At 39.1% G+C, this 144,179-nt stretch overlaps 1 protein-coding gene across 1 annotated transcript; it reads left to right on the top strand.

The window, feature by feature from the left end:
- Window positions 1–61,452: 61,452 nt before the first annotated feature.
- On the top strand, window positions 61,453–113,983 carry BCHE (butyrylcholinesterase). Its single transcript, XM_034781936.1, has 4 exons — window positions 61,453–61,581; window positions 65,200–66,724; window positions 92,933–93,099; window positions 111,027–113,983. The coding sequence occupies exons 2-4, from the start codon at window positions 65,202–65,204 to the stop codon at window positions 111,149–111,151; spliced, it is 1,815 nt and encodes a 604-aa protein (XP_034637827.1). The 5' UTR covers window positions 61,453–61,581; window positions 65,200–65,201; the 3' UTR covers window positions 111,152–113,983.
- Window positions 113,984–144,179: the final 30,196 nt, after the last annotated feature.

The following is a 144,179-nucleotide window of genomic DNA, read 5'->3' as shown; positions in this document are numbered from 1 at the left end:
GCCTGATTATAACCTTCCCATTGATTTCAGTGTGCTTTGGATCAAGTCCAGATACAGTTCAGCTTGTCTGTATCCAACAAACTATATCATGTCAGGAGAACTGAATGTAAAATCAAGCAAAACCATAACCATTTTTAGGCCATTTAATACAAAAGTCTGGATATTTAAGCATATCCATTTGTTATTTCTAATGCATTCCAAAGGGCTTTAGAGTTTTCACTCAAGAAGACAAAATGGCTGCCAGAGCTACCAGTTGTGTAGGTGACAGGATGCCTTCGTACATTTTCCTAATGCCAGGTTCCCTATCCATTGTGCAACTTGGGACCACCCCCAACATAAGGGCATGCCTTGATGGCATGACTGATTCCTTTACAATTATCTCAATATATTCATCTGCATGGCTGTTTTAAGAAGAAGAGAATGATCAAAGAGAAGGAAAAAAAAAGAGAATATAAAATATAAGTACCACCACATATATAGATGAAAGATAGATTTGAGATGTTATGGCTTTGTAGATAGCACCTGGAAAATAGATCAACCTAGTAGTGATTGCCCAGTAATATCTGTATCCTACTTTCTCAGTATGAGCACAGTTTTGTTTGCCAGCTGACAATCTGTCTGTTCCTCCTTTTTTTTTTTTTTTTAATGGAACAAAGTGTTTAAAAAAGCTAAAAGAAGTTGTGATACACATGACAGGTGCTAAGAGTCATAGCAAGTGTAACATGAAGCAACAGCTGCCTTGCTTAGTCTGAATCTATAGCAAATATCTTCAGCTAGAACAATCTGCATAACACAAAGAGATAGTAGGAGAGAAGCTAAAATACATGCTGCCCTCCAAAGGAGGAAACATTCTGAATTCCAAGAGTACGGGGGATGTGTGATTCACCTCCCGGTCCACCTAATACTCTGCTAATGGCAAAGGTCCCAAAAGTTGTCAGCATCTGATGTGTGGAATGGTTCTTTTTTAAGACTGCACAAATACCACGGGCTGCTTACAATACCATAATAATGAACATTATCAAGCTGATTTCCACAATCCAAATCCTATTTGGGAACCATCTACCAGCAGTTGATCCACTTCATTTTTAGGCACAAGCAACATAAGGACCCAATCCAAAGTGCAATGAAGTCAACAAAAATATTCTAATTAACTTCAATGGACTTTGGATCAAGCCAGTGTTGTACAGTGTCAAGGGCCAACTGACCATTCCTCCCCCTCCAGTGAATGAACTGTTAGGAGATGAAATCTGTGCAAGGTAGAGTCAATAAAAATTAGAACACTTGTAGCAAAGGGTATCACTTGTGACTGCAATGGTGGTAGAAAAAGTTAGAGTGGGTGCAAGTGACTCAGTAGCGTGGGGTAAGGGAGATGGGGGAGATTAGTGGCTACCTAGGAATTCATAGTCATTTGGAATTTCATACAGAGAGAAAGCTATTCCAAATAGAGATGGATGAACAGGTTTTTCTAAAATAAAGACAACCTTCCAACTGGGAATCTTCAATAATTTTACGAAGCCAGATAGAAATAAACAATGTTGGAGGGCCTACATGGATAACTATTTTCCTCCTTTGTATTTCTAGGTTCTTAAGGTATCCTGCCAGGATCAAAATGAGTCATGATATAATTCCTATGAGGCAGCCTGTTATTGCTAAATGTCCAGCCTCATTTACAAAGAGGCCAGAATTATTTGGTTTGCTGCTTAGATTGAATAAACCTTAACCCATGCTAAAATGGTTTTCTGGGAAGAATTTCTCAGGGTTAGGGATACATCAGGGAACTAAACAGGGTTTTGACTCTACCTGGTTTACATGATAGCACAGAAAGTATGGGGAATTGATTTGGTTTTGGAAACCAGTTTTTGTATGTTTATCCAGTTGACCAAAAATTACACTTTTGGTTTAATGGTAGGACCCTGTAAGGTGCTGTGTGCCTCATGCAAAGTATTGAATGCTGCTTATTCCTACTGAAGTCATTATGCTGAATGTGCACAAGAAATTAAAGCATCAGGCCCTAGAATCTATTGATGTATTTTATTTTTTCTTTAAAAACAGACAATTGTTTTTAATTAGAAGAATAATTTCTGACCGTGGGGCCAAGTCTGCCATCCCAACTCAGGTAAAACTCCCAATAAATACAGTGGAAATACTCATTTGAGGAAGAATTATTCACATGAGTAAAGGCTGCAGGACCAGGACCATAACCCTGGATAATAGCTTAATTATTTAACAAATTACTGCATAGCTGTTGTGTGAGGTTTGCTTCTTCAAATTAATTTTCAGAGAAATAGTAACTTTTATGTGCATTTTTTCAGGAACTAATTTTAGTTTTATTGGAAGTTTTATTTATTTAATAAATGAGGTTTGCATTTTTGGAAGACGGCACATCCATCTGACACATTTGTCAGCTCCTTGCTGGTTGGACATGGATAATAGATCTGAGATTGTTTTTGATATCTTGCCCAAAGGGCCAGATCCTCAATGGGTGCAATTCAGAGTAGTTCCACTGACTTCAGTGCAGATATGCTGACTTTCACCAGCTGAGGATCTGACGCAAAAGTTTTTATGAGCTTTTGGAGACATCCCTTGTCCAACTGTCTTCTTTTTAAGTTTTCTCCACTTGAACAACAGAATAATAACTATAACACCTGAGAGTATACCGGGGGAAAGTTTGTAATTACAACATTGTGCTTGGGGAAAAAAAAGTCCAGATGATGTTTGTTTGAGTAAAGCACATGAAATGAAATGAGTGTATAAATGGACCATAACACAAGTACTTTTAGAGCTGAGCCTTAGGGTTGTTAAAGTATTTTTCTGCAGTGAAGTTCACTTTTAAGCACCACTTTTGGATAATGGGCTGTTTTTGCTTGCTTGCTTTGAATTGCTCAAATTTATGTAATCCAGGTGTTCCAATCATAATTTAAATCTTATTGCATAAGTGATTAAAATATATTGTGGTTTTATACCTAACAAAATAATATTAGCACATAAATAAAATGTTCCAGATAGCTGAGGGAAATAAGACATTGCCATTCAAATTGATGGATACATTCAATGAGATAGATGCTGCAAATTATCATTAAATAGTTTGACTTTATTAAATATATTCTCTACTCCTTGCAGATGGCACCGAATGTTCTAATTCCTTGCTAGGGAATGAGTCAAACTGGCATCCAGCATGTGTATGAAAGAAGGGCAAATATTTTTTGTTACCTGTATAGTTCAATACAGGTACCACAGCAATTAGAGTGACATTGGCAGTAGTGAAATGCTGTAGTATCAGCATGAGTGCAGGATGATATAAAATTATTGATGCACACTTATTACCATAATATGCCACCATCTAGGCCAATCAGAGTGCAAGATGATATATAATTATTGATACACAGCTGTAAAGTTCCCCCCCCCAGTTATATATTTTCCTATGCCCATGAAGTCAATGGAACTATTCCTATGAGCATTTTCATATTTGTTTACAGGACCAGGGAATTACATGTTGTTTTGTAAAAAAAAAAAAAAAAAAAAAAAAAAAAAAATGAATTAGCTGTTATTGTAATATGATTCTGTAAAGTGTTACTTTCTGCAGATTGTGTTGAATTTGGTAGAAGGCTGAGGGTTTTTTGCAAATGTTAGGGGGCTCACTCTGATGAGTCAGAAAATATTTTTCACAGAAATGCTTGTGGAAAAAAAAGTCCAATTTTTCACTGACATTTTCAAAAATTTCCAGCCAGCTCTGGTTCATGCCCATTGGTGCAGCTGCACCCCCTGGCTTGAAGTGGTTTCCATTACATACAGGGTTTGAAGTTTGGTTCAATGGCTCTCCCATTGCAGCTGCACCCCCACTATAAAAACTGTTGCAGCGGCCCTGTTTGTACATTTTTATTTCTAACTGCTTGAAAAGACTGTCACAGTGGAGGTCAACTGCACCTGTATTCCCATCCATGGTCCAGCAAGGACACCCACTCAAGACTCCTCAGCTGTCACCTTTCTTGGGTGGTGACCCACATCTCTCTCCCTTCTCATTGGATGTTTCCAGGCGGCACATTTCCCTGCCTACACTGTGGTATCCACAGGCCAGCACCTGCCCTTTGCTTTTTCTTCTAATGCTATGGACAGCTGCAATTGTCTGCAGTTATACATTTATATTTAAGGTTAAAGCATTACTGATAAAATGTATTAAAGACTAAAAGAACCCACGTGCATACTAATAAGCTTTCCAGAGATCACCACAACCCCAACCAGGGCTCTGGAGTCAGTCCTTCAAATCCTACTAAGGCCATGTCTACACTACAAAATTATGTCAACCTAAGTTGTGTCGGCATACAGCCATCTCAGTTATCAAATCACTTTTGTGTTTGCACACTTGGCTCCTTCTGTTGGAAGGGTTTCTGTGGTTATAAGTTCATAACAGTCTTAGAACTAGCATCCCCCATGAATAGCTCAGTCTTTCCTTTACAAAGCTTGGGCCTTTGATCTTGAGACTCCTGGAACAGGTAATCAGAAGACAATCGTCCCCTTCTCAAGGTGTTGCATGAAAAGGCTGGGCTTTTACAAAACCAGAAGTGGGAAATTCATAACACTTCACAGGGTTCACATCAGACATCCCCTCCAGAAAGACTAAGTACAATTACAGCCCGTAGTAATACATAACCTTTGCATTAATGCAATAGTCTCCAAAGTTACTTAAACTTAATTCAGTAAGGTTTTCTAAGGATATTGCAGGAAATTGCCACATCTGTCACAATGACATATTTGAATATGAATATCAATATTTGAATTTGAAATTCCAGTCTTTGGGGCTGGAATCTAATTAAATTTACTACAATCACTGATCACTGCTTTTTCCAATAAATAAAAAGGTAAAATATAGGGTATAATAAGTATACCCTTTTGAGTTGTGTAGAATGTCCATGGATGAAATGAGATATGTTTAAACTGGAAAATCAAATCATGGCTTTATATTTTCTCTGTCTCGTATTTATGAGTTAATTTTCAGTATAGTGCAGTAGAATTTAGCTGCATAAGTTCCATTAACATGAAAGAGAGCTAAATGGCAAATCCCCTTTCACTATGCTTTCACTATGCTTAAAATATATACCTTTTTATTGAGCTCTGCATTTTCGTTCTCTTAAGTAGGCTCTAGGGTACAGTGAGTCCTTACAGTTAATTATAAGTATATATTTGCCAAAAGTGTCTCTACTGAGATGAGGTTCTTTCTATCTCTAATTCTATCAACATATTTCTTTATTGTGGTTTATGGTTTCCAAATACAATGTTTATGTGAGGGGCATTTTTGAATTCCATCAATTGTATTCATTTATGGCCCATTTTTAAAGTGAATAAATACATCTGCATTGAAGCATAGTAGATAAGAGCCCTTAGCAACTAAGTTATTTGTGTCCTGTTGTTGCTTGGTTTGCCCCTTTGTCATGGAATATTTTTGCCTTTTCTGCCTCCTGATTTTTCTTTTTCTAAATAGGATTTTACTGATATATAAATAGTGGATGACAACAAATGCTACTGAAAGTGATTCCGAATACAGAAAACAATCATCATCACAGTTGGCATGTCTCTAGCACTTTTTTCAATGGAAAGTATATTAATTTGCAATGTGATCAGTGAGACAGCAGAATGATGTGAGATAGCCCCATATGCCATAGAAACTGAAAGATGAGGCTGAATGCATGACTCTTATTATCTCACTTAACAAACTTCCACACATGTGAGATCCATATGTGTATAACATATTCATCCCATTGCAGAAGAAAAAAGAAACGCATGTTATATGCAAGGAACAAAAAACAATTGGGAAGATGCTGTCTAAGGTCAAAGTTAGGTTAACTTCCAAACCTGGTGGTGATTTATTTATTTATTTTGGTCACTGTTTGGTTTTGTATTCATGTTTGTAGGTAGCATATAAGGAACTGAGTGATCTAGCTTTGACTTTAGACCAAGTGATGTTTAACAAGGAAATCAAGTGTTGGGAGAGCACAAGTGAGGAACTTTTAGTCACTCACAGTCAAGTTATTTTTAAGCCCTTTGATTTCTTTAATACTTCTATAAACCCATGCATTTAAAACAATGATTAAGCTTTTCTTCTTGTTCAAGTCCTGCAGGAAAAAGTATAACATGACAGTGACTAGATTATGCTGCCTCACTTTCATTAAATGATTGTTGTTGGGGCAACCAGAAGACATCTATACATGCAGAGTATTGCTTACTATTCTTTGTCTCTTCAGGTTCATTCCTAATAAATCACTGTGTTGCCACAAATGTCTCTCAGGTCCCCTTGTATCTGCCTGCATCACAACATTACTATCGTTAGGATACACTGACATGTTTGTGATGGGACAGTCATGTTAATTTATGATCATCCGGGTTAAGATAATGAATACTGTGGGCCAAATTTGACTCTTGGTTATACCTATACTATCCCAAGGACTGTAGTAGGGAGGCTCAAAGATAGATGAAGGTAGAATGTGGTCCTTCTGCAATTAAATATTTTATAAACCTGCAGGTGCACAGAAGAATATGATGGCCTGAATATGAATTTTACAGTAAGGGAGATGAGATGTCACTTGAACGTTGAAATGTGTACCTGTGCATACTAAATAAATGTGAATGCTAAACTATTTGGGTACACAATCTGAATGCATAAATAAGTATTAATATTTGATATGCAAGAAGAGTGTTTGTCAACAGAGGAAGGTTTATTTAGAGATGCAATATAAATATGCAGGAGGTGAACTTTAGACCTATACTAAAATCTATAGTTCAGCATTTTTTTTTTTTTGGCAGTTGTTGAAAAAAGGGATTACTTGCAATGTGAGCAGTGAGACACCAGAACCCAGTGAGATAGCCCCAGACTTTGAAAGATGAGGCTAAATATGTGGTTCTTTTTAGCCCATTTAACATACTCTGGCAAAAGATCATCTCCCCCTGAAGTAACTCACTTAGGAGGGACTCTGGTGAAGGAAATTGCTGCTTCCATGCTTCCATATCATCCTGTTTGGTGGAGAGAAGAAAGGGTGAAGTTTTTCCAATCCCAGAAAAGTCCATGGAGCCTGCTTTGAAAGCCAGTAGATTCCACAGGATCTATACAGATTCACAATAGACCAGATCATCCACACATATGCCCATTACACCACTAACTTTGGTCCCCCAGAGCATTTCTCCTTGCCCCCAAGCAGTACATGAACCCCAGGAGTCATACTACCAAGAACTCCCCCTGACATTTGCTTCCTACAGAATCACCAAGAGAAAGCTCAGGGAAAAAAAGAGCCCAAGAGCCCCTGGCAAGTCTAATTTCCATACCTTTCCCCAACGTGGGGTCTAGATGAAGGAAGATTATCCCCCCTGAGAACCATGCCTGGAGAGGCCCTCCATGTGCACCACTCCCTTCTGCCATGAAGATGAGGCTTAGCTGCCCCTGTGGCACCCTCTGGGCCTAAGTTAGAGCCAAACACAATTCCCAGTCTCTTGTGGTAGTGATCAGTGGGAGATGTGCAGGCAGCTGGAAGGTGAGAGCATTGAAATTATTTACTAAACTGACACAGAAAGGTTTTACATATCCTGCCCTTTTTGTACTTCCTTCAGCTTGTTGCTTGGTAAGGATGCTGTGTAATTTATTTAGAGATGGGCCCTAGATCCAAAATTGGGAACATATCTAATGTTCTCATTAGCATACATAATGACTGCATTTACACATTGTGGCCCACTTACACTCATGTGTCCCCCTACATTGATCACTGGATAAAGCTGAAATTGTCAATGAGAGAGAAATCCCACTGTCACAACCCAGGAGAAATGGATCATGGTGGCTTGATAGCCAGCGCTATGAATTTCCCATGGAGGGCATGGAGATTAGGATCAAGAAGGAAATGGTTTTTAGTTCAGTTTAATTTGATAAAAAGTGGATGTGCTCTTTTTATTGGCATTAGAATCTGGAGTAATAAAATCCGTTGTTAATCTGAACGTTCAAATGTCAGCATTAACGTAGTTTTAGCCTACTGGAATCAATGGGATTTTTGCCATTGATCATAATGGGAGCAGGATCAACACTTTTATTTTGTAAATAAATCTGGAGTAACGTTATTGACTTCCGTGTCGTCATCACCCTAAAATAACAGAATCCATTCTTTCTTTCTTTCTTTCTTTCTTTCACTGTCGTGAATAAGCATGGGAAAAGGATATCACAGACAGAGCAGATGTAGGGAAAAAAGTCATGAATTATAGGACCCAGTTCTTCAAACCATTACTCCTCTGCCCCAGTGGAATGTCACTATGGGTGTGAGTATGAGTTAGATAGCCTTTGGCTCACATCCTTTTTCCAGGGGTTGGGGGAAGGGAGAACTACAGCTCAAGTCACAAATTGTGTGATATCACAACTCACTTCCCTCCTAGATCTTCACAATGTCTTCCAGGAAAGAGAGGAAAGTGAAGATCTGATCTTTCTAATTTAAAAAAAAAAAAAAACAACCAACCAACCAACAACCAGGAATAATAAAGCCTGTTTAAAATAAAATAAAATAAAATACATTTCCACCTGAAGATACCGTTTATTCGTTTATTAGTAAGAAGCATTAAAAGGCATAAACAAAATTTTGTTTGCTCTATATATCACTTTTAACTAGCAAACTGTACTCCAGGACTTGTGCTGCCATCATTAGTAACATTGGTGAACAAACAAGGATCAAAAGAAAATTGGTAATTTCATATTCTGCTATAAATAGAAATACATAACTATTTCATAACTGGCAAAGAGAAAAATTTTATTAGTTAAGACAGTGGTCTCCAAACATTTTTGATCGCGCACCCCTATCTGTAAAAAAATTTTGAGCATGCACGTCCTGCTGCGCCGAAGCAAAAAAAACAAAAAAACCACTCAGACTCCAACCTGAACTGCCGAAGCAAAAAAAAAAGCACTCCTCCTGATGCAAACCCCCAAGGATCCTCTTGCGCCCCCCCTGGGGTGCGCACATCCCACTATGGAGACCACTGAGTTAAGACACTGCACTAATAGACTTCTTCATGTTTCAGGCAATGTAAAATACAAAGTTAAAAGCATAAAATATTCTTGCTTTGAACTGTGCATCATCATTTACTTTTAGTTCATGCTTATTTATATTTATAAGGCTGACATTGCTAAAGATGTTGCAGAATATTTTTTCCCTATTCAAATACGTGTCCGTTTGGTCCTAGGGCTTTATTATACTCTTGGAAAAGAAAGATCACATTTCGTAAAACCTCCATAGCAAGCTGTGCATATCTTTATAGCAATTGTGCTAGTTCTGTCAGTCATTCTTGACACCTACTTCTTTCCTTTGGTCATCATAAAAAGTTTACATCCAACAAGAGGAAATTCTCTGTTACACCTTGTCATGACAAATAAAGAGGAACCGATCGTAGAACTAACAATTAATAGTAGTTTATGTACAAATGATCATCCCCTGATCACATCTTCAATGTGCAAACAGAATAAAGTCCAGAATACACACACACACACACACACACTTGGTGCTTTAAACGGTCCAATTTCACAAAGATGAAAACAATTGTGAACCAAAGCTGCTGAAAGAAAGAATTATAGTTAGAAAAATGTGAATGATAAGTGGAAATTGTTAAAGAACACTTTACAAGTTGCCCAAAAATCCATGATCCCACAGTCAAGGAAGAAGGTCATATTGGCTAAAAAAAACAATCTGGTTTAGAGGGGAAGTGAAGGCATCTATTGTGTAGGTGGGTGGGTGTGTAATAAAGCAACAGCAAGAAAGGAGAAGCTGACTGGTAATGAATATAAATAAGAAACTAAGAATTTTAGAAAATTGATAAGGGAAGCTGAGGGACACAAGGAGAAATCTATAGAAAGCACTTCTAAGGACAATAAGGAGTTTTTTAAAGTATGTTAGAAACAAAATAAAACCCAATGATGATTTTGGTCCATTACTAGATGGAAATCATAGAATTATCAATAATAATACAAAAAAGGCAGAAGTGTTCAATACAAGTGTTCTGTATTTGTGTGGGGGGGGAACAGATGATGTAGTCATTCTTATATGACAATGATGACATTCTTTCCATTCCACTAGTACCTCAGCAGGATGTAAAAGAACAGCTGCTAAAGTTAGACATTTTTTAATTCAGCAGATTCCGATAACTTGCATGGAAGAAAGCAACAGAAGGTCCTGTGGCTCCTTTAAGACTAACAGAAGTATTGGGAGCATAAGCTTGCATCTGAAGAAGTGAGGAGCTTATGCTCCCAATACTTCTGTTAGTCTTAAAGGTGCCACAGGACCCTTTGTTGCTTTTTACAGATTCAGACTAACATGGCTACCCCTCTGATACTTGCATAGAAGAGTTTCAAAAGAGCTGGCTAGGAACATACTGGAGCACTAATTTTCAATAAGTCTTGAAACACAGGGGAAGTTCCAAAAGATTGGGGGGGAAAGCTAATATTGTGATATCTTTTTTTGATGAGACTAGAAGTTTGGCTGCTAAAAGTAGTGGTATTGAGGCAATATACTTAGACTTCTGTAAGTTGTTTGACTTGGTATTACATGATCTTTTGATTAAAAAACTAGAATTATATAAAAATAATATAGCACTCGATGAGTGGATTAAAAACTGATAAGTCTGAAAATATAATTTTAAATGGGGACTCTTCATTGAGTGGATGTATTTCTAGTGGGGTCCGTCAGGGATAGGTTCTCAACTACTGAAATGTTTTTCAATGACATAGAGGAAAAGATAAAATCATCACTGTTAAATTTTGCAGATGACACAAAAATTGGGGGAGTGATAAATAATGAAAAGCCCAGGTCACTGATTCAGAGTGTTCTGGAGTATTCCAGCTGGATACAAGCAAACAATATGCATTTTAATGTGGCTAAATGTACATGTGAACACTGGTATGCCCACTGCTGGAATACTATGTCCAGTTCTGGTATCAACAATTCAATGAGAATGTTGATAAATTGGAGAGGGTTCTGAGAAGATCCCTGAGAATTATTAAAGGATAGAAAACCTGCCTTATAATGATAGACTCAAGGAGCTCAATCTATTTAGTTTAACAAAGAGAAGTTTAAGGAGTGACTTGATTACAATCTGTAAGCACCTACATGGTGAAAAAAATATTTGATAATGAATTCTTCAGTCTAGCAGAGAAAGGTGTAACGTGATCCACTGGTTGAAAGTTGAAGCTAGACACATTCAAACAGGAAATAAAGAAAAAAATTAACAGTGAGAGTAATTAGCCATTGGAACAATTTATTAAGGATCATGGTGGATTCACCATCACTGGCAATTTTTAAATCAAGATTGGATTTTTTTTTCTGAATGCTATAATCTTGGAATTATTTTGTGGCTATTATATGGCCTGGGTTAGACTAGATGATCACAATCATCCTTTCTGGCCTTGGAATCCATGAGTCTATGAATAACAGGAAGATGATTGTCAAAGGGCAAATCCACTTGTGTCTTCTATGACTCTATAATGTTATTAATTATGGACCTTTGTAGGGGCATTAATCCGAAGGGGAAGTTTTGCAGAGAAGGAGAGTAATCCCATGAAGGGGGGTAGTGTGCTCAAACATATCTGGAAAGAATATAAGACTAAAACAGAAAAGAAAAAGCTACCAGCAGAGGGTAAATGTCAACCAAGAAATTGGTCAACTGTCAGAAAACTCCATGGGAGACAGTGGGATATGTGTTTTTAAGATTCAAACCTTATTGCCTTAAGAGGAATTCCTCTTATCCCCCTTCATTGTCCTACACTGACTTTAAAGCCTACAATACGGTTCCTCTTAATTTCCCAGCAAAATAATTGATTGATATATATTTGTATTCATTCATCATGTTGGTTGTTTGATCAAAATAGTGACAGTGCATTTGACGCATCAGTTCGATCATAGGCTTTGACTAGAAGATTTTAAAAATATTAATCTTCTATTTTCCTTGATCATTCAGCACAAATTAATTTCAGTTCTTAAATGTCTTAGTACTGTATTTTGAATTAACAGCCAGTATATTCTAGTAACACTAACAATCCATTTTAAAAAATCAGTCAAATGAAGAACTAATTTAATATCTCTGGAAAGACTTGGAGGACAAAATCATGCAATATTTATTAACTGACCTTTAGGGGCAAACTGAACAAACAAAGATTTTTGTCACATTTGAAAAGAAATATAACATATAAACAGCCATAGCAAAGTTCAAAATATCATGTAATTTATGCTTCATAGACCATCAGATGTCAGCAATTTATAATTTTGAAATGCATGAAGAAAATGTTAATCGGGAGTAGGATACAGCTGGCCATGGTCTGTATCTGGACTGCAACTTGAAATGGATTGATGTTAGTAGTCTCCTAGGTGCCCAAAACATGCACCATTTTGGCAATTGACCATAATGTGATAGATGTGAACATTTAAAGAGCTATATATTTTGGAAAATGAAAAAAAAAAATTGAAGTTGCTGTTAGCCATTCAATATCATGTCCTGGGCCAAATTTCAAAAATTCATATGCAAACTTAAGAGGAAAAGTTGGTTACACCTTAATAGTGTTTCACACCTAAAAAGACATGATCAAAAGACTTTCATTTTGTCGGAAAGAAAACACATCGAAGGAGCACACATAGAGGGGATGTTGATAGATATCCTTCCTAATGGAGAAGAAATGTGTTTACAGTTACCTATATATCATGCTGATTTCTCTACATAATTTAGTAAGCAAATGTGTTCCTGCTGCTGCTATTTAGTTAGCTTTCTTAATGCACCAATTTGCATGACATTCATCACAAGGACTAAAGTTCACTAAAGTTTTCTTCCTAACTTGTCTACAAGATTTTTGAAGATCTCTTTTGTTTTATTCTCCTCTGTTTTTAATGTTGTTTCTTTACTTTAATATCTGTTTTAGTCTGTACTACTTTTCACTCTAGAGTCTAGAAATTTAACTTGTTGAAACTTTTAAAAATGAATCATTTTCTGCACTAGAAATCTCTTCTGGCATGTCAAAAAAGAAAAACTTAGGGTCTTGATTCTCGCTTACCTCATTCCTGCACTTGGGGCAAGGAAGAGGTGGGTAAAAGGCAAAAGTTGCCTTTGTGCTTTCTCCTGGTTTAACTGTGTCACAGCTTCATTGACTTCAACTGAGCTAGGACAACTTACATGAGTTGAGATTCTATATTCTAGGGTTCTGAAGGAGCCGGCTTAGCCTGTGGTATAACTTGGAGCAGCCTCAAAGCTGCTGTAAATTATGCTTTGCTTTCCATGGCTCCTTAAGAAGTCTGGGAAGCAGAGAATAATGAAGTGCACTCTGGCCAAGTCCTCTACCTGTTTTACACCAGTTCTGCACCAGCCAGGGAGGCCCAAAATACAGAGGAGGGCATTGTTACTGGCCTAAAGATTCCTTTATTCATCTAGAGTAGTGTACAACAGCCTTTGAATATCTGCAAGTCAAGTCCAATATCTCCTGTAGAAATCCAGCTATGATAGTTGTATGCTGGTAAAACACATAGGCCAACCGGTGGTGAAGCAGTACAACAGTTTTCTCTGTTTTTCAGTGGTGTCCAAACAATCTTACATTCTGCTCCAGAATAAATTATCCATCAACTCCTAGGGTGAACAAGCCAGGGAAGGCTGCAGATGCTGGCTGAGTGATAGACGATATGTGAAGAGTGAAGGTCACCCACTGTAGGTAGCCTGGCTATGGCTGACACTGCAGGTTTTGACATGGTTCTTTGGGCACAGTTTAAAATGTCCATTCTGATTTTTGAGATCTAGCTAGTTACTGGGAAATCCTTATAAATACAATGGAGAATACCATTAATACTAATAATAACTAGCTCTTAGACAGCATTTTTCATCAATGGATCTCAAAGTGCTTTACAAAGGGGGACAGTATCATTATCTCCATTATACAGATGGGAAAACTGAGGAATGAGGAAGTAAAGTGACTTTCCCAAACTCACCCAGCATGCCAGTAGTGGAGCCAGGAGTAGAATTCAGTTCTTCTGAATTCCAGTCTCTGTCCACTAGGTCACTAGCATTGGAATGGGCTTTTTAAGTGTGCCCACTATAGCTGCATAAATAGATTTGTTTGTCAGTATAAAATACATAATATATTCAAATTATTGATTAAAAGTTTCACAACTTTTTCTTCTATTCTAGAGCACTTTACCAGTTTTCCTCACTGCAGTGTATCTAGCATGTAAGTATGCACTAGAACTGCCACCTAAAATAGAGGATAATATGTTCAAATTAATGTTTCTTTGCCAAGAAAGGTCATACATTCCATATAATATTGCATCAATTTGCTCACTATGTGTAGTATATAGGTATATTAGAACTGCCACTTAAAATGAAGTGTAACATAAGTTCTTTGCCTCTGTTCCCACAAATCAATCATGTGTTGCATTGACTCAAAAGGAAAGGAACGTGAAAAAGACCTATTCTACAGTAACTTATGAGCTGATTTTGTAGAAAATGTTGCAATGTTATATACATGATAGTGGTACTATACATAATAGCTATATAAAATACATCACTTCTAATTATGAATGATACAGGTCATAAAATAAAAGTGTTTTAGATACATGCCAGTATCTGTAAAATCAACATGAAATATTTTGAAATGATCAAAGCAGAATGTTTTGATTGAACCAAACCAAAATTATGTTTGGTTTATCAATTCAAACATTTTTGAGACTTTGACTTTTTAATCTTCATTTGGAATGGGAATTTTTTTCTGAAATCTCAAAAAAATGTGTGGGTCTGGAAAACCATTTCCCATCCAGCCCTACTACTAGGGACATTTGGCACATCAGAACATCGAGAAATATGTTCAACCCATTCAAGGCAGAGGGAATGTTAATATACCTTTAGGGTTTGGGTTTTTTTTGTAGGAATATGGACTTATTTTGATAAGAAGGTTGATATATGGACAAGTCTGTTAAGAATCAACTGTAGATCAGATAAAAAACTAAAAGTGAATAGTAAACTTGACCTCTTAGAAGAATAGACCTGATAAAGAATAACATTTTAGAACAAAATAATTTTCTATATAGCACATTTCTGTTGAACTATGTAATATTTAATTGTTGTGATTTATGAGGTGTTTAATGATTAATTTTTATTATTGAAATTACAAAATATTATTCCTCTAAATATATCTATTTTAATTACACTTTTGTCGTCTATGTAAAGAATTTCTATAAGTCAGTGACAATATAATGCTCATAATACACAATTTGAAATTTCAACTTTCCTTTTCTAGCACTTGATATTATAACTCTTCAATGAGCAATTGTAACGCCAACAGATCCCAGTGGTCGGCGGGTGGGATTGAACCTGAGACATCTGGAGCTAAATGCATGAGCATCTACTGCAGGAGTTAAAAGCCACATGACTCTTAACCATGGCTTTAACAGACACATCAATCTCTAGCTGGGCGAGGTGTCACTAGAGGGGGACAGAGTGCCACATCAAGCAGGCCTGGGTTACACAATCGTTCCTTATTCATAGAATCTCTTTGTCATCTGTGTGATTTCTTCAGTAAGTAAGGATTTTCAGGACTGAACTCAGAATTAGTTTTCACAGGTAATTATACCAGCAATAATACTGATTAAACCACACAAGTTATTTCTAAATGAGTCATTGGTATGATTTTTGTAAATTATATTGATAATTTCCCAAATACATTATGCATCAGCTTTCCCTGATATGTGTACTGAAAAGCGCTATTCATAGTTCTTACACATTCTGGGGTTTAGGGAAGAGTAATCATGTAGTGGCTGCTGCAGAAAGGCAGACACTAAAGTCTGAAAAGCTTGCAATATAATTAAGTGATAATAGTACTATCACACTGTTTTAGGAGGCATTAATACAGTTCCCAAGTGGATAAACTATGAAACTGAAAGAAGCATAGTTTATCCCAACAAGGGAACTGGATCATTGGCAAGACAAATACCACAACGTTACTATTATTACTGTTATGCTACAAGAATTTGCAATTCTTTTTTTAAAGTCTCTAGATATGGATTCCCGTTCTTTGTAATGTATAAGTTAAAAAGTTTAGAGAAAGGGTGTTGTGACATCACCACATTACAAGCAGGTTCTGCCACCTTTACTCACACTGAATAGTCTCTTATTCCATGAGTTGTTCCACTGAATTCAATGGTAATACTTGCTTCAAGGTGCTAGTCAATATGAATCAGGGTGGCAGAAGTTCACTGTTAGCACCACAAGTGTTATTATATCACATCGATATTATTAGCCCCATTTTACTGATGGGAATCTGACACATAGAAAGGCTAAGTGACTTGCCCAAAGTCATTCCAGGAAGTCTGTGGTAGAGCAGGGACTTAAATCTAGGACACCAAAGTCCTAGGCTAGTACCCTAAACACTGTACCATCCTTCCTCTCTCTACTAAGAAGATTAAAAGATTTTGGAAGAGTGTGCAACTCTGTGTGGCATAGATACTGACTCTGTGAAGAATCCTTGCAGGCCAGCAAATAGGCAAGAGGGCACTGGTGGAATATCTGAAGTTCATCTCCATGCTTTTCATTCTTTACATCTCTGCAAAGATTTATGGTGATAATTATGATCTGAGGTTTTGTGGACATTTATTTGCACTAGAAACTGGACTGAGACCATCAGCTAACAATATAAGATATTAAACAGTTGTCAAACTACAATGATTTTTGATCATTAGCTAGCTTCAGAACAGTGATCTAAAGATGAAATTCTGTGTGTATACAATTACCAATTCCCCATCACTTCCAGTCATACCTCACCTCCAATTTCAATGAATTAAGGAAATAAGGACAGTGTAATGACAGCAAAAAAGAGTGCCCCTGAATATTTGGCACCCTGAGTAAACTGATAAAAAATGCTTTTCATAATACAGATATAGCAGGACTTTCCTTTTCAATACAAGCTGCACTGAATACTTACATGTTAGGAATATGAACAAAATAAAATAAATACCTTGCAAAATACTTTTAATATAACAGACAGAAACCCTGTAGAAATGAAAGATGATGCTTTAGAAGAGAATAAATGAAAATGTAAAAACAATGTGTATAAAATACAGTAGAAAATCAGAGATTTAAATAAAAATGTTAAAACATATATGAAAGTTTACCCCTTTTTTCATTAAAAATATCTGCATTATTTTTACATTAGATTTAAGAAATCTGCAATAAATAGACTATTTTAGGTGTTTTAAGGCCACCAGTTCTTACAAGTAACACCAAAATATAGCTGCTCAAAATATTCATTTGAAATGTTTTTTGATGAAAAATAGCATATTCCTTCAAATGGAAACTTCTCCAGGAAATGTCTGTTTTCAATGTAATTTCATTGAAAATTGAAATTGAAAGAATATTGGATTTCTAGGGTTTTGAAAAAAAAAAAAGACTGAAAACTTTTGAAGAACAAATTCTGCAAAAAATAATTCCCTCCTCCCCTTTTTAGTCGATTCTCCCCCAGGAACAAAATGCATTTCCTAACTAGAACTATGTAGCACTCTGGTGAAGATGCTCTATGCTGATGAGAGATAGCTCTCCTGTCAGCATAATATAACCACCTCTATGAGAGGAGATAGCTATGTTGACGAGAGAAGTTATCCCACCGACATAGCACTGCCCACACCGGCGCTTGTTTCGGTGTTATTTTGATGATCAAGGGGATGGTTTATTCACACCTCTGAGTGACATAAATTATGCCAACATAAGCTGTAATGTGGATATAGCTTCAGTCAACATCAGATACAAAATCTGTCTTGGTTTTTCAAGGGTCACACTGTGCTTACAGGCTTCTGCTTGGCTTTTTCTTGTCTCTTTAACTCTGCCTCTTTCTCTGTTTTTGTCTGTGACCTCAAAATATCTGTGTGTTCTTTCACACTCCAACACAAGCCTACCCAAAATAATACTCAACACAAAAGTAGGTTGAGTAGGTTCACACACTCTTTTGTCTTGGGTGGGACTTATGCTTACAATTAGGTATGAACCTCAAATAATTTATCAACCTCAATAGGGTTTTAACCCAACCCATAACAACCCAGCTCATAACAACATCCTAGTACTTCAGATTTAGTCAACAGTTCTTATTTTACAAGGATATGAAGAAAGATATCTAGTGAAATCACTTTTGAAGATAGGGAAAGGGTCAAATGAGTAATATCCTCATATCCTTGCAATAATCAGGGGAAATTATGCTATTAATGTGGGGAAAATGCTTGGTGTAATGTACAATCTATATACTATTTTCATTTGAGTTTTCTTATACAAATAGAAAATGAAGCACCTATGCATGTAATTCTACACTGCATAAATCTCTTGTGGGGAAAGATTAAAAATTCAGAGACATTATTTTATAAAACAATTTCATAGTGAATTAGAGTCGCCACAGCAATTAAAATATAGGAAAATCTGTCCTGGTGAGATCTGATGTCTCATCTAGTACGAAGAATAGGACATTTTAATAAAAAAAAGTTGGGATAGTATGACCCTGATTTTTAGAGGTGTCCAGAACCAAGAGTTTCCACTGATTTAACTTTAGACTGTAAGCTCTTGGAACAGAGACTGTGATTTATGTGTTGGAATAATGCTAAAAAATGTGAGGGGCTCAACTGCAACATTTTTAGGCACAGCCATGAACATGGGGAGGTGCATAAGCTGTGTAACACCAAGAGTAGCCCAGAGAGGCCTTTTGACTTGGAGACATGTCCCAGAGTCACAATTCCTCTTTGCTGTGAGGAGATGATCTATACCAACAGCACATTGAATTTTACTCAACTTGCCCTTTTAGGAGTACTAGTTAGCGAGTTAGAGAGGGGGTGGAAGCAAGGTGTGAAAGATGTGGCAGTTTTCAGCAATATCCTTGAAAAAAAAGCCTTATTGAAGTAAATTAAGTATCTTGGGAGTCCATTGCATTAAATGAAAAGGTTTTGTGTTCTTTTGGGACTGGATGATCAAAGTACTATATTGAACAAGAATGTTTTTTTGGGACAATACATGTGAAGTGGAATTCCTGGAAATATCTATGAGGGAGGTGCAAAAACCCAGCCTATCAGTTATCTCATTGTCTACTGATCACCTCTCCTGGAAACTGTCATAGGTCCAAACTATATAAAGAAACAGGCTGCTCTGCCCAGTTGGTGTGCTTGTTCTGAGCTAAAGCTGTTACCACAAAAAAACTCCTTGGTAGGGTTTGAAAGACTGACTCCTACCAGAGCACCTGCTGTAGTTGGGCTGGGGAATGATCTCTGGTAAGCTGATTAGTATTTGGGTACGTTCTTTTATTGTTTTTAATGTTTTCTCTGTAAGGCTCTCACCTTACAAATAAATGTGTTTTCTTAGAAAGAACTATGTGGTAACTTAGAATTGCAGACAATTATGCTGTTCCTAGGCTCTGAAGAAAGAGCAAAGCACAGAGGCTGACCTGTTTAGGCAATCTGTCTTGCTGGTAATAACACAGTATAGGCAAGGAACTGTGGAGCCTGGAAAACCCCCATCAGGAGAGAAAGAGAGAGAGAGGGGTCTCCCCAGTCAAGGGAAAAAGAGGTGACAGCTATGGAGCCAGAAGCTTAGAGTGGGTGCCTCTGCTGGACCACAGAGTCTAGAGTCCTCGCATTCCCTGCCCCTCTCTTCCCACTCCTCTCTCACCTGTTGCTTGGGAGAGTAAGTGGCCATGCAATGTCAGTTTGCTCCTACAAACCCAAACTCAATAGCCAATGCAAGAGTAAAAGAGGAGTTCTTATTCCTGCCTGTGCTCCCTTTTATGACAGTCAATATTAATAAAAAAAATTGAAATTGAGAGTTCTCTGTGCCTCTGTAAATCAGTCTTTAGGTCTATATCATCATCAGATCTTTCACTGAGATGCTTCTGGCTAAAGTACCATTGGCTATGAAACTATAGCATATGGCAAAAAGGCCAGGAAAAATGTCAGAGCTTCTGCATACTTCATCCTCAAATGAAAAAGGAATTTCAGTGAATGGATGGGTTTCTAATTTGGCAGGATCAAGGGTCTTGCCTGGATTATACTCTTTTCAGAATCAGAATGGAAATCCAGAATATCAGGGATATGAGGAACAATGCATGCTAATAAAATTTGAAATTAGAATATGTTAAAATATGACTTTGTGTCATGGGTAGCATAGATGATCACATCATTTTAGGATTTTTCAAATGCCGATTAAATTATTACTATTATTATTATTTATTATATATAGTATATATTCTTGATCTGGAGAACCAGATTGGAGTTCTCATTGGTTAGTAGGAGAACAGTTGTTTCATCTGGAAAGACAAATCTTAATTATATATTCAAGAGACACAATAAATTAATGGTCCTTTAATTTTCAGACAGCAGAAAAAATATTGCTTCTGCTGTACCTATATCTTTGCATTAATGCTAACCTACATCCTACACTCATAGTCCGTCTTTCCTTTTGGCCTAAAACACAATTACTACTACTGCATATGTAAATACTACAATAACTTCTTTTGGGGTTTAAAAATCTATTTCTATTTCCTATTCCAGGAGGATTGAAAGCTCAGGATGACAGCAATAGAATTCAATGTTTGTTTATTAGCAATACTTGCTTAATAAGTACCCAAATGATTGAAAGGTGATGCTCTAATATAATGCTGCAATTATATTAAAAAGAGAAGGTCAGCAATGGTCCTGCTTTGAGCAGGCGGTTGGACTAGATGTCCTCCTGAGGTCCCTTCCAACCCTGATATTCTATGATTCTATGAATGATTTGTGACACTTTATTTACCTCTGGAACTAGGGTGACTCAGGGATCTAATGGTATAGCTAGAATGGGTGGAATATTGGACCCAGGTTCAGGATGAATATCTGTACCAGGAGATCAAGTAAAATTCTGCAAAGTAGACTCTGGATTTAAATTGATTGTGGATTGTCCATGCCAGAATAACTATGCATACCTGAAATTTTGAGAATAAGTCGTTTACTGTTTGTGAGGTGTCCAGACACTGCTAGATCAATAGCACAATAGTGATACCGCCATCACATTGAACCACAATGACAGTTTGTGGAACTGTGCGAGGCATGAATTGCATTCCTGGGCAGACTCCAAGGTACATGTCACAAGTAGCAAACTTAATGAGTACATAAAATCTAGTGCAAAGAAATATGAAGTTTAATTTATTCATTCTTAGGTGGGAATGGGAACATCCTTAAGGAAAGTTAAACAGGGACTGATTTTTTTAGCATACAGAAGATTATCCATAATACTGAATTATCAAGTCTCTTCCAGTTGCACAATAACTCTTTCTACCCATACTTACTCCTTGGTGTTTTTATCTAAATTCAACCAATGAGTTGAAGGACTATTAGTTAGGGCTGAACCAAATTCTGGATGACAAATTCAGATGAAAGATGGCAGTTTCTCTAATTCATTCCATGCAATGCACAAAAGAATTGCCATCTGGGAACACCTCTCAGTCACTGATGATTTGAATGGAATTTAAACCAATCACTTCTCAGTGACCTACTGAACAATTTTATAACTAACCCCCACATCAACATCCTTTCAACTGGAAATAAACTAGTAGTTAAGGGGAGCAAAGCTACAGAATTTTGTTTTTTTCAGATGTAATTTTCAAATGGTAATTTCCCTGATTTTCTTTTATATGAATGTTGGGTCTGTCCAAGTTTTGACAGCATTTGAATTTCTTTAGTGGACGTAACCATACATGTAGGTGAACAAACTTTTATTTTAAAACTTCAGCTTAAATTAAAATCAAGTTTTGCTTAGGAGATAGTTGACAGCACTGTGCATCAGGTGTGGCTTCCTTGTGATCTTCATATGCTGGCCAAATAGGTGAGTTGCAATAGTCCAGTGTGAGCTGATGAACACATACGTCAACATACTGGAGAAGTCTTGCTAGCCAGGAATGGACAATGGCACTTTTGGTGCTGGCTAAAGTTTGTTTTTCCAAAATCTTGTTTTAAAGGGAAAATTCTGTTCTCAGTTACAAGGTTGAAATTCCCATTGATTTCAGTGGATTCAACAGCTCCAATTATGCATGGACTGCAAAATAATCTGAACATTTTTGTGTAGAGGTTAACATTTATTTTTTAACCAGCTTAGCCATGTTTTAATCTGGACCTATGGCAACTGCATTTGCTACCCCAGGAAATATGATGAGTTTTCTTTGCATTCAAATTTTAGTATTTCTTCTGAATTGAAATGGATGACAGACGTGTTTGTCAGTTCTTTTTAAGGCAAGAAAATAGTAACAAAGAAGACTGCTATTTTTCCCATTACAATAAATTCAGGGTTTCATATCATTAATTTAGGAATAAAAAAATGAGAAATAGCTACCCAAGTGTTAATACCAAGTAAAAACATGATGTAGAGCTCTCAAAATTGCTGTTACTGTAAAAGTGGAAATGACTGCCCTTGATTAAACTTCACTCTCTTTGCTAATTTGAAAAACAGGGGGAAATTTACTTTGTTTGTAAACATGTGTGTTTTTTACAAAACTTAATTTAATTTAACAGTAATTACTCCAACTTTTACAGTATTTTTAGGTAACATTAAGGGATAGCTGATAACTTTTTTTTAACTGCAGCATCTGTTGATATGTTTTTTTAAATGTACTTACTTGCAGATAATTTTATCTCTAATATTAAATAAAATGTCAAGATATGATAATCTCTCTGTTAGCAACTTTTACTTGCAACTTTATTCATGTAAGCACAGTAGCTCTAATTTTACTCCTGCAAGTAGTCTCACAGATGTCAGTGGGACTCCTTGCAGGAGTGAGGATTGTGGGACTGGGTCCTGTCATCATTATTTTTATTCACTGGCTATTCTTCTGTTTAGTTTGGGAAAACATGAATAGTGCAATCAGGCCCTAGAATCCAAGCAATAACAGTTACTGGATTTAAAATGTATTTCTTTTTCCACACTGAATGAAAAATTCTATTCTACAATAAATGAAAATAAAATGTTGTTGAAAAGCCAAAGCCATGTAAGAGATCAGAATGTTGTAGCAACATTTAGGGGTGGGGAATGTCTTGGGCTTATCTTCTGGCCCATCCTTAGGCATCAATTGCCCTTCAACCATGCTGATTCTGTCCATCGGTGGTGGAACCATTGCTGTGCTCTGTACACTGATTTCTTCAATGACACCGCCCCAAAATGAACATCATAAGCACATAAGGCTGGCCACAGTGGATCAGACCAATGGTCCATCTCACCCAGGATTCTCCCTTCCAACAGTGTCCAGATGCTTCAGAGGGAATTAACAGAACAGGGCAATTATTGAGTGTTCCGTCCCAAGTCATCCAGTCCCAGCTTCGAGGCAACTTGAGGTTTAAGGACATTCAGAGTATATGGTTGTGTCCCTGACCATCTTAGCTAATAGCCATTGATACACCTGTCCACCAAATACTTATCTTATTCTTTTTTGAACCTAGTTATATTTTTGGCCTTCACAACATCCCTTGGCAACAAGTTCCACAGGTTGACTGTGAAGAAGTTCTGCTGTTTATTCATTTCATAGAGTGACCACTGGTTCTCATGTTATGTGAAGGGGTAAGTAACACTTTCCCCACACCATTCATGATTTTATAGACCTCTATCACAACCCCACTGGCTATTTCTTTCCTGATATGAACAATCTCAATCTCTTTGATCTCTCCTCATATGGAAACTGTTCCATACCCCTAATCATTGTGGTTGCCTTTCTCTGTAACCTTTTCCAATTCTAATATATCTTTGAGATGGGGCAACCAGAACTACACACTGTATTCAAGATGTGGGTGTACCATGGACTAATATGGTGGCATTGTGATATTTTCTGTCTTATTATCTATCCCTTTCCTACTGGTTCCTAATATTCTGGTGTGTTTATGCTGCCATTACTTATAAATGAGAACCCTACTGTTAGCCAGCATCAATGAACAAAAATGATTATGTGCAAAGCAATTTAGAATCCAGAATGGAAGTAAAGTAAGATGTTTTATAAAAAATAATTAATCCATCCATTAATTAGTTCACCCCTACCACTGTAATGCATCTTAGTAGGCTACTGTGTATGGTTGGTCTTACCGATGAGCCATAATCAGAACTCCCCATCTAACTCTCATTCACAGGTATGACTGACTTTCTCTCTCTCTCTCTCTTTCTCTTTGGGGTGTGAGTTTGTGTGTCTAGGTTGAATCCCAAAAATCAAAGAAGCCTATGTTTTGGAGTAGACTGAAACCAAAGTCTCATGCAGCATTTTTGAAAGATTAAACTCACGGCTATGGAATCTTAGGAAAATAGCTGATCTTGACATTCTTACCATTTTGAGATCCTTCTCTCAGGGGGTCCTGATTTGGATTAGAACCCAAACCTTGAATCCTAATCATGAACCTAATCCAGATTTGTATACCATCTATTTGATTTTCCTCTGGTCTCTAATGAAAAATTAACATGGCCTTGTTTTTTCCATTATCTGAAATTTCCAGTAAAAGATATGGCTTAGATACATTCACAATTTATTTTTAAAATGAAAACTTGTCTAACAGTGTAGTGCACACTATAGGAGTGTGATTTCTAAAGTGCACTAAAATGTTGCACAATAATTGCTCTGTGTAGCCCTTGCTGGTGTGCATTAAAAGTTCCCTAGTGGATTTTAACATAGATCTGTTTCAAATAGCACTATGTTAAAGCGTGCTTAGGGAACTTTTAATGTGCAACAGCAGAGGCTTCATGGACGAATCAATGCACATTAATGTACTTTAGAAATCATATCCCCAGAGTGTGCAGTCGTGCTCCATGTACACAAACCCTGCGGTATCCTAAAACACTTTAAAATCATGTTTCCACAGTTTCAAATAACATGAGTTCTGGATCAGTGTAGATGAAGCCTGGTAGAGTTTATTATACCAGCAGAAAACATAGTAAGGGCCTGCAAAGGACCTTCCAAACATTTGAAAGTATTTAACAGAAGCACTAACTATAACTACTTAAGGTAAAGCAAGCCAAAATAATGTTTGCAATTTGCTGAGCAGCAATATGTTTAGACATATCTGATAGTCTCTGTGTAGCAATTTATGCTACAGCAGCTACAGCATATAAAATGCTTTTGTATCCAATTTAAAAACATGAATGTTCTCGTCTTTACCCTAGAGCTTAAAGACAATTTACAGAAGTAGGCCAGTATGAAGTATTGCCACAATAAACTGTTGTTTTACTTCCCTTTTATAGCAAAAATTAGGGGAACACTGCAACTGCTGTCGAGCCTTAAAATATGTTTGCAATAAAAAAAGAAGCCGTTGCGTTTATTTAATTTCAATGGTTTTCTTCATTATTCAAAGGCCTTTTTAAATCTTTCATAGATTCAAATGTGATTATTTGTGAAAAATACCATAAACCTTGACCAATTAAGGTAAATTTCCAGTTCATGCAACTATAGAAAAGCATGGTCCTATTGTACTTTAAGTCATGAGAGAATGAGAAAGGATTTTAATTCCATAATTTCCTTCAGATACATAGTTTTGGATGCCCTGACAGCACTTTGAATAGAATGTAAAACCATGGACAATGTATTTCCGTCCATGAGGAGAAATATACCTTATAGCCATAGCAATGGGAGTGAATGTCTTCCAAAATCATTGGGAAATCATTTTAATGGCTGGAGACCTTCATTTTTATTGTTGGCTTGGTTACAAATGACACACATTCTGGTTTATGCTCATCTGCTTTCTCTTCGATCACATGGACAGTTGGAAACATCAAGTGCTTTTGTCTGAGATTCTGGGATGGATAAAGTAGAAATACTGCCTGGATCAATCCCCTTCCTAACTGCTTTCAGGGAAAGAAAGGTGATTAACTGAACAGGGGGAAATATTTGAGGACCTCTTTTGGAGAGTTTGATTATATCCCAATAACTCATTGGTGAGATTACTATGCAGTCCATCTCAACTGCTAACTAGAGAGAAGTTACCAAGTGCAGAGTAGGAAGTTTGTATAACATTTATGATCTTAAACCCAGAACATTGTATTTTTCTTTTTACTGCAGAGAGACTGTCCTCTGACAAGGAGGATTCAGAAGCACCATGTTTAGCATAGCAGTCTGAAATATATTTCTAGTCCTCAGAGATGGACTAAACTTTGATGAAACAAGAGTAAAAGGGAAACTGTACCATGAGGCTTGATTTAAATCTCACGCTGGTTTTCTAGTGGAGCACACCATTTACCTCAAGGGGGTTAATTTTAGTTTACACCAGTGTAACTGAGATCAGAATCAGACCCATACTAAAAAAACTAAAGACTGGAAAGATGTTACAATGGGTTTGATTAAATCTAAATCTTCACAGCCCAAAATACTGAGTAACCAATAGTTACTATATAGTTTCTATATTTAAAACAGAAGATACCACAGTCAGTAGAAAATGACAAATGTTGAGTTTTTAATAGTGCCCACTATCAGACTATTAGCATCAATCACGGATTGGTGAAAAAGGGGCTGATATATGAGAGGGAAATGAAAACACATGAGAGGAAATAAAATGTAACTGATCTAGAAAGACCATTCTTGTACTTGCACTTGTGAATATAGAACTCAGCCAATCAATGCAAAGATTTACTCAAGCAAAAGGAAAGATTGGCCCTGGTTCAGGTGCAGCCATGGAGGGTGCAAAGTGACCCTGCCTTCTCCCTTCCTGTCTCTTTGTGGCAAGTTGCTCCCATTATGGGCAAAAAACGCAGAAGTAGCCCCTGTGCTATTCTGTACTTCCCTTATGTGGGGTTGTGCAAGGAAGTGGGTGGGAGCTTCTTGGCAGTGTAGCCCTGAATATAATGGGTCTGATTTAGCCCCCTTTAAATCAACAGGACTGCCTGAGAGTAAGGTACTACTCAGTGTAAATAAGGATGACTGAATCAAATCCGTAGATAGTAATGGAACCATGACCAATGAAGCAGCATGGGTTTAGAAAGCCTGTGGGCCAGATTTTCAGTTCTAGGCTCAAGCACTACAAAGTACTGTAGCTGTTTGATGGTTTCAAGTGGAGGGGAGCTCACCATTGACATAAAACCAGTGGAGCAGACTACTATGCCAACTGCACCTCTCACCCTCAGCAGAGAGTGCATATTGGTGTGTGTGTGTGTGGGGGGGTGATTAAGAGATCTGGCAGCCCTCACTGGCATAGGGCCACTTAAGGACCTGATAAAATGGAAGTGAGGTAAGCCTCTCTAACTCTAAGAGGGTTGTTCAGTACAGCATCAGGCAGGGGCGCTGGAACAATTTTTATCGTGGGGGTGCTGAAAGACATTGAACCAAACTGTAAATCCTGGAAACCACTTCAATCCAGGGGGTGCTGCAGTACCTTCAGCACCCCTAGTTCCAGCACCTATGGCATCAGGGAGCCATAACTGCCTCCTGAAAGGCCCCACACCCCCTATACCAAATCACATTCAGACACAAAGAACAATCAGTTCTACCTGTTGACAAATACAGTTGATTGTGGTGTTGATTTACTCTGTTTGTTTGGGCTTTATTGCAAAACAAAGTCCTGATCCATAAAGTGCTGTACCTAGGGAACAGCTCTGATATCCCTGGGAGATCTAACTGTGGAGCGCTTGCGGGATGGGGAGGGGAGGGAAATGCAGTAGCGGGAAAATATTTGGACTTTAGGAAAGCATTTGATACTGTGTCTCATGAAATCTTAATTGAAAAATTAATTTAAATTGGCTTGGTCAGGATCACTTTCATATGGACTAAAAATTGGCTGAATGACAGGAAAAAAAATTATGATAAACAATGATGCAGTAAGTTGGTGGGAACATGTCCAGTGGGGATACTACCGAGGTCAGTGTTAGGTCTGGGATCATTTTACATCTTCATTAATTATCTGAAAGGGGGGGGTAAACAGGATGTTAATGAAATACACACATTATACCAATCCAGGAGGCCTTGGAAACACCACTGAGGGTAGCAAAATAAATAAATAGATTAGAAAAATGGGCAGAATATGGCCAAACAAGATTCAGCTAGGGAAGAAAGCATGCTAATGCAAATGGAGGGAGAACAGCCTACTACTCCCACATTCTGTGGGAAGAAGAAACCTATGAATTAGGAATTAGGTAGTGGACAGAAGATTAGACATGTGCATGCAGTGCATTATGGTAAAAAGTCCAATGAAACTTTGGGATCCAGTGCCCTTTGAAGTCAATGGGTTGACATCCACTGACTTTAATAGGCTTGGGATCAGGTGCTAAATGCAGAGGGTATAATGAAGCAGGGAAGCAATAGTCTCCCTATATAGGACTCCACTGTGATCTCACTGGGCATATTGCACTTAGTGCTGGACAATACCTTACCCCAAAAAATGTTAAACTGAGAGGAACTCAGAGAACAGCTGGAAAAATGATGGGGTTTGTGTAGGGGTGGGCTTGAGAGGAAAAATGAAAAGAGTTAATGGCTGTAACTTGGCTGAATGATGATTGAAGCAGAAATACAATATAAGTGCACAAGTATGTAAGGATTGTAAGCATAAAGGATGGTAACAAATTATTTAGTTAATCACCCAGAGGTATAACTAAGAGTTCTATAATAGATGAAGGACACTAGGGTATGTCTTCACTACCCGCTGGATCGGCGGGTAGTGATAGATCCAGCGGGGACTGATTTATCGCGTCTAGTCTAGACGTGATAAATCGACCCCCGAGCACTCTCCCGTTGACTCCTGTACTCCAGTGCCGTGAGAGGCGCAAGCAGAGTTGACGGGGGAGCAGCAGCAGTTGACTTACCGCGGTGAAGACACCATGGTAAGTCGATCTAAGTACGTCGACTTCAGCTACGTTATTCATGTTAACTTAGATCGACTCCCTCCCTCCTCCCCTCCCCCCCTCCCCCAGTGTAGACCAGGGCTTAGTCTAAGTAACAGGAAAACTGCACATTAGATTGTAGAATAACATCCCAAGGGAAGAGGTGGCAATCCCATCAGCTGGGGACTTTAAAATCAGATGTAGAAATGTAGAAAGTTCTGCATTAACAGAGAGATGGACTGGCTGAACTAAAAGTCTTTCCCCCTCTAGCTTCTTTGTGTTGAAGGCTGTCTATCCCCAGATGTCTGATCTCCTTTTCCAAACCGTTTCCAGGTTCCACATAATTTACAAGCCTTCACTGGGAGACACAGAAGTGGTATAGCTATTTTTATTGAAATAATCTTCCCCCCCAAAAGAATGAATACAGCAAATACTCACTATACATCTTTTGATCATGTAGTCTTCTGTCTACATTCACCCATAATGATTAATATTATGGTAGTTTATCATCCTCCTGACCAAATCCTTCATTCGAATCACAATTTTCAGACTTTGTTTCTGTACTCAGGCTTAAATCAGACCATATTATGGTGTTTGGGGACTCAAATATTCATACTTATAACCCAATAGACTCATTAGCAGGGGACATTTTGTCACCATAAGCCTTGAATGAACTGACTCAGTCAGTTTCCATGCCAATGCATCCTGATATTTCACATGACATGGGGCTTCTTGTCTTTTTATCTCAGATCATCTTCTCTGACCATTCCTTAATATATGTTGCTTCTCTAGCCTTTTAGCTAATAAAAAATATTTATTGCTCTACAAACTTGTAGATATTTCTACCTAGGCAGATCACAGCCATACTTCCTTAACATCAAATGAACCACTTTAGAAAATAATATTAGGTACATAAGCCACATAGAACACAGATAACCTGTTAAGTATTCTGTATAAGTATCACTTCTCTGACTCCTCTGAAACTCCAAAATAGTGTACTTTTGCACTTTATGTAGCCTCCCACAGGACTACATAAAACAACATTCCAGTGCAATTTATGCTAAAAAGTTAAAGCATCTCTAAAATAATTATCAGAGGACATATGTTCACAATTCATTTTTCTTCCACAACCAAATTATTATTCATGACTGGGAGAGTAATCGATCACAATGAATAAACTGTGCCATTTTCCCCATTTTGTTTTTGCTTCCATTTCTTTGAGTTCAAATGCAAATGTGGGGGTAGAGGGGTGTGGAGGAAGGCAATTTAATATTCAGAAACACATTTGTATATTTGAAAAGAAATAAATTTGACAATTTGGTTTCAATGAAGCCATGAGAATACACACCGCCTGAAGATCTCCTCCACAACGTTGGTCTTCTAGGCTTATAATATGTATTGGCATGTTCAAAAGATATAGAGGGCTTTAGTTTTATTCACAATGGATAAAATCTGGCCCTGTGCCAAGGACCATTGATAGGCATATGCAACACTTAAGCCCTATCTTTAGGGCTTACATGCCAAATGGCTTAAAAACTGATTTCCTTTGGGGTCCTACAGGGATCTGTGTCAGCTCATTCTCTTCCTTATGTTAATCAATGATTACAAAGAAAATAAAAAATCACTGGTGGTGATACTTGAAGATGATACAAAAATTGGTGGAGTAATGATGGGTAAGGATACGTTTTAGTCACGGGTATTTTTAGTAAAAGTCATGGACAGGTCACAGGCAATAAACAAAAATTCATAGCCCGTGACCTGTCCATGACTTTTTTACTATATACCCCTGACTTGAGGTGGGGTGCAGCTCGGGAGGACGGCCTGAGGGACGCCGCTGGTGCTGGGGGGGAATGGCCTGGGGGGCGCTGCAGGTGCTGGGGAGGGGGTCATGGCCTGAGGGGGGCACTGCAGGTGCTCTGGGGGGGAGTTGCGGGTGCTGAGGAAGGGGGGCCTAGTGGGCCTGGGGCAGGCACCCTGCCAGGCTCCTGGGAAGCAGGGACCCCAGCTCCTAGCTCCACATGCTGCCTCCGTTCCACCTCAAACCCTGGTTCTGCAGCTCCCATTGGCTGGGAACCGCAGCCAATGGGAGCTGCGGGGGCGGTGCCTGCGGGCAGAGGCAGCACATGGAGTTAGGAGCTGAGGGAGGGGAGTTGCTGTCACCCTTCCAGGGAGTCTCCCCAGGTAAGCACCACCCCTCACCCCAACCCCCAGTCCTGAAGCCACCCCCCATCCAAACTCCTGCTGCTGGGAGCTGGGGGTCCTGAGACTGCCCCAGCAGCGGCTGGTGCGCCTGGCCCAAGGGCTGCCCAAGCTGCTCAGGTCTCCCCTAGGCCAGACGCACTGGCCGCTGCAGAAGTCACAAAGGTCACGGCAAGTCATAGAATCCATGACCTTTGTGACAAGCACAGAGCCTTAATGATGGGTACTGGTCAATAAGATGGGGTCATTTGAACACCATGCATTTTAATACAATCAAATGCAAGGTCATACTTCTCAGAACAAAGAATGAGAGACAGTATCCTGGAATGCTGTGACGCTGAAAAGGACTTGGCTTGGTGGTAGATAATCATTTGAACATCTGCTGACAGTACAATGCCATATCTCAGAGGACAAATGTGATCCTCATTGGCATAAGCAAAGCAATAGAAAGAAAGTTAGGAGGTGAAATCACCTCTGTAAACAGCATTAGTGAGATCATTTCTGGACTACACTTCAAAATGGATATTGAAAAATTTGAAAGGGTTCAGAAAGAAGAGGAGATTTGAAAAACCTGCCTTTACATGAAAGACTTAAGAAGCTCAATATATTGAGATGGTTAAAAGATAACCATGAGGAAGAGCTATGATAGCAGATGGCTCTTTAACCTATCAGAAAAAAGGCATAATGAGATCCAGTGCTGGAAGCTGACTCTAGACTAATTTAGACTAGAAAAAGGAACACATTTTTAACAGAGAGGGTAAGTAATTTTTGGGACAACTTACCTAGGAATGTGGCGAAGTCTCCATCATTTGACGTCTATAGCTCAAACATAATTTGATACAGAAATCACTGGGTGAGGTTCCATGGCCTGTGTTATACAGGAAGTCAGACTAGATTATATTATTGTCCATTCTGGCATTAATATCAATGAACCTACTAAGTCCTCGGCTGATGTAAATGATTATAGTTCCAGTGGAATCAGTGGAGCTATGCCAATTTACATCAGCAGAGGATCAGGCCCTAAGTCAGACTTAACTGGTGATAAATGCAAAAACCTGGAATTTACGTTCAGCTCAGGGGTCAGGTTCACCTACTGGTTTTACAATGTTTTAAATTCATTGACTTTACTGAAGTTACTTCTGATCTGCAGAGACCAGAATGAGGTTTAGATATATTTTTTAAGTGGTATATACCTGAAATTCAGGCATGTGAGAAGTAGATGAGAGAGAGACAAAAATGAAAACTGCAAAATGTAGTGACATTCCATCCAGAATAAAATTCTGTGCTTCTGCATATCTCTAGTAATACATACTTAAGAGCGTGGCATATATTGTATTTTTTTGTTGTTCTTTTATTTTAGGAGAACATTGATTCTGTTCCCTCTTTCACTGGAGCTAAAATTAACCTGGCTGTTTTTCTTCCAAAAAAAAAAAAAAAAAAAAAAAACAACTTGACTCACAATATGCATCATTTTATCATGCCAAAATATCTTTGTGCAGAAGCATGATGCTAGCAAACAGCTAGAAATAGTTAGTTGATAGTTGTTGCAGAGCCAGCACAAAGATCAAAACTGTTATTGTAAATTCTATGAAATATACCTTTTCTATTTCTGCATATTTGATCTAGCTAAATATGTTCATCCAAAACTTTAATATTCAGTAGCTCAGATGTTGTGCCTTTTTAGTGCCCCTCAATAATGTCACTTATTTTTGGCCTGAACAGTTAGCCAATATTTAGGGCCTTCGCAGTTGTTTCCTTTAGAAATGGTAATTGTTGATATGAGTTATATATGTCTTTGGTGCAATCCTCTGTATTTACAATGACTGCACACAAAGTCCTGTTTCTCTGAACACAGTACAAGCAAACAACAGCAAGCAGAATATCTTTATAACTTACAAATCCAAGTCTGCCTTTCCAGGGAGAACTGCGCCCAAAAAACCCTCTGTTTTTCAGCTCCCTCCCAGGGCCACACTCACCATTGCTTCTTGCACTTTCTGCAGCTTTCTGTCTCTCACTCACAGACACACACAGTTGCAGCCAGTCAATCCCATAGTGCCCTGCATTTTACAATTACTCTCAGGAATCCATAAACCCACAAACCCCAGGTGACAGTCAATTCTACCACAGCATCCATTGCCTTGGGCAGTGGCTTCTTACTCTTTCTAGCTATCACTAAACAAAGGGGCATCCAATTGTTCCTTCCATTTAGCTGGAAAGAAAGGTACTGAGCACACCCATTGGCTTCAGTGAAGTCTGTGATTGTCATTAGATAAAAGACCCACTGGAAGGCATCCATCAATACCTTCAGCATAACAATACAATTGAAATCTACAAGAAAATTACACTGTTTGGGTCTTACATGATATAGGCTTGATAGTTCAAACCTCTCCAAAGACAAAATTCCCATTGGATTCTAGGAGAGCACTTGCTACAGTCATTGTGCAGTATAGCAACTTCCATGGGTGAGCAGAGAATAAGGGAGCCCCCTAGGTGCCCAGCAGAGAGTTTGCTCTACTACGTCAACTCCATTCATAAAGCCTCCACCCCTAGTTGGCCGGTGCATATCTTTCTGTCAGTGCTCAGGCTCTTTCAGTCACAACTGAACCTTTTATTATGTTTATTCTTTGTTTGAGCAGAGATGCCCAATTATAATACCATCTACAAGCCCTGGCATGCTTTTGCATGCATTTCACATAGTGGTCTTTCTTTTGAGGCTCTGCCTTCAGACTAGGTTTTGCTAGGCCTTTGCTCTGAAAACTTTGGGCTTGATTCCCCTGCAGATCTGATAAAATACAGGTTTATTCTTATTTGGTTTATGTTACTGTGGCAGGGTGAAACAGCAAGGAAAGGGTTATATGATGCAGCCACGGGATTGACAAAATGGGCGTGTCCTCTTTCTGAGGCTGAGACAGGCAAGGAGAAAGGTCTCTGGGGACTGTAGCCTGCTGTGGTCAGGGGAAATCCCTTTATTTTGTGGTTCTTCATGAGTTTTTGTGTTTGGACAATAAATGCTGTCCTAGAACACTCAGGAAAGGCACTGATCCTTTCTTGGGCTGGTGAGATTGCCCAGCAGTTTTCAGTCACTTCCTTAGATTCTCAGTGTGTATTTGTCATTGAGAATCTAACTGTGTAATCTAGAAGGTCTAGTTGTCACAGTTCAGGGCAACCGCTCCTGTGTTTCCCCTCCATGGTCCAGCCAGAGCACCCACTCCAGGCTCCTCAGTCATCACCTCTCTTGTGTGTGATATCTGCAGCAACAGATACACTGCCTGAGTAGGCCTACTTTGCTTCCCTCCTCAGAGATGGTACACTGTGTCATCGGCACAGTTAAGTTGCCACACAGTTCTTTCTAAGTAAGAACATTTATTCTTAAGGTAAAAGCATTACAGAGAAAACATTAAAACAATAAAACAACATACACACATGCTAATAAGTTTACCAGAAGTCATTCTAACTCCAACATGGGCTCTGGCCAGTGAACAGTCCTTCAGACCTCACCCATGTTTTTTTCTGTGATCACAATTTTGTAACAGTTTTTGGTCAGTGTAGCGGGGTGGTTACCTGCTCTCGCCCTGACAGGGTTAAAAACAGCCCAGGAGAAGGTTGTGGCTAGGGCAAGAAGCCTGGGCTGATTAGGGAAAGTAGGCTCAGCTGAGGCCATGCCCCAATCAGGTCCAGTTGGCCCCTATAAGAGGCTGTGAGCCAGAAACTCAGTCAGACTCTTTCTGTGTTCAGAGGGAGAAGGGCCTGGCTGTAGGGAACTCAACAAGGCACCTGGTGGAGAGCAGGGCTGGGGACAGGCCAAGGGAGCCGGGGAGGTTCCGGCATAGGAAAGCCCCAGGCTGGTAAGGCCTATTAGGTACTGGGTTGCAGGGGGCAGCCCATGGGTAGGCAGAGGCAGCAGGTCCGAACCCCTTTTCCTGTGATGAGTGGCTGATACTGCAGTCTGCCCCAGTGAATGGGGGCTAGATGGAGACTGGGCAGTAGCCAAGACTGAGGTGAAGTAGAGATAGTGGGTGGGGGGGGTTCCCCTGGGAGGGGGAGACCCAGAACTGTGGAGATACTGCTGGGGGGCAGCACCGAGTTAAAGGGGCACTGGGGTCCTAGGAGGGACATGGGGGCCAGCAGTGGTGGTGAGACACTGGCCTGAAAAGGGCACTCCAAGACTGGCAGAGCTAATTTCTGAGATGACCAGCAGGAGGTGCCGCAGGGGTGAGTCTGCACATTGTTACAGTCAGAACAAGCCCCCTCAGTCTTATGGTGCCTTACTAGGCCAAAATCTTGCTCACCCTTTCCTAAGGACTGGGGCCCTCTTGGACCAGAGATCCTGTCTTGCTGGAAAAGAAAGAAGGCCCTGAGTCAATGTAAACTTAAGCTATTTAACCAAAAATGCTTTTTTTATTTGTTGGTCCCTGGAGAACCTAGTCAGAATCAGTATATGCAAGCCTTTCTCCAGGTGGTGGTAGCTCTTTGGAGGTGTTACAACTTGAGTGAATTTGCCTAGCTTCCCCTCTCTGTTCTTAGTTCCTGACGGGGTATGGTAGCCCTACCCCCATGCAATTACATACCAATAGTACAATGACATTTGCATTGTTAATACAATTAACTCCTAAAATATTTAAACTTAATCCAATAGGATGTTGCAGGATATTTTCTTATCTGTCACAGTGGTTATGGCTAAAATCTCACTTACAGATATGGTCCTCTTCAGCACTGCTTACCTGTCTGTCTCACAGTGACCTTGCAGTTCTGTTCTTGTCCTGTATTTAATACCGCAATTATCCATTAGCTGGCCTCTCTTTCTGCTCTATGTCAAAATTGCAATATTTCAGAACAGCACATCAAACAGTCTCTTAAGTGACTTTCCTCAGTTGAAGCTATTTATGGGCTTGTCTGTGAAGCTTATTCACACAATGAAGTTCTGTTATTTTTTCTGCATCATGTCACACACTGGCAGAAAAATTATGGACCTGGTAAGAACCATACGGGATTCTACTGAAGTCATAAAAAGGAATGTCAAAATAGCTTTAATTGTTGTATTTCTTACATCATTTTCTTCAGCTACTGCTAATATAATAAAAAATACCTTGCACTTTATGTGCAGTTCTCAGCACACTTTACCAATATTCATTAAGCCCCATGACACCACTGTGAAATTCATCCTGCTGTGGAGAGCGCTCACAAGGAATTATGTACTGTTTTCTCTTCCCCGGAGAATAGGGAAGTCTCATAGGAGGCCTCTGTCTCCCATCCACGCTGGCCCCAAATATGTGAGCATGGAAGCAATGATTGATGGGTAGCCAAAGACATTAGTGTCCCAAAAACCCACACAAGAAATGCAGAGGGACTGCAGCCACCATTCCAACCCAGGGGCTAGAACTGCAACCTGGCAGAGGCTTGTGCATGGTGATGGCCATACCCCAACCCTCACAGACAAGACTGGTTGGAAAATTTCAGTTCATGACTGAATGAAAATGTTTGGCTTACCTCAAAAAACTTTAGATTTTTTTTCTTAGAAATCTGAAAATTCAAAAACTGACACATTTTCAGCTGAAAAACAAAATAATTTTGGTTTGGGGGGATTTTTTTTTTAATTCAAAATTTCCTACAGACACCCCCTCTCCCTACCCCAGTTTTCTCACTAGCTTTAATCTCAGAGTTTTCTGCAAAAAGTCTAATTATTCAGTCTGGGGGCAGGACTGCAGGGGAGACTGATATGTCAGATTCACTCAGCAGGACAGTGCTAGACACAAGAATTGAGTGTAGGAGTTCTGAAATCCAGTCCAGTGCTATAAAGCAGGGGGAAAATCTAGGAAATGGAGCAAAAAGACATCCATGCCAAAAAAAGCAATCACATGATGTTCATCTGAGAATAACTTTAGAGGGGGAAAACCACAATTCTGAAGCTGGAAAGAAGATTGAAAAAAAGTTTGCAATATGGACACCAGTGATAAAGTAACACAAACCACAACGGTTCACAGCAAAGAGAGAAAGTAACAAGCAAACACAAAAAGTGTGGGACAGCTATTGGAATCTTCTACCACAGCTTGATAAAGAGAGAGAGGCATACTACATTGCTTAAAAAGTAAATAAATAGGCTTATCTCTCTGGTCACGTGTTAAGCCCATACCTAATTTACCTAGTTCCTTGCCCTGATGTTCATCTGTTTTTTTTTTATGCCAGGTCAAACAGAAATTGCTGATATTAGCAGCTTGTAACTCTGGTCTGGAGAAAGCAGCTCTGATAAGTGTTATGGAGAAATAGGCTGGAAAATCAGTGGGAGAGGTATGTGGGTTGTTGTTTTTTCCCTATAAAGCAGGGCTGGAGGTGTCAATCTAGAGTCAGGTGGGGGATGGCAGAAGAAGCAAGCATGCAGATGATTGTCTGTTGCTGGGTATGTGAAGTTTTAGCACTTAAGAAAGTGATGGTTACACCAAGAGCTAGAACCAAGACAGTGTGGACAGGAGCTGGATAATCTGTCCCATACAGCTCAATGTACTTCCAATCGCCTTCCTTTTATGGCCTGATCAGGGCCGGCTCTAGGATTTTTGCTGCCCCAAGCAAAAACAATTCCCCCCCACCACCATTTTTTTCTTACCCCACCCCCGGCCCCGCCTCAACTCCGCCCCTTCCCCAAATCCCCAGCCTGCCTCCTCCCCCCAGGCTCTCAAGCCTAGGAGGGAGGGAGGAAGAGGGAGAAGCAGCGCATGCGCCGCGGCCACTCGGGGTCTCCCCCTCCCTCCCAGGCTCTCAAACCCGGGAGGGAGGGGGAGATCCCGAGTGGCCGCGGTGCACAAATCAGCTGTTTCGCGCGCCGTGGCCGCTCGGGATCTCCCCCTCCCTCCCGGGTTTGAGAGCCTGGGAGGGAGGGTGAGCAGCAGCGCGCGAGCGGCAGCAGTGGAGGTGAGTTAGGGCGGCCGGGGCACATTTTTAGGGGCGGCATGGCCCACGCCAGAATGCCGCCCCTAAAAATTGTGCCACCCCAAGCACCAGCTTGTTTTGCTGGTGCCTAGAGCTGGCCCTGGGCCTGATCCAAAGCCCATTGCAGGTCAAAGCCTCCCACTGACTTTAGTTAGGCCCCTTAGCCACTGGCCATGCCACACTGGAGATAGTTTTGTAAGGTAGGCCAATTTACACTAAGGAAGTGAATGACAACAGGATCTAGATCCTGCTGTAAGAAATGCGAAGAGGACAGAGAAAACTGTCTAAATGGAAAGTTGGTGAGTCCCTCATTGTGGGGAATCCCCACATAGCATAAAACTAATACAGATGCTCCACTCCTCCCTTTGTTGTCCCCTTTCTATGTCCCTCTCTCCCCAGCTTCTTCAGTTTGTGGGCAATTCCTAAAAATCAACAAAGAATTACAATAGTTACAGGTTGATCCAAGACAAATTTAAAAAAAAAAAAACCCTAAAACTTCTGTGAAATTAAATATTTTGTGGAACCTGACACTAAACATTTCATTTAGTTTTTAAGCCTTTCTTTACATTTTAAAAAACCATAAAATTAAAGGACATTTCTAAACAAAAACTTATTTTGAATAAAAAAAGTCAAACTGTTTTATTTCAAAAATGTCTAGGTTGAAAAATTTTGCCCAGCTCTAATGTTAATAACACTGTCAAATGTGATGCATGTTATAAACAAAAGAAATGGAGCAAACATTTTTGTCAGCTGATTTCTTGTTATACCATGTGAGTGTATCAGTTAGCAGTGCCGTTGTTATAGGCTATCGAAAGAGCACATCCTGAGCACTTGAGTTTTACAGCAACTAATATTATGGTGCTTCATATGCTGCACTAACATATTACTCTTCATTTATATTGGGGGTGGGAGCTTGGGGGGGATTGGGTTTGTGTGTGTGATGAGGGTTGGCTGCTGCTAATCCATGGACATGGCTCATCAAGGCACAGCCTGGTGTCCTGGAGTTTTCACTATTACTAATTCGGTTATTAATTTCACATTCCTGACACTTTACTGCCTGCAGCTGAACACGCATAGAAAAGCCTCTCCTAAGCCCTCCGGAGACACATTGTTTGTTCCCACTCCTCTCTGTTTCCTTCCCTGCCTTTCCAGTAAATTAAAAAAGCTATGATCAGTTTTGTTCTGTGAAACAGTATTGTTCAGACACACAAGGGATGCTTAGTACCAGGATGAGCAGGTTCAGGACTGAAGCGTACTGCAGACTAAAACATACTTTAGGTAACAGTGTTTATTAGCATGAGATAATGTGTGAAAACATAGAATCCTGTGTTAAAACATCCATTTGAACAATACCAATCACATCATAGACTATTCACCTGCATGTATAACAGTGCTCCATGACAGCTTGATCATAGTTACCTTTTATGTATTTATTAGTCCAAGGGCTGGCAAATGAGGAAAACACTGGCAAAGGACTCTAACAAGTGACTTGTAGGTTGTGTTGATGAAGACAACCTGAATGATATTACAGACTCTAATGCCCTCTATCTGCAGTTGTAGATGTTCATTGGGAGACATAAAAAGCACTATGTCATGATAGGAGAAATCACTATTCCCAAAAACAAGCTTATATTTCTGGCATTAGAAGAAAATCAAATTAAAATGCCCTGCTAAGTGCGATCTCGGATGGATGGGTGTTTAGCTAAATCCTCAGCTGCTTTCGTAAGCTATTGTGGCCAAGTAAGAGTCATGTGCTTCTGGTAATCAAGCACTTGCTTCCCAGCTCCTTATATGAGGTACTGGAAGGTATAGCTTGTGTCTCAGGTCCCCATATCTGGTCAACCTAGTCACTGGTTCTTGTACATTTTTGCACAAAACCCCTCCTTGCCTCTGTTACAAAAATAAACTGTTTGGACTCAGGACAGGTGCCTGTTGGGTACATTATAGCATTGAATCTTTACTTTTCCATAAATTATAAAAATAAGTTTCCAGCCTTCCTGGGTTGTAAAACTGTAGAAATTTTTCCTTTCCAATACCTGAGCTCTCAAAATCACAGCTATGGTGCGTATGAACTTTTAACATATTAACTTTTCTTCCAGAAGTCCTAAACATCAGGCCCTAACTATGATTAATTTTAGTTTCCTGTTACCAGTGTTCTCTCTCTTTCTCTCTCTTTAAGTTAGAATTTATATTCTGACATTAATAACTCTTGTGCCTCCCTTTTCTCCGTTTCCTTTCTTTCTTTTCAGAAGGTTTTCGCCTAATTTCACATTCTCTTGATTTTGCCCTATGATGATTCTACTTTAGGGCTTCCTCTACCTTTTGAACCTCCTCTTAGGGCCTGTTTCACACAGGGTGTAAATCTATTGTCATCAGTGGAGCTACTCCTAATTTACATCAGTGGAGCTAGACCAGAATTTGGCCCTTTAGAGCATCCTGTTGAGGATTGCAGTTCTCTAGGTCTGAATAGCTGGTATGATTTGTACTAGTCTGAACCAATAGATTGGCTTGTTTTTCATTTACACCAATGAAATCCAGAGTAATTCTGAAGTCAATGGTGTGACATTGGTGTAAAACTGATGCTAGTGGAAAATCAGATCCGTGTGAAACTCTAGATGCTGGGGATGGAATTCATTCCTGAATTAGTGCTGTTGCCATGCCCAAGGACAGAATTTTGCACTGCACTCAATCTCAGGGCTAGTTCAGCTTTAGGTGCTGATGGGGTGTCCCAACTCATGCCTACCTGGCAGCTGAAGAGCTCTGTGGGTATGTCTGCACTGCAATTAGACACCTGTGGCTACTTCATGCCAATTGACTCAAGCTTGTGGGACTCGGGCTAAGGGGCTTAATTTTGGTGCAGATGTTTTAGCTTGGGCTGCTGCTTGAGCTCTGAAACTCTCCCACCTTGCAGGGTCCAGGCTCCAGCCCAAACCCGAGTGTCTACACCGCAATTAAACATCCGCTTAGCTCGAGCCCCATGAGCCTGAGTCAGCTGGCACATGCCAACCACAGGTTTTTAAGTGTAGACATACCCACAGTGCCATTCACTCCCAGCTTTAGTGCTGGACTACACCCCATCCCTCTATCAACACCCCTAACACTCCCCCAAACATCCCTGGGGCCAACGGCTCTTGTGCAGGAGAGCACAGTGCTGGCAGAGCCAACTCTGTGTCCAGGAAGAAAGGCCCTCTGCTGCAAGGGTAATTGCCATGGGACTGTATGGTCATAAGGCAGCCATTAATTGAACCCTTTGTAACCTTGTTTCACAGTATTCTCATTTGAGGGGAATCTAGATGTGGAATGAACTAAAAGAACAGATTTGATTAATCCAGAGCCTGAGTATCTTACAAAACACTACTAAATGTTGCTATTTTGTAAACCTTTCCCACTCTGACCAGAATGACATTCACAACATACTGCAACCACTACCCTCTTCTTTGGGACTTGGATGGCCACAATGAAGAAATGCTATTGAAAATGCTTTCATTACTATGACTTTTAAATATCTGGAGGGGGCATCCACAAACATCATAACTTAAAAGAGCTAACAGATGGAGTTAGTACCCAGAATAAAGAAAGGAGCACCTAGTTTTTTTGATTAATTCAAATATTTGTTTGCAGTGCATGAAATGCCATGATGCAGCTCCTCATACAAATAAAATAATAATATTTATCTACCCAGAGGGTTTACTGTGAAGGAATATTGCATTAATTCTTTAATGCGGATGAGTGTAAAACTCCATGCATCTGGCTTGACTCTGTGAGGTGATTCATGCCTTCAAATCACACTGACAATCCCTGTTAGCCCCACAGCTAACTCATGGTGTTGTGATGCCTTCAGTGGGAGTTGAAGGAGCTAAGCACTTCACACTCTCAGATCTGATGAAAGGGGAACATTCCAGCTGATCAGAAATTGGAATTTCCATCCCAGGGGAAATTCTGATATTTCTGTATTTGTTTTTGTCCCAAATCATGCCAAAAAATTATTTTGTTTCAAATGTCAGATCAAAGTGAAACATTTTGTTTTAATTTTCCCAACAGAAGATCAAAATATTTTGTCAAAACTGACACTTTCCCATTGAAAAATTCAACTTCAGCAAAACCACATTTTCTCAGAGCAAAACATTTTGTGTGAAAAATATTGGCCAGATTTAGAAAACAAACCACTATTTTCTACATTATTATACAGTTCTTAGTAGATAAACTGTTTGCCTTGTAGTACAATTTAACATAATAACTGTTTAAAATCACATTCTACTCGTGGTACTAAAGCTTGCATTGCACTAAAGAATTCAACTGAAATGAGTCACTTTGCAATACTGGGCCCTTAAATAGTGAGCTGGATAGCATCAATCTGAGAAAATAGACTGATCTTCTTAGTCTTGCCTAAATCACCATGTGGGAGTAAAGGAAAAGAAAGGGAAGGAAAACAGCAAAAAGAAAACAATATTTACAAAATACTTTTGTAAATATTTTTGGTTTTGTGTCATAGATTTTTCCCCTTAAAACCAATGAACCCCTCTGCATTCTCGTCCATGCTAAAGTCAACCTATGTGTCAATTGTTCCACATCAAACTTCATGTCTGACTCATGGGTGCTACTGTTATATGGTGTGTAACTGCTTTGCATTTGCTACACAAAACCTTGAAAAAAATCCAATTACTGACTTCATTTTTACATTATTCTTAAAGGGCAGGCACATTGTATCATCTGGGAAGTCTTCCAGTCCTATTTTTAGAAAAGTGAGATATTTCACATGGCCTGCACTGGATAGTGTTCCACATAATGCACTTTTCCTGGACGTTTTGCATATTTGCTGTGTCCAGTTTGTGTTCAGGTGACCAAAACTATGAATGCATTATTCAAAATGAAGAGACTGTGATAATGATTTATACAATAGCAACATTTTTTTCATAGAATGTTTATTAACACAGCCTGTTGTAACAATTTATCCACTTTTTTGGCTCCCTTTGCAGATTCAGCAGGAATCTTCATTGAGTTGTGTATTATGTAGCTTATGTCTTTGTCCTGAGAGGTAATGACTAATACTGAATCCACTTGGGTCTGCATCAAGTTATATCTGCCTTAATTTTTTTTTCAGTTCCCTAGTTTTACTGAATCTTTTTAAGCTGCTTACATCAGGTAAAATTTACACTTGTGCAGAAAGTCAGCTCAAGTCATGTTCCTCACTTATTCCTTCAAAATAGGGCTTACATGGGTTTTAAATGACCCCTTCTACAGAGGGGTGTGACAGATATTGCAATCCCATTTTGTATTAAGTGTATGTCTCACGGTGGCCAGGGTTGTATGCAACTCTAGTGGGGGAGGTTTACCATAATTTCTCCAGGAACGAGAAACTGTGGGGGTGATTAAGGAGAATCACTAAGGTTGTAACCACCTCCAGAAAAGTGCTACCTCCTCATCCTGGGGAGGTTTGCACATATTGGTTCAAACTGGGTTTCCCCAACAGAGAAAGGGCTTTTGATATACAAAGGCTGGGTTTAAACTGACTTAGGGCCTTCTTTCTGATTCAGCAAATGGACAAGATTTTCTATCCAAGTGAGGGACCAACACTTGCAAATGGGATGGGTTGGATAGATTTTGGCCCCATGGCCCCATTAGACTGAAAGGTGATCTCTGGTAAGCCTTTAGGAACTTTTATTGTTTTGTATGTTTTCTCTGTAATGCTTTTACCGTAAGAATAAATGTGCTTGGTTAGAAAGAGCTGTGTAATAACTTGTAACTGTTGGCAATACATTATTCATAGCCCTTAGAGAGAAAGTAAAACACAGGCATTGGCCTTTTGAAAGATGGGCTTGCTAGGGATATCACAGTGTAAGGCAGGGACCTGTGCAGCCTTAAAACCCCCAGTCAGGAGGGAGAGGGTTGTAGGTCTCCACCCAAGAAAGGTGACATTTGGGAGCTGGAAACCTTAAGTTGGTGCCTTTTGTGGGATCACTGAGGTGCAGTTACCCTGAAACTGTGACAAAGGGTTAGTATCACCTAATATAATTCAACTGGATTTAATGGGGCTGATTTACACCAGCTGAGAATCTGACCCCACATTCTTTCTGGTTTTCAAGAAAAAAATAGAGTTTATTATCCAAGTTGTAGTGCTGCAGACTCATTTGAGAGATCTGAGAGAAAAGTTGTCTTTATTACTGCTGATAACCCACAAGTCAGAACAAAGAATTTACACTTGGAACTATTCTCTTGATGATGTGCAAGCCAGTGAAGGATTGAGCTCACTCTCCCAAAGCTCTCTGGTGTCATTATAAGTCAAAGCAGAAAAAAATGGTGTGCTTTATGTAAGCAAACCTGAATTGAACTATAATAATGCAGAAGATCTGTTGAGTAAGTCAGTGCTACTTTTTTTTTTACCATGCCCATGTTTTAAAGTGACAAAGATCAGTCCCAGTTGCAAGTCCTAGAGCACTCCACTATTAACCTCTTTCCATGCTGAGAATTAACTATTTTTAATTATACTTCATTTCCTCTATCTCTTAACCAGTTTTTAATCCATGGCAGAAATTTACCTTTTACCCCGTGGTTATCGAATTTCCATAATAGTCTCTTGTGAGGGACTTTATCACAAGGCTTTTATAAGTCTAAATAAATTATCTTCTCCAATTCTCCTTTATATACTATTGTGTTAACTTTTTTATATAATTTGAATGGGTTAGAGAGGAAAGATGTTTTTTTTTCCTTTACTGAAAGTATTCTGGTTTATCCTCAACATATTGAGCTATAACACTCTCTTTAATAATTTTCTCAGCTAGACAAAAGTAAAATGCCATGGTTTATAATTCCTGTGTTCACACTTAGGAATTCTTCACACGTGGCATCCATAAACTAGGAATTGCTGTACAGTTAACTCACAGTGGAAAATTTGAGAACTTGCAACATCTAATTATCATCAGATACTCCGTTCTGAATGGCCAGATTCTCAGTTGGTGAAAATGGGCATATCTCTATTGAGTTTAATGGAGCTATGTTGACTTTCACCAGCTAAGAATCTGGCCCTTTTCCTCTGGAGTGCATTTGGGGCTATGTGTCAACCCTAGCACACACCATCCACAGTGGCAGCAAGACACACAGACACATCTGAGTCCCAGCTTCTTAGGAGTGGAAGAAAGGATACTCTTTGTTCTTTTGCTTTTGGCAACAGGGTAACCAAATTACTTCCTCCCGTACTGGGGCCCTTTCACCTTTTTGGGGGGTTAAATGTCCTAGCAAGTCTGCAAACTTTGTTCTATCTTCTTCCCTCCATTACTGTGAGTGAAGGTAGAAGGACCCGTGTGGGATGCCTGATGTCTTGCCTGCTGTCAGCAGCAGTCAGATTGTAAGGGTACTATTGCATCAGGGAAGGTATCCTAAAAGGAAAGGGGGGAAATCTGGAAGATAACAAAAATGAGCCAAATGTTTACTAGGGGAGTTGCAACCTGCCAAAATAACCTCCTTAGGGCCACAGGAGGCTATTTTATCTGGATTTAGAGGCCAATTAACAAAGAATATTTTTTCAATATTATCCACTTTCAGTGATCAAGGTTTGACACCAAATCCTCACAACTGGTTTCCTGGTAGCAATATATTTTAAAGTAGCACCACTAAAGGAAAAGGATGGCATCATCAAAGTATCCCCCTGTGAGCCAGGACCACTTCCATTGAGGCAATATTCTGCCTTTTCTGCTGAACTCTCAAACATTGGTCTTCTCTAATGGTTCAGTGTTCTGATGCAACATAACAGGGATCAATCCTGAGTCCCCACCATAGCCTCCTTTGCTCCATCACATTTCTGATGCTATTTTACCTTGTGGAACTGAGGCAGCTTAACGTAAGGCAGCTTATCTTGACCTAACTCTGTAAGTGTCTACACTACAAGATTGCTCCTGCCGATGTAAGTCGCCCACTACACCAATTTAATAACTCCACCTCAGCAAGGGGCGTAGCGCTTAGATTGATGTAGTTAGGTTAGGTCGACGCAGTGTCAATGTAGACGCTGGGTTGATTACATCAGACTATCCCAGCTGTCAGCCCCTGAGTTGCCTGCAGAACATTCAAAAGTTCAGTGGGATATATGTTTACTAAACATGTCACTATTCCTCCATTATCAGACTTCTTTTTAACCAGACATACTGAGGAACACACTGGATAGTGAACAATTTGAGAACTTTCAACATCTGATTACCATCAGACCGGATCTTGAAGTGATCGGCACTCCAGCAGGTCCCCCTGGCTACTCCTGATGTTTCTTTCACTCTAGAAACCACACAGCAGGAAATCTGCCAGAGAGCCTGTAGGAAATTGCCACAAGGAACTGGAAGAAACAGATACACTTAAAAAGACTAACAAGCAGAGAAATAGCATAGGGAGTGTCAGGAAAGTGAAAAAAAGACCACGCTAAAGAATTACTCTGAAAAAAGAGTGTGCTAGTAGTGTATGCCAGAAACACACTGCGGCAAAAGAGTGGTGTACAGCAAGCAGCAGTGCTCTAAAGTGTCATAACAAAGGGGCTCCTTTATTCTCACCCTTGAAAATGCAAGTTTGGGTTTGGTTGGCTTGGTTGTTTGTTCCTCCTAATATACATATTGGAGATGATGTTTATACTCAGCCCTCAGTGTGCTTCAGATTTTGCATGTAGTATATGGCTTTAAAAAGCTGCAAAAGAGCCATTTCCAAAAGGGAAAAAAAAAAGGAAGGCAAAATGCCCTAATAGAGGTCAGCTTCAGCAATGAACTTAATGGATGGTTTACTGGAAACTGCACTAAATGTTACATCAATCTACAGCTTGGCTTTGCAGTGTTTGCATCTTAAGCCCGTGCAGATGGATAATTTATTTTGTACCTGAATTTCATGGCCCAGAAACACTGCCAGTGGTTTACAAAACAAGCCAAAGCTCGCTGAGAAAAAATTGAGCAGTAAAACCAGGAAGAAAATGATTCTGGAAGATTTCTTTTGCTGGTTTTAAGGGTTTGAGGCTCCGCCCAGATGAATAATGTCCACAGGCTGAACATAGTAGCACAGATACATTGTAGTGTATATTGCATAAGGGCAACAGCACAACCTGGTGGTATATGATTGTTATGATACCTCAATCCAGATTCTACACAGGAAAATGCAGGACTTTCAAATGTCAAACAAACTATCTAATTGCCTGCACAAGTTTTAAACTGGGTTTTTTTGTTTGTTTTTGTTTTATTAGCTCATTTGCAGAGTATACGTTTTACTCAGGTTTGCCTGATAAACAAAAAGGACCTGCAAATGCTGGGAGATTAAAGGGAGTTTTTCAAACTAGATTGGACTGCAGGGGTGTCTGCAAAAAGACAGATTAATAGGTCTTTTCCATTTCTAATGTCTCTCATTCCAAAACCTGTAGGTGTAGCTGTGGCCAACTATTTCATGTGATTTTATGCTGGATACGTTTGGAGTTAAGCTTTGTTCCAAAATAATAGCCTGAGGTGGCTAGCTAAAAAGAAAAGCCTGCAATGAGTTACAGAATGCACTATGCAAAATAAGAACATGTATGAAGTGTTTGGGGGAAAAAGTTTATCTTGCTTGCTTTTTCCATTATGATGAAGCTGAGCAAAGTATAATACATTTGCATACACTGAATATGCAAACACAAAAAAATAATATTTATTCTCTTTCTTCTGTTTCTTCAGGGTATGTGACATTGCTCAGAGTCTATCTTGTTAAGTGGCAGTGAAATGAAACAGGTAGGAAAGTGCTCAGACAGGATTTTCAAATAAAATTAATTATATGTTCTATTTTGCTTTGTACTGATGAATGGGCTGTGTTACTATTATGAATGCAGTTGGGCAAGCGATGTGGTATTTGAATGAAATTCCTGCCAACTATAGTTGTTTTCCAATAAAATATTTACTTAACATACGGTGGTGCAAACACTGCTCACCTTGCTCATATGAGTAGTCCCACTAAATCAATAGTCCTAATACACTGGTGGTACTACTCTCAGGAGTAAGCCAGTGGGGCCCCTGGTTTACATCCAAAACACAGGGAGTCCAATCTACCTCCCACTGACGTCAGTAGGAATATTCCCACTCATTTCAATGTGAGCTAGATTGGGACAGGAGAGAAAAGACTCTTAAGAGATGGTTATTAATAATCGACTGAGAGAGAAACTCTACACACACTTAGAGTAAGTCACATGGATGGTGCCTACAGCTAAAAAGTAACATTGGTTGTTATACTGTATAAATCTTATAGGAAGGTCACTATAAATAAATGGTATAATTTATTTCTCACTTCTCAATCTTTCTATGCTCTTAGGCACCTGACCTTTCAGCACTGAAGTCAATGGGAGCTTTTCTACTGACTTCAATGCATGCAGGTAGACTCTACGGCCCTACTTCAGGAAAGCACTTAACCATGTGCGTAAGTCCTTCCATAGTCAGCAAAACACTTAAGCTTTGACTTCAGTGGGACTTAAATATGCACTTAAATGTAAGCCTGTGCTTAAGTGCCTTTCTTGAATAGATTTGGTCTCCTGAACTGAGGAATTACAGGGGAAACATGTTAACACACAAGCTGTGGAAAATATTCTCTCTATCAGTGAAGCCAGGAAAAATCACATTTTTGAGAAACTGCAAAAGATTATGGCAGATTTTGCTTCTTTTTTCCCCTGTTGATAGTATTATTGAGATAATTCTTTATTCTTTCTTGAGGGGCAGGGATGTAAGAGGCAAAATGTCCTAAAAATGGTAAAATTTTGCCATACTACAATTCATTACCTATCTCCAAAATTTAGCCAAGGGCATGTAAGGTGATACCATTTCATCATACTCAATTCAAACACTTGGGAGAAATGTACAAAATTTTGCCCTTTGCACAAATATCATTAACAATTCAAGGAAAACCAGCTTCTTGCAAGTAAATATATGTGCAACCAAATGTGCTGTCTACAGTGCTTTCCCACACCTCTAGCCTCTTAGCATTTGTCAATAATACCAGAAAAATACCTTGGCATCAGCTGACTAAATGAGAATTACTGATGTGTACATTGACTTTAGGTTTACCAAGATAACACATAATATGTTTTCTTTCTAACACATATTAAGTTATTATCCATCACTCTAGATAACACCAAATAGCTTTGAGGTTTTGTTTCCATCACACTGTAAGTGACAATGCTAATTATTAGTTTCGCAGTGTAAAACGGTGTCAAGTTACATCTGATGAGTCAATCAACATTTGCTAATGTAACTTTCTGCCAGTGTCTGAAGGAGTATGGACATCATTATCATTGACATGATCATTCCTCCACTCTGCTCCCCCTCCTACTTCCTGACACCACTTGGTATTGTTACATTATGCAAAATGAATTATGCTGCAACAATTTGACATACCATTTGGGGATGTCTGTCAATCTGGGCAAACAATGATAATTGACTTTTAGCATCAAACACCTACTCAGTGAATAAGAGTGAAACCAATTTTTGTGTTCTGAGAAGGAGGAACCTATCCTCCTTTGCTAGCTAAATTAAGTAAACAATCATAGATACTGTATTATTATAATGGTGCCAGTCATGCCATAACAGTTAGTACTGTGTAAGCATCTACCATACATTCAGAGGAATGTACTTTTTTTCTCACAGGAATAACAATTATATCATACCAATTCAACTTGCTGTCTTATGTTTTCAGTCACATTTTGTTGTTGCAAGTTTTGAATCATATTATTTTGACCACTTTGTAGTTAAAGAAGAAAAAAATAAACAATGTTTTGACTCAGTTATGTCTGTGTAACTCTAATAATTAAGTTTAATTCCTAAATTAAAAAGAATGCAGGCGGTTTGCCAGGAATGTGAACTGGAATGTTCTGCTTGTTATATTTTTGGAAGGCTGGTAATACCAAGTTATTAACATTAGAAAAGGCTTCTGCATGGAAAGTAACAACTGTCCATTACATATTTAGCATGCACTGAATGTTATGGCACCTCAGTTATGACAATACACAATTTCCCTTTGATTTAATGAGTTTCTGAATATTCACTTAATGGCTTCATAATATACTGCTGCAAATATGGTTATAGCACTTTGACACTATACTTCTTAATGGCTCCTTCAGAGTCATTAGGGTTGGTATATCAATATCAGGGATCCAATGATTAAGGGTTGCCTAATAGCATGCATTGTCATGATATGGTGTATTGCATTAAATGTCTGCTAGTTAATAGCTCTATAGTATGCATTGACATGATATATTGTAACGGCTGTCCTGTGAAGAAGCTCTTAAAAGGCATCCTGTCAAAGAAAGACATGTTAATGATCCTATAGCATACATTGGCACAATGCATCAGGAGAGCTTCAAAGCCCTACTTGTTAAGGGCTCCATAATAATTATTGACACAATATATAGTGTTGAATATCCATGTAATGACTCCATTTTATGCACTGGCATGGTATTCTATATACTGTCAAAGATCTAGAGTAGAGTAGAGGTAACCCAAGCCATGATTTATTTCAGCACACTTTGAAAATGTTTCATTTAAACATTTTGACTATTTTGGATTTTTTTATCACACGAAATATGGCAAAATCAACACAAATTCATGAAATGTTTCCATGTTGCCAAATGTGCATTTTTTCCTCTCCAAAAAAAAGTGTCAGATGAAAAATTTTGCTCAGCTGTACTCCCCATAAACTTTCACAAAGCCACCTCTTCGTCGTCCTTCTAATCCCTCCTTTACCACAATGCCTACATCAAAGCTGAGAATGGTTAGGCAGCTGGTGTACTGAGACTACTGCTGATCATGTGGACCAACATTGTCTCAGTGTTTCCTTGTTCTTCTCTGTCTGTCTGTCTCCACCTATTGTCTTTGTCTTATACTTGGACTGTAAACTCCTTGAGTCAGGGACCATCTTTTTATTCTGTTTTTGTACAACACCTAGCACAATGGGGTACTTGTCTATGACTGGGGCTCCAACGTGCTACCGCAATATAAATAATAATAGTCACAAGCAGAAATTATAGTTCTGCAATGGTTGAGCTTTTAGGGGGAGGGCATTTTTCTGTCAGTAAAAGTCAAGTTTCAAATTAAATGAGGTGATGTTGAAAGCAGTCTCCTGTCTCTGTGCTGGGGGTTTACTAAGCCCCATGTCACTGTAACCCCTGTCAAGTATCTGCGCTGGGGTCTGCACTGCATCCTCTAATCACAAGACCCTTCCAGCAAAGGTCACCACAGGTCCACCACGGGGCAAGTTTTATTAGAATATGTTGTCCCTTATCATGGTCATCAGGTGAGAGTACTAGTGGACATGGCCCATGGTGGCTTGTTTCAGTAAGTGCCTAGCTTAGGTAAAGCAGGTATAGGAAGTACTTATGCATTCTGTGACATCATGTCCCTGCCTGCAATTGGAAAGTGAAAAGCATAAAACTCTCTACTCAGCTGCTCACCACTCTCTTGGTTCCTCACTGGTATTTGGGATGAAAAAATGATATCCAATATATTTTATTTGAAATCAAGATATAATAGTTCCCCTACATTATCAATACAATGGTTGGGTTCAAGAACAGCATATGGACAGGACCCGTCTCCTTCTTCTCTTCTGTGCAATAGCCCTTTCATTGTTACAAAATTCCACAGCACAGATAGAATCCTGTGATTTAAGAGGTCATGCTCAGAATTGGCTTAATGATAGCCAAGATAATTGAGGGATGACAGGGCCTTAGTCCACCATAGCCATAGCCATGTGGACATGGTAGGGAATGGGGTAGAACCCAGTTAGTTACTTGCTCGTAAATCCTGTTGTTTGCTGTTCGGATGACAGTCTAACCCAGTAGACTGCAGACAGGCCAACATCCCATTAGCTTAAATTTGGATATTGTCTGGCTTTAGACAGTGCTATTTTCTATCTAAGAGTTTCTTTTTCTTGTTTCCTTGTGAGGATCAGATGGACACATATAGGCGCTAGCAGTAGTAGATATCCCAGGGACTGGCCTGTTGAACAACCGGTTTATGGCCAGTCCCCAGAGTGGAAACATGTTTTACTAATACTATGTGGTAGAATCTTGTAACCCTACAATGTTGCCATGCATATTTTACCAGGACAATAATGGTCAGCAAATTATGAGTTTTCAGATCGTACCTCACAAGTCATACTTTGTACAAAATTTATCATAATCCTTTAAAAGGGATGAACATGGGTACAGACCATCACAGGAACATATAAAGTTCTGCTTCTCCAAATGCAAGAAACCCAAAGGCAAAAGGTAGTTTCTTAGCTTACAAGCCCAAGGCTTCTTTTCAGCCGTCCCTTGACACAAAACCTCTCTCTACGTTTCTCTCAGGGTCATGTTGTTCTTAGGGATTCTGCTTGGATTTCTTCCTCTGCTCTCATCTCTCTCAGTCATTTGTGTTCTGCACGCATGCGCACACACACATCCCGTTACCCAAAACAATACTCAGCAAAAGCATCCACCTACATAGTCCATAATTCCTGGGTTCACATAGCCCTTTTGTCTGAGCTTAGGGATTTTGATTAACTTGCCTACAGTTATGGTAAATGAAGGGTGGGTTCATACTCAAACAAGGTTTTAACTCAACCCACAGCAAGGTTTCACCCAGCTCATAACACTATGTTCCAGTTTCAATCACTGAACACAGCACCTTGGGGTAGCTGCCAGGCCCATATTAAGTAAATGTGATCTCTGCCTGTTTGGGTCTATATTTTCTACATATTTCTCCATATTTTATATGCTATTTACTTAGTAAGAACTTATTCAGGTATTGTTTATTGTTTTTCTTACTGTGTTGTTTTTCTTATACTTGTTCCTACTGTTATTGTTAACATTTACTGGTAAAATTATCTTCCTCACTCTAGTTTGTGTGCATTCAGGGGCTGCACTTGTACACTGGCTTTACTTTCAGCAGTGCCGAGAGCCGTCTGCTAAATACGAGAACCTCTCGGGCCTCATGCAAGGGAGGAGGAGGTGAGCATAAAGCAACTGCTGGTTTACATGGCTGAGTGCTAACCACTGTTAAATATTTTCTCATTGTGGAGGACAGTTTGGAAGTACAAGTGTCTCCAATCTGAATACAAACTCAGACTACATTTGCACTACTTTGTGGTCCATGTCAAAACCTTAGGTCACTTTCATCAGCTGGTGTCACAGATTTATGTGTGCAGATGAAAATTAGAAGCACTCTAATGTTCTCATTATCATTCAGTCCTTAACCATTCCTATTTCTGCAATGACACTAGGGAATATTCTTACCTCCACATTTTCAAAAGCCAAGTCCATACAGGATACACAAGGCCTGAGCTGCTGAAGTGCAAAGTGGGCAACAAATGGTGCAAAATGACTGCCTATTTGTCTTTGGCTGCAATGCAAGCCAGTTGCGGCAGCATTTGTGTAGTACAAACATACCTATGTGCAAATTATTGTACAAACGTTTCTCATTTGGCCCTTTGGTCTGGGGGCTCATTTTTCAGGCCATGCTCTCCCTACACCTCTTATTATTAATAAGTATTATGTATTACATAATGACTCCTCCTGGGTGCTTTTGGAAACTTTTACCAAGCACAATTCTCTGTGTCCCAAGTTTAATCTCCATTGACAGTGATCATTAGGAGCAAACACCACTATTGCCTGTTCAGATACAAAAACTCTTTTTTAATGTGTCGCATTAAAAATGCAACCCCCTATACTATATTTACAGAAGAGGGAATTAAAATAAGCAATGGTCTTGTGATTAAGGCTCTGGAATGGTACTCTGGAGATCTGGGTGTAAGTCAAGCTTCTTGAGTGACCTTGGGCAAGTCTCTTCATCTCTGTGCCTCAATTCTCCATCTGTAAAATGGAGATAATAGTACTACATTTCCCTAATCTTTGTCTGTCTCATTAATTTCTTCCAGGCAGAAACTGTCCTTACTGTGTGTTTGTAAAGAGCCCCATCCAATGGGGCCCAAGGATAAAAGTAAGGGAATGGGTGGATAAATGCAGTGCCCCCCTTCATTGCTGTTAACAGAGGGAGAGTTACTATCTTCTCCCTGGCTAGGCAGTGCTCCTAGAGCTCCCCTTACTTCTTGGCTGATGCAATGAGAGCTCCCCCTCCTTTTTCAATCCATTTTAACCACTGATAACCCCCAATCACAGATGGGATCTCTAGGCATTACCATAAAACAATATCAAGCAGCCGGTGATGCAGGGTAAAGAAATATTGAGCTAGGTGCCTGCATTCCTTCCTTAATTGTTATTCTTGTACCTGTGTACTGAGTGTATTTTGGAAAGGTGCCACCACCTTTCTGAGAATGCTACTTCTTAAAAGTAAATTAACTTGGGATTTTTAGAGTTAATTGACAGAAAAATGCAAACAGAGGGAGGGGGGAAACATGTCCATAGCAATGTTTTTGCAGGCTTGTACAATTTCATCAGCACATGTCAAAGTGAGAGGAAGAAAAGAAAACTGTGTACCATCCATGGAGTGAGTTAATCTGTCAGGAAGCCATATAAGGAAAATGATCATTAGCAAGTTATCTGCTTAAGAAATTAAAGAAATTGACTGAAACAATCCCTTTTTCCCTATGCAAAATATGTTGGAATATTTAGGAATGATTCATGGTTTAAGGTCTTTGTGAGATAGCAACTCAAAATGCCCTTTGTAAGGTTATAATCATAGAGTTTAAGGCCAGAAGGGACCACCAGATCATCTAGTCTGACCTTCTGTATATCACCGTTTGTATTCCCCTCATATTATTTTAACATCCTTTTTATTTTAATGTTCCGCACTTTATATATGTACTTTATATAACCTGAAGGAGTTTACTGTACTTTACCAATAAACCGCCTGTCCTGACATCTCAGTTTTTCAAACAGATGGTACTGTGATGAATTATCTAATATGTAGAAATGATGGCATGTTTCTGGGAAATTTGCACAGATGCTTATAATGAGATGTTCATGATCACACACTGCTTGCACATTCACAGAATGACGCTACCTTCTGTTACGAAAGGCTCTCATACTGCTTTTATGCTTTTATGACTATATTATAACAGCCTCTATCATCAGAGGTCTGATAGGCTTTTGACTACATAAGTGTCTGATGTCAGTGGTTCAAAACATGAATGTAATTTTTCCCTATTTGTGGAAACTGGACAAAGAACAAATCAGCTCAGAGTAATCCCGTTTTTACAAAATGAAATCAATTTTATAAAATTTGGTGGAGGGGAAGGGCTGAATCAGTTTTGAATGATAGGAACTAAATAAAAAGAGACTATGGATTGAAGAACAGTTTTTAGTTTTGTCCTAGTGCAGCCAGTGTTCAAAGAACCTGCACTTGATGCTAACAATTTAATTTCATTGCAGCCTCCTATCTCTTGAGCAAGGTTACTGAGGAAATAATGACTAGCTATCATCATCTTAGTTCTTCTAAGACCTTTTCTAGTTCAAGCTTCTGACTTGGTTGTACCAATAAGATTCTATCCGTTGATCTGATAATAGACCTCATGACTAGGGAACAAACATCTGAACTAATGCTATTAGCAGTTTTCAGCATCATCACAAGGTATTGCTGCCCTGTTCACTGGACCTTACGGGAGTGGACTAAGTTGGATTGAATAGGTGTTACTTATTCCTCCAGAGAGATCCCAGAGGATCATGTATCTATTCTGCAAGCAGTTAAATTTCAATTCTTTTGATAAATTTACTCTTATCACTCCTCCTACTAAAAGCCTATGTCAAACCTTTGGGGGAGATTGGAAGATGCTATAAAAATGCAATGTCATTTAATTCTGAGGTCATCCAGCTGCACATCTCTTTCCAACCAGATCTGAAAATTGCTGTTTCTTCACCGTTCCAGTGTCAGAAGAAACTCAGAATGTGGATAAAATATTGGATTAAACTGATTCCAGGTAGATAGAGGTGACTTATTAACATAGTGCTTTATATTTTAAAGTGCTGTACAAAAATTAACTACTTCAATCTTACAACAACCTATGAAATAGGTCATTACAAATTGTTATATCTCTTTTACTGTTAGAGAAACTGAGATATGGAGAGGTTAATTAGCAAATTGGCTAAAAACACACAGAGAGAAGCAGAATTAGGTCTCAGGAGTTCCTGGCTTCAAGCCACATGCCTACTCTACTAGATCCAAACATACTCAGTTGTCTGTATCCCTGTCAGGGTCTTACCATTGACTACAGAGTCTGTTCAAGAGTCTCCGTTTGCTTGTAGTACTTATAAATTGTCAGAATATTGAACTAATTTGGGGCATCAATTATTTTCACAAGTGATCTTTTAACAAACACCTGAATCTTCTTTTGTGCCAAGTCAGAACAGCTTGGATACCTACCCAGTGGAGTGGTTGCTACCTGTTGGACACAAATCTATTTCCCAGATGGGCAAAAAACTAACTAGTAGAAGTGTTAAACAGCACAGCTTTAACATCTATGCAAAGACTGAATCTTGTGCAGAATACACTGGAACCTAGACCATAATTTAATTAACCTCAACACATTCACATAACATTTCAACTGTGTGCTGACGCTTAATTTTGCTTGTTTTCTTATAAGCCAAAGATGGAAAATGTAAAAGTGCTTTGCAAACCATTTTGTGTATATATTAATCTCTTTTTAAATTCTGTTTATTGAAACAGGTCCCCATAAAAAGACAGAAAAAGTTAAATTATAGAATGATATCATTGGGAACTAAGACTAAATAAACATACAAAATGAATAAAAATAATAAATATATCTTATAATTAGCAATGCATTTTTTTTCATTTACACTGATTTCCCCAGAATTTTTGTAAAATAGCAGCCTATAATTGTATAACAAGTAGAAAATTATAGCAGCCTATAATTAGAGTAATAGGGAGAAAATTATAGCACCCTATAATTGTACCAATAATAAGAATGCAATGGTTTTTATAAAGGGCAGTGACTTCCATATACTTATTAGATGGGTGTCCATTTTCAAGATATTCACCATAGGTATCTTTTCTAATATTAGGAGCAGTGTTAAGATTGTTGTCACATTCCAAAAGTGCGAGACATGTTGTTAGGTTGATTTGAGATTCAAAAATATTTGAATAGTGGAATGGTATTTGTCTCTGGAAAATTTTCATTATGTGGTGGACACGGCCACATGATCAATGTCACCAGTACACACCACATCCTCTTCAGTATAAGGCCTCAGTTCTGCATCTGATCTCACACTGAGAGATTTGCTGCATCCTCACCAAGCCTCATTGAAATAAATGATTCTATAGAGAACATTCTGAGCTGTAGTTTTTGAATCCTAGATTTACCATTGAGTAAGTTACTATGGTGAGTGTCACCTTGGTGAGTGTGTTGGCTAGTCCATCTATTTTCACACTGCTGACTGCCCTCTTAAATTTCATCATTCTTGGAATTACCACCATCAAAGGAATAGTTTTGGAATTGGACTAGGAGAGCTTTGGAACAGGAAAAAGGATAGCTTTGGAACAGGAATGAGCAAAATAATCACAGTGTTGCATGTTGGTCCAACCACTGGCCACCAATCACCTTTATAACTTTAAACTCTATTCAAGGAAAACTGTATCTACAGTGGCATTGGTTTACATTCATGGCAATGTGGAAGAGTTAAATTAATCATATGAGAGTCCTTACATGCAATACAACATGTTGAGAATTCCAAAAAAATGTATGGCAGAAGAGGCAATAGAAGGGCTAAAGAATTTAAACAAAATGTTCACTTCTTCAGACCTGTGGCAACAATTCATATAAATCAGTCATAATTTACTGTGCATTTTTGTTCCTCACTGATGAAGTAAGATGAAGAGAGAGAACATAGGTTTTCTACTTTTTAACTACAGAATACATTTCTCCATAAATAAGGCACTTATTAAAATAACACTTTCTATATGGTTCTGTAAGAGTCCTTTTGAAGGGCCTTATCAAAAGCCTTTTGAAAAAAATTAAGTAAACATTATCCACCCTGTTACCTTTATCATATAATTTTCCAAAGAGCTGCAAAAGGTTGAAGTAGAACAATTTTTGTTTAAAGCTGTGTTGTTTACACCCTATGAGTAAGGACATATCTTGGACACGGAGGCACGTAAGTCAGATAAAATGTGTTTCCTTCTCTCCTCCACCCCCAAACACTCTCTGTGTGATATTTCCATTGATGATGGTGGTGGCTATGACTGTGACTTGAAAAAATATGACCCCCATTGTTCTATAGATCAGAGCAAGGCTTTTGTTATTGGGATTATGGATGGAATCCAGCAGTCAAAAAGCATTATCTAGTCAGGGATGGGATGGGATGGGATGAAAGGAGGAGGGTGTTTAAGTCTGTGAGTATCCTTAAAGTTTAGAGCAGCACCTGGTGAGTGAAATACTCTTACTGGTCTGATATAGTAAGAGCATTTCAGTCAAATCTTTTGTAAAACAATTAAGTTTATCACTTGTAATAACTTCCACTAGCATATTGGCCACTCTGGGCTATTTCCTGATTCATCCAGGTATTCAAGCATATGTATAATTTAAGGCTACTCACATGCTAAAAATTATACATATGCTTAGGTAATTTGCTGATCTGGGGCTTCAGTTATGAAATAATAATACATAATAATATTTTGCACTCCTGTAGTATCTACCTTTGAGGATCTCCAAGTCTTTGGCATACTTCAAGTAGTTCCTCTGAGTATTTTGGTATTTACATTAGAGACTCTCTAGATACAGAGGTAAGATCACTCAAACAACATTAATTCTGCCCTAAGAGTGCCTGAGGTAACTTACCGACAGACAAGACTGGTCTTAAAATAAACTCCTTATTAGGAGGGAAACTGCATAGAAATAAGGTAAAAAACACTTTCTAATGTTCCTAACTTCCTAATGTTCTCTTGCAGCAGCCTGTGCTGTGCCCCTTCATTATTTCTATTACCCAGCAAACAGTGCCTCACCAAAAAAACAAATCACAGCATCTAGAGTCTACTGTAGGAGTGACATCTTTACTCTTCCTGGAGGACTTACTCTATAGGACACACAGTGCCTCCTGCTAAGAGAGAGTCTGAGACAACTTGATCTATTAGTCACACAGATTCACCTCATTAGTGACCACAAAAACTTTATACCTTGAGTTTAATAAATCTGTGTTGGTCAGAGTTGATAGTTGTTTTCAGGGTGGTCCCATAGGGGCACATTAAGGGTGTCTGATTGACCTTAACGTTGCATACTTTATTTGTAAAGTGTAAATGCTACTGTTTTTCTGTGTCAGAGTCAGTGATAGGGCAGATCTAGGGGACAGATGTTTACGGGGTGGTGGTGACCCATCTTGCTGGGCCTCAGATCTATCAGTTACAAAGTAGCTGAAAGTGAAGTAACGCACAAATCCATCTTCTTGTTTCTTCCATCTACTTGCGGGAATCTCCATGGCAGGTGAAACCAGCAGAAGATGCAGCACTGAAGGGTACATTCTGGAGGAAAATATGTAAGTTGAAGGAATTCAGCTATTTGTCCTAAGCATAAGATTAAGGCTACTCCTCTTTATAAGGGAAATTTAACAATAGCTATTAGGCACAAGGATATTCATAATCCCTCACTGATGTAATTAGAGGACCAAATGTATGATTTCATGTGGCTTCACTTTCCTGTGTATAAAACTTCTTTGAAGTGTTCATAGATGCTGGGATAAATCAAAAAGGATTTTATTTAGAGAACATATCATTGTATCAGTATATTTGGAAGGAAATTGTTATTTCAGCATGTTCAGATAACAAGAGTCTAGGATCTGCTCTCCGTTACTCCAGTGTAAATCTATTGCAATACTTGGGATTTACCCTTGTGTAACTGAGCTCAGAATCTAGATCGAGAAGTTTTAATCCAAAATGAGTGTGCATATTTGACACTTTCACACTAAAGTTCCAGGGATGTATAACTGAGATTTGGGTTCAGATTGATGATACATTATCACAAAGGCATGTCCCAAGGGTATGCCTAACAGACATGTAAACCTGAACGATACATAATAAATGCTCTTGGACAGGTTAAGTGACTGTTGTTTCTTAGCGCTTCCTCACTATGAACAATCCCATTTATCATGGTAGCGTCTAGAATTTTCTCTGTCTTCATATTAAAGACTGTAAGTTTTATATTTTAACTTTTTATTTGTGCTTTCTATCTGTTCTGTAATTGCCAATATTGTATTTTTTCCCTAATCAAAATAGACCTCTAGTTTGATCATTATATCTAGGGAAATGTATTGCTTTGAGCTCTCAAAGGCAACAAAGTTCTGTCCTATCCAGGATGAAGCTGGCTGTCTTTGTGGTAGTTGAAGACATGTAAAAGTCTGAGGTCTTCCTTCAGAGTAGTGCCAGAGAAAGTTGGGTGAGAGAGTAGTGTGGACACAGAGCAAAAAGATGGTGTTGTGGTTAAGGCACTTGAGTGGTACTCAGGAGATCTGGCTTTAATTTTTGGCCATGCCACAGGTTTACTGTGTGACATTAGGTAAATCCCTTAATCGCTGTGTGCCTCAGTTTCCCATCTGTAAAATGGGGTTAATAATGTATAATCCTTCCTTCTCTCCACCTCATGTTTGTCTTATTTATTTAGACTGAGATAGGGACTGTCTCCTACTATGTGTCTGTACAGTGCCTAGCACAAAAGGATCCTGAAACTCCTGATCTCAGTTGATGTTTCTAGGTGCCACCCATAATATAAATAATAATAAATTTAAAAGTGACAAACAAGCAAAAAACAGATGGCCCCACCATAAATAACACCCAGTCCTGTTAATGTCTTATTTCTCCAGTTGAAACAGTGATTCTGTGTAGCATAAATCCATTCAAGTATACATTTTTTAAAACTAAAATTGGAATGAGAAGATACAGTATTGTACAATGGGCATTTGACAGCACAGCCAATCAAAACTCAGAATTTCCATTTCATAGGAAATTCCAGCATTTCAGAATTTGCTTATATTCCAAATCAGAATGGAAACAATTTGGTCTACATTCATTTTTGTCAAAATAAACACAATTTTGTCAAATATTTTGGTTTTGATTAAACTACATTTTCTGATTGAAACCTGTTTTGTAGAAAATTTTCTGACTAGCTCTATTAGGCAATCAAATTCAGTTTATATAATTGATTGTTGTTGCTTGATGGTATATCTGTATAAAATGTTCTCATTTTCTCTCCTTCCACTATTTGTAGTTGGAAATAGCCAATTGACCTGGGCTGGAAAGATATTTTGCCAGATTGTTATAGAAATCTTGAACTTTTGCAAAAGAGAAAAAGACAAGTAGGAATAGTTCTTCATGAAAAAAAAAAAACAAAAAAGAAGCAAGATTTATATTTCTGCTGTTGTGTTTGTAGTCTGATTTGTTAAAAAGTTGTAGCCTTGTATTAAGGATAATTTTATTTTTCCCATTCCAATAAAATCTAATGCTTGATTTAATCAAAACTGGTATAATTCTGAAGCATTTCTACAACTATACCATTACCCTTTGAACAGACGTCAGATAAAGAACGGCTGCCTACAGATCAAGTTGCTGTTGCCAACTCTCGCGAGCTTTCTGACAGAAACAGTTGATTATAATGTCAGTACTGTCCAATTTACAGGCTTAAAGTAGCAGCCACACACTGCTTTTCACTGAAGTATACAAAGACCTTGACTCTTTTAGAAACTTTATAGTCTTTGTAATAGAAGCTGGGGTAAGTGGTTCTCTATTTACATGTTTCTATGCCAATATAAGTTACAGTTAAACTCAATTTGTATGGGGATTGTGATCTTTTAAAATGTTATGCTCTGACCATTTGTTGCTCTGTTGGAGATAGTCACTCTGCTCTGCAAATGGAACTGATGGAACAAGTAAGCAGGCATGTGTATCAGACCCTGGTATTATTCAAGGGATTCTGGGCTAAGTAAATTGAACGGAGCAATAAATCATTTATTAATTCTACCATCTTTTCTATTTAAATAGAGATTACGTAGCCTTGTGTATAGATTTTTTGGTTGGGTAAAGATTTGCAAGGAGAGAAAATAATCATTTAAATAAATTATATTCCATCACTGAATAAGAATACAAAAGCATATTCTGTTTATTTTTTATTGGATAAAACAAATGCAGAAGCAACTTTTTAAAATATGCAAATATAGTAAATGACATACCTCTTCTTGGTTAAGGTTGGCAGGCTAAAGCAATCTTCTGACTTCTTTTATTCCTGTAGTAATAATGAAGTCATATTTATTTAGCTCAGTGTGTTTTATGTTGCTGAATTTATTTTAACGCAGCATTAAAATTATTACAAAATGTAGTATTTCACCACCAAGTGCAGTAGCATACCTTTCAATTGCTAGTTTTGTCACTATTAGCAGGAAACAACTTGAAACTACTATGCTTTCATTTAGCAATGTAGAAGTTTTGTACTTTTTCCAAAGTTTGACATATTTAATTTGCTCATTAAAAAGATCAGATAGTTCATTGGAGAGCTAATTATAAAATGTACAGTATTGATTTTTTTTTACTTTAACTATTTCTTTAATATTTGCATTAATAGCTGAAACATTTTAGGATTGTGGATCAAAAGTTCAGGATCTGTTTTATATTTGCGGATTTTTACTTTTGTCTCTCTCTCTATATATATGTGTGTGTGTGTATATATATATAACATAACTGTGTGGAGACTAAAGGTTCTACATGAACCCCACACTCCTGATGTTTACACCCCCCCTTTATTATTTATTATTATAATTTCACTTCTTATGCCTATAATATTACCATTAATTATTTCAATCTTTTACAGTTCCAGATAGCACTTTAAATGCTAGATTAAATGCTTGCTTTCAGTGTCACATATTGAATGGTTTTAAAAATTACCCTCCTTATCCAGTTTACTGTATATTGGGTAATTGCTGACTTCCTCTGCTGCTAGGTCCTTAGCCCAATATTGATGCAATCTCCTGGTCACTTAATTCATGAATTAACTTAAAAGTAAAACAACCAGGATTTGACTCTTGCATAATCCTTAACCCCTATGGAATATTTTTCATTTATTGCTCTTTAAAGTGCTTTACAAAGATAGGAATTCTCACTGTATCCCTTTAATGGGTGGGTAAACTGATGTACAAAGCAATAAGTGATTTCATTTTGCCTAAGGACTGCAGCTTGGTGCACTAAATCCCTGATTCTGCAAACACTTGGAGTAATTCTATTGATTTGAGGTTGCCCACACCAGTAAAGTTTAGCAAGGATGTGTTTGCAGATTTCTAGGTAGGTAAATCTTAAGGTTTGGTTATTGTTAGATAAAGCTCTTTAGCCCTTTTATCTTTATGAATCATATTGAGAAGCTTTTACATAAAAGATTCTATTGCTTTACATCTTTTTCCACAATAGATCATCTATGTACTATAGGTTTTTATTTTCTCATGCTTTTAACAAAAAATTGAAATATTGTCTGTGATAATTTATCTCTCTGAGTTACTTTGATTCTATCTCATATTTAGGAATCACTTTAACCAGAAACTTCCCCATTTTTTCTATTCTCCGTCAGCTTTCCAACAATAAACAAACAAATTAAATGGTCTTAGATCAGACATACAGCTGTACTTTCCACAGAAATTAGCCTCACTCCTTGTAAGGAGAGAAGTGCTGCTCATTAACAAAGAATGAACTATTTAAAGTGGCAGTGCTGAATACACTATGTACAACAGGACGAGGAGGGGGTAGAACAGAAGAGAAGCTTCGTTGAATATTTTCACTGAAACAGACTGTAGGATTGGGCCAAATGAGAGTTTTCTTCTTTTTTGACATTTGGCTTTTGAGAGGAAGAGAATGTTTTTATAACAGAGTTAATAAGTCCAGCTTTAAAAGACTAAGATCAATGGGACTACTCACATGCATTAACTTAAGCACGTGATTAAGTACTTTACCTAATCAGGGTCTAAATTCCTAGAATTACCAGCACTTAGAGGCCCCAATCAAGGACTTGTACCAAGCGCTGCAAAAATAAAGAAAAAAATATAGTCCCTATCCAAATAAATGTACCATCTAAGCAATAACAATAACGTTAATTGTTATGGCAAACAATGTCTATAAAACATTTATTTGTTCATGATTTTGGCATAACTATGTAAGTGATCGCATACAAGAACTGAAGTTATAGAGTATTACAGACATACATATCAGTTGAAGTACAGACTTATGAAAAGCACCTCCAATTCCCAGACAGTACTCTTGGGTTTATAACACAGTTATTTTGATGTTTTGCTATTGCATTTCAACCTACTTGGGTTCTGTATCATAAATACATGGTTCAATATCTACAGTTTCACGTGATGGAGATCTAACACCCCCAAACATGGGGAAAATTCTAATTCAAAGCACAGAGGAGCTGCTTTTTCGGGGTTAATAATGTGTCTGTTGATTTGTGAAGAAATTGGCACATGGCCTGAATTTTGTCCCATAGTTCTAGTAGAAGTTTCCTTGATATCCTTAAGATTGGGCACATTGTTACTAGCTCTCTCTATTTACGGGATAGTATGAATTACAAAAGTAACCACGACAGAATAATTTCTAATCATGCATTATGTTTTGCATGATCTTCTCATGTATTAGCCTCCAAAGGAGAATGGTCAGGGCACCAATTAACAAAAGTAAATATTATGAAAAGGCCTGAAGGGCATATTTTTGTGTGCTAAACCAGATGAAATCGTGTTTGTTCAGTGATTGTGTGTGGGAGGAAAACAGATACTCCTTAGCAAAGCCACCTACGTATGGTACTTCTGGTGACTTTTACTGTGATGCCATACAAGGCGCCTGCTGCACTGGTCATATGGCTAATGGTTCACATAGTCACAAACTCACTGGCCATATACTTTCCTCTCTTTGGCCCACCCCTACCTAGCCTTCAACCTCCCACCTCCTTCCATGTTGTAGTGGACAGAACCGTTGTGGAGCACTACTCTGTGATATTTAGGGGCAGCAAAGTCCCTGTAGATCCTATCCATGCCTGTCCCCTCTATATTTAGGGATATCCATGCCAATGTGAGGAGAGAAAGCATTGTCTGACTCTAGACTATAAAATTTACCCATTGCTAGAAAATCACGTCAGAAGAGGGTAAAGTGGGATCGTTACTGAATATGATTCAGCAACAAGTGTAGCCAAGGACAAGCCATGGCTAAAATCTGCTCTGCTGTTCCATGCAGCAGAACCACCCCAGTTTCAGTGCCTTTGGGACCTTTCACATTCCTTCTGCATGCGACAAGTTTTGGCCCTTGTACTGAAACATTAAAATGCAGGCTCCTAAACTTATTTTTTATTTTATTTCAGGAATGATGACATGCAGCAATGGGACAAGTGTCTGCACAAGATTTCTGATGTGGTTTCTTCTACTGTATATGTTTGTAAGGAAGGTGCTACCTGAAGACGACATTATAGTTACTACTAAGAAAGGAAAAGTAAGAGGGATTCACTTGCCCGTACTTGGGGGAACTGTGACGGCCTTTCTGGGAATTCCTTATGGCGAGCCACCACTTGGTAGACTACGATTCAAAAAACCAGAGCCCCGCAACAAGTGGACAGAGATTTGGGATGCCACAAAACATGCAAACTCTTGTTATCAGAATATAGATAAAACTTTCCCTGGATTCCCTGGGTCAGAGATGTGGAATCCAAACACTAACCTTAGTGAAGACTGCTTATACCTCAATGTATGGGTTCCTTCTCCAAAACCCAAAAATGCAACTGTCATGGTATGGATTTATGGGGGTGGATTTCAATCAGGGACATCTTCTTTACCTATCTATGATGGTAAATTTCTGGCACGTGTTGAAAGAGTCATTGTAGTTTCAGTGAACTACAGAACAGGGGCACTAGGATTCTTGGCTTTACCGGGAAACCAGGAAGCTCCAGGAAATGCAGGTTTATTTGATCAAAGGTTAGCACTTCAGTGGGTCCAGGAGAACATAGCTGTCTTTGGTGGCAATTCTAAAAGTGTGACTTTATTTGGAGAGAGTGCTGGGGCTGCTTCCGTTAGCTACCATATCCTTTCTTCTGAAAGCCATCCTCTTTTCACAAGAGCCATCATGCAAAGTGGCTCTGCTAATGCCCCATGGGCCACACTAACCCATTCCGAGGCAAGGATGAGAACTTTGACTTTAGCTAAACTACTCAGCTGCTCAGGTAGCAATGATACAGACATAATTCTCTGTCTCCAAAACAAGGATCCCCAGGATATCCTCGAGAATGAAGTTTCTGTTTTAACACACAACTCTCTTTTAAAAGTATATTTCTGTCCCATAGTTGATGGTGATTTTCTCACTGAAATGCCACAAACATTGATCCAGCATGGGCTCTTTAAACAAACCCAACTCTTAGTGGGAGTTAACAAAGATGAAGGGACAGCTTTTCTAGTGTATGGGGCACCTGGTTTCAGCAAAGATAATGATAGCCAGATCAATAAAACAGAATTTCAAGTAGGTTTAAGTGAATCCTTTCCAGAAGCAAGTGAACTTGGGGTGGAATCAATCATTTTTCACTACACAGACTGGGAAGATGAGCAGAACCCTAACAATTATCGTGATGCTATGGATGACATTATTGGGGATTACAATATCATATGTCCTGTAATGGAGTTCACAAAATTTTTTGCTCAACTAGGAAATAATGTATTCTTCTACTTCTTTGAACATCGGTCCTCAAAACTTGCTTGGCCAGAATGGATGGGAGTAATGCATGGTTATGAGATTGAGTTTATATTTGGATTACCTCTAGAGAGAAGAGTTAATTATACCAAAGCTGAAGAAATCTTGAGTAGATCCATATTGAGATACTGGGCAAGTTTTGCGAAAACGGGGTAAGTTTAAGTTTTGCTGGTTGATTTTTATATCAGATGCACAAACTAGAAATAATGATTCTGTTGATTGTGTTCTGGAGGCTAGTGGGGCCTGTGAGGAAGGATTACTTGTCCAACTAGCTGGGACTTCTCTTTTATTATTGATAAAAATAGCATCTCAGTAAAATAAACTGTTGAAATGCAGCTGATGATATCATATGAGTTTAAGAAAATATTGTGTACTCTTAAAAGTTGTTAGTCATCTGCTACCCACTTATGAAGGCAACCACAACACATTTTTTTTCATGGCAGCAGCTGTTGCAAATGAAGGGAAGAATTTCAAGCTGCAAAAACATAATACATACACCTCATACACACTATGGGTTAAATCCTGATCTTATTGAAGTAAATGGCAAAACTCTGGTCGACTTAAGTGTGACTCACCCTAAGATTGAAATTCACCACAAAACCCAAAGAACAAAATTTTATTTGAGGCACTAAGTGAGACTTGGGGGATGGAATCCAACCCCCACAACCAATCTACCCAGCTTCTGTTCCAGCATATGGACTGGAATAGTGGCTATAACACCTATTGTCTCCATACGGTGGAGGAAAGTATCTGTATTAGTGGATTTGCGTAAGACTTCTATAGGCATCATAGAAATATCCTCTAGGTTTGAAAACATTTACACTAAAGATAGCCATTAGTAGATCCATACAGAGTTAGTCTTAATGTTATAACTCTAGTGCAGTGGTTTTCAAACTAGGATATGTATACCCCGAGAAGTATGTGAGCTCTCATCAGGGGTATGCGAGAAAAATTTTGTAATGGCAGACATTGCATCACGTTATGCCTTCCTGTTTTTTTTATTTTTTTCTGTTTTCATAGGTATATTATGACCCTATCTCAGATGGGTATATATGATAGACTACATTATTTGAAAGGGGTATGCAGCCTAAAAAGTTTGAAAACCATTGCTTTAGTGGTATGTTGAGAATTGAAGCCATGCCTTCTGGTTACTTTACACATATCTACTTAGGGGGGAAAAATCCATATTGTAAATAGAAAACTGTATCCATGGCAATGCACACTTCAGTATTTAACTTATCCTCACAGTAAAAAGAAATCACTTTATCTATATTTTTTTAACCTTACAGTAACTGGCTTCTGAGATGGCTATTTCCTTAAATTTATTTATGCACTGATACAAAACACACTGAAGTCATTTAAAAGATTCCCACTGACTTCAACTTTGGATCATACCCTAACCATTTTTCATTCATAGATTCATAGTTTACAACCCAGAGTGGACCTTTGTGATAATCTAGTCTAATCTCCTATATAGTAGATGCCATAGTACTTGCACAAATTAATTTCACTTTGAACTATAGCATATAATTTAGAAAAATAATCCAATCTTGCTTTAAAATTGTCAGTGATCATCCATGTGTCAGGAGAATCCATCACAACCCTTGGTAAGTTGTTTCATTGGTAAATTAGTCTCACTTCTAAAAATGTGTGCCTTATTTCTAGTCTGAATTTGTCTAGCTTCAATTTCCAGCCATTGGGTCTTGTTTTAGTTTTGTCTATTAAATTGAAGAGCCTTTTACTATCTATTTTCTGTTCTCCATTTAAATACCTATAGACTGTGATCCCCTTAACCTTCTCTTTGTTAAACTAAACAGGCTGTGCTCCTGGAGTCTTTCACAATATAGCATATTTTCCCAATCCTTTAATCATGCTCATGGCTCTTCTCTGAACTCTCTCCTAGGGCTGGTCCACACTGGGGTGGGGGATCGATCAAGGAAACGCAACTTCAGCTATGAGAATAGTGTAGCTGAAGTCAAAGTTTCCTAGATCAAACTAAGTTTACTTACTGCAGGTCCATGTGGCGCAGGTAAGCTCCCCCATTGACAGCGCTTCCTCCTCTCAGTGAGCAGGAGTTCCGCAGTCGACGGGGGAGCGCTTCTGGGATCGATTTATCGCATCCAGATGAGACGCGATAAATTGATCCCAGAAGATCGATCTCTACCCGCCAAATCGGGCGGGTAGTGTGGACCTACCCCTACTTAGCAGCATCCTTTGTTTATATAGTCAAGAATTACATTAGCCCTTTTGGCCGTAGCATCACACTGGGAGCTGATGTTTAGTTGATTATCCATCATGTCCCTATGTCCTTTTCAGAGTCACTGCTTCCGAGGATTGGTTCCCCCTTCCTGTAAGCATGGCCTACATTCTTTGTTCCAAGATGTATGACTTTACATTGAATTGGGGACTGTTTTCTTCATTATTTACCACTCCCCCAATTGTTGTGTCCTCTGCAAACTGTTAGGCACATATTGCTTAATTAGAAACATATTCATGTTCATAAACTGTTGCTTCACATTTCTCACCCAAATTATTCTTCTAAGTTGATTATGCATTTATAAGGTATTTAAGAGGGCAGTATTATTTCATGAACAATAAGAATGGCAAAAATTGATTTGGTGAGATGTATTTAATAGGCCTACTTTTGTATTAATTTTACATTACACATTGAGGGGAGCTAACAATCTGTTTAAATGAATCATTCCTTTAACAGATTTTCCCTTTAAGAGCTGTAATTGTTTGGCTTGATGGAAAATAATTCATTTAGCCAATCTATTCCTTTAGCAGGCTTCAATGGAGGCTTTCTTGACTGTACTAATGAGCATTATAAAAGGAATTAAGATACTACATATTTGCCATCTCTCTGAATTCTATCATACACGACAGAGAAATAAACTCTTCAAATGAATAGTATTTTAATCTAAGTTTTATATTACTGAAAAATTATTTTAATCCAAGAACTCTTTTCAATAGCATCGATGGCAGAACTATATATGCATTTTAGGCAACAAAATGTACTTGCATTGAGTAATTTTTTAACATTGGGATGCATTTTAGAAAAGGAATGCATTTGATGCTTTACTATCAAATATGCATTAATTTTTTGCAATAAATTGCTACTCTGGAGCCTATACAGTGAGGTCAGCTAAAACTTGGTAACCTTTTCTGCTTAAGGGTTAAGGATGGATCCAATATCCATAGCACTCTGAAACCAGTGGAGATCAGACATTTCAACAGGAATTAAGACTGAATTAGGGATCTCCACTAGATTCTGCAGCTTTTACAAACCTATCCTGCAGAAAATTGCAGATAATGACAATGCTGTAGCCACCACAACTATATCTAAAAGTGTAGATGTTTCAATTTAAATCGAAACATTTATTTGTTTTAAAAATGAGCTTCTCTTTTCATAGAGATTTTGCAGAGCAATATTTAGATGTGTGCTTTTGGTATTAGCATAGTTTCAGATGTATAATACATAGTTTCCTGTTTCTCAATACCTGCTTGGTAAGATGAAGTTACAGAGATAAGGGCACAGTGCAAGCTAAAATTAGGCAACGTAAGGTGTGTGTGTGTGCAAGTTTAAGTTTGTGAAAGACTGTCAGCCAATAGTCATGTCATCTAGTCTGATTATCATTTGGACTATAATTAGATTAGCTGGCAGATAGTATTTCAAGTGGTTTCCACAGCAAACAGAAAATACTCACTATCTGCTTCTACCACAAGTATTGAAAACATGACTATTTGTGGTAGATAATACATCTATGCAATTCTAATCCCCAGCAAAACAATCACATTGGTATGTTTTCTACTTAGTTAACCTGTTAGATGCCACTCACTTCATAAACAAAAACATGGATCTAACCAATGTAAGCTGCCCATAGTTTAGAATAAGTGGATCAAATTGATTCTAAAAATTATCAGGAGTAGAGTATGCCTCCCCTCTTCCTGACATGTCTGACCGTGCACTACAGATTCATAAAAATACAAATACTTCTTGCATTTGACATATTATGCATAGTAAATTCTGGTGCAATAAAACGATAAGTATATAGGGGCAAAAGTGCCTTTGCCATTGATGTTTGCAGTACCAGAGGAGAAAACTAGAAAAAAAGATGAAAATCAGAAAGATTATACAGCACAGTTATTACTGAGGGCGTTTGACCTAATATTCTAATGTGCACTAATACCAAAGCATGAGGGAGGAAACAGAAGCCTGCATATGAAAAGAGATATGAAAAGCTCAGCAAAAGCTGAAAGATTTTTATTTTTTTTGTCTCAATGACTTTACACTTGGAGGTAATTTCGAGATGGCTCAACTTACCTCAGAAAGGACAGAGTACTTCATTTAGCCTTCGGTGCTGTGGCTTGTAACTGCATGTTCCTCATGGGTTCTCTTTGAGCTTGCACTCTGGCCCTATATTTTTCATCCAGACATGAGTGCTGGGATTAAGGAAGTTCATATTGAAACAGGCAGGTTCAATGATCCTAAAAGAACGGTCTTCCATTCTCAAGAAATACCTGATGTCATGTAAAACCAGAAAAAAAAGTTATCATAAAAAAGACAAATGATTCCTTCAAAATGTACCCTAGTGATATATAAATCCTTGATTCTTTTGTTTGCCTAATAAAATAGGGCTGTCAACTGGCCTGAAGTTTTCCAAAACAATGAAGACCAAGAACATTTTATACAAGACAGTTGCTTCAGTTTTCCAAGTCTGTAGGCACTTTTATCTGGCAACCTCACTAAAAATAAAGGTGTCAATCAAGACTGGCCACTTTGCCAGGAGACACTCTCGCGGATTAGGATTTTCTGTTTTTTTAATCAGGATGCAAAAAACAGTACTCTAGTCTATGGTAAGACATTAAGAGCCAGAAACAAGCCAGTTAGAACATGTTTGCCAAAATATTCAAAGTTGGATGTCTAAAATTACACACCAAAATTCCTATTTAGGACTCTAAGGAAATAGCCTGATTTTAGGATGCAAATCATAGGTTGAGGTACTGGTCTTTAGGCACCCAGTTTTGCCTTTCATGCTTGTGAGTGGTACAGGATTGCCTGACCATGGACTGAACTACTTTCTCACCCTGAGAGATGGCCTTTCAGATCAGGGTTAAGATACACTGATGTACAGTGTGAAGTCTGCACTTCAGTTGCTCATATTGCATCTGTGGATAAATAGAGGAGTTCTATCTCCAGGCCAGGCAATCCTGTACCACTCACAAGCATGAAAGGCAAAACTGGGTGCCTAAGAGACTGAACTCCTCTATTTATCCACAGATGCAATATGAGCAACAGTAGTGCAGACTTCACACTGTACATCAGTGTGTCTCAACCCTGATCTGAAAGGCCATCTCTCAGGGTGAGAAAGTAGTTCAGTCCATGGTCTCTCTTATGAGTCTGACAAGAAGAGCAACAATTGGTGTCCAATAGGGTGAGACCTTTGTGAACTTTCCACCATTGAAAATTGCATCAAGATCATCAGATGTGCATAATTTTCAATAATGACCCAGGGATCTCTATTTTCTAGTGCTCCTTGACTCAAGGGAATAGAAATCTCATGCTATCAGCTGATTTACTTAGATTTCTTCCATTTTGGGACAAAATCTCCAGGGTATCTTGCAAGTCTTGCAAGACTTCCATGCCTGCAAATGCAATCCAAACCTACACTCTGATTTGGCCTTCAGCCTGATACTCAAATCCTAGCCTGATCCTAATCCAGATCTAATCCAAATGCCTCCTCTTTAGCCCAACTTCACTAAAAATAAGAGTTATTTTGAAAATATTTATTTGCTATCTTGCTAAAAATTCAGAATAAATCCAACTTTGAATAGATTCCATGTAATCTGAGTACATTTCTAAATTATCTCACATGATAATGAAAAAGATTTATAGACTCATAGACTCATAGACTTTAAGGTCAGAAGGGACCATTATGATCATCTGGTCTGACCCCCTGCATGCTGCAGGCCACAAAACCGTCCCTACCCCTTCCCTGGACTCTGCTGTTGAAGTCCCCAATCCTGTGTTTTAGTGACTTCAATTGGCAGAGACCCTCCTGCTAGCGATCCCTGCCCCGTGCTGCGGAGGAAGGCGAAAAACCTCCAGAGGCTCAGCCAATCTACCCTGGAGGAAAATTCCTTCCCGACCCCAAATATGGCGATCAGTAAGACCCCGAGCATGTAGGCAAGAGTCTCTAGCCTGACCCCTGTTAGCCATTATACTATTTACCTACCATTGCTTGGTATTCCTTGGCTACTATGTTTTACCATTAAACCATTCCCTCCATAAACTTATCTAACTTAATCTTAAAACCAGACAGGTCCGTCGCCCCCACCATTTCCCACGGAAGGCCGTTCCACAACCTCTGATGTCGTCACTATGGTAGTTCAAACAGAAGCCACCGTTCTTTGCCAAAAAGAGTTAAGGCCAAAGTCTAGCTTACACCGAAGTGGCCTCTTTACTCTTGTGTTGGTAGATTAGCTATCATTTTATATTTTCTTTTTCCTACTACTCAGCCACATCAGTGATGATTGTATGAATGGTTGGAGAGCAGGATACAGTTTGAGATTAACCCTTTCATATGAGAATGATTCTGAATTTTACTGATGAAAAGAATCTTTTGACAGCTGGATTGTTCTTTGATAGAACAATAGCTCTCTGCTAACTAGGTCATTTTGTTGATGCAAATGTTCTGTTGTTGTGACCATTTCCCTAGAAATCTTTCCTAAGTGCTTTGCATGAAGATTAAGAGCAAAATTCTGACTGCTCTTGTGCAGTTGCTAAAAGTAGGTTGAGGGCTTAGAAGGTCTTTTCCTCCAATCGGAGAATCCAGGCAGTATACAAACCTGAGCAATAAGATCACGGAGCAGGCTAGTATGCAGCATAGAAACCCCACCATCCCGGGATGTGGCCAGCTGCATTAGCAATATGGACAAGATACCAACCAATTGCACATCTACTATCATCTGACCTCTGAAGGGGAAGTGCATGATATTTATGGAAAGAAAAAAAACGGGAAAAGGAATGCTATTTTGTACAATCCATTCTCTCAGTACTCCCTGAATTATGCTACCTGCTTCTGGTCTGTTCAAGAACATGACATCAGAGCACCTTTGTCTGGCTGCTATGGCTCTCCAACACATTGAGCAAAACAAGGAGAGACCAGAAACTTACCCTAATGAATTGGCTGAGGGTGCACAAGGAAATGTTGGTGATGAATAAAGATAACATGGTCTGACATACACTCTGTCTACAGGAGCCACATTCGAATATTCAGCATTTTTGTTTCCTTGGAAAACCTAGAGAGTTATTGGCCTTTATGATGTGACTCGAGTGCTTTTATCTTTCAATAACTATGTGCCTTTTATTGTATCTCTGATGTTCTTTCATCTGAAGTTTATTGACAGGTGAACAGTTGTATTTTCCAGCAACCTTTTTGCTTTCAAATTGAATTCTTTTTATTGAAGCAGAAAGTGCAGATACTTAGGAGTGGCCTCTGTTGAACAATATGTCATCAGCACCAGGCTCACAACTAATGCTCTTTAAAGGGCAGAGAAAGGTAAATATTACTAAACTGTCAATAAGATTCCAGTGAGTGGAAGTCAAAGCCTTACCTATTTTCTACTTACATTCACTGTCACCTGCAGCTTTTTGCTATTGCATTAGTCATTTCAGCTTTTAATAGGCTGAACTGGAGATGGAACTTTTTAGCATTGGGTCAGATTCTTCCATGTTTTTCAAATGCTGTAGTTCACTCAGAGTATTTCTAGTTTCATAAGCTTAATTTTAGGGAATATCTTTCTCCACAACTTTGAGCAAGGAGGAGACAACATTGTTTATGGTTTCCCTAAAAAAAAAGAAATCTCTCCTGGCTAGAGAAGAGAAAGAGATTTTGTTGTTTCTTTGTAAAGAAATAAAGCATAAGAAAAGAACTGGTAGGGGGAAGATGGTGGTTCCAGAACAAAATCATAATTAATTTGTTTGTTTTAAATAGTCTTTCACTTTACCTGACTCATGTTTTTCAGTTGCTATTGTTACCTGGGACCATTTGCAGCTGGACCTAGGTTAGAGCAGCCTTAAGACCAAGGTCTGAACCAGGCCTCAGACAGCCTGAGACTTGAATGGCTAGCACTTTCAGACCTGCACCTAGCAGAGCTCAGCAGAATGGATTCAGACATGTTTTGCTTGATGAAGACCCAGTCAAGTCACTAGAGGTTGAATATCAGGCTCTGTATATCTATCTATGTTCAGACATGAAGACCTAGTCAATGTGGATTGAGTTTTTGGTGGGCTTTATCTGGAAGTTTTCCCTATATGCTTTATTTTAAGTGAGGTCCATGATGACAGACACATTTGTTACTTTCATTTTTCTTCGTCACTTTTGCTGCTCTTCAAATAGCTTTTGGAAGTAAATGAGTGACACGAACTAGTACTATCAATCATAGTCAGCAGAATGCTCTGCTACCTTCTAGTAAGATGAGGCTTTATTTATCATGGAAAAATGTATGGCATCGCAAATCAGTTGTTGCTAGGTTATGCCTTTTGCATTCCTTTATTCATTATGTTTATTCAGTGTATTTTTCTAGACACGAGTGAAGGAAAATTGACAAGGAGACAGACAAATCAGATAAGACAAAGGCTCAAGTCAGAAAGTAGTAGAACATATAAATATAATATTTTTAAGGCTTTGTGAAAAATGTCTCCTATAAAAAGAAACTTGCAAAATTTGCCTCGCTGTTTTCACAACTGGTTAAACCAATCTTTTGCAGCCTTTTAAAAACAAACAAAAAAACAACAACAAAAACTAGCCTTTGAAATATTCGCCCCTATATTTTAGGGGAACCTGTGTGACTTTGATGGTTAAAGCTCTGAAGGATCTTACCTGGTTATTATAGTCTTCCCCTAATGTTCCTGTGGTGGGCATATGACAAACATCAGTGCTTTTCTTACCAATTTATCACACTATACATACAGGGAGTAGTTTCAGAACAGTGAGTACAAAAACAGAAGCCTCATCTTGAGTCTAGAAAGCAGACTGAATTAAAGATCCAAGACTTAGTTGTGTAGAAAGGAACATATATGGTAGAAAACAGAAAATTTAGAAACTCATTTTTTATCTTCCCAACACATTGGACACAGAGTAGGAAACTAGCTTCTGGAAATAAACTAAACATGGGCTATAGATACTACTGCAATGAGGGCTACATACATTCATAGAAAGAGAGATGTATGAATGGGCCCAAGCCACAAAACTCTGATTCAGATATGGATTTGCACAAAATTCAGGGGTGCATGGGCCCAGGATTCAAAGCATATTTCAACATAGCCCAGAGATTGTTGGATTGAAGCTTATGGTTTCAGCCTTTCTCAAAGAAGAAATGCACACCTTGTCATGAATCCTTTACCTTCTGATCTAGAGCCAAATGGCATGGTCCACATTGGTTCATCAAACCCTCACGTAGCCCTTTTTCTGCCATGCAGATGACAGAAAAATGTAGGTGAGATCAAGGAGTTTGAACCAGATGCAAAATATGGTAGGAAGACAATGGAATAATTCACATGTGTTTAAGGATGTATGGGAAGACATATTGTTGGAGCCATGGAAGAGAAAGATGCCTTTATCAGGAGAATAGGGAAGCTTCTTCTGGCATATGGCTTCTTTTGGCACAAACAATTAATTAGATATCAGGTAAGTGATGCAGCCATTCCATCACAGCAGCAGCACCCAGAGACATAAATCACATCCATCCACCATCAAGATGATAAAGAGTGCAGTCCATAACCAAATGGCATACTATTTGTTCTTGAGCTCCACAGAGGCAGAACAGGAGATGAAGAAGCTGCAATGGGAAAGATACAAGTTAAACCACTTGTGACCAGAATGGATCCTGTTTCAATGAAGAAGGATCTTTTGGTTCATATGGTTGCTCATTTCAATGTTATCAAAAAAGCTTAATTTCAATGTGTTTTAAAAGGAAATTTCATTAAAATTGACACCTTTCCTTGGAAATTTTCAGTTTCAACAAAAAGCATTTTCTATCAGAAAAACATTCCATTAGGAAAAAATTTCACCCACTCTGGTAATGGGAAGAGAGACAAAAAGATAGACTGTGACAAGGTTATACAAGAAGAAATATTAGATCTATATCTATATATATGTAACCCTTCTGCCCATCTAAGTTGGCAGCAACAAGGGCCAGGTTCTGTATCTAGGGGTTCTGTTTCAATAACGCAATGCAAAACCGGCTCGAGCCCCCACCCAGTGACCTGGGACAATTACATACCACCCCCTGGGTGCCTCTAAGAGGCAATACTTCCCCTCTCGCAAGCACAGAGTCTGAGTGTAACAGAAAGTGTTTAATAACATGAGGTAAACGACATCAGCATTAAATTGGAAAAACACCACAAACAGGATTCATAACACAAACCATGAGCAAAAAACCCACCCCAGCAAATTGGGCTGTGTCCTTTCCCTTTGGTTCTTGAATCCAGCAACCCAAAAATCAGATCTTACTAACTTTAGGTCTTTTGTGATTTCAGCTCTTAGCAATTTTAGCTCATAGTAGGGGAGCCCCAGTGCTAGTGCACCATTGGCTCAAAGTGAATTCAGCTCAGCAGCTTGTAACTAGACTCCTAATAGAATCAAAGTTAGCTCTGGCATTCAACAGTGGAGAGAGGAGGTAGTGCAATTGGTGTTTCAAACCCTCAGCGGTGGGCCATATCATCAGGTACAAATAGCTGTCCCCATCCTCTCTCAATTCACTGGGGGTTTTAACCCATGCCCCTTGTCAAGCAAGTGCTACTTAGGTAATGGTGAAGGACTCACTCAGTCCTTCTGTCATACAACAGTTCCACTGGCCTTGATTCACAGAATCAGGGTAACAAAACTTTATTCTTCCTGCCCCAATAACAGAGAAAACTGGGGATCCCACACCAGCCAAAGTAACCACTTTCAGTTGCTGTTGTTTCATGCCAGGCGAGTGGGTGTGCCTATGCAAACACAATCAGCCCCTGGAGTTCTTTTCCACACTCGCCATAATTCACCACCAGATGTCAGGGTAGAGCTCATCCTGACTCTGCTTACATATAAATTGTGGGAGCAAAAGGAGAGTGAAGATTAAAAGATGATACTCTATAAACCGGGGAGATGACTAGCTGTCCATTTTGGTTGAGAAAAGAGGAAATGAAGAAGAGTTAGAAGGAAAGACTAGGGCATACAGAAGGAGCTATCTGATAGACTGCAGATGTGAGATTGGACAGAAAAGGAGAGCAATATTTCAACCATCTTCATAATATGGTTGAAACTCTTGGAGTCAATGAGACAATCTAAAGAGAGATTGTTCAGCAAGGAGGAGACAGAAGAAAGAACCCTGTGTGATACCAAGAGACAGCGGCAGAAGAGAGGATGAGAAGACACATTAAGTCATCAAGGAAGGACAAGAACTAGGAGAGCACAATATCATCAATGTGTAGAGGGAAAAGGACCTGGAAGAGGAGAGTGATCAGTGGTGTTGCAAGCAGCAGACAGATTGAAGATAATAAGGACACAGAATCACCCTTATCATTTAGCTAGTGCAAGACACTAGTCACCTTAGTCAGGTGGCTTTGGTCAAGTCAAGAGGGCAGAAGCCAGATTGGTTGGAGGGGAACATGATTTAGGGGAGAGGAATCCCTGGCAACGTGAGGCATACTGGAACCATTTTATAATTCCAGAAAGAGAATGGGAGGAGAAAGCTCTTATAAATATGATTATTAGGTGCCGAAGCACACAGAGTAAAATCTAATTTACTCCTCCCCTCTCCTCCGCACATCCTTGCTATGGAACATCTGCAATACTGTCTCTTTTTCCATGCGACTCATTTTAGAGCCACAAACAAATCTGTGGAAATCATGCTTTCTTCACAGATAGTTCAAAAACAAAAATATGGACTATGCCTAACAAATACAGTGTTTATTATAAACACTTGTTTCCACTTTATTCAGGAGTCTTTAAAATGACTCGGCATCATTCAACATCAGTACTGATGTCCACGCATATTGTTATATTAAAAAGCAGTAATGGGAACCACTGTTTAGCTATTTGGTACATTTGGATATGGTACATCGTGCATGAAGCCAATAATTGGAGACACGCATTTGGCAGTCATCTGAGGTTCTGGCTTGCAAACTGACAAGCTGTCATAGAATTTCAAAATTGAAAACAGGAATATTTGGTTTAGCCATTTTATTTCAAATGGGGCAGGGTTACAAAATATTTAGACTGGCTTAATATCATTGCCAACATACATAAAAGGTGAACATTTTTTCCCCATATGTACAGAAAATCAGATTCAGAACATAGAAGTTTTGTTCTTGACAAGAGGTGGGTCAAATCATTGCTGAAAAAGTTCTTGCACTTCCAAATGGCAAATCAGAGCTTCATTTAAAAACTGTGTAAACATCATAGTGAACAGTCAAATGAAATAACAAACTAGCAACTGAAAATACAATATAAAGATTTGTCTTGAATTGTGCCACTTAATGCTGTATATATGATGATCCCATTTAACAAAATGTAAAACCCATTGCAGTAAGTAAAGAGTCTCTCCCTAATGAAGACAAGCCAAAGATGGTCTTGTGATTAAAGCATTGGACTAAGACTCAGGATACGTAGGTTCCATTCTTGATTATGCTATGGGCTCTTTGTGTGACCTTGTGCAAATCACTTTGTCTCTCTGTGCCTGTATTCCCCATCTCTAGATAATAAAAAAAAATTGTTTGTCAGGTGTTCAGATACCAAAATGAGGGGAGCTATATGAAACTTACAGGTAGCTAGTAGATAGTAAATATGTTGAACCACTTTGGAAGACATCAGGATTCATCAAAACTAATCTTGTCTACGTGGAAAAAGTATAGACCCATGAAAAGTCAAAGGGGGAACCAAGGTGGTGGGGAGTGACTCCCCCACTTGCCCCAAAGTAAAGGATGCCCCCGAGGCAGAGGGACACACTTTTCCACATGATTGACTTCTCTTTGCATTTGTGAAGGATGGGAATTGCATAAATTATGTGCATGTGCAAATTGTGACCACATTAAGAGCTGTGCATGTCTAAGATGGTGCACACTTAAGTTTTTCACATACACTTTTGGAGCTGTAGCAGGGAGCAGAAAGCATGGGTCCAACATTAGTACTTAGTTTCACTAGACCATAACTTTTTACAACAGCATTTTTAGAGAAAATCCAAATTCTGTTGCTATTTAGTGTTAACTTCTACCTATAATCAGTATTAATTAATCATTTTATAGACACGGGTCTTTTGCCATAGATACAGCTCAAGTTCAAAACTGTTCTGCTTTCCATTTTTTTCTGACTGGACAATGCCATGTGAGTTTAGTTCATAAGAGACTGAAACTGCAGAGCAAAATTTTTGCAAGCTATTATTTTTTTCTAGATAATCCTAGAATTTTTAACTGAAATCCTGATGAGAAATATGAGGAACAGAAACCTGCACATTTCAATTCACTCACAAACACAAGAGAGTGGTTTCCATGGAAAGTGATCTGTGTCAGAGAAGTGGCAATGAGGAATGATAGAGAGATAGCTATGAATCTAGGGCCAAATTGTCACAGAGGCCTCAATCTGGTGTCTAATTCTGTGCCTGTGGTTTTGTTCCCATCAGCTACAGGTGCAGTCAATTAAGGGTGAAAATGATAGCAGCTAACAATCTAGCTGCATGATTTGTGGGAGCAGTTGTTTTTTGGCCCACAAATCTGGAAGTTTGATGTCTAAATTCAATCATTTCATGCTCACAGTTGATTGCACACAGAAAACTGTATTTTAGTGTAGGCATAAAATTAGAAGCTTTTACAGTCTTTTTTCCCAGATGCTTCAGCCCTCATGTTTGTTCAGCTTTGCCCCTCGGACACAGCCTGAACCATTTGAAGACTGTCTATGGTTACACTACAGCAGTTCAAAATTCCAAGGTCTGCTGTCTGTAGCTTAAAACAAAGAGATCCTTTTGGGGCTGAGACTGCTATTCAAATATTCTGACCATTGTCTTGATTACCAAAGCCTAACAAATCTGCCCGTGATGGATGTGATTTGGTAAGTTGGCAGCCTAAGGATGAACTTCCTGGAATCCCAGTACCTCAAAGGTTATTGTGGATACAACATGATATTGTCTACAAGGCCAGAACATAATAGAAAACATTAGAACATTACAAGGATTATACAGAAATTAATAGACTCATAGCATATCATTTCTGCTGTCCTTACCAAAGAAAGCTAAAGATGTATACAGATGACAACAACCCATTCTTCTCTAAGCTCTCATAGCATCTGGACTGTGAGAAAAGGACACTGCCACTTCATGTCACTTTCCTTCTGTTAGCCCTCACAAACATGCCCCTCCCCCTTGCTTTCTCTGGTAAGATTTCCCATCAGCTTTTCAAATCTGAGGGGCTCTGGCCCCTCAGAAGGGGCTGGGCTTGGGGTGGAAGGAGCGGGGCTAAGGGTCAGCATACCCCAGCCCGCCTTTCCAGGCCGCCTGGTCCATGACACCCAGGGTTCCCGTGGCAATTTAAAGGGCCCGGGGCTCCAGACGCCGTTGCTGTGGTAGCGGCATCCAGAGCCCCGGGCCCTTTTAAATAGCCGTCCCCGGGGCAGCTGCTCCCTTTGCCCTCCCCCGCATTGGCAGTCAGGGGAGGCAAAAGGGGCAGGGACCTTAAAGCGCTGCAGGGTCTTTTGCCACGGCAGCATTTTAACGCTGCTGCGCCCTCCCGCCCCGTCGGTGGCCCAGCACTGCCACAGCAAAGGATCGTCCTTAAAGCACTGCCGCAGCAGCGCTTTAATGTCCCTGCTCTTTTTGCCTCCCCCGTCGGCGGCCCTGTTGGTAGGGTCCCTACTTGCAGGGACGCCGACGGGGGGGGGGGGGGGGGGGGGGGGGGGGCAAGTTGAAAGAGCGGCGCCGCAAAAGGTGTTTTGTGCCCCCCCCCCCCCCCCCCCCCCCCCCCGCCATCGGTGGTAAAGACGTACAACACATTTCCACTCTGCTCTTTCTGGCGATTTCTATGTCAGTGAGTTAGTGAGCAAATCTGTAGCGCTATATAGCAAGTTCCTGTACCCCGTGTTAACGAGTCTCACGTGTTAAATAGGTAGCACTGGGAGGCATGGTGCTACCGCACGTTAAGCGGATTCACGTGGAAACGGGTCTGTACTGTATCAGCTCCATTTAGGTTAAGAGGAAGACAATACGGGATAAAAAATCGTCTGCTTCTTTATTTGCAGATACAAGTACAGTCTGAGATACACATGTGATTATTCTTGTATATATTAGACAGCCTATGTTAACTGTCCTTCACATTCAGAGGGGTAGCCATGTTAGTCTGGATCTGTAAAAAGCAACAGAAAGTCCTGTGGCACCTTTAAGACTAACAGATGTATTGGAGCATAAGCTTTCGTGGGTGAATACCCATGAAAGCTTATGCTCCAATACATCTGTTAGTCTTAAAGGTGCCACAGGACTCTCTGTCCTTCACATTGAAGCCACTCAGCATAATTGTGAACTATGGATTAGTAACAGTGTCTGTAAAAAGTTAATAACAGTGTCTGTTAAAATAGTGGTGAGCGAACCTCAAAATGTTTGGAAATTCAATTTGCATAAATACCCAAAAGTTCAGATGTTTATTTGAAGCTGACCTAAACTGAAGTTGTCTCTCCGCACACCCTCAAATGTCCCATCTATTTTTGTAATTATTATTTCATTCATTCATGTCAATCTTGGTTTTCCTTACTCCTCCACAGTTCTAGGCCTTTCCTATCCAAGACACTCCAAAGTGACCCTGAGTTAGGGGCCTGTGGTAAGGGGTTGCACAGAGGGATTGGGAGGTATGAAAATGTGTTAGGAGATCATGAAGAGAGAGGTTCTGCCAGCTGGGAAATAGGAGAGCCTGGAGCATATTGGGAGGAAAGACTCTTTTTCTAAACCAATACAAACTTAAAAAAAAGAGCAGAGTTTGGTTTAATTCAAAATAACTCCTGAGATTCAAGCTGTTTAAATGATTAGTTGTCCATGAAGGGGGTTTTGCACTTGGTAGCACACATTGACTTCCCTAGACCCTATACATTATTTATTTGTTTTAGTCCCAAAATTTTGAAGACCAGTTTGAGGACATTTAATGTGTGAGAAAACTTGACAAATGAGACCCAAGCAATTCATCCACAAGAACCATCTCAGCTTTTGTGGCTTGTTGCACTTTTTAAGTCTTTTGTAGAGTAGAACAGAATCAGACCAAAACAGAAGCAGCAGAATGTTACTTCTGTGGAATACTGCATACCACAATAATTTATGGCTTCAGACATTTATACACATCACTGTTGTCATCAAGTAAGAATCTGGAAGGAATATCCTGAGCCTTATTTAGCATGTATAAGTGATAGAAACCCTAGCTGTCAGGTCCTTCTCCAGTTTCTGGGAGTTAAAATGAGAGCCAGCTGGATCACACAGATTTCTCCAGGGATCAGCAGAAGAAATAATGTTTGCTTTTGATATTCCTCTCTGTTATACTGCAGATTTCTTACGATAGGCAATGGAGCCCCTTCTTGGTCATTAGATTACAAACTCTATTTTGTATATAGGGGGAGAGGGAATAGACTGAGTACAACAATAAAAAACAAACTTTCCATAGAAAGTAACTGAGGGTCTCGTTCTGCAACCTTTACTCAAGTTACAATGTTCTCACATGGTTTTTCTACTCAGTTCAATGTGAATAATCGCCTAAGTCAGACTCAATGTAAAGGTTGCAGAATCAAGACCTAAGAGAGTTGGTTTTTTTGTGTCATCTTTCATTTAAGGAACAAATGGGGATGGAGGGATAGCTGAGTGGTTTGAGCATTGGTCTGCTAAACCCAGGGTTGTGAGCTCAATCCTTGAAGGGGCCACTTGGGGATCTGGGGCAAAATCAGTACTTGGTCCTGCTAGTGAAGGCAGGCAGCTAGACTCAATGATCTTTCAAGGTCCCTTCCAGTTCTAGGAGATGGGATATCTCCATTAATTATTAAATTATAACAATGCAAAGTTTCAGAAATCCCTTCCTACAGAGATCAAATTAAATTAGATGACACAAGTACATTAATATGTTTAAAAACCACCCGCATTATACATGTACCTAGTGCTATAGGAACCTGGGGTCAGACTGTGACTTCTTGTTTGAAAGGTGCCAGAGGTGGGAAAGAGTGCAAGGGAACTGGATTTTTAAGAATAATATTAATGCATTTTTCCCATCCACACTAAATATTCCACATGGTGATAATGCCACCAATGGAGTTACCACTTTTCAAACTGGTACTTACTATAGTCTCACTATTCCAAATGGCACCATGCATAATCTTTGGATAAGAGACAGAATAGTGAAATACTTCTGTTAGCTTGTCTTTTATTTTAGCCTTGTGAGAATCAAAACCCCAAAGAGACCATTTTTGAATAAAATATTAGGCATGATGCATTTTCACAGAGAGCTCATCAGATCATTTGATTAACTGATGTGGGAGAATATTCTGAAGAAGTGTTAATTTTAAAAATCTGGAGAATGTACTCATTATGCCAACTCACATACTGGTAGCCCCAGTTGGTAATGATATTGAAATCAAAGGTAGTCTATGTATTTGTGAAGTGATAGTGTGTCACATTACCATTTTATTATTCAGGAGTGGTGCTTCCTACAGTCTTGTTATTCTAAATGGCACATTCACAAACTTTGGATAATAGACCGGGTAGCAAAATGCTTCTGTCATCTTGTCTTTTCTCTCAGAGTTACTGAAATAACAGAGAGACAGAAGAGGGCATTTTAGTATAAAATATTTTGGCACAGTAGAAAGAATTTACCCAGTGAGCCCATCAGATCATTTTATTAGAAGGTAAATGATTAGTTGACTTGGGAAAATGTGCTGAATAGCTGTCTGAATTTAAAAAATCTGGAGAGTCAACTCATTATACTGAATCACACATAGGTGGCCCCAATTGGTAGTGATATTGGCATCAAATGTAATCTATTTATTCATGCAGTGAAAGCCTTTCGCATTCCTGCAGACCTCTCTTCTTGAATGAAAAGTTTACACAATAATTAGAGCTTCTGGGGATATTTTTGTGTTTATTTTCCCAAGCTTTTGAAGTATTCTTCAGCATCTGTCTATGCTGCCATGAAGCAGAGTTTCCAGAACTATTTTTTTTTTGTTCTGACACTGAGTAGTATTGCTCCTCAAGCTGAGGGGGTTTGAGCTATCAAATTTGTGGCACTCCCCAGTGCCTACTTGACAAGGAATAGTGTGAACCTGATAGCTGGGTTTGAGGAAAACAGGAGACAGGACAAATTGTTTCAGCAGGGTTTGGGGAGATTGAACCAAGGTTTAACACCAAATCTGCAACTCCTTTCAGTAAGATTGGGCAGGTAAATATGAGTTTAGGTCCCAGCGTCATCCTCCAGTCTAAGAAAAATCCTTGGAAGTGTTATACTATTTACATGAGGCAAATGTGTGCTGTCACAGGTTTGTAGTCCCTCTGGGAATCAAACCACATCCCAGAATTGTTATTAGCCTAGCAGTTGTTGTGTTGTGACTAGAAAGTGAAAATAGGTATAAATATCATGCATCATGGCCTTTAGAAATTATGTGAGACATCTGGATACATTTGCCTGACTAATGCAACAAACACTTCCTGCCACTCTCTGAAATGATCTAGTGCCTCACACAGCTAGTTACATTTTGAAGGGCTGGAACAGCATAAACATGCCTGGTGCTCCTCTTCAGCTCTCCAGCTAATTAAGAGTGCCCTTCTGTCCAAATGAAGAGAGAGAGAACAGCAAAACCATCTCTTCCAGACCATAAAATGTACTGTTCATCCATCTTGCCCAAAAGCCTAGTCAAGATATTAAAGATATTTTATTTGTCTAGTTTGGTCGACTCTCAGCATGGTTAACTCTCAGCAATGTGACTTAATCATTAGCCTACAATTGAGTGTTAAGAAATATTACTGGGGGTCCCAATCTCATGGTCCTTAATTCCTTCCTCAAACTGCAGGACTCTGCCACCCTTACTCTCATTAAGTAGTCTCTGACTACACTGAAATTAATGGAACTACTCCCCCAGAGTGGCCAGGTGTTAAAATCTGGCTCTTTGTGCCTGTTTATTCCCAAAGAGCTGGAGTCTGCTGTCCTTACTCTCACTGAGTAGTTCACTACTCCATTAATATTCCCACTGAATTCAATAGGCTAGATTGTGCCCTTGTCCATGGCTGAGCAGGGGTGAAAGATCCCTCATCCTCTTGCTCAACCTACCTGGATCTTGTCTAAAGGGCAGTCCCTCATTGTGAAAAAGTGGGATGGAAGAGACTGGGGTCTTACTTGAGATGGGAAATAAGCTATATTAATTCAAGAGCCATACAATAATTTTTCTTCCCACAACTTGCCCCTGCGGTGCAGCATTTGTTTATCAACCCTTACTCAATGCTGAATCTAAACAGAGCAAACATTGCTACAGATCATAGCCACTTTCATAGTTCTTACAGCCTTTGTAAAATCAACTATAGGGAATGTAAGAGAGACAGAAGTCATTCTTGCTTCCCATTGTCATGGTACCACACAGCAGAATAGGACCCACTGAACAACAGCCCGGTGTTGAGGAAATCATGAAAACTAGCAATAAAAGAGAAATTCACACTCACATCCTCCCTTAAAGAAACTGTTTAAAGATCAGGGTCAAATTGGAACCATGGTCACTGTTGTTGTTGTTATTATTATTATTATTATTATTATAGCACCATAGAAGCCTTGAACAATTACCCACCCAGTTTCATAGAATGGTAAGAAATGTGATAGTGACTGATTCAGGGCACAGATGAAGAGATAAGGAATTGGGCAGTGTTTCAGCATATGATCCTATTAAAGAGGAATATTTGTATATTCTGCCCAGGTTCAACGTATGAATGGAGAAGTTTCTCCTTACTATTTTATTACATACACACGTAAACACATGCACAAATCCAAATAGCTGTGTGTATAAGCTATGGAAATCTATTTTACTATGTGCTACTTCCAGTGCTGAAAGCATTTGAGTAAAAGCTTCCATATGAGGAGAGATTAATAAGACTGGGACTTTCCAGCTTGGAAAAGAGACAACTAAGAGGAGGATATGATAGAGGTCTATAAAATCATGACTGGTGTGGAGAAAGGTAAATAATGAAGTGTTATTTATTCCTTCTCATAACACAAGAACTAGGAGTCACCAAATCAAATTAATAGGCAGCAAGTTTAAAACAAACAAAAGGAAGTATTTATTCATGCAATACACAGTTAACCTGTGGAATCCTTTCCAAGGGGATGTTGTGAAGGCCAAAACTGTAACAGGGTTCAAAAAAGAACTAGATAAGTTTATGGAGGAGAGGTCCATCAATGGCTATTAGCCAGGATGGGCAGGGATGCAAAACCATGCTCTGAAGAGTCCCTAGCCTCTGTTTGCCATTAGCTGGCAATGGGCCACAGGGGTAGATAACTTGATTACCTGTTCTGTTCATTCCCTCTGGGGCACCTAGCATTGGCCACTGTCAAAAGACAGGATACTGGGCTAGATGGACCATTGGTCTGACCCAGTATGGCTGTTCTTATGTTCTTAAGCTAAAGGATAACTAAACACTTCTAAGTCATTTTTAGCTGTATCTTCCCTTGAGAAATTTGTAAAATTGAGCATAAAAAACTTTCTTCTGGAGCATTTCAGCATCCAACATGATATTTGTGTTGGGGAATGGTAAAAGGACAAAGCAGAAAGCCAACTGAAGCTCTTTCACTGAAATTAAGTGCACTAATTTACAGGTCTTGGAGAATTCATTACTTGAATGCTAGTAAAAAAAATGAAATGAGTTGTTGCAAAATGATGACCATACCCTGTTCATCATATTTTAGATTAAGCTGGATCTAATTCGATGTGAGATTGATAAATCATCCATAAAAGTAATGCTGAGGAGATACTAATAAAAATGTAATGAATGCTTATATTGTGTTCTCAAATAGTATCAATCATATTATTGAGAAAAATAAGGTAATGGAAATATATTTATTATGATTAATAAAGCTCTGTGTGCAAGGATGTCACAATTTCCATATTAACTAAGTTAATTTTGTTCTACTAAAGAAGTTGCTAATATTAAAACCAGTTGGGAACATTTGCCAAAACTTTTTTTTTTAATGCTGATTCATCAAAACTGAAACTTTTTGCAGAAACATGGCTGTTTTGATGAAAATTTCATTAGGAAGGTTTCTCAAGTCCAGGATGGAATTTTTGGTCAAAATCACAGAGAGAGTGTGGTTAGAGCTCTTCCTTGGGATGTGGGAGATTTTGGTTCAAGTCCCTGCCCTGAATCAGGAAGAGCAGGGACTTAAACCTTGACCTCCCACATCCCATGCAATGGCCTAACCATGGGGTATTGGCTATTCTGGGGTATAGTTCTTCCTCTCCAAAAATTCTGAAAGATGTCCTATTTGGTTCCAAGTAGAATGAAAACCAATTCTGAAACCTCAGAATTTGTTGCAAAAAGGAATTCTTATTTTTTGGCTAGGCCTACTACATATGAGCATGGAATATACAGAAATGAACAACCCCTGTTAAAATTGTATAGCTTTCTAAAAGTTCCCTCTTTAAGCCAAATCTGCTGTGTTTTATAATGCATGAACCTTGAGGGGCAAATTTTGCTGCCAATTAATGGATATATAATGTCCAAAGGGTCAGATTCTGATCTCAGTTACACTGATGTAATTCTAGTCTAGCTCCTGTAACCTCAATATAGCTATTCTGCTATTAGTCCAGTGAGACTGAGATTAAAATCAAGCCCACAGACTTCAGCGGGAGCAAGTATATGTTCAAAGGCAGAATAGGGCCTGTATGTGTACTCTATATATGAAATATGGGAATGTGACTTTAATACAATCTAGCTTTGCCCTGTTGTTTGCACACATTGTGTGAGGTGGACACAACATGTTGATGAAATTTTGGCTCTATTTTTGTCTGAAACTGATCCTACTAAGTTGGCTGAGACACCTGAATTACTTGGCTCCAGTCATGCAACTCAAGATGAAGATCAGATCTAAGGAACAGTTTCCCTTTCATCAATGTAATGTTGAGGAAACCAGGAAATAAGTTTGGCTGCCTCATGTTTAAGGACTTATCATCATGAAACATATAAGTGTCCATGAATGACAGGATGCTGTGCCACAGTCAGAACCCGGAGAAGCTCTGCATGGTTTCAGGACATTTTCTTAGACAAAAAGATGTAATGGAAAATAGAATAATAGAAATGTAGGGCTGGAAGGGACCTCAAGAAGACATCTAGTTAGCCCTCTGGGCTAAGGCAGGACCATGTACACCTAGACCATCCCTGACAGGTGTTTGTCTAACCTGTTCTTAAAAATCTCCAGTGATGGGGATTCCACAACCTCCTTTGGCCACCTATTACATGCTTAAATGTCCTTATTGTTAGAAAGTTTTTCCTAATATCTAACCTAAATCTCCCTTGCTGCAGATTAAGGCCATTAGTTCTTGTCCTATTTAAAGTGGGTATGGAGAACGATTGATCATCTTCCTCTTTATAACACGTATTTGAAGACTGTTACTAAGTCTCCCCTCAATCTTCTTCTCAAGACTGAATATGCTCAGTTTTTTTAACCTTTCCTCATAGGTCAGGTTTTCAAACCTTTCCTCATTTTTCTTGCTGGCCTCTGGACTCTTTCCAGTAAGTCCACATCTTTCTTAAAGTGTGGTGCCCAGAACTGGACGCAGTACCCCAGTTTATGCCTCACCAGTGTTGAATAGAATACAATTACCTACCATGCCTTATGTACAATACTGCAACTAATACACCCCAGAATGATTTAGCCTTTTTTGCCACTGCAACACATTGTTGACTCATATTCAACCTCTGATTCACTACACCCTCCCCATATCTTTTTCTGACAAGTCAGTTATTTCCCATTTTGTAGTTGTGCATTTGATTTTTAATTCCTAAGCATAGTACTTTGCACTTGTCTTTACTGAATGTCATTTTGTTGAATTCAAACCAATTCTCCAATTTCTCAAGGTTGTTTTGAATTCTAATCCTGTACTCCAAAGTCCTGGCAACCCCACCCAGCTTGGTGTCATCCATACATTTTATAAGAATATTCTCCATTCCATTATCCCAGCCATTAATTAAAATATTTTATAGTACCAGACCCAGGACTGACCCCTGCAGGCGCTCACTAGATATGCCCCCCTAGACTGACAACAAACCATTGATAACTACTCTTTGAATGTGGTCTTTAAACCAGTTTTGCACACATCTTATAGTATTTTCATCTAAGTCACATTTCTCTAGTTTTCTTGTGAGAATGTCATGTCAAAAGCCTTACTAAAATCAAGATTTATCACATTTACAGTTTCTCCCCTAGCCAAAAGTCAGTAACCCTGTCCAAAAAAAAAAAAATTAGGTTGGTCTGGCATGATTTGTTCTGCACTGCCTGGCCTCCAGGTGCTCCGGGGCTTGGGGGACTGGGGCCACACTGTCCAGTCTCCTAGCACTCCAGGCCTGGGGGGGACTGGAGGCACTCCAGGGCTGGAGGCGCTTGCCTGGGGCAGGGGGCAGCGGTTGCAGTGTGGGGGCTCTGGGCTCCGGCAGGGGGCATGGAAGGGGTGGGGTTTCTGGCAGAAGGAGTGGGCATTGGGGGCTAGCCTCCCAGAGCCTGCGGTTCACCTGCCGCCCATGAGCATAGGAGTGGTTTCTCCCTTCCTTTGCTCATTAGTATGTGGGCAAACTGTGGAATTTCCTGGGGAAGACACATCTGGAATTTCTCAGGAATTGGGGTTGAATAGGGAGTGGGAGTTTTGGGGAGATGGTGAAGAGGAGACTTTGGAGATAGGCAGCCATTGAAACTGGAGTCAGGTTTCCACAGATCATGATGAGTCCTACACAGAAAATTTTCAGCAGGACCAGGCTCTCACCAGTTACATGGATCTCTGCTTCCACAAGGGGGCAGAGTTCAGGCTGTGCATAAAACCTCATTTTTGTCATTGCTTGGCACTTGAGTTCTTGCCATGCAATCATAACATTATCTTAATACAGTTAATTTGTATTTGTATTAACTCCATAAACCATGGAATTTCCCAGATTATATTGAGAGTTACAATGCTCATGGCAACATTATTAACAAGAAGGAATGAAAGATAGGTGTGATGTGTGCAGATAGATTACAAACCTAAACAATTGTTACAAATTAAAAAATTATTATAATCCTGTGGTCTCTTTGTATTGTTGTATCTGGGAACTGTTTTTTAATTTCTGGAAGTTTTCAGTAAGAAGGGAGTTACAGTACATTTCTAGTTAAGATGGTAAGTGCTCTAGCAATGCAGAGAGAATGTTATAATCAGCATGTTCTGGTATGGCAATATACTATATTAATTTGATCATGTTTTCAATCATTTTTAGTAAAGTATATCTGCATTCATAGGCATAAACCTCCTTATTATCTGTAAATTACAATTTGGAATGTCATGATTTATTTTGTAGCATAAAGGCTATTAAATGAATACTGACAGCACTATTAGTGCTCTGATTTTGAACTGAAGTACAAGTCAACTCTGTTTAAATCATTGTTTTCAGAAGCCACAAATAAATGTGCAGTTAAAAGGGTTCCATAAGTTAATAAGAGCAGAATTAGTAAAGAAGTGAGCAAGTTAGGAACATAGAAATTGCCATGCCAGATCAGATTAATGGATCTTTTAGTCTAATATCCTGTCTCCACCAGTGACTAGTACCCGATGCTTTAAAATAAAGCAAAACATTAGAGATGGGCCAATAACTAGATTCATTCAGAATACAGAGAATAGGCCTGATGATCTAGCAATATTTAGATAATTGAATATGATTATTACTTATCCTCCAACCACCCCCATCCCCATCACTGGTAAGTAGATCCCACCTCAATCCCATACCCTTTGGGATTCTCTTCTTATTTTTGTCCTCTGAAAGAGGTCACTTATGGCCTGAACCATGTACTCCTCTTATTTACTTTTCCTTGTTGAATGCCACTCCTCCTCCTCAACAGCTATTCAGGAAGCTGCATGTGGTTGGAATTGCCCTCATACCATGAAAAAGACTTCTGATGTGGAGGCCGGAAACTGTCCTGTGTACATAATACATCAGCAGGACAGGAAAGGCTACTGTCCAGTGTTTCACCATTGTACTAACTACCTGAGGTGAAGACACTTCAGACTCCTAGGCAGCAGTCTCCAGCAAGGAAAGCAAAAGTGTTTTCCTTCTTTAAGCACTGAAGTAGGATGTTTAATTACCCTTTTTTCCACCCTGTCTAACCTTCCATAGCCTTGCCATTTAATAGTCACAAATCATCCAGTCTTTATATAAATCATACTCTATCTCAAAGGCCTCCTGCACCAATAAATGATTTTAAGACTTCCTCTCTACTGAAACTTAAACCAACTTCTTTTTCATCAAGTCCTATCTATTCCCACACAATAAAACTCACCCCTCTCTGGAAAAAAATGGATAAAAATCTTTATGGCCCTAAAACCATATCCTCGTCTTAAATTCAGTTTATCCCTTGGGCCTATTATAATATTTACCACCACTACAACTAATAATAATCATGGTCCTGTTCCTGTTGGAAGCTAATCACATCCTACTAGATGCTCAGCCCCCTTTAATTCTCATTGCTTTCATAATGAGTTGTGATTCAGTGTGCTCAGTAACACAGTGCGGGTATTTAGCACATTGTAGTTAAGGGCCTTTTCTTCTAATACAAAAGACATTATCTTCTTCTCTTGGACCTTGCTTTAACCACGGTGGACTCCAGTCACTTCATTTACACAGATGTAAACCTTTACTTGTAGACCCTTCATAGCTACCTGAACAATGCAATCCAATGGACTCATATTATGATAGCATTTAAATTAAAATATATGTAATGCAAGCTCCTAACTTTACTGTTTTGGGGTTATCTGTAACAGATTGTATCTTCTATCAGACCTTCTGGGTTCAACATATGCAATTTATGTAGGTTGGTTTTATTAACTTCATTTTTCCTTTCGGATAAGAAAAGAACAAAAACTAATCTGAATATATTTAGTTTGACTTTTGTTAATTAACCTTAGTGATACGAAAAAATTAAAGTTTTACTGTTTTGGGTGGTGGTTTTATTTCTATCATGTACAAAAGGTGCTCCAATAATTTCAAACTAACATACTGATGTCTGAAATAAAATAACTTATCAATAGTTTAATTTTATTCTATTGATGTGCACAGGTAATTTCCCATGAGAAATGAAATATTTCTCTTTAATCATTTAGAACTCCAAATGGGACTCAGATTAATGGAACCAGATGGCCAATCTTCACTACCACGGAACAAAAATACTTAACATTAAACACTGAAGCTTCAAAGATATATACAAAATTACGTGCCCAGCAGTGTCGATTCTGGAATGTATTTTTTCCCAAAGTCCTGGAAATGACAGGTAAACATTTGGTAAATATGAGAGTATACTGTTCAATACAAGCACACTTTCCTGATAGTAGCACTGTGTTTCAATTTGAATCTCAAAGCTTATATTTGAAAAGGTTATTTCAATGGAATCAAATCCTGGTGTCTTTTCTCAGGCAAACTCTCATTCACTTCAGCAGGAGTTTGCCTTGTTATTCTTCAGTGTGTTATGCAACCCCAAATGTGTCTGATACACAGAGAGCAGATATGTCTGCTTCCAGCTGAGGGGCTTTTGTTGAAACTGTAGTGCAGCAGGCTGTTAATGCTGGAGGTACCAAGTTCAGTCCCCAATGATGACCATGATGGCCAAAAATGGGAGCTTGTCTGGGATTAGCACTGCCAAGGGCTGCAGCTGCTTAGGATGAGTTTTCTTTACCCTTTGTACCTAATCCACTGAGGCTGTGAGTTTGCTGCTGCTGCCAGCTGGGGGATTTGGTTCTTTAGGACCAAGCTGTAGATGCTTGTGATTTATTTCTGGAGTTCCAGGGCTCAATCTCTGGTGACAACCATGCAGTTGTTATATAAAGACTGTGTAAAAAGAGTGGAGAGACCTCAGGGTTTGGCCAGTGCAAAATACCACTGGATTTTAATTAAGATTGTCTGCATAGTGCTTTTGCAGTGTTTGTCTAAATCACTTTTAATAACTTTTTATTAGTGATGGATAATTGTCACAAGGTTTGGAGTTATGGTTTCAGTGAGGCTTGGAGTTTGGGTTTAATCATGAAGACTGGAAACTTTGCTATGCTATCCAAATCCATTCAGACTTCAATAACTGGCTAGATATCTCTTGAAAACTGATTTTCCTGTCAGGGTTCTGGTATCTTGCATTTTAGTGAGCCAATGGTACAGATCAGGGTTTTGTGCCTCTGGATATTTTTCAGGAACAGTCTTTATAAAAATGTTTTTGGAGTTCCAACCCTCATCTAAGCCTAGAAGGAAAGAAGTGTGTGAAAATAAAATCAGGTTTTGGAAAGGTTAAGTGATAATTTCACATCCTTCCGTAAAGTTCAGTTTAAGATTGATTCTAGAAGTGGGTAAGTGTTCATGGTGGCAAAAGTTTGTTTTTGTTCTGTTTTTCTGAAATGGTTAATTCATTCCCATTTTATGACTTTTGGTCTATTAAACTTCTGATCGAGCACCTACTGAATTCATTATTACTTTTCCCATTGACTTCAAAAGGAGCGGGATCAGACCAATATTTTTATTCTTGATTGAGATCATATCATTGCAGTTTACTGGATTTGAAATCACAGAATCTAAAGGGATAGGACTGGATCATGGGAATGGTCTCAGATTGTCTGTTGAAACCATTTGCTTTAATCTATTCTGATCTATTTCGGTTCTTAGACTATGCCACATTATCTGAGTGCAATATTCCCATTCACTTCAATAGAAATTGGTTGGGCTCATCAGTATGTTGTAGGTGATGCTCAGTAGCTCTTAGCATCAGACTTCATTTTATTAAATATAAAAAGGGAAAGGAAGCAGCATTTGTAACCAATTCAATGCATTATTTGCTGTTTGGGTGACGCTTTGCTGTGTCTCTTTCACAACACCCTGCCATTTGGTGACTACGTGGGAGATTTTACAAAATAACAAATATATTTTTTGTGTGTGAATTTGGGTCATTTTCAGGCAAGAAGTGGATATTTCAGATCTACACAGAGTTGGTTTAATCTGCGTTTTGATCATCAGGCATTACTCATAAAAATGATAATTGTATACTCCATCTGGTTGGATGATGTTATTGATATATGAATGTACTGTGTATACCAAATGTTCTGTGACACGATTTATATCAACACACATGCTTCAGAATCTCTTGGCAGGCCAGCAGAGTTGCCTTTCATGGCCTTGGGCAGGGAAGTATTACAAACCACCTTTCGTGATCTGCCTAGAGAAATGAATGGTTTCTTGATATACCATAAATCATTTATTTTCATCCCTAATGAAAGGTTAAAATCCATGTGTATTTTATATAACAACCTGGTATATGGATTGTGCCAGGTCTTTTCCAGACCCAAAGTCCAGAGTTTGGTTAAGAGACCAGAGGCCTAACTAATAGTGATCAGCTAAGAGAAAGCAGAATAAACGAGACAACATTGCTTTTGCTAAGATATGCTTGGTCAGTAAAAATACCAGATGTTGAGGCAATAACTAAATAATTATGTTTCATCCAATGTTTCAAATTGAACAAAGGATCCCTGTTCCTATTGTGCTTCTCCTAAAGGAAAAACAGTCTTCCCACATATCCAACCTTGAGTTTATGAAAATTGGCACATGTCACTATAATGATATGGTATCCTTCCACCTCCCTTCCAAGGGACCAATGCCCTGCCTTAAGACATAAAGGAGACAATCTCTATTTCCATATGCTTTCACTGTTTCTTTGCTTTAACCCCTAGGAATGTATCTGTTGGACAATCAAAGGAGTTACTCCGTTCCTATGGACCCCAAATCAGAATTCAACATATATATTTTATACTAATAACATTTTATCAAAGTATTAATTAAATGTTAACTTGCTAACTTGAGACCATGGGCGGAGACATTGTGTAACCTTTTAACCATTGGCTATTGTGCTATCTTGTCTTGCTGCAAAACCTATCCCGGGGTGTGGAACTGCTTACCCCGTCACCTTCCCCCGCCCATGGAAAATCTATATATTCTATTGTAATCAATTGATTGACAGTGTCTCTGAGCCTAATAAGCCAGGTGACACTCCGCCAGCGCTATGTGTAATAAACCCCTATGCTTTGACCTCTACACGGTGTGGATTTATGTCCTTCAGTTTGGGGGCTCGTCAGGAATACAAGTTTGTGAACTGTCTGAGGATCTGAGACCGAAATCCAAAAGAGGTGAGTATGTTTACTTTACCACCTCATTAGGCCAGGGATAGAAGTCTCTCATCCCCTTTCAGACACATCTTGTTTCCTTTTTAATTTGTGTGAAGGACCTTAGACACGTGTAGTCCAAGCAGAGGGGTTGAATAAGGGTACCACTTGGGAAGGAAGACTTGTGCAAGAGGATCATGTACTGTTTAAACATCTAAGGGGTGTGTTACGGAGGACTTGGATAACCCACCAGCAAGCGATTGGCCGTGAGTTAAGCCCAGGATTGGCTGGGTACGCAAGCGGTAGGCAGTGCAAACTGGTGGTCCATTTCCTCATTGCACGTAACATTGCAAGTCCTAGGGGAGTGCCCCCCCCCCCAGGCATGTGACGTACATGCTTTCGAATAGCACAAAGTCTCCAACCAATAAGTCCGGCATGTGTGTGTAATTGAAGACACACGCGGTATTAAGGGTGGGGAGACGTCCTCATGAAATTCAAGGCTGTGGAGAGTTGAAACCATAGCATAAAAAGGGGGAAAAGTAACTCGTCATAAAGGCTGACAAGCATTTTGGAGGGGAAGACGCAAGTTCCCTTCAAAGTCTGCAGCCGGGGTGACGAAAAACCCATGGCGTCAAAAGGAGAGGCAATAATCAGTCCTCGAGAGTACTTGGAATATAAACATGTCAAAACTCGGCAGGCAGCAGCTAAAAAAGCAAACTACTCTGCTGCCGGACCAGAGGCAGATCTGGTTACTTGGTGGAATCATCAGAGAAGTGACAAAACAGACAAAGCAGTAATAGTTTTATTGGATATTCTTAACATAAAGGAGAAAGAAATTGCAACGTTAAGATCTCAAAACCAGGCTCTGAGAGATAAGAGCCTATGTTCTAAAATATGTAACTGTTTGGAAATTGGAAAAGATCCCAGAGAAAAAGAATCATCATGTCTGGGACACACCTCCAGATTGGGAGGGGGAGAGCAAATTCCTGGCATTTGCCAGCCCACCACTCCGCCGATTAACTATCTGTGGGAAAACTCAGCAGCACAAAGCAGAGGGGAGGAATCAGAACCCCCTCCATACATTTCTTCGAATGACAGGCCAAATTTAAGCATCCACAGAGATAATAAAGGAGCATCACAAGCATTAATTGCCCCAGGGGAGCAAGTACAGCGTATGGCTCCAATCAAAACACAGTTAAGGAGGTTCAGAAACGTTAACGCGGAGGGTGAGCCAGTAAGGGGACTTAGAACAGAAACAACTGAAATTTACCGTCCCTTCACCCCCGCAGGAAAAACAGGCACTACTGTCTGATTTATCCGAACTCAAGCGTGATAACAAGAATACTGAGTTCTGGGACAAGCTGGATGGCCTGACAGAAATACATGGCCTCCATAGGAACGACATTCACATCCTGGTCAAGTGCAAGTGCCCCAGGGATGTGTGGGGGAATCTAGTTAATAAATGGAAGACAGGGCGCTGGGCTGAAGATCGTAACCCCAACCCAGCGGGAGGGGATCAGGCTGAAGAACCAGCAGGAATCCCAAACCCAGATGCAGGCACCGTAACAGAATTCAGGAATGCACTATCTGTTGTTCTAGGAGCCCAGACCACCACTAACTGGGGGGGGGGGCTCTGCAGTCTGTGGTTCAGCAGAAGGGGGAGTCTGCCATGTCCTATGCTAAAAAGAAATGGAATGCATTCCGAGCTTATTCAGGTCTGGAGAATATAACATCCCGAGACCATGATGTATTCCTTCAAATCCTAAAGGAGGGGCTGTCTTCAAATCACCAAGCAGGCCTGGCATTAAGCATCTCAGTGGGAGAGACGTACTCAGCGGTAATGAAATGAGCCACAGAAGTAAAAAACAGAAAAAGAGGAAGGTAGCAGCAACCACACCCTCTGAGAAAATTGTAGGGTTCATGCATTCAGAACCACTACCTGCTTCACATGCAATAAGTCTGAACATCTGGCACGTGACTGTAAAAATAAAAATAAAATCAAAACATGCAGTAATTGTAAAAGGAGCTCGGGGGAGTAATCAGCCCCAGAGCTAGCTGCATTGAATGGGACAAAGGGTCCAAACAGGAAAGATCATTTCAAAATAGAGCCATAATTGCCAGTAATAAAGTAATAATACCAGAGGGGGGGGAAGTCCAGTAGAAACCCTGTGTTCCCTTCACCCTGAAGTGTGGGCAACAGATAAACAAGATTGTGGGCTAGTAAATATGAAGCCTATATCTGTAGAAGGACCAACTCACAAAGCCCACAGGCAGTACCCAATTAAACCGGAACCCTTAGAGGCAGTTAAAGATATAGTCACTAATTTGGAATTCAGAGGGGTGATTAGAAAAACCACCTCCACAACTAATTCCCCAATTTGGCCCGTCAGGAAGCCAGACGGGACCTGGAGGTTAACTATAGACTACACCCACCTTAACTGGGTGACTCCAAAGGCACATCCTATTGTGGCAAGCCCTGCCACGATTCTTAATTTGCTAACACCAGGACATTTAATATTCTCAGTCCTGGATGTAGCTAATTGATTTTGGAATATTCCCCTTGCAAAGGAGAGCCACGAGAAATTTGCATTTACAGTAGGAGACCAGCAGTACACTTGGACCCGAATACCTCAGGGGTTCCATAATTCTCCCTCCATATTCCACAGGACAATGGCAGAAGTAATAGCACAAGTGCCTTTGGAAGGGGATATTGTGCTACTGCAGTATGTAGATGATTTGCTAATTGCCAGTTCAAATGAAAAGGACCATTTAAAAACCCTAAACAGACTGTTCATGTATCTTCGCGAGGCAGGATTTAAATTAAGCCCGAAGAAAGCCCAATTGCAAGAGCAGCAAGTTTTATAGCTAGGGCATAAGGTATCACAGGAAGAAAAGGCACTCACAATAGACAGAAAGCAAGCAATTCGAGGGTTAAAGAAACCACGGACAGTTAAGGAAGTCCGAAAGGTCCTGGGACTCCTTAATTTCTGTAGAACCTATATACGGGAGTACTCAGAGATGGTGGAACCAATTCAAAACCTCACTAGAGGGGGAAAGCCTGCAAATGAGTTAGTAATATGGGGCACAGAGCAAGAGGAGGCATTTATAAAAATAAAACAGGCTTTAGCCTCCGCCCCCAGCCTGGGCTTACCTGCTATGGGAAAGCCGTTCCACCTTTACTGTAGCCATAGCGGGACCCAGTATTCCGCTGTACTAACTCAGCTTCACGGAGATAGACAGCGTCCGGTAGCATCCCTATCTACCATAAGACCCCTGTATCCCAGGGATTACTGGAGTGTGTAGCAGCTCTAGATTGTGCTACGTGAGCTGTGAAAGCTTGTAAATCATACATTCTCATGGGGAAATTAGTGTTTCATACACCCAATACACTTATCAATCTCCTCAACACCGAGCAACTAAGATCTGTAACAGATGCCCGAAGGAGTCAGTGGGAATCAACATTGTGCTTGCAAAACCCTAACTTCTCCATAGTAAGAGACAAGGGAATAAATGTAGCCGAATGTCTGAACGTAGAGGGAGAGGTCTTATAGATGTCTTATAGATAGAGAAGAGGAAGTGTTGGGAAGAAAAGCCATTATAGAATCCAAATATAGTTTTGTATGTAAATGGATCAAGAAAGTATGAAAATGGAGTGCCACACACCGGATGGGCAGTGGTACTCAGTGATGGGACAGTGATAGCGTCAGGTCAGATGGAAGGATCAAAGTCAGCACAAGAATCGGAGCTAACAGTCCTCACAGAAGCTTTGAGAGTGGGGGAAGGCAAGAAGCTCACTGTATACAGACAGCGGATATGCATTTGGAGTAGTGCATGACTACATGGACGTGTGGTCACACAGAGGTTTTATAACAACAACTGGCAAGCCGATTAATAATATGGAAGCAGTTCAAAGACTAACAAAAGCTGCCAAATTACCATCAGAACTAGCAGTAGTAAAAATAAAAGCCCACAATAAGATCTCAAGTGAGGAACAAAAAGGAAATTATTGGGCAGATAAACGTGCCAAAGAAATTGCACAAGCAAGTCCTAGTAAGATTTGTGCAGCTAGAGTGCCAGAAGAGAAAGTGAATTTAAGAAAGCTATATGCAACCATAAGCCCAGAAGAAAAAAGTAAATTGAAAAAACAAGACTGTGTATATAAAAATCACCTCTGGTATGGGCCTGGGGGGAGGAGCTGGTAGCCTCGGAGTGCATACGGGCTCTACTGCTCCATGCCATCCACTTTCCAGCTCATCTGGGGTGGAGACAAATGAGGGCCGCCTTGGAATACTGGTGGTAGCCAGCCATGAAAAAAAGATGCTTTACAATTTCTCAACAGATGTTTAACGTGCACAAGTGAATGTGGGTAGAAGGAAAAAGGTGCCTCTGAATCACCAACCACGACCAGAGGGACCATGGCAAAATTTGCAAATTGATTTTATTGGACCCTTGCCACAAAGCAGAGGATACACTTACATTTTGGTAATTATTGACACTTTTAGCCGATGGGTAGAGGCATTCCCAACCAAGAACTGTACTGCTACAACAGTAGCTCGAATCCTAGCAGAAGAAATAATACCCAGATGGGGTTTACCACTGTCAATAGACTCTGACCAAGGAACTCACTTTACAGGGCAAGTAATAAAGGAGGCATGCAAGGCACTAGGAATAAAGCAAAGGTTCCATATACCATACCACCCTGAAAGCTCGGAAATGGTGGAAAAAATGAACAGAACAATGAAAACAGCCTTAACAAAAGCAATACTGGATACAGGAGAAGGATGGGCTCGTATGCTTCCTGCTGTATTGTATCGAATTAGAGGCAGCCCAAATAGGCTGACTCAATTTACACCCTTTGAGCTAATGACAGGAAGAGCAATGAGAATGCCTAGCACTGTGATCCTCCCTGCAGGGGACTCAGGGCTTTTTGCAGACAGGCTGCAAAACTACATCAAGGCATTGGACAGAGAGTTGAAGGATTTATACAACCAGGTGAATGAAGGAAAATCAAACCCAGCTGGATGATAATAGCAGTCTGGACAAACCTGCATTTAAAGTTGGGGATTTGGTAATGTGTCGCATTTACCCAGAGGTTAAAGGAATTTTAAAGCCAAGATGGCAAGGCCCTATGAGGGTCCTTCTGACTACTGATACATGTGGAAAGATTGGGGGAAAATTGGGAACATTTTGGCGTCACCAAAATCAGTTAAAATTGTTTGAATCAGCATCTGTCAATCCTGACGATATTTCCATAGGTGTCTCTACAGGAGAACAACAAGAGGAATGACTGACGGGTGACCAGGACAACCAGAACGACCATGGGGAGGCTTCTACTGTGGCTCCTGCTGTCCCTGTGGTGCATGAGAAAGGACGCAAGTCGTGTGCCATGTGAAAAGGAGGACTGGGAATGGGTCACTAACCCCCCTCCTCCGGGTTTGCTTCGCTTTAATTGCCGCACTAAGGAAACACTTAGCTTTTGCAAGACACGTGCAGTGGCCAATAAACAAGTTTGGCCAGAAGTAAAGGTGGCACTGTGGTTAGGACATGAGCACACAGTAGAATGCAAGAAGGTCCAAATAAAATCATACACTAATGCTCATAACAACAGGGAGGCTAGTAACATTACAATTTTGATAACAGCTAACTGCCCTGTTATCCGCTGGTGTCAAGTACCAGAAATTATGGAGTTTCATGAAGGCATTTGGAAGGAATCATGGAAGTGTATGAGCTATCCCTTTGAACAGGGTGACGCTCTTAGACAATGTTGTGGCCCTCTTAGAGGAACAGTGTCTATACTTAATGCAACCAGTGTCCGAGTTACCTTTAAAGGGGGACAGCTGCGTAGTACTATTGAAGGGGACTATAAAGTCTTGGGCTATCCCTCATTTGAATACAATTACATGGCATATTGCCACAATGGCTTGGGAGGAAACACACAGACCTCAATACTGGAATTTGTGTGCGATTTTGTGGGAAAGAAACCAAACACTCATAAACAATTATGTGCCAATTATACTGACATGGTACCAGTGAAGGTTGGGCCTGCTGAATCAAGATGGGGCTTACCACTTAAAGCACGAATGAAGGTAACCCCAAAGGCATGGCATACATTTGTTAAACAATGGCTCAAATTAAAATGTCCACAACTGGTAACAATTAACCGGGTTATCAGAGACAGAATGGAACCACCCAATTGTGTGTCATGCCCTGAACAAATCCCTGTTCCAAAACCAGGATTAATAATGATAGGACCAGCCCTACCGGTCCTCACCTCGGTGGTATTCCACACTTACAGGGTCGAAGTACATATTCCTTTAGAAGAAGTAAACAGGCAACGTGCAAAGATCAGGCCTCAAATAAGTAGAAACATTACTGGCCTAACAAACCAAATTGGTGAGCGCTTAACTAGACAGAAGAGGGGATTACTAGATACCCTTGCAGAATGGTTTGGTGCAGGTAATTCTGTTGGCAACACCTATACCATAGCATGCCAAGCTGAGAGGAGGGACCGGCTGGAATCAAGGTTGTCTGACGCTGTAATTTCTAATGCCCGGGGAGGACTGGATACTACTAAGGTCAGTTGATTGACCCTAGATAGCTTAAAGAATCTGTCAAACTCTGCATCCACCTCATTAAATATAACAAAATACCTGAGTCAAGAAGTCACCAGCCTGCTAATAAATGGGTCTAAAATAAAGGCACTGGAGGAAAGTTGTTGGAAACTTTGGCTATCACCACACAAGGAATTGTAACTGATCTCCTTGATGGCCGGGTCCATCCAGCCTTTATGGACGTGGTGGGACCCTATCTCCCCAGTACCGCTCCGTGGGCATGGGGAAACAAAGAATCAATGAGAGTCCAAAGACCAGTTTGGTAACAGTATACTCTTTAGCCTTCTGGTACCTTTAGGCATCCCTCATTTACAGCAAGCCAGGATGGTGACCACCCTGCCAATATGGAGAAGGGGTCATGTTATTAAAATAAAAGGCGTTGCAAATGCTGAGGTTGCTGGGAGAGCATTGTATCCTAGTAAATGTTGCACCCATTCTGATAAGGAAATTCTGTGTAGATGTCCATATAATGTTCTAACAAATCTGTCTAGGTTCGAAGTGGCCATTACTGAGAAACTGGCGCACATGGAGCTGGTCCAAATGAATGGTACCTACTGGTGTGTGACTGTACTGTACAACATTTAGGACAGAAGTGAAGAAAAATATGATATCCAGTTGAAAGTGCAGCTGGAATTTAGGTAGACAGGAGTGTAATGATTCCAACTGGAATCTGAAGAGGACACCCAAACTGACATGTCTACTCTTGCTAAAAGTGCAGTTGAATATTTTAATTACCTCAAGTGGTCAGAGCCTCAGTTTTATGTCTTATTTGAAAAATGGCACCTCCAGCCATACAGTGTTCTCTGTCACCATGCTAGGGAATCAGTTTGGTACTGAGCCACCTACTAACTCATCTTCCTCTGCTATCCTGTTTATTACTTTGAGGTCTCCTGTCTACATAATGGCCAGCACCAATGCTGCTCAACAGCAAAGCTGGCTCTACCACACACTAAGCAAGACAGACAGTTGGCTAAAGTAGTAAAATATAAGAGACAGCAAAATGTTTAGTGACTCCAGGCTGCAAGGGTGGATCTTTTCCAGTTTCCTAGGGAAGCAAAATGCCCAGAGCTGGCAAAGCTTATAGTATGACTGCAGATTTAGAAAATTAATAAGAGAAAAACAAATCTCACACATCCAGATAGCAGAAAGAGACACAAATGGAAATGCCAGTCTCTGAATATTTCTAGAGTATTTAGTGTTGGGGATTTCTTAGTGTCTTTACCTTGTGGTGGATTACCACACTATTATTGAGGACCTTAGTTGCAATATATATATATATTTGTTCTGATAATACAAGTACCCTAGTAAATTGGGCCCTGGACTTGTCGAGTGTGTGCTCTTGATTCTGAAGAAGACAGAACTCTTGCTGCCTCAGGTTGCATTTCTGCAGGGAGCTGATAGGCTCCTGCAGGGGACTGAGCACTCTCAACTCTCACTGGCCTTAAGAAAAATTCAGGGCACTCAATACCATGGAAGGAACAGACTTAAATATTCATCATGCACAAGGCAAAAAGATTAGTCTGAGGGTACTAGCACTGGCACAATTCACAGTAGTCCTAGAGCCAGAAGACACTAGTCCTTACCTGTAAGGAATAGGAACTAGAATAATGGATTAATTTACTCAAAAGAAGTTTGTTAACTCTTGAACACCCTCCAGTTCTAACAGATATTAATGATCAAAATATTATGTATCCAAATGAATGTTCCTTCCAACACTCCAAGAACCTGTAATGCATCCAGAGCCTAACTATCGTAGTGTCTGTTTCCCCTGGAGCTGGCTATAGGCAATTTCCACTCCATTACTTCCTCTGGTCTTTTTAAAAATATATTTTTTTAATTTATAGCAAGATTGTGTCATTATATATTACCTATGAAGAAACAAAACAAAGATAAAATGTCAGAATAGTCCTATCAGTGGATTTTGTGAATGTGCTAAGAAAAATATCCTAAGAAAACTAAGAATTAAGCTTGAACATTTTACATGTATGAAAATAGTATCCAAAAGCATTATACATTAGACAAATAATCAGCTGTATGTAGATCATTAAAATGCCTTCTCATAATACAAGAACTAGGGGTCACAAAATGAAATTAATAGGCAACAAGTTTAAAACAAACAAAAGGAAGTATCACAATGCACAGTCAGTCTGTGGAACTCTTTGCCAGAGGATGTTGTGAAGGCCAAGACTATAAAAGGGTTCAACAAAGAACTAGATAAATTCATGGAGTATAGGGTCCATCAATGACTATTAGCCAGGATGGACCAGGATGGTGTCCCTAGCCTCTGTTTCCCAGAAGCTGGGAATGAGCGACAGGGGATGGATAACTTGATGATTACCTGTTCTGATCATTCCCTCTGGGGCACCTGGCATTGGCCACTGTTGGAAGACAGGATACTGGGCTAGATGGACCTTTGGTCTGACCCCATATGGCCGTTCTTATGTTCTTATGCCACAAGTCAGAAAGTTCAATATCAAAAACAGTTTCCATATTACTTTGGGTTAGATTCAGCAACCATTACTCATGTTGAGTAGCCCCATTGATGCCAGTGGGATTAGTCTCAGAATAAGGCAATACTTAATCTAAGGGTGGCAGGATATAGCCCCTAAAGTCCTCTGTCCATTCATTTAATTTGTCTAGTCCCACTCTCCTGCAAACTAGTTAGTAAGGGAGGTAAAACTTATTACAATATTGTACCAAGCGAACATTTGGTTCCTCCAGCCGCTCCGCTCCTCTCACCGACCTGTGAGTCGCTCAGCTCCACTCTGCTAGCTGCTCCACCAGCCTCTTAGCAATATAGCTTCAGGCTCCCCCACTAGTTAACACAGCCTCAGTGATCTCAGCTCGTAATAACTTTAGCTCTTTTGTGATTTCAGCTCTTAGCAATTTCAGCTCATAGTAGGGGAGCCCCAGTGCTAGTGCACCATTGGCCTAAAGTGAATTTGGCTCAGCAGTCTGTAACTAGACTTCTAACGGAATCAAAGTTAGCTCTGATATTCAACAGTGGAGAGAGGAGGTAGTGCAATTGGTGTTTCAACCCCTCAGAGAGGGGCCCATACCATCAGGTACAAACACCTGTCCCCATCCTCTCTCTATTCACTAGGTTTTGTAACCCATGCCCCTTGTCAAGCAAGTGCTACTTAGGTAATGGTGAAGGACTCACTCAGTCCTTCTGTCATACAACAGTTTCACTGGCCTTGATTCCCAGAATCAAGGTAACAAATCTTTATTCTTCCTGTCCCAATAACAGAGAAAACTGGGTATCCCACACCAGCCAAAATAACCACTTTGAGTTGCTGTTGTTTCATGCCAGGCAGGTGGGTGTGCCTATGCAAACAAGATCAGCCCCTGGAGTTCTTTTCCACACTCGCCATAATTCACCACCAGATGTCAGGGTAAAGCTCATCCTGACTCTGCTTACACACCTAATCCTGCAGACCCCTGTACCTGAACAATTCTTAATATTTATCAGAGCTAAGAGTCAGGAATATATTTGCAGGTACAGTATCTATAGGGTGACCAGATGTCCTGATTTTATAGGGACAGTCCCGATTTTGGGGGCTTTTTCTTATATAGGCACCTGTTACCCCCCACCCCCGTCCCGATTTTTTACACTTGCTATCTGGTCACCCTAAGTACCTAATAGCAGCTGGGTTGGAAGGAAACATTACTCCTGACTTGTGTTTCCTAGTAAATTATACTATATCATAACTGTTATGTGACCTCTGTCCAGCTCCTAGTGTCCATAACACAAAAATACATTCACAACTGGTGCCCTTTTGGCAGATTTAACAGAGGGGCAAAAAAGGGCAGAGAGCCAAATTTATCTCTGATGTAACTCCACTGAAATTAGGGTACTGTGACATCACCAAAGCAATGTGGGAAGGGATGTGCTGTCAACGGTTTGATCTGTGGGTATATGGAACACTGTTTTCTTGCTTTGTCAAACTGAGCATTAGAGGCCTGATCCAAAAAAGACTCTCTATCACATTAATTATTATGTATCTATTGTTTATTATTATTATTTATTATTATTATTTGTACTATTTATTATTGTTATTTATAATCATGGCCTGCAAATCTTTTTGCATAATCAACTACAAAACCTTTTGAGATTTGAAAATATAAGGAGATTTGGCCATATAAAACTGCATTTAAGCTGTTGCATCTGTTAAAATGTATTAATTATTTCATTGGTTGGCTTTTGTTATATGGCAGTGAATTCGAGTAACCTCATGCTCTGAATTGTAATTATTGGTCAAGATGAATTCTCTAATCTTTTTTTGCCTTCTTTCTGTCATCCCATCTAAGTCACAGGTGGTTGCTTCAAAGAGATTGATGATGTTGGTGATAATGGGATGCATTGACTTGTGACTTCAATTTTGATCTTATCGCTGAAAAAGAGCAAACAAATGGGAACCCAAGTTCTTATTTCAGGGCTTTAGTGTCTCTCTTTCTTTTTTAGATTCATAATGGTGGCTAGTCTGAATTTCTCATTGTCCATTTTCTATAGCTCACTCACTTCTTTTAATGTCCGTTAGGTAGCACTGAAGCATCTCATAATTTATGATCCAGATCAATTATTTCTGATTAGAGATGTATGGACAGGAGATGTATTCAAGTTTATAAAACATTTGGGCATGAATACTTTCCAGTCATTAAGACTTCAGAAATATCTGAGCCTCTGTACCTGAAATATTCAGGAAGAAATGTAACAGTTGCCTCAATCGATAATTGGGCAACACTGCATGGATAAATTAGACTGGATAATCATAATCAAGCTTAAGAAAAGCAATAAGATCCAGGTGTTTTTCTCAAAATAGTACTAGTAATGGTCCAAATGCTAAATTACCCATCCATTTGACATAGTTGCAAATAATCTGGCTTTATCTAAGAGTCTGATTTCTTATTTAAAGTAAAAAAAAAAATATGCAGAGAACAGCACTTACGGTCAGAAAAGTGACTGTAAAAGTAGAAAATGTAGTATTGTGCATATCTGCTCCTTACAGGTCTTATGAGTCATATTTACATAGTTTATTGACCCAAAAAAAGTTTTTAATGTTATCAACATTTGGAAAAGCACAAGCTTTGGGGTTTTTTGTTAATGAGAAAACTGGCCAGGAGAAAATAAGAAATTATCTGAATTTTTCCCAAAACTCAAATCTAGAGAAGCCCTAACTGTTTTGGAGCTTTGAAAACAAAAAGTTTGGTTCATCTATTTTTTTTATTTTTTGTACATCTGCATTTTTCTTGCCTTCACTCTGCCCCAGAAGCAAAGGTACTGAATTACTCTTGATATAACTGAAACTAGGAATGCATTAAAATCTTATTGAAAAGTCTCTTATCATTAAATTACCAACCTGGTTTCCAGACCAACAGGTTTGGAAAAATTCAGCTGACCTGCAAATAAACTTTCTCTCTTTCGACATAAGAATGACCATACTGGGCTAGACCATTAGTCCATTTAGTCCCGTAACCTGTCTTCTGACAATAACCAGTACCAGATGCTTCAAAGAGAATGAACACAGCAGGGCAATTATCAAATGATCCCTTCACTGTCATCCAGTCCCAGCTGCTAGCAGTCAAAAGTTTAGGGACACATGGAGCATGAGGTTGTATTCCTGACCATCTTGGCTAATAGCCATTGATTGACCTATCCTCGATGAACTTATCTAATTCTTTTTTCAACCCAGTTATACTTTTGGCCTTCATAACATCCCTTTGCAAAGTGTTCCACAGGTTGACTGTGAAGTACTTCCTTATGTTTGTTTTAAACCTGCTAATTATTAATTTCATTGAGCAACTTTTGGTTCTTGTGTTAAGGAGTAAATAACTCTTCACTATTCACTTTCTCCACACCATTCATGATTTTATAAACCTCTATCATGTCCTCACTTATCATCTCATTTTGACGAACTGTCCCAGTCTTTTTAATCTGCCTTTTATAGATGCTGTTCCATGCCCCTAATCATTTTGTTGCCCTTCTTTGTACCTCTCGCATTCTAATATATCCTTTTCTTTTTAGATGGAGAAGCCAGAACTGAACTCAGTATTCAAGCTATGGGCATACCATGTAGTAGCATTATGTTATTTTCAGTCTTATTATATATCCCTGTCTTAATAGTTGCTAACATTCTGTACATTAATGAAAACATTAAGCAGATGTTTTCAGAGAACTATCCACATGACTCCAAGATCTTTCTTGAGTGGTAGCAGCAAATTTAGACCCTATCATTTGATATGTATAGTTGGGATTATGTTTTCCAATGTATATCACTTTGCACTTCTCAACATTAAATTTCATCTGCCATTTTTTTGCCCAGTCACCCAGTTTTGTGAGATCCCGCTGTAACTCTTTTCAGTCAGCTTTGGATTTATCTTAAATAATTTATTACTGTCTGAATACTTTACTACCTCACCATTTAACCATTTTCCAGGTAATTTATGAATATGTTGAACAGCACCGATCCCAGGACATGTCTTTGGGGGACCCCACTATTTACCCCTCTCCACTGTGAAAACTGACCAATTATTCCTATCCTTTGTTTCCTATGTTTTAACTAGTTACAGATCACTGAGAGGACCTTTCCTCATATCCCAGGACTGGTTACTTTTATTAAGAGCCTTCGGTATGGGACCATGTCAAAGGCTTTCTGAAAGTTCAAATACACCATATCAACTTGCAAGGATCATTCATAGAATCATAGAATCATAGAATATCAGGGTTGGAAGGGACCTCAAGAGGTCATCTAGTCCAACCCCCTGCTCAAAGCAGGACCAATTCCCAGCTAAATCATCCCAGCCAGGGCTTTGTCAAGCCGGGCCTTAAAAACCTCCAAGGAAGGAGACTCCACCACCTCCCTAGGTAACGCATTCCAGTGTTTCACCACCCTCCTAGTGAAATTCTTGTCCGCATGCTTGTTGACTCCTTCAAATAATTCTAATAGATTGGTGAGGCATGATTTCCCTTTACAAAAGCCATGTTGACTCTTACCTATCATGATCATGTATGGGTCTGTTAATTCTGTTCTCTACTATAGCTTTCAACCAATTTGCCTGGTACTGAAGTTAGGCTTACCAACCTGTAATTGCCAACATCACCTTTGGCGCCTTTTTAAAAAAATTGGCATTACATTAACTATCTTCCATCTGGTACAGAGTCTGATTTAAGTGATAGGTAATATACCACAATTAGTAGTTCTTCAATTTAATATTTGAGCTCATTCAGAACCTTTGGATGAATATCATCCAGTCCTGGAGAATTGATACTGTTTAATTCATCAGTTTGTTCCAAAACTTCCTCTACTGACACCTCAATCTGGGACAATTCCTTTGATATGTCACCTAAAAAGAATGGCTCAGGTGCAAAGATTTCATTTAGCTTCTCTGCAACAGCCTTAACTTGAATGGCGCCGTGATTCCACCACATAGCTATGTTTTTGTACAGCACTGTCCTAAATCTGTCAGTGGTAGAGTGCCTCATGTAGGAGCTATGTGAGGAGTGCAGACGTGAGTTCAATTGCCCTCACCCCAACAGGTGCTGCAAGGTGTATCTTTTTAGCAGGCCAGAGCTCATCTCTTCGGCCAAGGCCTCTTGGTTGTTTCATCCCCTCTCAGGGTCTCAGGTGATTCAAGAAAACAGCCTGCACACAGCAAATGAGCTTAAACAAAAGAAAGGAAAAGAAAAACCTGTCAGCCGTTCCCTCCAGGACATGGGCTGTTGTTACTTCAGAGGGCTTTGGGAGAATTACTTTCAATGTCAGAGTTCACTGGACTCCAGTGCAAGTCTCAGTCCCCACCTCTCCCTTTTAGCTCAGGTGATCTGCACCCTCTTTCTGCAGGCTGTCACCTCTCCTGGGGCTGGAGAAATTCACCAGTCTGTTTCCTTCCCAGGGTTAACCCATCTGAGTGGAGTTCCCTCCCTTTAACAACTCCTCCAGTCCTGAAATGATTTGCAAGTGAGGAGGGCAGTGCCACTCCAGCCCAAAGCAGTCCTTAACCCCTTCCACACCACTGTAGGGATTATATACTCTATCACAAGCACCTAGCACAGTGGAAATATGATCCTTATTGGGGTTTCTGGGCTGTACTGTAAACTATGTATTAAATCATTCTATTTTGATAAAAAATAAACAGAGGTTGCTTTTAAAAGCTGAGATAAACAATTCATGTTTATTTGATAAACATATATACAATGTAAAGAGAGCAAATTCATCTTCATAAATATATAATACCTAAGACTGTGCCAGAATGATAGTTCTTCATTTTAACTCGCTACTTTCTGATGCAGTGCTAAAATGTTAGCCACTGAATTTCCAATAGTTGGGGATGAAAGAGAGGGAGGAGTAACTGTTGTGCCATCTAGAGAAAATGGCACTGGTAATCAACATTATTTTTCAATTAATGTAAAAAGAGATTCAAATTTAGATTAATACAACCCATTATGTGTTTTACAGGAAATATTGATGAAGCAGAACGAGAATGGAAAGCAGGATTCCATCGCTGGAACAATTACATGATGGACTGGAAAAATCAATTTAATGATTACACTAGCAAGAAGGAAAGTTGTGCAGGTCTCTAATTAATAGGTTTACCCTTTCAAGAATGTCCATATTACCATTGATCAAGGCAAACATACCAGTAACTATCTAACATGTTTAGCAATAAAGCATATTATGTAAATTAAACAAAATGTCATGAATATAATATTGATTCCCCAGATCTTTTAGTTTATATTCTACCTTGTATCTCAATAAACAATATAAGGCACTCATACCCTTTGAAGCTTCAGAGTATGTCAAATAGGACTATAGAGATTAAAGTATGAAGATTAATGATGTACATGTTATCATAAACACTAGCAGCTTAAAGTCTCACTTCAAGGAAACACTGTAATCTATTACAGAAAGTGTAATTTTTTAAAACAGAAATATCAGTATTTTATAATATTGTCTAGAAAGCACAACTGATATAGATCTTTAGCGGCAATGTCACAGCATTATGAACCTTGCTTCAGTAGTAATTTAGTTGACATAAACAGATGATAACTTTTCTGGACACAACAAATGTTAACCACTTGTTAAATCAATGGGGTTTTTAAGAGAGTTATTAAACCTTGAATAATTGCTTCTTCAAGGCCCAGTCCCTGGGAATCACCACACAGCCCATGTATTCATACATTAATATTCCCTACTAGAAGCCAGGGATAAAAAGAATCCTTCCTCTCTGTTATAGAACCACTGTGGAGCCAGTCTGTGTAGCACCTCTCCTGTCCGTGATCCCACTCATCAGGGAGCAAAGGCTCAAAGTAACGGATCCAGAGCCAGGGTCAGCCTTTCCCTGCTCATCTCTCTCTCTCTCTCTTTGCCCTGGGCAAGACTTTCCTGTGGGGCTGGGCTCTGGATACGGGCTGCAAATGCCCACTGAGCACCCCAACCCTTGAATAATTCTGTCCCTTTTCACCCAATGGAACTAGCCCAGATTCATTGTAGCGAGGAGCTCCCTGCACATTGAAGGATGGATTCAGATTTACTCCTAAGTGACTAGATTCGACATAGTGTCAGTCGCATCAGTTTACCAAAGACCAGAAATATAACCTCAGTTTTCCTGATTAGGTAGAAAAATTACAATCTGTAGAACATGGGCCCTATCCTGTAGTGTGTAGACATTATTCTGGCAATAGTGAAATCATTGGGAGCTGAAGGAGATCAGTATTTTGCAGAAGTGGACCCTTAGGTTTGTAGGACTGAGCTCCAGGTTTGGTTCATATAAAATCCACCCTAATGTTTTCCACAAACTCTAACTGAATCCTTTTTGTGGCTTCAAAACAAAAATTTGGATAACTATTTCCCCATTAATCTGTACTTCTTGGTTCTGGCTTGAATGGGAAGCAAAATGCCACAAAATACAGTAAGATGCTCTCCTTGGTCCATCTGGAAGGAAGAATTATCAGAATTCTCCTGAGACAGCAGGCTTTAGTGAAATTCATAGTCCATTTTGGCAGACTGAAGAGATCTGGATAACACTGAGATGATCGAGAAGCAGATGAAAATAAAGATGTAAACTCCAAGAAAAAAGACTGACAGCTTCCTTTGCAACAAGCACTTTAGCTGATAAAATATGTTCACCCTTTTGATTAGGGGATATACATTTCTTGTACAAATTCTTGGAAGTCAGTACCAGAACTTTTATCACAATTTATTGGAAGAGCAGTTTCGTGGATTACAACCTGCACAATCAAAAGGCCATCAGTTTTTTTGGACAGGCAATTACCATACGTAGAGTAAGGAATGCAAATAGTTAACTACGACCTGGTCTACACTAAAAAGTTAGGTCAACCCAGCTATTGCGCTCAAGGTTTTAAAATATCCACTCAAGCAGTGTAATTAACCCGACCTAATCGTGATGTAGACAGTGCTATGTCTACTGAAGAATTCTTCTGTCAACCTAACTATCACATCTTACGAAGGTGGATTATCTACACCGATGGATGAACTCTTCCCATTAGAATAATACATAAGAATGGTGAGACCAATGGTCCATCTAGCCCAGTATCCTGTCTTCCAACAGTGGCTGGTGCCAGATTCTTCAGAAGGAGTGAGCAGAAGAAAGCAATTATCGAGTGAGCCATCGCCTGTCTTCCAGTCCCAGTTTCTAGCAAAGAGAAGTTGGCATTGCTTCCCTGCCCATTTTAACTAATAGAGTAGGTAATGAGTATATTGAAGAGCTACAGAGGTGCAGCTGTAGACTTTGCAAACTCTGTGTATCGTGTATCATGTTTATAGTATATATACATTTATGGCACTATATAAATTACTATTGTTAGTGATGATAATATTATAACATGCAGGATTGTGGTGATCTACAGAGTATTGAATGTTTATCACCTGCTATCCCCTGCTATTCAGACCATTGGAAAAATTTACCGAAAGATTATGAGTCTCTGTGCATCACCCAGCTGGTTCTTTTGGTTCAGAAGGCAGTCCTTTTTTATTGACTTAATGGGTATGATTTTTCAAAAGGGCTCATTGTGGGCTTAACGCTGTCAAAAGTGTCAATAGTGAATCTCAAAGGAAGCAAAGTTAGGTCAACCCTGAGTATTTCTGAAAATCACACCCAAATTCTTGGTGTCATCCTTTCAAGCCATTTCGGTTTGCTTCTGAAAATGAGACAAGCAACAACACTTTAAAAAAAAAAATTCAGACCTAACAAACATACAATTCTTTTTAAAAAATGAATCATTTAAAAGATATGTAGTATTTTTTTCTGTTTGTACAGCGAGGGGCTGGATGAGTGTATCTGAAGAATAAAACTCTTTTTACAATTTGTAGCTGGACATTGTAACATGACATCTTAAGAGAGGTTGGAGGAAGGGAGTGGGAAGAAAAACTGAATAAAATGAAACTTAAACCCATTCATTTGTTGGCTTGCTGACTTTGTTGGTGTGAATATATTTTATACTTTCATTTTTCTTACCCTGGGAAAGGATTTTGTAAAATACCATTACTACATCATTCCTATGCTGTGCTGATTTCATTTAGTCATATGTCTCTATCCTACACTTATGCAAATACAATAAAATCTGTCATAAGTGACTAATGAAGGGAACAGCAAAAAATCAGTCACCCACTGTAGGTGGTGCATGGTTAAATGTCGAACAAAATTGTACTAGAAATTGCATGAGGATACTTTAAAGTAGTTGCTTAAGACAGTCATTGCCTATTGGACAGATACCTTAATATAGATCTATAATCTATATTATATAGTATAATATACATACTGTGTATGTATTGTGGTTAATGATATCGCTATTGGCTCAAAAGGGGCTTGCATCCAGGAGTTGATGGGGAAGATGTGCTGTTACGCTACTCACACACCCTCTCAGGATCCAAAGACTACCACACCTGAGTGGTTTTTAGTTTCTGAAAACATGGTTAACAGTGCAATTAACAATGATGACATTTAAATTAATGCCATTAGGCTTAAGAGTTAACATAACACTGATTTGAGTGGTGTCAGTTGACACCTACCTTAGAGAAATTGGGTTAACTTCATCATGGTGTTGCCACAGGCCTAGGTACCAAAGTGATTGTTGCTCTGTAAACACATAAACGGATAGAATTTGGATCATTGTTTCTATCTATCAACAGGCTTAGTAAAACAACACTAACATGGCTACCCCTCTGATACTTAAAACAACACTGTGTCAATTCATATTTGGAAAATGAAATTTAAATATAAACTATGGAGAAATTGATGGAGCAACCAGAAATTGCCTTTACATTGTATAATGTACAGATTCAATATGAATCCTATACGTTTAGGCCTCTATACCATTCCTATTATATAGGATGCAGTAGACATACTATCTTTTAAACGACATTATAATGTAATTTTTAATGTATCCAACATTCTGGGGTCTGAACTCCTCTGTGTAACTTAATATCAAAGCAACCTAACCCATTGCTATAGACAGATAACATGCAGCTTAGTCTGAAAAATAATATTAAAAGTGGAAATATTTCTATCAGAACGTTGCCTTCATCTCAGCCATTGTTATGGGTCACACTTCCACTGGCTCCACACTGGTTCTGTGGCATCAGCAATAGCTGATTCAGATGGACATCATAACCATCCTAGTACTGCTATTACTCCTGCAATATGTCCAACTATTAAAGAACAGCATATGTCATCAGTACCAGCTGGCACACTGAAAACCTCATAGCCCCCTTGCTCTTCCTACTTCTCCAGTGAATTAACTGTTAAAAAACCAAAACACATTCCAGGGTTAGCAAGAATTAGAGGACGTAGAGGAGCTTGCTAATGTGGTTACACTAAGCATTATGGTATCTCTGCTCTGCTAATTTCAGCTATAACTTTGTCCCACTGAGTTGAAGAAATAGGTTAGGAATCTGACAGTGATTCAGAATATGGGCGAGGAATGAGAGCAGCAGCTCTGGCCCAGGCGTGCAGCCTATTGGGGAGATGTGTTAGTGCCAGCTGACTACTTTCTCGCTTGTCTTTCTCTCTCACTCTCTGTGCAGCTATGGGGATTTGCCAACAAATCTGTCTGCTCTTGGCTAGCTAGCAATTACAAAACCAAACACCTGTGTAACAGATATGTGCAGCTGTATATGTTTACCACTGCTGATCCATCTGTAGTACATGCCACATGCCAGTTGATTCACTCTGGGTGGATTGGGAGCTAGAATCCATTAGAGAAAATCCCTAGCATTAACTCATTTTTATCTCTCCTCAGTAACTTACGTTTCTAGGTGGTTTTCTGGTCCTATGTAGCAAGGCATGGGGGGAAGAATTTATCATAGCCTTTGATGCTAATAACATAGGTCTTTCAACCTGATGCGCTAAGACAGCCACTGCACTAACTCAGCCTGTAGAGATAACGGATGTTAACTTGAGTGGTTCTGAATCTATCCAATAGACCTATACCCTCCTTTTTATCTTAAAGTTTCTTTGGGGGCCTTCATTCTTCCCTAGCAAATGATAGAAGCTTTCACATGCTTTTCTAGTCTAGTTCTAGGAGCATCACTCCCCTTACTTGTTTCTTATGCCGTTTGAATGATCTGAATTTTTCAAATTACCCCAATTTCTGCTCTGTACCTATTTCAGTTGCTCTGTGCCAACTTCTTTTAGTTGCTTTTAAATTCAACTATGTTTATGCCCTAGAGCTTTCCATTCTATATATAAAACAATGGAAAGCTCTAGAGAATATATATATTCTCTCTCTCTCTTCTCTCTCTATATATAACTCACTTTATCTCTCAATCTCTTTCTATTTTACTACAGCGCATTTTACTTTTCCATTTAATCATTTCTTCTATTTCTTTTTTTAAGGCTGATGCAGTTTAAAAAAATATAATTCACAAACCAATCCAGTTTACTCTTTTTCTCTTAGACACTGTAGAGAGTGTTCCTTTATAGGAGCTCATAACAGCCAATAGGATAGCTGGATTTTTTGAGAGCGCAGGTAATTTTCTGAGCATTTTGCAGTTGTTCATGATAAGGTAGGAGTAATCAAAACCCAAGCTGATTACTGCAAGAATTGAAAGGAATTTCTCAGTATATTCAACACTGCAAAACTGGCCGGGTATGTGTAGCGTGGTGGACACCCACTCCTGCCTGGGAGGGCTTGAAAGCAGCCCTGGAGAGGGCTGCATCTCTAAAAGCTGGGCTGACTGGGGAAGTGGCTGCAGCTGGGCCACACCCCAATCAGGCCACAGCTGGCCTGTATAAGAAGCCTCGGAGTCAGGAGCTCAGATAGTCTCTCTCTGCATTCAGAGAGAGAAGGGCCTGGCTGCAGGGAGCTAGAGACAGGGTACTTGAGTGGAGCAGGGCTGGGGAAAAGCAGAGGAGCTGGGGAGCTCCAGCCTGGAAAGCCCCAGGCTGCGGCCTAGCATAAGGCCAACAGATATTGGAGGTTGCAGAGGGCAGCCCAGGGAGGCAAAGGCAGCAGGTCCAAACCCAACCTTGCCAGTGATGAGTAGGCTGATACTGCAGTCTGCCTCAGGGCATGGGGGCTAGACGAGGACTGACAGTAGCCTTATACTGAGGTGAGGTGGGGATAGTGGGTGGGGGTTTCCCGGGGAAGGTAGACCCTGAGAGAAAGGGGTTACTGCCAGGGGGCAGCACCCTATCTAAAAGGGCACCGGAGTCCAGGGAGAGACACGGGGGGCCAAGCAGTAGTGGATCACCTGCCTGCAGAGGGTGCTTTGGAGCTGGGATGAGCTAATTCCCATGGACGACCAGCAGGAGGTGCTGCAGGGGGGAGTCCACACTGCTACAGTATGTTACAGGGTTTTTCTTTTTCCTCAGGGCCACTGCCACAGACAAAATACTGGACTTGATCAGCCAGTGGCTTAGTTCCTAAATTGCTGTGTGTTGTTCATATGCACAATCTTTATGAATAAGCTCCTTAGTACACTGTATCCCACAAATATATTTTAACCTTTGTAAGAAATATTGATTTGTCTGGTGAAAACTTACTTTTAAAAATTTGATGTATAAAACACATATATACCATATTTTATACCATCATACCTCTAAATCCTATTGGTTTAAATATGGTCACAGAACTTTCTGATATAATGCACAAAGCAGGCAAATTACTCATTCAACCAGTTAAAAGTCCAAAAGCATTTACACAGACTTCAGTTGATTTAGGACCAAATCTTATGCCCTAAAGTAATTAACTAATTTAGTAATGCTCATAAGGAGAGATAATTCCTTCCTGATCCCTGCAGAAATCTTGATGCATGAATATTGATTACCCCGTCTTTGTATTCAAGCCTACAAAATGTTTTTGATAGACTAGATTAGATGTACAATACTCAGAAAAAACTTTGATGCATAGACTTAATGACTACAGTGCAGTGATGTGATGCTAAAGTCAATGAAGGTGTGCACTTTAACAGGGTTTTAATTGGGTTGCAGGTGATTATAAATAAGGTTCACAAACATTATGAAAGGAAAAAGATGGGTGATGGTAGATTAGGGCAGGAGAGGAGGGAACTTCACATCACATCTCTTCGCTTCACTTCACTTTATGTCTCTTCTGGAGCCCAAAATAAAGTCTAGTTGTGGTACAGTAGTTGCTATGCCAATGTCAATAAAGGGAGAAAGGTTGTTTGATATTGTTCCGCTCCCTAGCAGCATCACAAAATATATGACTAACCCAGTGGCTTCATTGTAGCAATACATACTTTTGGAGGTCGATCATACTTTTGCAGTCAAATCCATGTGCAGAACATATTACCTTTTCCTTAACAGTACTGAAAGACAGGATAGAGTCCTGGGCCTTAACTGATGTTATGTTCATTTCAGATCTGAATAGCAACTACTCTCTTGTATGATGCCTCCCAATTAACATACATACAAGTGAGAGAACACATTCTCCTGTCTCTTCAAGTTCTGCTTCCATTTTAATTTATTCCAGAGCTTCAACAGCTAATGCTTTAGCCACTATTAATAGAATAATGTACAAATGGTGTAGGTGGTTCTTGCAGTTTGGAGTGCTGCGGTTAATTTCTTTAATTTATAAAGTATTTATAAGTCTTAGTTATACTGAGCAGTGGTAAAAATGTGTAGGCAGAAAGCAGTTATCTCCACACATCTCAATCTTCCAAATTAAATTCACTCTTGCTGCATGTCTAATCACTTCAGGGCACCTCATCATCTTCTCTCTATTACAGGCTACATAGCATAATTTCTAGCAAAATAGATATGTATATTTCAATGAAGGTCTTTAGACTGATCTTATTTTATTATCTCACCTGTGAGGAGAAAATTAAGGGGGTTAATTCAGAACCAGCCCTAAGAGATTTGACTGATCATTCATCAAGAATTGTTTAGAAAGTAATTCATGTCGATTTTATTTAGGACTGTGGGAGCTAGTATGAATTACACATCCAAAACAATATTTCTGAAATATTAAAACTTTCTCCCACTTACTAATTACAGAGATGCACATTTTATAGGTATAGCTAGTTGGAGTTACCCCAGAGCCACTAAATAATATTGATGTGCATGACTGTTAAGATATTTGTTTGAAATCAGGAGAAATGAGGCATAGTGGAAAGATTGTATTTATGTATTTATTTATTTATTTGTTTGTAAATACATTTATATTTGCAGGATTTATTCATCTGGAAAGATTACTTTTTTTTTCTGTTTCAACAGGTTAGATTGCTAGCTAGGAATTCATTCCATTCGGTATTTCTTTTGCAGTGCTATAAATGTAAGTGAAAATATACTTCAGGAACCTATCCTGACCTGGAGGGGGAAGAAGTTGATGGATTAATAGTTTTATTTTTCCCCATCTCTTCTTTCTAAGATTATATCATAATAAAGAGCTTCTCCTTCTGATTCAGATAAAACTCCCACTGAAGTCACAAATTTGGAATCAGCAAGAGTGCTTAGAAACCAAAACAACAGGCTCAAATTCAAGTTTATCATAGAAATGGTCAGCCTGATTTGGCATACCACATTTCATGCCTGCCTTAGGGAATGACCTTGTGATGCCTATTCTCTTAATCAAAAAATTCTGGGGCCCAGATCTTCTGCTATAGAACTAATGAAAGTTTTGGCATTGCAGGAAGAGATCCTTGACTGATATTTACAAATCTTTTTACTCCACCCTCCTCTCCCAATTCTTCAGGTGAGAGACATTTAATATCATATTTAGAAAAAAAGATCACCACCAACCCCTGTTGCACACACTTATCCTCCTGGGAAAACATACTTTCTCTTAGTGACAAGGTCAACGTGAGAGCAAAGCTGGGGACAAACTGCCTTTGCAGGGGAAAATTCCTTGGCAGTTAAAAATTGAATTCATCTGCTTTACATTTTTTGAATTCCTGTCCAATTCTTCCCATGAAGAGAGAAGGATTTGAAAAGGGACAAGATGTGGAGAGAAACATAAGAGAAGGAAGCAGAAATATGGAGAACTAGTCCCTCAGAATCCTTGGCAAAGTCTGTAAAGTATCTTCAGTTCTACCTAGCTACACTCTCCTCCCACTGTCAAAGCTCTTAAGAGCCTGTTGCCACAGATATTTTTCCCTGGGTTTGAATCAACCTAAGGAATTGGAAGTAATGGATGAGGAGTGATGACTGACTGTAGTACTTTTGAGTAGATTTGACTAGCTACAACCTTCTTGGAGATTTTTTTCAAACAAAGGGGATAAGAAAGGAAACTAAAAGGAGGAATAAATCACCAATTTTCATCATGTCACAAGGTTAGCTATGGCATGCCTCACCGCTCTGTTCTGGGACTGGTGTTCTCTAATATATTTGTTAATGATTTGGCATAAGGGATGAACAATATAGGCATCCATATTTAATTGAAATTAAAGGAGAGTCAGGTCTTAACTCCACCAGGCCCCTTGTAGATGACACAAAATTATTTAGGGGACAGGGAGAGCTCAGTGGTTTGAGCATTGGCTTGCTAAACCCAGGGTTGTGAGTTCAATCCCTGAGGGGGCCATTTGAGGATTTAGTTGGGGATTGGTCCTGCTTTGAGCAGGGGGTTGGACTAGATGTGGTCCTTTCCAATCCTGATATTCTATAAATTAATTAAGGCTTGGAAGGCCTCACATGTGAGGAGATATTGAAAAGTTAGTGCTAAAAAGAGTTTTGAAAGGGATATACAGCCTCATACTCCAGGGCTAGAGCCAATCTTTAATTACTAGAACTCACCCTATGACTTTATTGTAGGGGAGGAGGTAATCCCACATATATCTACTGAAGCGTTTTGTTTCTTTTTCTGAAGTTTTTGGTGCAGGCCACTGTCAGAGGCAGGAAACTAGGCTAAATGAACTGTGAGTCTAATCCAGTCTAGCAGTTCCTATGTGCCTATATATTCAGATATAGATCAGTAACTGGAAAAAAATATCAAGAGATGGTGCCTTGAGCAAGAGTCCAACAATAGCTTTCTAAAAGAGAGGCATTGACAACCAACTACTGTAACAGCTCCCAATCACTGGCCTTCAAATGCTAAGAAGGAGCATAGATATGATTCATGCACATTCCCAGTACCTCGGTGAGTGATTTCAGTTGAAACTGAAGTTGAGAAACCTCCGAGTTTAACTCAAGACACACTTCTCCTCTCACAGAGACATAATTTGAGCTGGATCCCACCAATCTTATCTACAACATAATTTGAAAATTCCTAATGGCAAGATACACTCAGTTGTCACCAGACATGAACATGCCAGATTAAGGTTTTAACCATGTTGAACAGTTCCCACACAGTCAAGACTAAGATTTGAAAAAGTCTTTCTACTGCAGTCAGTCAGAATGAGATGTCAGTCCCCAACATGCTAACCATCTTCTTCCCACTTAATTATTCTCAGGTCTTCTGAATACCTCACTGTTGTGTAAGTAAGATGATGATGATAGAAGACAATAAAATATTATAATTCCCCATCACACAGAGTAGTCTGTTGGAAAGAAAGTAACCTCCCTGAATACCCATTAAACCCAGTCCTTTTCTTTGATGAGTACAGGTGTCCCCCAGCCGCATAATATATGAGAGAGAGCCACCATTGATAGATCTTTGGGAGTCTTTTGAATAACAGAGAGACTTCCACAATTCAGTGAAATCACTGGGAGGTAAATTTGCACAGACTCATTTAAATTATGATGTCATCACCTCCTCTTGCAGATAAACTGTGCAATTTATATTAATATAAAAGCACGCTTTGTGCCAAGCCATTGAATATTGCATTCTCTTTTATCTATATTTTCCCAAGAAAAGTTGTCCATGCAGTATAATCAGTAACAAAGCCCATATTATCTTGCATTTCATCCAAAAGATCCTAAAAATAATGTACCATGAGGCTATAGCTTTGCAAGGTATTTGCCGCTGTCTACACACACACAAGTTTAGATTTGTAAAATGAATTAAGGACCTTGTTAATGTAATTAATGGATTTAACAAAGCAGATATTACCTAAAGTGGTACAGCTATTGGTCAATAACTCCTCCTTAACTGCCTATATTACTACCACTTTATTTCAACATTTGGCTTCTTATCCTTTGATCTGCTCATTATCTTTTTACCCTTTGATCCTCTTTGTGATTCCTTGGAATACAAATTGATCCATTAATTATATTATCCAAACTCCCTACATTTTACAGAATGTACATTTCTTCTGACCTTTACCTTCCATCATATAAATATCTATAATCTTTCCATGTAGTGTATCTGGTATTCTTTGGAGTGAATTGTACAATTAAAGGTACAATCAGACTTCCATTTATAACCCTTTGGGCTGGAATTTCCAAAGGGGTCTGGTGGAGTTAAGACCTGACTCTCCTTTAATTTCAATTAAATATGGATGCCTAACACCCTCATTTTCTTTTGAAAATCCCCACCTTAGTTATCACCACTTCATAACTTTCTGAAACTTCCCCAAATGTTCATTATTGGGGTTTGGGTTCCATGATTGGTTTGTTTCATTTTGGAGAATCTGAGCAAAACTGCATTTAAGTGCTTTGAGTTGTGTAATGTGGAAAAAATGAATTTCCTGATGTAAAAAAGTTTTCTATGGTTTTTTTTTTTTTTTGGTATGTGTGTGCATGTGTATCTCCTGAATAACCAAACTTTACAAGCAGAAGCTTTCATCTTCCACTCTCAGACATTGTCTAATAGTTTAAGTGGAATCTAAGCATGTTTTAAAGTAGAAGAGTTTGAGCAATTAAAAATCACTCTTTCACTTGTACAGTACAGAAGTTAAAGTGCAGTGATGGAATTGTGGTGTTTATGGGACTTTTGGAGAAAAAGGAGGGCTGGTGGCCTGGGACTTAAGAGACCAATATTCAATTCCCTGCTATGACATCAGAGCCGGCGCTTCCATTTAGGTGACCTAGGCGGTCGCCTAGGGCGTTAGGATTTGGGGGGGGCGGCATTTTGCCGCCCTTGGTGGCAATTCTGCAGCGGGGGGTCCTTCCGCGCTCCGGGTCTTTGGGGGCAATTCTGCGGCGGGTCCTTCACTCGCTCCGGGACCTGCCGCCGAAGTGCCCTGAAGACCAGGAATGCAGAAGGACCCCCTGCCTACGGCGGCAAAAACCCTGGCGCCGCTCCTGTATGACATAGACTTGCTGTGTGAACTTGGGCAAATCATTTATCCTCTCTGTGTCTCCATTCCCAGTCTGTAACATGGGAATAGTAGCACTTCCCTGCATCACAGCAGTGTTGTAATTATATAAATGCAGTAGGGATTGTGAGATGCTCAGATACTATAGTAAAGGGGACCATATAGCTGGGTCTTAGATCTATAGCAATAATAATGTTGCCCTTTCTTCTGATACCAGCGCCACCTCTCAGCCAAGTGGTAACAGGTCAGCTTGCCAGTAGAGGAGAGATTAGTTACAAGGAGTTTGGGCTAATTTGTAAGTGTAACTAATTTTATGTATACACCAGCCTCGGAACAGAAGTGGCCAGACAGCATACAGACAATCTCTTTTCAGGAATCTCAGCCCAACACCAATGCCTTGTTCCCAGGGAGCAACACTGCCTTCAGAATTAACCTTAATCAGAGACCAAGGCACACAGCAAACTCTCCTGCTGCCCACATAGATCCCTCTCTCCAGAAACTGCCTGTACAAAGAACATTGCATGACCCCAAAATGAACAAGATTATAGCATTTTTTCCCATTTCCTCACACGCTAAGAAAGATAATCGTAAAGACTATGTGTAACGGTGCCATCTGGCCATGCTTGTCATAATGATAACAATATATAAAGCCAAAGCCAGTTAGTTATATAGTGCTTCTGTGTCACTATGGACTTCCATTGTTATATAACCAGAATTTTTACACCTGAAGATTACTCTCCTTTACACCATCCATGAAGTGGATCCTTCCAGCTTAGCGTACAGAACAGCAATCAATGCAAGACCCTTATCCTGTTCCACCACTCTGCCCAAGAAGACCGACATGGATATGCCACTTAGTCTAGGGTGATCTATTGGTTTAAGCATAAGGCAAGATCTAGGAACTCCTTGAGGTCTAATCTGGTCTATTTAGACACAGCAACTGGGACTCAGTTAGTTTAATGAGGATAAGTGAAGATTCTTGGGATTTCAAAATTTCTGGTTTCACTCTTCACTTGAGTGGGAGCAGAGTGAGGCCAATGCTGAGCACTTTTGAAAATCTCACCCATAGAGCACTACATAGCATAAATGTTAAGGTCTATTTTTATTAGGATAACATGACACTTCAGCTCACATATCCATTCAGTACATCAATTGAGATTGCCAGCCAAATTGGTGATGTGTCCACTCAGGAATAGAATGAGACAACCACTCATGTCCCAAAACCCACTGAACGGCCATCAGATGGCTACCATTGCTTATGGAATATGTTTTTCTTCGACATCCTTTCTGCTGCAAAGATATTTGAATAAACCTTGCTTGTTATTTTAAAGGAGCTCAAATGATTATTTCATGTGCCATGCTTCTCATTTGTGTGTCTCCCAATCCCCATTATCAGACTATTTATGCGAGCTATGAAGAATGCAAGGAGTAAAACAGGCTGTGTGAAAAAGATGCTGTTCTCGAGAAAAATTTGAAGAATCTTATATGAATTACCCTTCTTTCACTAAAATACTTTAAACACAACTTGTGTTTATTGAATAAAGTCTTTGCACATTCGTACTTAACTGTACTGACCTATGTTCCCCTATCCCTTTTTAGACTCACTTGACTGCATTTCAGTTGCAGACTTTTACATTAGTTCTTAAATATTTCACATTTTCCTTTACTATGAAGCACTTACAGTTGTTCAGTAATCGGGTTGTTCAATTGGCTGGAGATTTCTTGCCATGTAAAAGTGAACAGAGAGGTCCTCCAGAAAGAGAATGGTCTCTGAAATAAAGCAGGCCATTTCGCTGTAACTGAAGCGAGTAATGGAAGAATTTGTAAAATAAAATGTAAAGGAATGAATTGTGGTCTGCAATAAATACTTGCATTGCTCGAAGGGTATTTCCTTTTGAATTATAGGATTTCTCATTCACTGTTTGAGAATCAGGGCTTACCTGCTCAACTTCACTTTATAGTCCCCTAGCCAGATATTTTAGCTGCTTCTGAGACACACTATAATTCAATAATATCAGAGCAGCTCAATACATTTATTGTAGATCTGAGGTTTTCCTACCATAACCAGAAATATGATCAAAATTGCTGAGACTGTAGATTTTCTTCAGTATCAGCTATCCTAAAGGGCAAAACTTTTTGTTGCTTCCTTGGCTAGCACTCAACACCAGCAAGTATTTTGAAGTGAATGATAATGTGACCACCAAATTTGCTCCCCAATTTCACTTTGATCCTACTTGGCTTGCTGCCTAAATTGAGATCTAAAAGAGCCTCTGACTGAACTGACTAATCAACAAGCTGTATAAGGAAGAGAACTTCCATGGCCTCCAGAAATATGTTCCCTTCTTTAATTTGTGCACAATAGTTATCCCAATCAATATTTTAGTAATTAAAATCCAGCAAGTGACAAGTGTTGGCTCTCTTAATGTGAACCCATTTCCAAAGTTGCTATTTCCATCTGCCCTGGCACGTCGATAGCAGCATCCAAGGATCGTAACATTTTTATGCTCTTTAAATTTCTGTCCAAACTGCCTCAGCGTAAACATTTATATGATTTCTCTCTGAAGATTAATACCATCTCTGACTAATAGCCACCCCATTTTGTCCTTTTCCCCATCTCTCCCTCTAGTAAATTGCATCTGATATTTTAGTCCCTTGTTCATTTTCATGGTTCAGCCATACCGCTGTTATTCTGCTAATATAGTAATTTTTGAAAATATGTATCTCCCATTCAGCAGTCGTATTATTATGTATGCCCCAAGCACTGGAATAGGAGGTTGCTTTTTTGCTTCTCTTTCTCTTACTGTAGCTTTCCTTTGCTTTCCCTTGCCACTATTTCCTATGCTGTTAATCAGTGATTGTTACCTAAAGATATTGGCAGTACTCCTTTAAATCCCTTTGCTCCATCACTACTTATCAAACAACAAAAAAAGGCAAAGTAATTTTCCATAGTGGTTGCCAATCTGTGTATTTCCATATACAGGATTTCAGCTGCAGTCCATCTCTGAAAAATGTTGTTTTCCCTCACTACCATTCCAAGTTGTTTAAAACTATAAAAGCTTCAGGCTAACACAATATGCCTATTGTTCTTTCTTTTCCAAAGTCTAGTCTTTGACCTCATGGCTCCCATTGGTAATTAACATACCAAGATGTTCATTAAGGTCCCAGGAAAATAAATGATTCTCCTTTCAAGTGTCTCTGCTTTCCTTTTTCTAGTATTATTTGTTTCAAACAAGTTCAATCCTCTCCATTAGGGGCCTAATCCAAAGGCTTTTGAAGTCAAGGAGAGCCTTTCATTTGACTTCTGTGGGCTTTGGATCAAGCCCTAATTGTGTAATTGGGCACCTCTTTGGCTGTATAGCAGTAATTTAAGGAATTTATTTATGACAAGGAGGAAGAATGTGTGGGTCATCTCATGTAACAGCATTTTGCCTAAGAACTGCTATGGTTGTTGACTGTCTCTTTATCCTTGATACCAAGAAGACCTAAAAAAGACTGAGATGCCAATTTAGTAGTAAGTAAAATTACGATCTGTAAAATTTAGCATTGCATCTCTTTTCACCAATGCTCGGGTGTTGGATGGTAATTATTTAATAGTATAAATATCCTTCCTTTCTGGTTTCTTCTCATATTATTTAAGCAAGCCACTTTATATTAATAAAGGGAGCTGGATTAGCCCTGCCACGTTATTTTTATTGGTATTTTGACCTTCCGCTTCATGAACTGAACTCCACGCAACTTATTATCACTGAATTTTGTAGCTGGTAAGTACCAGTAGCATCCTTGTGGCCACTCTGGAGTTGTGGTGCCCAGCAGCTCTGACAATCAGGCACGAGGCATATAATATTAGGCTCCCAAAAGTTGAAACCCCCAAAGTTTATGGATCCTTTTATATTTTAGTCCTCTTTGCTCTCCCAAGGAGAACTTAATTGTGTTCCTTCTTGGTTTTTTTTTAAATATGAAATAAAGCCAACTTTATTGAAAACACTTGTTTGCTCTTTGTGTATGACAAAATAAGCACATACAATAGGCTGGTATATAAATATCCAAGTCTGATTGCATGGAATTCTGGCTTTATTGAAGTCAATGATAAATTTTCCATTTAATTCAATGGGGCAAGATTTCGACCCATTGATTTTCACTGACACTGCTTCTGGAGAAAGGTACTAGTCAGCATGTAGTAGTCTGGCCTAGAGTTTGTAAATAGTGTTATACTGTAACTACTGATGCAGCCAAAGTATTTTGCACCTGTTTAAGCAGCTAATAATATCTCACCTAATTTATTGAAAGACCTATAATTTATCTATGCTAATACTTTTATTTGGAATTTGGTGGTACATCCCACCTGAATTTCAGAAACACTTGCAAATTGTGTGCTGGCAAGTGAAGTGTTTGCCATTAGCCGCTTTAGGACACAGTTCCTATCCATCATGGATAGTCCTTGTTCAACATTTCTTCAGAGTACTCTTTTTACTGCTAATTGGTTCCATTTGTTTCCTAGCAGGTTCTTATAATCAGAGATGATGAATCCCTCCATTAGGAAAATATTATTAATATCCTTTAAGAAAAGATTAATGGTTACATGAGGGCATCATAAGCACAACACAGACAAGACAGAGTTCTCAACAGCATCAACTGAAGTGAGGTCTGTACTGAAAATAGTGATGCTATAGTAAGTCTAAGAACTGGATGACAACATTCCTGGATATTTTAACCCTTTATTAGCTTTTCTGTTTAATAGAGAGCACTGTTTGACACTAGATACAGCCCTATAAATTAACTGGGTAGCCTATAAAAATTCTCTGTTTTTTAACAATTTCTTTATTCTTTACTTATTGTTAGGTTTAATATTACAAATTATAGAGCTATAAATATACAGGATTAAAATAAAGAGATATTCCTTTAGGGAGAAAGTTACACTCAGTAGGAATTACTATGATCTAGAAATGTATATGGACCAGCTTCTTGGTTACTGCAGTTGCTTAGAGTTCATTCATAAATTACAGACTGGGGAGCGTAAAATCTTAGTTTGGAATCTTTCTAATTAAATAGTAAAGGTTGTCTCCATTGATGATTTTCCTGAGAATGTGTGTGTGTGACTGTGCATGAAATTAGTCATATGACCATTTCTCCATCTTGCTCCATGAAATGCTGTCAGGGCATATTCTAAATTATCTAGCAGATCCCTTGGGCAGTGAGGTTTGGATTCAGCAAAGCATTCCTATTCTGCAAAGCTTTTAAACATAGGCTTATATCCCATTAAAGCCAATGGACTTATTTAGTTACGTGTTTAAGAGTTTTGTAGAACAGGGATGAAATCAGTATTTTAACTAGGCTAAATTATTATGTATCCCTTAATTCTGTGCTATCTTTTCCCCCATGTCTTCCCACTGTAACTTCATCTCTCAGAATGGTCTAAAACACCTAATCATGAATATAGTGCTTGCCCTATGTCTTGCTATGCAACTTCCTATGAGGTCACAATGCTGTTCTGTAATCTATATGGACTGAGAATCCCCAAATGACTTCTGAATCCATCTTTCCATAATATTTCTGAATGAATATTTTAAAATAAATATCTTGGAAAGTCCCTTCCTATGTCTTGCTCTACTCACCGGGCCAACCCGAGTTAATTTCCCATTTTTCAGTAGTTCATCATAAAAGATAATATCTTCTGAAATCTATTTTCAGCATTCTCTGTTTTAATGACATTCCCAAAATCTGCTCAGAATATTACAAAGGAGCAAAAAACACTTCTAAGAGTTAGAAACCAGGAGAGTCAGCGAAGATTCTTTAGGAGATCTAGATGTGCATCAGTGTTGCACAGAATTACAGTAACCATCTATGTGTTCTCTGTCTCTCTGTCATCTGTATGGTTTTGGAATGATGAGTACTCAAGAATTATAGCCATAGTATGAAATTTTTCAAAGCAACCAAATTGGACACTTAAGTCCCATGTTTAAAATGGACTTCAGCTCTTTAAAGCCAAAGTCCCTTTTGAAAATGGCTCCTAAGTCACCTAAGTCACTTTTGAAAAAGTTACCCATATTTACTACTGATTTGGAATTGTTTGTATCTTTCAGGACACCAGCCCTTTCCCAGTGCCCAAGAAAAGTTGACACCTGGATTTCCATTAGCATTTATATGTTAAAATGTTGTTTTGTACTGTGCCATAATAACATATTGTTTCATCATGAAAGGATCACTATTAAAGAAATTCACTATGTTTTGAGGCCAAAGGATATATTTGGAAAGCAGAGCAGTGTAATTGTATTACAGATATCTATAAGAAATAACAAAACTGCATTATCTAGATAAACATAGGAAATAACCAAGGGGAAAAAACAAACTTACACAGAAACTTGTCTGTTGGGTGGAAGACTGTATCTAAGTTCTGTAGAATTCTTCCATTGATCTCTACTGTACATTAAAATAGAGTTTAATTATTAGGACACTCCCAGTGTGATGCATATTCTATGCTTTGTAATCAGTTTCTGGGCATGAAGGATTTGTGAAATATTTTAGAACCTCTTTGAAAAACATTGTTTTCTTTTAAAGGAAAAAAACATTGTGGTAATGTTAGTTTTGGCTTTTGAATAGCTTGTCTGAAGTTCCCTCTTCAAAACATGTTGGGATAAGCAAACTGGATAATAAAATACTGAATGTTCCCAAATCATAATGTGGCAGAGCCCCAGTTCTAAGCTCATTCTCACAAACAACAGAAACCAGCCAAGAAGAAGAGAAACCAAAATCTTCTTTTAGGGAAAGAGTCCTGATTTTAACACGGCCTGCGCAAAATAAACATTCTTAAACAGGTACTCAGATCCTTGGGCTCCTTACTCAAAATAAGGTTCACAACAAAGCAAGAAAATAATAACATATCTTTTTCTGAATACCATTACAGGGAGTTGAAGGCTGTTCTCTCCATAGCAACATCAGCCCTATTTAGCAGAATTGTAGAATCATAGGATTGGAAGGGACTTCAAGAGGTCATCTAGTCCAATCCCCCGAACTCATGGCAGGACTAAGTATTATCTAGACCATTCCTGACAGGTGTTTGTCTAACCTGCTCTTAAAAATCTCCATTGATGGAGATTCCACAACCACCCTTGGCAATTTATTCCAGCGCTTAACCACCCTGACAGTTAGAAAGTTTTTCCTAATTTCCAACCTAAACCTCCCTTGCTGGAATTTAAGCCCATTGCTTCTTGTCTTATCCTCAGAGGTTAAGAAAAACAATGTTTCTCCCTCCTCCTTGTAACAACCATTTATGTACTTGAAAACTGTTATCAAGTCCCCTCTCAGTCTTCTCTTTTACTATTAGGAGCATTGCCAACAGATTGAGGGAAGTGATTATTCCTACCTATTCGGCACTGATGAGGCCACATCTGAAGTATTGTGTCCAGTTTTGGACCCCTCACTACAGAAAGGATGTGAACAAATTGGAGAGAGTCCAGTGGAGGGCAACGAAAATTATTAGGGGACTTGGGCAAATGACTTACAAGGGGAGGCAGAGGGAGCTGGGCTTATTTAGTCTGCAGAAGAGAAGAATGAGGGGGGATTTAATAGCAGCTTTCAACTACCTGAAAGGGGGTTCCAAAGAGGATGGAGCTAGGCTCTTCTCAGTGGTGGCAGATGACAAGACAAGGAGCAATGGTCTAAAGTTGCAGTGGGGGAGGTCTAGGTTGGATATTAGGAAAAACTATTTCACTTGGAGGGTGGTGAAGCACTGGAATGGGTTACCTAGGAAGGTGGTGGAATCTCCATCCTTAGAAGTTTTTAAGGCCCGGCTTGACAAATTCCTGGCTGGGATGATTTAGTTGGGGTTGATCCTGCTTTGATCAGGGATTGGACTATGACCTCCTGAGGTCTCTCCCAACCCTCATCTTCTATGTGTATGTGTAAATAATAGAGTCACAGAATTTAAGTCCAGAAGGGACCACCAGATCATCTAGTCTGGCCTCCTGTACATCACAAGCCACCAACACTAACCAGCACCCACACACTAAACACAACTAAAATTAGACTAAATAATAATAAAATAATAATAAAATTATAATAAACATAAACATCAGGCAGCTGAAGGAGCTCAATGGAAAACTCAGATATAAGTGTTAAGAGTTTCAGAATTAAGTCGTGATTATCAGTAGAGGCTTTTTAGATATGAAGAAAAAATACACAAAGAGAGCAACACAATTATTAGATTCTATTAAAGTGTTGCTACTTTCATATTTAGGTGAAACAGCAAATGTTTTTAATATTCATCAGTTCACTTTACAATTATAGCACCCTCATGAAAAATCAAAGAGTTATGAAATTAAGCATCTGTGTCTGGTACTTTAATGCATAGTTAGGCAGACAGATTCAAAATCTGACAGGAAAACAGGACATGTTATCTTGAGTAGTAATCTGTTATGTTAATAGTTCAACTGTGAGCCCTGTTACAGATAACTGTATTCCAGCATTTCATGTTGAATGTGTTGTTTGCATTTATAGTAAGTATCTGGTTTCATTGGTTGTTGTAAGTGTAGGCTGTCTGTTCATGCAGCAGCGTAGGCAGTGCATTGGTAGTTCCTCATTTTTGGTAGCTGTTTTCTATACAGCTCTGCTGTGCTAAAAATAAACGTGCTACATTCTGCAGATTCGTTTTTAACCAGTGGTAAATGCATGTACTCAGTTCACAGGCTTTTATCAGGTTATTTAGCCATGAATCCAGGAAAAATTATCTGTGTTAACTGCTGACTTTTATTTATTTTTGACAAACAACAGAAAATATATTTTTAAAAAGTACTTTGATTTCAGTTGGGTATCATTTTTGGATCATTTCATGGATAATAAACAGCACCTAGGAATAGGAGGCAGGGGCCCTCAGTGGAACCCAAGGAGCGTTCAAATCTAAAGACTGTTAGTCAGAGGCATCAAGCCGATGTCAACTGTTATGATGGATGGGGGTGATTTTGTAGGTTTAGTCTTTTTTATTTTGCTTTATTAGCAGAACGTTGTGATATTCATCCAGCACTAATTGCAGAGGGTGCTCTGTAATATTACATAGTCATGACTTACGATTACCACATATGTATGCAATATTACAATGAAACCATCACTAAGCAATGTTGAAACATCACATTAAAATTAGCATGTGCCTTTGATCAGCTCCATAGACTCCAGAAGAGCCTCATGTGGGGCTGCAAAGGAACATATGCAGCCAGACAGTATCACTGCTTTCCAGATTCTTTTGTAGATCAGCTCTGTGCTTTGCAAGGGAGGTAAAGAAGGCCAAGTCTACTAAAATGAAAATAATCAACAAACCTTATCCTTTTGTACCTAACCAATTCACAGAGATTAATTTTGGGTTTGGGACTTTCTCACCAGATCCACATAGCTTGTCTGTTTATTCTAGTTTAGTTGCATTTATAGTAAAATAAACCCATGTATGGGCTTTGTTTTAGCAGTTTATCCTTTGGTAATTAGGTTGAGACGGGATTTAACAAATCAGCCCCTCAAAGGTTCTTATTTGATTGCCTGGGATGCATATGTTGCATAAAGGTGGGGTTTTTTAGTAATTAAGTTTCTCAGAATTTTCCTTGAAGGTTTATAATCTAAAGCAGTGATACTGATGGCTGTTATATCTGCCAAAAGGCTATGACTCTGTCTCTGTGTGTAATAGATGCAATGTTTGGTTTTGAAATAATTTCTCGCTTCATGCATAATCTCATTAAATGGAGAGGATTGGCGGTTCAAAAGCCTGTGTTATTTTTTCATTCCTTTTATGCTTGGCCAGAAATTTTGTTTAGCCAAAAGATTTATTTTTTTCATAGCATATTCCAATGATAAAGAGACCTAAGGCAAATTAATCAAGATTTTCCAAAGTTAAAAAAGAAGTTTTAATTAGCCAATGGATATGATCAGAGATACCTTATAAATATGTCTGTTTATATCTCAGCATACTTGGATGGCAGTGATTTCTATTGCAAAATACGATAATATGTCATTCAGTGACATTTTGGAAAGTGCTAGATAGAAAGCAGTCCCTGCTATTTGGCAAGATTTTATTTTACTTAGGCCTATTTCTCATTTTGCTGACTATATATTAAACAGAGTGGACAGATAAATACTGATGTTTTACTTTCTTGGAGATTATAGAGTGACATGCTTTAAGGTCTGACATGGCTGGTGAAGTAGATTAGTTAAACCACTATTACTTTTTAGTGGATTTTTTTTTTATTTGGATTTTCCAGAATCATCATCTTGCTTGTACAGTCCTTTTCCCTTCTGTAAGCTCTTGTAAAAACTGAAAGTCAGGTAACTTGCTAGATAAAATAATATTGTCACATCTAGACTACAGTTTCGATCTAATTTATGCTTATGAAACAAACAAGTTTTGGTTCTGCCTTTTAGTCTATGCTGTTACACTAACTACTGAATTGCAGTACAACTGAAAAGACTCAGCTTGACTTCCGTGCTGAGTGATCACTTTGAAACACAGTAAAATTACTAGTAGTTCCAATTTTTTTAAAGAGATGGGTAATATATGGGTAAAACAAAATCTGTCTGCCCACAGAACATATACTGAGTCTGAGCAAACCTCTTTAGAGGTTTTGGGAAAGTTAGTTTTGCATTATGTTTTATTATTCTAATTTATGCATGTCTCGGGCCTTCTAGGACCAGCTGGGAAGTGAAACAGGCATGTTAAAAGACCGTGCTTAAACCTTTTCTTATGGTATATTTGGCGTAATCAAAAGCAAGGAGCACTAGAAATTTCACGTGAAAGTTTTCAGCCGAGTATCATAATACCACATGATTGGGATAAACATCTGAACAATTCTGTCCTAAACTCCTGACTTTGCCATTAACTTCAAAGGGAGCAAGATTGGGCCCTAAAATGTTTTCTCCTCTATCATCATGCTGCCTGTTTCCCTTGTTCTCTCTGGTAATTAAACTATTGCACACACCCCTTCTTTTTGTGAGTTCTGATTCTGATCTGACACCTATTGGAGTTAAACAGGTTATCAATGGGTGTAACTAAGCTCAGAATAAGAGCCATTATGTTATATTGTCCTCTTATGCACTAAAACCCATAGGAAAGTGTTTAACTAGGAAGCCTCTTACTAAGAGCTAAGAAGCCTGCCCCAAGAGTAGGTCTAGGCCACACAATGGTAAATATTCTGGCAGATGGTTTGCTACAGTGCTAAAACAACAGTGAGAGAATGGTCTAAAATTCCCAGTGAACACATGGCTTTGGAAGCAGGGCCAATCTTTTGCATAAACGGCCAATTCAAAGAATAAAAGGATTTGACTGATTATGTAGAAATGTATCTTCAGAGGTTCTTTCAATTATGAGAATCTTTTTTAGGGAAAGGAGAGAAAGTGTTTCAACTTTGACCATATTCTAACATCCCCACCAAGGTCTGCACCTTGCGTCACAAATTGTAGTAAGGGTACAGTCTATTTTTAAAGGGTTAATAAATGATTAATAGATGCTTTTAAGCATGTTACAGGCATGAACAGTGTTCATGGCATAAGTAGAAGGAGTTCAAGTTAGTAATAAGTGTAATGATCTTGGGGTTCATTAAACAACAAACCAAATGAATGAGCAAGGAATAAAACTTTAATAAAACAAACTGGAGAGTGCCACACAGCCATGTGGTGTTCTGAACCCCTACCTTCAGGGCACATCTTCAAATTCTTGTGTTTGTAATACTGTCCCTTATGACGGAGCATCTCTAAATTACAATCTTCTACAAACATATCTCTACAATAAGTAGAGCTAGTCAGGAATTTTTTGACAAAACATTTTTTTCATCAGAAAATGCTGGTTTGTTGAAATCAAAATTTTCCACAGGAAATGCTCATTTCTCAACTCAAAAAAAGAAAAAAGTTTGAAAAGAAAAAGCTTTGAAATTGTTGAAATGCTTCATTTCTAAATTTTCAGAACAAAAAATTCCAGTTTTATGATTTGAACGTTTGTTTTTAAATTTAAACCAATAATAGTAAATAAATAAAAAACAAATACTCAAAATCAAACTGAAAAGATTTGAAATTATTGAAATGAAATGTTTTTATTGACCCAAACTTTTTTTTTTCTTCCAGATTTTCTGTTCCAGAAAAAATTTGAGATATCAACATTTTGTCCCAATTCAAGACAGGAACATTTCCTGAATATCAAAAATGTTTGTGGGAAGAGAAAAATGTTTCATGCCCTGTTCTAGCTTTAAGCAACCTATTAACTGGAGCTGGCAGAAATTTTCTGAATTTCAATTTGTCAATGAAAAAATGAGAGGAATTTTTCACAACAGTTTTGTGCAAAATTTTCATCCCATTTTTCAACCAGCTACAGAATTAATCTTTCCAGTGGCTTAACTAGGCTTTGAATCAGGCTCATGTCAGCAAACCAAAAGTAGAGCTTGTGTATTTCAAGCAATGATTAATACTTTGAGTTGGATTTGAGTTTGTTTTTAAACATCTTTTAAAAAGTTTTCCATGCATAGACTGAAAATCCTCTCTCAACTCTCACAGCCATTCCAAGAGCAACTGTATAGCCAATAAGCCCATCTATAGAACATAAGAATGACCATATTGGGTCAGACCACTGGTCCATCTAGCCCCGTATTCTCTCTTCCGACAATGGCCAATACCAGGTGCTTTTGGAAGGAATGAACAGAGCAAGTAATCATCAAGTGATCCATCCCTTGTCACCCATTTCCAGCTTCTGGCAAACAGAGGCTAGGGAAACCATCCCTGTCCATACTGGCTAATAGCCATTGATCAACCTATCCATGAATTTATCTAGTTCTTTTCTGAACCCTGTTATAGTGTTGGCCTTCACAACATCCTCTGGCAAGTAGTTCCACAGGTTGACTGTGCATTGTGTGAGGAAATACTTCCTTTTGTTTATTTTAAACCTGCTGCCTATTTATTTCATTTGGTGACCCCTAGTTCTTGTATTATGGGGAGTAAATAATACTTCCTTATTTACTTTCTCACACTAGTCATGATTTTATAGACCTCTACCATATTCCCCCTTAGTCGTCTCTTTTCTAAGGTGAAAAGTCCTAGTCTTATTAATCTCTCCTCAGATGTAAGCTGTTCCATACCCCTACTCATTTTTGTTGTCCTTTTCTGTACCTTTTCCATTCCAATATATCATTTTTGAGATGGGGCAACCACACTTGCACACAGTATTCAAGATGTGGGCATACCATGGATTTATATAGAGACAATATGATATTTTCTGTCTTATTATCTATCCCTTTCCTAGTTATTCCCAACATTCTGTTTGCTGTTTTGACAGCTTCTGCACATTGAGTATATGTTTTCAGAAAACTGTCCACAATGACTCCAAGATCTCTTTCTTGAGTGGGAACAGCTGATTTAGACCCCATCATTGTATATGTATAGTTGGGATTATGTTTTCCAATATGCATTACTTTGCATTTATCAACACTGCATTTCATCTGCCATTTTGTGCCCAGTCACCCAGTTTTGTGAGATCCCTTTGTAACTCTTTGCAGTCTGCTTTGGTCTTGACTATGTTAAGTAGCTTTGTATCATCTGGAAATTTTGCCAACCTCACTGTTTCCCCCTTTTCCAGATCATTTATGAATATATTGAACAGTACTGGTCCCAGTAGATACCCCTGGGAGATAACGCTATTTACCTCTCTCCATTCCGAAAACTGACCATTTATTCCTACCCTTTATTTCCTATCTTTTAACCAGTTACCGATCTATGAAAGGACCTTCCCTCTTATCCCATGACAGCTTACTTTGCTTAAGAGCCTTTGGTGACGGATCTGGTCAAAGGCTTTCTGAAAATCAAAGTATACTATAGCCACTTGTCCACCTGTTAATCCCCTCAAAGAATTCTAATAGATTGGTAAGGCATGATTTCCTGTTTCAAAAACCATGTTGACTCTTCTCCAACAAGTCGTGTTCATCAATGTGTCTGATAATTCTGTTCTTACCAAGCTGTAATTGCCATGATTGCATCTAGAGCCTTTTTTTAAAAGAAATGGAGTCACATTAGCTATTCTCCAGTCATTTGGTACAGAACCTGATTTAAATGATAGATTATATACCACAGTTAGTAATTCTGCAATTTCACATTTGATTCCTTCAGAACTCTTGGAAGTTGCCTCCAAAGGTTAGACTACGAGAACCAACAAGCCCCCCACTGGAGTTGGAGCCGTTCACCCTTTTTCAGAAATGTCCCTTTGTGCCCAGAGGAGAATTCTCTCCTTGCTGTAAGCATGTAAGATCCTTGTAAAGGACATTCTGTTATACAGCTGAAACAAACTATTCCCTTTTCCCACATAGGCTTAAGAAGAGACAGACTACATCTGTACTATACACTAGGGGTATGATTCCCCTGTTTGTGTAAACATGCTCAATCTATCTCTCATCGAGCTAGAGTGAGTATAAAGAGCAGCGTAGCCACAGTAGCATGAGCAGCAGGAGCAGCAGAGGCATGGGCGAGCCATGGGTGGGTATGTACTTGGCATGGCTCAGCCACGCCTCCTGTGCCATTACCTGTGCTACTGCATCTACAATGCTATTTCTACTCATGCTAGCTCAATGCACACTGGCATGAGTATGTGTACATGAGCAGGGGAATCACACAGACAGTAAAGCAAAAGTGTTACAAGTTCGTATCGGATGTAATTTGAATGAATTGATTAGAACTACACCAAGGATGAAGCTGGCTGAGAGCCAGAGAGACAAATATACACTTAGTGTTCCATACTTACCTATATCCAAGCATATATAATAAGTATTCCAGGCCAGATTCTCAGCTGGTGTAAATCAGCATAGCTCCATTGAAGTCAACTGAAGCTAGATCCTGGCCCGAAGGATCCTGGAGGATCTCTCCTTCTGCATTCCAGAATTCTCCCCACAAATCACTTAAGACCAATGTAGCCTGGCTGACATTGGTTGCCAGCACACATCTGCCCTCTATGTCTTAATGGAGGAGACTACATAAAAAACAATTTTGTAAGGTGCTGGGATACCTCAGCTTTCACTGAAGTCAACAGGAGCTGAGGACACATGAATTTTGAATGAGTTGCTCAGGCCCTGGCAAAATCAAACCCTAATACTGCCTCAGGTGTCATTAACTTTCCATGTACCTTTCATGGGGATCATCCTCAGTTCAAGGGGCAACAAGTGGCTTAGTGTGACTTCCTTAAACTTGGTGGAAGCCTGGCCCTGACTGCCTTTACCACTTAGCCCATGGGACAGGTGTTTTGTGAAGGGTGAAGATGGCCCTGCTGAGAAGCGGTAAAGCATCTTTCATGCCTTGTAGCTGAAATGTGATTATGTATGTATATTTTGTATACTGTGCAATTGGGAGAGATCACATGGGTCACATTACCTATATCTATGATACCTCAGGAACATTGAAACCTGGGTTTCCACATTTGTGTGGACTGTGAGCTAGTCATACAACAGTGAGCTCTAATATAAAATATACAATATGGGCAGCCTCCAGGTCTCTGTATTACAGCTGGTTGAAAATTTTCTGTCAAAACTGGTTTTCAACAGAAAACTGTTTTCATCTAAATGAAATTATTTTTGCAAAAATTGTCCGCTTTCCTTGGAAAATGTTGATATTTTTAATTAAAACATGAATGCACCCAACCTGAAATATTTTGATTTGGATATGCTACTGTGGTGTCTCAAAGGAGTTGTAATTTAGTTGCCTCATGTCCCCATTCTCCTCTATGAGCCAGGCTTCATCTCCCATGATGCACCACTTCCCCCTCACCAAAAGGAAAGGCCCTGGTGCATGATAGGTGATGTCTATAGAGGAGAATGGGTGCATGAGGCATCAGACCTATAACTCCATAGAAGCACCACAGCATTTCTGAATCAAAATATTTCAGTTTTGGCCGAAACATATTGGATTTTGATCTTATGCCAAAAAAAAATCCATTTTCTGACCAGCTCTACTCTGGATATTTCTATTTTTCATATATTTTATTGAAGCTGCCTGTTGTCAATAATAACAAGCCCCACAGGATTGTAAAGTTTCATCCCCACTTTCTCAGAATTTGCTGCTATGTTCCCAAAGGAGGATTCTGTCCTTGCTGCAAGCATTTGAGGATCTTATGTACATGGTAGAACTAAACACCTTTTTTCTATTGAGAGCAAGTGAGCTTCTAAACTGTGTATATCCCTTCTATGCTTTAATTCACAGTGAGCACCATGAGTAAACCAAAGTCAGAGAGGTATATTCACCGACAATGAAGTCAATGGAATCCTAATGCTCACATGTTATTCCCAGTATAGCCACTGACCCATTGTGTGACCTGGGATAAGTCACTTTATTTCTGTGTCTCTGTTTCCCGTCCCACTCTTTGTCTATTTAAGTTGTTAATTATTCATGGCAGGATTTCCCTCTTACTATGTCTTTGTACAGTACCCAACACAATGGGACTCTGCTCTCTATTGAGCCTCCTAAATAATTATTATACTCAGAGGTTCTCAAAGCAATATTCTCTACCCGTAGTTGTGTTCAAACAAAACATCTACATGATATGATAGAAATGATAAAAATAAATAAATAAAGATTAATTCTACTGTCAATTATGCCTGTGAAACGTCATTGTTTTCAATTGCATGGGTGTAAATGACAGCAGAATTTAGCCACTAATGTTTAAATGAGGAATACCCCTGGTTTGCTGTAGTTACCAGAGCTTCATTTGGAGATTATTACCCAGCATTCTGGATTTCCAGCACTAATTGTCAGTTTGTTAATCTGTGCTACACTGCAGGATTTATGAATTCATTGTGCCTCAGTTACTTCCTTCTCTATTAAAGCCATTTCACATTTGCTTTATTCATTTTTTTTCATTCTCACCCAGCAGTGAGGTTTTTGAATCAATATTCAGCTACAGTATCCCTGCTGGTCAGGTCAAATATTGAGCATTATACAATAAATAGGAAAAAATAATATTTGCTTGCCTTTTGTTCTTTCTCATTCATACTTGGCAGATTAATATTTTGTATAGAATTTTACATTTGGACAATATGGTTGCCTATGATCTTAAAAGTTAAAAAGTCAGATGGTTTTGAATTCTAGTAATCCTCAGTAGTGACCAATACAATAGGATTTCTAGTCATACATTTACTAATTATCTCTGTTCAGCACTCTAGGTGAATTTTGACACAAGCACTCTAATAATGTAATAAAAAATTTATAATAGGATTAAAAATGAATTAAAAAGATATCATACAAAATTTCAAATTTGGAATACAGTACATTAAATGACTGGATTAAGGCCCACAGTTTTAAAGGACCTGTAGTTAGTAGATTAAAAGGCATGTTTTGGATGCTACTAAGGCGTCATGCAAAATAATGCTAGCTTCAAATCAAGGGGGAAAATAAATCTCATCATCTCCTGGGGATTCATTCATAGAGAGGACACATTTACTTTTGTTAGTACTTAGCACACTCTTGATATCATACAAATAATGATCATATTTATTAATAGGCATGAGAAAGTAGTAGTAAAGTGGAATAAAATAAGCTATTAATAACTTAGAAGTTGAATTTGAGGTAATGGAGAAAGAAAATCAGTTGTTGGAATGTCTTCAACATGCTGTCAAGAGGTTGTTATGCTTATCTTTCATACATTCTTGTAGCTATGTGGTTAAACCATGTATTAATTCATAGTTAATCAATGATTAAGGTAGGTCATTTATGTACCCTGTTGTTACTCACCAATAGTATATTCATCCTACTTTGCTAAGGTCATGTACATTGGTGTCATTCAGCAGGTGTGAAACCTCCACACGATGCAGACTCCCTGTTCAACACTGCACAGGAAGTGGAAGGGACAGCGTAAGGATGGACTGTGTGGAGCATCTGCTTCTTCATAGATTCTTCCATGCTCGTCATCTACTTTCAGGGAGCAGGTGTGTAAATGTCCACAGAGGCTGCTTCAGCCGTTGGGCTGAAGTCACTTCAGTGAAGCAATTCTGCAGATTTGGGGAGGAGGGTCTGGATTGGCCTAAATTCCCATTTTAATGTCAAGGTACAAAATTGTTAAATAAGAACTGGAAGGTTTGATGTTGCATTCTTTGTATACTATTAACATCCAGTATCTCCTATAGGCGCTTTAGGTGCACAGGAATGGAGGATCAGAACATGAAAGATAAATAAATGATGACAGATTGATTAAGCCATACATCTATTTATGGTTGGAATATTTGAATATGTATTCTTTAAGTATGCTATTGCAATGCAGACTCCTGAAGAACTCCCTTTATAATTTTCAATAGGTCAGACAGGTCTATTTAGGGGAAGAAACAAGTTGTTTTTAGTTTTGCCAGCTTTCTATCTTGGGGCTTCCCTTCATCTGTGTATGTAACTGCTGTCTGAATCAAGGGCAGTAAATGACCTTAAGCCTGTAAAGTCACACCAGGGCCCAAATATACAGAAGGATTTAATTAGAAATTGCCAATGATAACAGACAAACATCTGTAATGAAACATCAAAGACAAAATGCATTTCAAGTGACAAGTGCCAAAAAAGACATGTATAATTTATAATATTACTTAACATGCAGAACATCTTAGTTATTCTATTACCGTTTCCTTCCTTCAGGTGTCTCTTTGTGCCTGGATGTTTTTTTGTACTGAGCAATGGCAGTTCACTCCTTCTTTTCAGAATGTAAATGACTGAAAAATCCCTTTGTAAAAATACTTATCTTGAAACACTGGCTGAGACAAAAACCCAATCACTGTGCAAGTGAGATGGATTCATTCTTTCCTGACTCTGAAAATTCGCTCCAAAGGCTCTTATATATTGCCAACAAGTCAGTTCTAAAAATGATGATCCAATAAAGTTTCTCTGAGGAAAATTGGAAAAAATAGGTACAATGTGTTTCTTTAAAATGATTCCTTTTCATTGACTTATTTTAAATTATAACATTTTGCTGCGAATGTAACTCTTGTGAATTTGAGAAATTAATAGCTCTTGCTAGGACCAGATGCTCAGAAAATTTCCCACATAGGCCCCAATTCAGGAAATCATTTTAAGCGAATGCTTAACTATAAGAATATCCTTAAGTTCCATGGACTTCACTGGGATTTAAGCATATGTTTAAGGGCAGTCCTGGTGTTTTCCTGAATTGAGGCCGTATTTTTCTATGTAATTTATTACTAATCTCTGCTCATCCTACCAAGCCAAATCACTGGGTTTGTTAAGTATGGCTCTCTATAGTATCTAAGCACAGTTATTTTTTAAAATCGCAGTTCTTGGTTGTCTGCTTGAGGGAAAAATAAACTTATGGTGTACATAAGGTGTAGGATGTTGGGGGGAAAGAAAATGGTGTGCATGACAATAACTCCTTTCTTGGGGGCCAACTTTGTCAAAGCTCAGTGCCTTGCATTTAGTTCTAATATGAGCTCAGTCTGATCTCCAGCAATAGGGTGTTTCTCTGCCAAAGACCCTCTACTGAAAACATCCTTCCACAGACTCATGAGAGATTTATGCTTGTCTCCATCAGTGATAGTGTTCTTAGATGATTGCATGATTGCCCAGAGAGAGGCGGTCCCTGAGGTAATCATATTCTATCCCACTGAGGACTTCAGAAATTAAGACTAGGACATTAGACTCAATGAACAATTTGATGTGGAGCCAATTCAGAGCACAGTTATCATGTCACTGAGCTGTCTTTCTCAATTCAATTTTCTACATGGCTTATATGGAAATACTAAAAATAAGGCCAACTCCCTCTCCCCGCCCTCCCTAAAAAATCCCTCAGAGGATATTTTTCAGAATCCATGGTGGGATGGGCAGGTGTTGCTAGAACCTTCTGCAGCTTTTCAATCCAAATTCCCCAATAACATTTTCTCAACAGAGAGCTTAAAATACAGAACTATAATATCTTCCACAAGGAAAAGAGGATATTAAAAAAAAATGTGATACAAACCCTGAGCAAGTCATTTCACCTCTCTATGCCTCTGTTTCTCCTTTGAGTGTCTTATCTATTTAGACTGAAAGCTCTTCAGGTCAGGTTAGACTGTCTCTTACTATATGTGCATATGATGCCTTGAACAATGGGGCCCTGAGCTTGGTTGGGGCCTGTAAACCCAACTGTAAAGCAAACAAACAAACAAAAATAAATAAATAAACAATAGCCCTAGAAGAAATAGATAAAAGCAGAATAAATATAATCCAGTTCCTAAACACCTGATATTCTATTAAGAGAGCCAGCACTCTCTCAGCCAATACTTCTCTGGTAGCCCTCCTTCCATGGACAGTGCCTGTTGTGTGGATTCTCTCCCTCTCAATGTAGAGCTTTGCTTATATGGGTTCTGTGTCAGCTATCTTCTTCCATGTGGAGCTTCACCTGCTTGAGTTCCCTGAGCAAAGTCCATGACTCATTTTGATTCTTCCACCCCTACCTACATGGACATGGGCCTTCCAGATACAAGCCATTACAAAGACAACAAACAGCCTCTGTGGGCTCCAGAGAATCAATCCCAGCCATACAGCACAACCCTCCTCTAGAGGAAATTCATCATAAGGCAAAAGTCTCATGTAAATTCCCAGATCTCCTCCTAGACTACTAAACCAGTGTGACCCTGTCACCAGTCTGATTTTGTAGCTCAGGCCCAACTCCATGAAGCATGCTCTAGTTGTGAAGCACACAGTCAGCAAGACTTTCCTAAAGTCACACCATTAGTTAGAATAATGATAATGAGACTTTCCTGTACCTGGAGGCGAATGCTGCTGTAACACGATGTGAGGAAAAGAATATGTCTAGATCTTGGAGTGTTTTTCTGGGGGATATACACAGGGGTCTTCAAAGACTTCCGGAAATATAGGCTTACCAACTCATTACTTTTGCTGCTCACCAGGGAAACATTATATAACCAAATAAGTAGGATTAACATAGAAACCTGAAAAATTCTCTCCTCTGGAAATCAGTCATATATCCTGGTCTGGTCAAAAAAATCTGACCACAATACAAAGTTTTTATTCTAGCTACTT

Source organism: Trachemys scripta, chromosome 9 (genome assembly GCF_013100865.1).
Source record: "Trachemys scripta elegans isolate TJP31775 chromosome 9, CAS_Tse_1.0, whole genome shotgun sequence".
Lineage (NCBI taxonomy): Eukaryota > Metazoa > Chordata > Testudines > Emydidae > Trachemys > Trachemys scripta.
Note: the sequence above shows the minus strand (reverse complement) of the source record. Positions and strands in the feature narration are given on the sequence as shown.

What these genes read in the sequence shown, in the direction of transcription:
- BCHE (XM_034781936.1), top strand. Translation starts at nt 65,202, where the DNA reads ATGATGACATGCAGCAATGGGACAAGTGTCTGCACAAGATTTCTGATG. An exon ending in GCAAGTTTTGCGAAAACGGG is followed by an intron (nt 66,725 to 92,932) that starts GTAAGTTTAAGT and finishes TTAATCATTTAG; the next exon opens with AACTCCAAATGGGACTCAGA. An exon ending in CAAAGTCCTGGAAATGACAG is followed by an intron (nt 93,100 to 111,026) that starts GTAAACATTTGG and finishes TGTGTTTTACAG; the next exon opens with GAAATATTGATGAAGCAGAA.